At 46.7% G+C, this 105,820-nt stretch overlaps 3 protein-coding genes across 16 annotated transcripts in view; all 3 read right to left on the minus strand.

The window, feature by feature from the left end:
• The window catches only part of LOC139415833 (transmembrane protein 151A), a 60,538-nt gene extending 48,321 nt beyond the window's left edge, over positions 1 to 12,217 (minus strand). The window contains exon 1 of the mRNA XM_071163962.1: positions 11,989 to 12,217. Coding sequence (XP_071020063.1) covers positions 11,989 to 12,060 — 72 coding nt within the window. The 5' untranslated portion in view covers positions 12,061 to 12,217. The remainder of the gene's footprint in view (positions 1 to 11,988) is intronic.
• A 6,135-nt stretch (positions 12,218 to 18,352) lies between these two features.
• On the minus strand, positions 18,353 to 56,327 carry LOC139415820 (MUS81 structure-specific endonuclease subunit). 14 transcript variants are annotated; one of them, XM_071163948.1, is made up of 18 exons: positions 56,251 to 56,318; positions 55,623 to 55,799; positions 54,441 to 54,570; positions 53,534 to 53,730; positions 43,922 to 44,002; positions 43,309 to 43,397; positions 42,997 to 43,158; positions 42,700 to 42,876; positions 41,723 to 41,850; positions 40,411 to 40,523; positions 40,184 to 40,303; positions 29,858 to 29,953; positions 27,747 to 27,887; positions 26,577 to 26,680; positions 20,875 to 20,958; positions 20,666 to 20,802; positions 19,438 to 20,177; positions 18,354 to 19,213 (listed from the first exon to the last, which is right to left on the minus strand). In XM_071163948.1, the coding sequence occupies exons 2-16, from the start codon at positions 55,761 to 55,763 to the stop codon at positions 20,736 to 20,738; spliced, it is 1,830 nt and encodes a 609-aa protein (XP_071020049.1). In that variant the 5' UTR covers positions 55,764 to 55,799; positions 56,251 to 56,318; the 3' UTR covers positions 18,354 to 19,213; positions 19,438 to 20,177; positions 20,666 to 20,735. The 14 variants fall into 14 exon arrangements, with proteins under 14 accessions (XP_071020047.1, XP_071020049.1, XP_071020041.1 ...); XM_071163940.1 differs by adding an exon at positions 20,332 to 20,561 and having other exon boundaries at positions 18,354 to 20,268; positions 20,630 to 20,802; XM_071163941.1 differs by adding an exon at positions 20,354 to 20,584 and having other exon boundaries at positions 18,354 to 20,085; positions 20,630 to 20,802.
• A 7,387-nt stretch (positions 56,328 to 63,714) lies between these two features.
• LOC139415844 (ovo-like zinc finger 1a) lies at positions 63,715 to 75,798 on the minus strand. Its single transcript, XM_071163975.1, has 5 exons — positions 75,576 to 75,798; positions 69,221 to 69,450; positions 68,916 to 69,074; positions 66,984 to 67,128; positions 63,715 to 64,040 (listed from the first exon to the last, which is right to left on the minus strand). The coding sequence occupies exons 1-5, from the start codon at positions 75,673 to 75,675 to the stop codon at positions 63,715 to 63,717; spliced, it is 960 nt and encodes a 319-aa protein (XP_071020076.1). The 5' UTR covers positions 75,676 to 75,798.
• Between the last annotated feature and the right edge of the window lie 30,022 nt (positions 75,799 to 105,820).

Here is a 105,820-nt window from a genome sequence, read left to right on the forward strand (position 1 = left end):
TTACAGTATGACAGAGTGATAGACCGTTTACAGTATGACAGAGTGATAGACTGTTTACAGTATGACAGAGTGATAGACTGTTTACAGTATGACAGAGTGATAGACCGTTTACAGTATGACAGAGTGATAGACTGTTTACAGTATGACAGAGTGATAGACCGTTTACAGTATGACAGAGTGATAGACCGTTTACAGTATGACAGAGTGATAGACCGTTTACAGTATGACAGAGTGATAGACTGTTTACAGTATGACAGAGTGATAGACCGTTTACAGTATGACAGAGTGATAGACTGTTTACAGTATGACAGAGTGATAGACTGTTTACAGTATGACAGAGTGATAGACCGTTTACAGTATGACAGAGTGATAGACTGTTTACAGTATGACAGAGTGATAGACCGTTTACAGTATGACAGAGTGATAGACCGTTTACAGTATGACAGAGTGATAGACCGTTTACAGTATGACAGAGTGATAGACTGTTTACAGTATGACAGAGTGATAGACTGTTTACAGTATGACAGAGTGATAGACCGTTTACAGTATGACAGAGTGATAGACCGTTTACAGTATGACAGAGTGATAGACGGTTTACAGTATGACAGAGTGATAGACCGTTTACAGTATGACAGAGTGATAGACCGTTTACAGTATGACAGAGTGATAGACTGTTTACAGTATGACAGAGTGATAGACTGTTTACAGTATGACAGAGTGATAGACTGTTTACAGTATGACAGAGTGATAGACCGTTTACAGTATGACAGAGTGATAGACCGTTTACAGTATGACAGAGTGATAGACCGTTTACAGTATGACAGTGATAGACCGTTTACAGTATGACAGAGTGATAGACTGTTTACAGTGTGACAGAGTGATAGACTGTTTACAGTATGACAGAGTGATAGACCGTTTACAGTATGACAGAGTGATAGACTGTTTACAGTATGACAGAGTGATAGACCGTTTACAGTATGACAGAGTGATAGACCGTTTACAGTATGACAGAGTGATAGACCGTTTACAGTATGACAGAGTGATAGACCGTTTACAGTATGACAGAGTGATAGACCGTTTACAGTATGACAGAGTGATAGACCGTTTACAGTATGACAGAGTGATAGACCGTTTACAGTATGACAGAGTGATAGACTGTTTACAGTATGACAGAGTGATAGACCGTTTACAGTATGACAGAGTGATAGACTGTTTACAGTATGACAGAGTGATAGACCGTTTACAGTATGACAGAGTGATAGACGGTTTACAGTATGACAGAGTGATAGACCGTTTACAGTATGACAGAGTGATAGACCGTTTACAGTATGACAGAGTGATAGACCGTTTACAGTATGACAGAGTGATAGACCGTTTACAGTATGACAGAGTGATAGACCGTTTACAGTATGACAGAGTGATAGATCGTTTACAGTATGACAGAGTGATAGACTGTTTACAGTATGACAGAGTGATAGACTGTTTACAGTATGACAGAGTGATAGACCGTTTACAGTATGACAGGGTGATAGACCGTTTACAGTATGACAGAGTGATAGACGGTTTACAGTATGACAGAGTGATAGAACGTTTACAGTATGACACAGTGATAGACCGTTTACAGTATGTCAGAGTGTTAGACCGTTTACAGTATGACAGAGTGATAGACCGTTTACAGTATGACAGAGTGATAGACCGTTTACAGTATGACAGAGTGATAGACCGTTTACAGTATGACAGAGTGATAGACCGTTTACAGTATGACAGAGTGATAGACTGTTTACAGTATGACAGAGTGATAGACCGTTTACAGTATGACAGAGTGATAGACCGTTTACAGTATGACAGAGTGATAGACCGTTTACAGTATGACAGAGTGATAGACCGTTTACAGTATGACAGAGTGATAGACCGTTTACAGTATGACAGAGTGATAGACTGTTTACAGTATGACAGAGTGATAGACTGTTTACAGTATGACAGAGTGATAGACCGTTTACAGTATGACAGAGTGATAGACTGTTTACAGTATGACAGAGTGATAGACCGTTTACAGTATGACAGAGTGATAGACCGTTTACAGTATGACAGAGTGATAGACCGTTTACAGTATGACAGAGTGATAGACTGTTTACAGTATGACAGAGTGATAGACCGTTTACAGTATGACAGAGTGATAGACTGTTTACAGTATGACAGAGTGATAGACTGTTTACAGTATGACAGAGTGATAGACCGTTTACAGTATGACAGAGTGATAGACTGTTTACAGTATGACAGAGTGATAGACCGTTTACAGTATGACAGAGTGATAGACCGTTTACAGTATGACAGAGTGATAGACCGTTTACAGTATGACAGAGTGATAGACTGTTTACAGTATGACAGAGTGATAGACTGTTTACAGTATGACAGAGTGATAGACCGTTTACAGTATGACAGAGTGATAGACCGTTTACAGTATGACAGAGTGATAGACGGTTTACAGTATGACAGAGTGATAGACCGTTTACAGTATGACAGAGTGATAGACCGTTTACAGTATGACAGAGTGATAGACTGTTTACAGTATGACAGAGTGATAGACTGTTTACAGTATGACAGAGTGATAGACTGTTTACAGTATGACAGAGTGATAGACCGTTTACAGTATGACAGAGTGATAGACCGTTTACAGTATGACAGAGTGATAGACCGTTTACAGTATGACAGTGATAGACCGTTTACAGTATGACAGAGTGATAGACTGTTTACAGTGTGACAGAGTGATAGACTGTTTACAGTATGACAGAGTGATAGACCGTTTACAGTATGACAGAGTGATAGACTGTTTACAGTATGACAGAGTGATAGACCGTTTACAGTATGACAGAGTGATAGACCGTTTACAGTATGACAGAGTGATAGACCGTTTACAGTATGACAGAGTGATAGACCGTTTACAGTATGACAGAGTGATAGACCGTTTACAGTATGACAGAGTGATAGACCGTTTACAGTATGACAGAGTGATAGACCGTTTACAGTATGACAGAGTGATAGACTGTTTACAGTATGACAGAGTGATAGACCGTTTACAGTATGACAGAGTGATAGACTGTTTACAGTATGACAGAGTGATAGACCGTTTACAGTATGACAGAGTGATAGACCGTTTACAGTATGACAGAGTGATAGACTGTTTACAGTATGACAGAGTGATAGACCGTTTACAGTATGACAGAGTGATAGACGGTTTACAGTATGACAGAGTGATAGACCGTTTACAGTATGACAGAGTGATAGACCGTTTACAGTATGACAGAGTGATAGACGGTTTACAGTATGACAGAGTGATAGACCGTTTACAGTATGACAGAGTGATAGACCGTTTACAGTATGACAGAGTGATAGACCGTTTACAGTATGACAGAGTGATAGACTGTTTACAGTATGACAGAGTGATAGACTGTTTACAGTATGACAGAGTGATAGACCGTTTACAGTATGACAGGGTGATAGACCGTTTACAGTATGACAGAGTGATAGACGGTTTACAGTATGACAGAGTGATAGAACGTTTACAGTATGACACAGTGATAGACCGTTTACAGTATGTCAGAGTGTTAGACCGTTTACAGTATGACAGAGTGATAGACCGTTTACAGTATGACAGAGTGATAGACCGTTTACAGTATGACAGAGTGATAGACCGTTTAGGCAACATCAAAGAGACGAGGTAATTTGTGTTTCACCCCAAGTAGGGTGAGTCAACATGTTTTTTCAACTTGCACGCTCACACACACACACACACACACACACACACACACACACACACACACACACACACACACACACACACACACACACACACACACACACACACACACACACACATCATATTTAGCTTACGTTGGACTAAGTCGTTTCTGGTATCTTTTAGTTGTCCCTGTATTAGACTAATCAGAGGCGATTAGATGATGTCGAAGTGTGTAAATGTTGCTGGACTAGTGGAGGCAGCGCCTGTTTTCTTTTTGACGCGAGGTAACTAAATCAACAGTTGTTTAGTAGTCTGAAACTGTGGGAAACATGACCTTGATTGACCTGCTATAGGTCATGTAACTGTAGGAAACATGACCTTGATTGACCTGCTGTAGGTCATGTAACTGTGGGAAACATGACCTTGATTGACCTGCTGTAGGTCATGTAACTGTGGGAAACATGACCTTGATTGACCTGCTGTAGGTCATGTAACTGTAGGAAACATGACCTTGATTGACCTGCTGTAGGTCATGTAACTGTAGGAAACATGACCTTGATTGACCTGCTGTAGGTCATGTAACTGTAGGAAACATGACCTTGATTGACCTGCTGTAGGTCATGTAACTGTAGGAAACATGACCTTGATTGACCATGCTGTAGGTCATGTAACTGTGGGAAACATGACCTTGATTGACCTGCTGTAGGTCATGTAACTGTGGGAAACATGACCTTGATTGACCTGCTGTAGGTCATGTAACTGTGGGAAACATGACCTTGATTGACCATGCTGTAGGTCATGTAACTGTGGGAAACATGACCTTGATTGGCCATGCTGTAGGTCATGTAACTGTGGGAAACATGACCTTGATTGACCATGCTGTAGGTCATGTAACTGTAGGAAACATGACCTTGATTGACCATGCTGTAGGTCATGTAACTGTGGGAAACATGACCTTGATTGACCATGCTGTAGGTCATGTAACTGTAGGAAACATGACCTTGATTGACCATGCTGTAGGTCATGTAACTGTGGGAAACATGACCTTGATTGACCATGCTGTAGGTCATGTAACTGTAGGAAACATGACCTTGATTGACCATGCTGTAGGTCATGTAACTGTAGGAAACATGACCTTGATTGACCATGCTGTAGGTCATGTAACTGTGGGAAACATGACCTTGATTGACCATGCTGTAGGTCATGTAACTGTAGGAAACATGACCTTGATTGACCATGCTGTAGGTCATGTAACTGTAGGAAACATGACCTTGATTGACCATGCTGTAGGTCATGTAACTGTAGGAAACATGACCTTGATTGACCTGCTGTAGGTCATGTAACTGTAGGAAACATGACCTTGATTGACCTTGCTGTAGGTCATGTAACTGTAGGAAACATGACCTTGATTGACCATGCTGTAGGTCATGTAACTGTAGGAAACATGACCTTGATTGACCTTGCTGTAGGTCATGTAACTGTAGGAAACATGACCTTGATTGACCATGCTGTAGGTCATGTAACTGTAGGAAACATGACCTTGATTGACCATGCTGTAGGTCATGTAACTGTAGGAAACATTACCTTGATTGACCTGCTGTAGGTCATGTAACTGGTTACATGCTAAATGTTTTGTAAACTTCACAGGACAGATGTTGCTCTCCGGTTTAGTGATGAAACAAAAGTGTGGTTGACTTTATTCTGCCACTGTGTCTTGTTATTGTCTCGGCCTTTAGGCCTGTACAGTATATCACGGTGTCAAGACACATCAACTAACAGGTTATAGAGCAAACAACGCTACTATCACAACACACAGGCTGTAAGAGGACAGAGAGATGGAGGGAGAGAGAGATGGAGAGAGAAAGAGATGGAGGGAGAGATGGAGAGGACAGAGATGGAGGAAGAGAGAGATGGAGGGAGAGATGGAGGGGAGAGAGTGATGGAGGGAGAGAGAGATGGAGAGAGAAAGAGATGGAGGGAGAGATGGAGAGGACAGAGAGATGGAGGGAGGGATGGAGAGGACAGAGTGATGGAGGGAGGGATGGAGAGGACAGAGAGATGGAGGGAGAGATGGAGAGGACAGAGAGATGGAGGGAGGGATGGAGAGGACAGAGTGATGGAGGGAGAGAGAGATGGAGAGAGAAAGAGATGGAGGGAGAGATGGAGAGGACAGAGAGATGGAGGGAGAGATGGAGAGGACAGAGAGATGGAGGGAGGGATGGAGAGGACAGAGTGATGGAGGGAGAGGGAGATGGAGAGAGAAAGAGATGGAGGGAAAGATGGAGAGGACAGAGAGATGGAGGAAGAGAGAGATGGAGGGAGAGATGGGGGGGACAGAGAGATGGAGGGAGAGGACAGAGAGATGGAGGGAGGGAGGGAGAGGACAGAGAGATGGAGGGAGGGATGGAGAGGACAGAGAGATGGAGGGAGGGATGGAGAGGACAGAGTGATGGAGGGAGAGAGAGATGGAGAGAGAAAGAGATAGAGGGAGAGATGGAGAGGACAGAGAGATGGAGGAAGAGAGAGATGGAGGGAGAGATGGAGGGGACAGAGAGATGGAGGGAGGGATGGAGAGGACAGATTGATGGAGGGAGAGAGAGATGGAGAGAGAAAGAGATGGAGGGAGAGATGGAGGGGACAGAGAGATGGAGGGAGAGGACAGAGAGATGGAAGGAGGGATGGAGAGGACAGAGTGATGGAGGGAAAGAGAGATGGAGAGAGAAAGAGATGGAGGGAGAGATGGAGAGGACAGAGAGATGGAGGGAGAGAGATGGAGAGAGAAAGAGATGGAGGGAGAGATGGAGAGGACAGAGAGATGGAGGGAGAGAGATGGAGAGAGAAAGAGATGGAGAGAGGGATGGTGAGGACAGAGATGGAGGAAGAGAGAGACGGGGGAGGGGACAGAGAGATGGAGGGAGAGAGGGAGAGATGGTGAGGACAGATACATGGAGGGAGAGATGGAGGAAGAGAGAGACGGGAGAGGAAAGAGAGATGGAGGGAAAAATGGAGGGAGAGGACAGAGAGATGGAGGAAGAGAGAGACAGGGGAGGGGACAGAGAGATGGAGGGATAGAGAGATGGTGAGGACAGAGAGATGGAGGGAGGGAGAGATGGAGAGAACAGAGAGATGGAGGGAGAGGACAGAGAGATGGAGGAAGAGATGGTGAGGACAGAGAGATGGAGGGAGAGAGAGATGGTGAGGAGAGAGATGGAGGGAGGGAGAGATGGTGAGGACAGAGATGGTGAGGAGAGAGAGATGGAAAGAACAGAGAGAGAGGTGGTGAGGAGAGAGAGATGGAGGAAGAGAGAGATGGGGAGAGGACAGAGAGATGGAGGGGAAAATGGAGGGAGAGGACAGAGAGATGGAGGGAGAGGGAGATGAAGGAATAGAGAGATGGTGAGTACAGAGAGATGGAGGGACAGAGAGATGAAGGAATAGAGAGATGGTGAGGACAGAGAGAAGGAGGGACAGAGAGATGAAGGAATAGAGAGATGGTGAGGACAGGGAGATGAAGGAATAGAGAGATGGTGAGGACAGAGAGAAGGAGGGACAGAGAGATGAAGGAATAGAGAGATGGTGAGGACAGGGAGATGAAGGAATAGAGAGATGGTGAGGACAGGGAGATGGAGGGACAGAGAGATGGTGAGGACAGGGAGATGGAGGGACAGAGAGATGGTGAGGTAGGTAGATGAGGCAGGGAGCAGCGGTCGTGGCAGGCAGACTGCAATGCAGACATGCAGCAGACTGCACAGGAAATATGGAGGGGGAGATGAAGGGAGAGAGAAAGGGAACGGAGGAGGGATGCAGGCATGGCTGAGGATAGAGAGATGGGAATATCAGCCAAAAGAAACTTCCAGGCTGTCGTCTTGTGTAGGACTAGATCCATATGCTGTGGAATAGGGCAGGCTACAGCCTATTAATAATGTGTTTAGGACAGGCTACAGCTGCCTATTGATAATGTGTTTAGGACAGGCTACAGCTACCTATTGATAATGTGTTTAGGACATGCTACAGCCTATTGATAATGCATTTAGGACAGGCTACAGCTGCCTATTGATAATGTGTTTAGGACAGGCTACAGCTGCCTATTGATAATGTGTTTAGGACAGGCTACAGCTGCCTATTGATAATGTGTTTAGGACAGGCTACAGCTACCTATTGATAATGTGTTTAGGACAGGCTACAGCTGCCTATTGATAATGTGTTTAGGGCAGGTTACAGCTGCCTATTGATAATGTGTTTAGGACAGGCTACAGCCTATTGATAATGTGTTTAAGACAGGCTACAGCTGCCTATTGATAATGTGTTAAGGACAGGCTACAGCTACCTATTGATAATGTGTTTAGGACATGCTACAGCCTATTGATAATGCATTTAGGACAGGCTACAGCTGCCTATTGATAATGTGTTTAGGACAGGCTACAGCTACCTATTGATAATGTGTTTAGGACAGGCTACAGCTGCCTATTGATAATGTGTTTAGGGCAGGTTACAGCTGCCTATTGATAATGTGTTTAGGACAGGCTACAGCCTATTGATAATGTGTTTAAGACAGGCTACAGCTGCCTATTGATAATGTGTTAAGGACAGGCTACAGCTGCCTATTGATAATGCATTTAGGACAGGCTACAGCTGCCTATTGATCATGTGTTTAGGACAGGCTACAGCTGCCTATTGATAATGTGTTAAGGACAGGCTACAGCTGCCTATTGATAATGTGTTTAGGACAGGCTACAGCTGCCTATTGATAATGTGTTTAGGACAGGCTACAGCTGCCTATTGATAATGTGTTTAGGGCAGGTTACAGCTGCCTATTGATAATGTGTTTAGGACAGGCTACAGCTGCCTATTGATAATGTGTTTAGGGCAGGTTACAGCTGCCTATTGATAATGTGTTTAGGACAGGCTACAGCCTATTGATAATGTGTTTAAGACAGGCTTCAGCTGCCTATTGATAATGTGTTTAGGGCAGGTTACAGATGTCTATTGATAATGTGTTTAGGACAGGCTACAGCTGCCTATTGATAATGTGTTTAGGACAGGCTACAGCTGCCTATTGATAATGTGTTTAGGGCAGGCTACAGCTGCCTATTGATGTGTTTAGGACAGGCTACAGCTGCCTATTCATAATGTTTTTAGGACAGGCTACCGCTGCCTATTGATAATGAGTTTCAGAGGGCTGCATCAAACGTCCTGAAATACACTACATGGCCAAAAGTATGTGGACACCCCTTCAAATTGGTGGATTCTACTATTTCAGCCACACCCGTTGCTGACAGATGTATAAAATAGAGCACACAGCCATGCAATCTCCATAGACAAACATTGGCAGTAGATTGGTCTTACTGAAGAGCTCAGTGTCTTTCAACGTGGCACCGTCATAGGATGCCACCTTTCCAACAAGTCAGTTCATCAAATTTCTGCCCTGCTAGAGCTGCCCCGGTCCACTGTAAGTCCTGTTATTGTGAAGTGGATTCATTTAGGAGCAACAACGGCTCAACCGCGAAGTGGTAGGCCACACAAGCTCACAGAACGGAACTGCCGAGTGTTGAAGCATGTAGCGCATGAAATTTGTCTGTCCTCGGTTGCAACACTCACTCCCCAGTTCCAAACTGCCTCTGGAACCTATTTCAGCACAATAACTGTTCATCGGGAGCTTCACGAAATGGGTTTCCATGGCTGAGCAGCTGCACACAAGCCTAAGTTCACCATGCGCAACGTCAAGCGTCGGCTTTAGTGGTGTAAAGCTCGCCGCCATTGGGCTCTAGAGCAGTGGATCCGCGTTATGTGGAGAGATGAATCAAGCTTCGCCATCTGGCAGTCCGATGGACGTATCTGGGTTTGGCGGATGCCAGGAGAACGCTACCTGACCCAATGCATAGTGTCAACTGTAAAATTTGGTGGAGGAGGAATAACGGCCTGGGGCTGTTTTTCATGGTTCAGGCTAGGCCCCTTAGTTCCAGTGAAGGGAAATCGTAATGCTACAGCATAGAATGACATTCTAGATGATTCTGTGCTTCCAACTTTGTGGCAACAGTTTGGGGAAGGCCCTTTCCTGTTTCAGCATGACAATGCCCCCGTGCACAAAGCGAGATCCATACAGAAATGGTTTGTCGAGATCAGTGCGAAAGAACTTGACTGGCTTGCACAGAGCCCTGACCTCAACCCCGTCAAACACCTTTGGGATGAATTGGAAGGCCGATGGAAGGCTGTTGGAAGGCTGTTATAGCAGCAATGTTCCAACATCTAGTGGAAAGCCTTCCCAGAAGAGTGGAGGCTGTTATAGCAGCAATGTTCCAACATCTAGTGGAAAGCCTTCCCAGAAGAGTGGAGGCTGTTATAGCAGCAATGTTCCAACATCTAGTGGAAAGCCTTCCCAGAAGAGTGGAGGCTGTTATAGCAGCAATGTTCCAACATCTAGTGGAAAGCCTTCCCAGAAGAGTGGAGGCTGTTATAGCAGCAATGTTCCAACATCTAGTGGAAAGCCTTCCCAGAAGAGTGGAGGCTGTTACAGCAGCAAAGGTGGGGGACCAACTACATATTAATGCCCATGATTTTGGAAGGAGATGTTGGACCAGCAGACATTTTGTAGTACTATGTAGCATATTATACAGAGAGCCATTATAGTGCCTGTAAGAGTATTTAGACACTTAAAACTAGTTGTTTTGAATTTTTCACTCTTTTTAGTTAATTTTAATCTTTGCTTATCGACAACAGGTCCACGCTCAGACATAATGTAATTTACAGTAGGCCCCTATATGTAGGCCATAATTGTAAATAAGAATTTGTTCTTAACTGACATGTCAAGTTAAATAAATAAATAAAATAAAAAATAAAAATAAATATATATCAGTATGACTGCTATGTCCACATACCTCTGGTCATGTAGTGTATTTTGGTGAAAGAGGGGCGCATTGCTTTTTACTGCCCTTTTCCCACACCGTGGTAATGGTTTGTCCCTATTTGGATGTGGTAATGTATTTGGATGTGGTAATGTGGTAATGTATTTGAATGTGGTAATGGTTTGTCCCTATTTGGATGTGGTAATGTATTTGGATGTGGTAATGTGGTAATGTGGTAATGGTTTGTCCCTATTTGGATGTGGTAATGTATTTGGATGTGGTAATGTATTTGGATGTGGTAATGTATTTGAATGTGGTAATGTAATTGAATGTGGTAATGTATTTGAATGTGGTAATGTATTTGAATGTGGTAATGTATTTGGATGTGGTAATGTATTTGGATGTGGTAATGTATTTGAATGTGGTAATGTATTTGAATGTGGTAATGTATTTGAATGCGGTAATGTATTTGAATGTGGTAATGTATTTGAATGTGGTAATGTATTTGAATGTGGTAATGTATTTGGATGTGGTAATGTAATTGAATGTGGTAATGTATTTGAATGTGGTAATGTATTTGAATGTGGTAATGTATTTGAATGTGGTAATGTATTTGAATGCGGTAATGTATTTGAATGTGGTAATGTATTTGAATGTGCTAATGTATTTGAATGTGCTATAAGGCAACATTACATTAACCAATAATGTATGTTGATGCTACTACTATGTACAATATTCAATTGTGTTTCCATATGATAACAATAGCCTAATACATTTAATATGCCATAAACTATTGGTTTAAATTCACTCAATTCATCCTAATTAACTTAATAATTATGACACACCCTTCGTTGTTGTCATTGGTTACGCTAATTGCATTGTTTTGTGTAAATAACCTGGTTAAAGCATTCATGACATCACCCTGAAGAAGACACGGTGATGCTGAAACGTTGGTGTTTTTTTTTTATCCAATAAATGACTGGGAGTTTATATATAGAGCGTACGACTGTGTTTCTTTTTATAGCTTCTAGTTTATTCCCCGTTAGTCAGCACCTCAACATAAAATACGTTCCTCTGGGTGTGCGCCAGCTCATGTTTTTTTATAGGACTATTGACCTACCGTGCCTATAAATTGGCAATTTCTTTCTAGGCTAAAAGTGTTGAGTAGGCCAAGGCATGCGTCTTCAGTCACATGTTATCATCTACAGTAAAACTTGCACCATCACCCATAACAACAAGGCCACGGGAAGCAAAGGTGTCCAATCTATAAAAACGAAGGATAAATTCAAAAGGCGCGTCTGATCTATTGCTGGACCTTAAAGACAATTAGGCTAAACGCGCGTGTCCCCCATGTAGCCTATACACGCAGCCAGTCAGTCACCCAGTCACACCGCAGTGTTCCCCTACCTCCTCTCTCCCTGCTCCGTCTTCTAACGTCTCCTCTCCTGTCTCCGGTGGTACTGGCACCTCCGTCTGCATTTTATCTTTCCTCTTCCACCCTGACACGTGTTCTCCCGTTAGCCCTACGGTTAACGGTGCCAGGGATGGGGACCCACCCCAGCAGTGGCGGCCCTGGCCAGAGGCTGGGACCACCTCCTCGGCACTGCGGGAGTCACCCCATCCGTCGCCGGTCGAGATCCGGTTTCACTGTAGTGATGACAGTACAGCCTGCGGCAAATGCGCATAATCCACGCCGACTGAAAGTCGTCTCTGTCGGGATCAAAAGAGTTCATTCACTCGGTGCCTCTCGGTTCATCTTCACGCCTTCCATGGTTTGATGAATGCACCTTTCCCATACAAACATAGCATAGATTAGACAAAACCCAGATTTCTTCCGTTAATAAAGATTATATTAACGTCTGTTCGTTAGCCCTGTGCGCTTCAGTGCTTGGCCGTGATAAACGCGAAGCTTCTAGGCTTCGTTCTAGGCGCAGGTGGGGCGGTGTGAGTGCATACGCTCGAGATGACTAATGCTGAGTTCATGTGCTAGTCGGAATTAGAAAACTCTGAAATGTCCAACTTGCTAACTGGTTGTAGATATACACGTGCCGCGTTCAACCCGTTAGCAATTCGAACATTTCCGAGTGTCCTAGTTCCGACTCGCGCATGAACGCGGCATTAGCCAACGGTTACGGTTTCGTTCAGAGTGAGCACGAGGGGAAGGCACGAGAGCGCTGATGTGAAAGATGGATGGGTAGGAGGAGGATGTTTTTCCGAAGGCAGACAGCGATCTCGGTAAAAGGCAAAACCAGGAACAACCGATTCCTTTTCTATTGTAAACTGTTTATGAATTTAAAAACAATTAAAATAACAACGATAAAACCATCTGTGGTAGTTATTTCCTTTCTATTTGTCTCCTTAGAACTAGAAGGTTTCACCTACTCATCCTTCTGTATGCCCACTGACGTCACCCACCACCTGAGCATATAGCCTACATACATTAGAGATGCGCAGGTCAGCTGTTTGTTCACCTGGTCAAGCAGCATTTGCTAATAACAACATTCTCAACCGCATAATTATATTTGATCAAGTGAACATCTGAGACATGCAAATAGCCTACCGAAAAGTCGGGAAAATCATAAGCAGAAACATAGGACTATCTATAAAAAAAAGAGAGGTTGCTGATGGGTTATTAACAATTGTGGGTGAGGTTGACCAAACAGCTGACCCATGCATCACTAATCCACCACAGGAGGTTGGTGGCATCGTAATTGGGGAGGACAGGCTCATGGTAATGGAGTGGAATGCTATCAAATACACCAAACACATGTAATCCACACAGTATTTCATGACCCTAAAACCGCCAACCACAGCTTCGGACTGCAGTAATGAGCCAACCGGTGGATAACTAATATACATCAACAACATATACAGTAGGTTAGATCTACAGACAACTTACACTGAGTATACCAAACATTAAGAACACCTTGCTAATAGGTGTTCTAGAACACACCTCCCCCTTGTCCTCAGTTCGTTGTGGCATGGACTCTACAAGGTGTCAAAAGTGTTCCACAGGAATGCTGGCTCATATTGACTCTATTGCTTCCCACAGTTGTGTCAAGTTGGCTGAATGACCTGTCGTGGAGGGACACTTGAAGCCAATATTACATTAATAATTCTTTATTATCAGCAAGCTGGAGAGGTTCCAACAAACGCAAACGTAATGCACCATAGTAGACGTCGGTCAGAAGCTCTTCTGAGTAAGTCCCATTAGTTCTCTTATAATAGGCTATACAAACAAGTCATATCACCATGATTTACATTATTCATTATTCATCATTAACTCTGGTTCCTGCATGTGACAGACCAATACCTCACAAGGTTTCTTCTCTCAAAGCTGACGACTTGAAACTGAGATACCCCTTTCGGTTCTCAAAACAATGTTCCGGGCGTACTGACAAATTGCTTATACTTATAGTGAGGATCCCTCCAAGGCACGATCAGTCACTCGCATGAATCCAGTGAAATTAGTCGGCAGAAAAAGCAACTGTGTACAACCTGACATAACATGTTCCCTCACAGTCCTTTGGGTGAAGGAACATTCTAGATACACGCCGGAAACTGTTGAGGCTGAAAAACCCAGCGGTGTTGCAGTTCTTGACACAAACCGGTGTGCCTGGCACCTACTACCCTACCTTCTGAATAGCACACATCCATATCTCAAGGATTAAAAGTCCTCCTTTAACCTGTCTCCTCCATAGTGGGGTTTTAGCATGTAAATCTTGGTTGGGCAAACACATTTTTTTTAATGCATGCCAAAGCCACTACACGACACAATATATTCATTGCACTATAACGGTGACGAACGGTGCTACAAATTGTAAACATAAAGCTGTCCCAACACCTGACCACTGCTACTCCTGGCTTTCAGCGGAGCCTTGTCTGGCAGCGAAACAGTTAATTCAGTCTCATTTACTGCCTTTTAAGAAAACATAACTATTATTGCTGACTTGCTTAAACAAATGTGTTTTTTCTACTGACAATTGAGATGTACAAACTATGGCATAAGGGGACGACGAGTGGATAAGAGGCAATTCGTTATTTAGATTGACATTAATGAGCGAGCTAGGACGGACGTAGTCAATATGGCTCCCGAGTGGCGCAGCGGTCTATGGCACTTTATCTTGGCGCTAGAGGCATCACTACAGACCCTGGTTGGATCCCAGGCTGTATCACAACCGGCTGTGATTGGGAGTCCCATAGGGCGACGCACAATTGGCCCAGAGTTATTCAGGTTAGGGAAGGGTTTGGCTGCTGAAGGCCTTCATTGTTAAATAAGAATTTGTTCTGAACTGACTTGCCTAGTTAAATAAAGGTATAAAAAATTGTTCGGCACTTTTGAAATGTACAGCGACAGAATTCAGAACATGGGTCGTTCTTCAGTATTTTCCCTGTACACCAAGTCAGAACCATAGGATAAATAAAGGGGGCTTATAAGCAGACAATGAAAGCTCTTACAATATTCGATGATAACATTTATCTAAAACAGGTTATGGGCTACATATGCTCTACCAGGTCAGAACAGTAGGCTAAATTATGAGAGGGAAAAGGGACAAATTATTTGGGTGAGGCACATGGACTAACAGCTTACTACACAACGTACACTTAGTATTACTAAGTGCAAATCCACAAGATGAAACAATAACAAAACGACCGCCCCGCCTCTGTGTTGGTAAAAGGCTGAGGGATGGGGCCTGGAGAAATCTAACCACTCTCAGATGAATAGACAAAGCTATGGATGCAAGGACTGACCATCCATGATGTAAAAAAATATATAGTTTTAACCATGTTATGAGGCTATGCAGTGTTTGTTTACATTTACAATGTTTAAAAACTTTGGGAGTAAAACAAGCTTATATTTTGGGTTCTCATGGAGCATGACAGCTGAACTAAGCTCATGAGGCATTTATAAGTTATATTCTTCAAGAATCAATTAATATAAAAAAATATATATCATTTATAATAAATCCAAAAATGGATGTTGCAACTACAGATTGCCCCTTTAAGTCTATTAAAAGTGTGCGAGTTTGAGCATGACATTAGTCCTACGAATGTTTCACTTTTATTCCATAGGCTGGGATCCACACTATACAGCTGTTATTCCATAGGCTGGGATCCACACTATACAGCTGTTGTTCCATAGGCTGGGATCCACACTATACAGCTGTTATTCCATAGGCTGGGATCCACACTATACAGCTGTTGTTCCATAGGCTGGGATCCACACTATACAGCTGTTATTCCATAGGCTGGGATCCACACTATACAGCTGTTATTCCATAGACTGGGATCCACACTATACAGCTGTTATTCTATAGGCTGGGATCCTCACTATACAGCTGTTATTCCATGGGCTGGGATCCACACTATACAGCTGTTATTCCATAGGCTGGGATCCACACTATACAGCTGTTATTCCATAGGCTGGGATATGCAATATGCAGCTGTTGCAAGATCGCATTTTTCACTGGCTGTCCACTGATTTGAAAAACAATGAATGATAAGCAGCTTAAATTTCTTGAATTCAACCATTATTGGGTTCAAATACACATTTACATTTGTGAACAGCCGTCCAGAATCAACACAATCCGTAAAGCGCAAATAGCTAAATGAGAGAGCAGCAGTGTGATTCACATCAATGCGCTATGTAGATATCAATAAGAAGTGACATCCGTATCGCTGTAGACTACACCACTGCTGTCATCCTTACCTCCAAGCGTTTATTCAAGTTGGTTCATCTTTGGATGCCGACAGCAGTCGCACCATTGGACGACATAACTTGGGACTGTAGCCTACAAAAGCCTATTCTTGCTCTTTTCCCACAATCCATCAAACACATTTGATGTGTCATCATAGTGGTCTCTGACATCATAGTGGTCTCTGAATTATGGTCAGACTCGCTCACATTTAACAAACGTAAACGTGCTCCTTTTTCAATGCTGATTTGAATGTCATTCAAAAAACATATTTTTATTTTTATTTTTTTTAAATCTTCTCGCAAACATCCTTTTTGAATGTAAAAGTAATCAAGTTTTTCAAAAGTATCTAATCTGATTACAACATTTTTTTTCTGGTAATGTAACGGAATCCCTTACATGTTACTGTCATCAGTTACTTCCTCAACCCTGCTGGCATATTACATCATTTCTGAAACAATTAAAGTATTCTCCTTGTACACCAAGTCAGAAACGTAAGATAAATAAAGGGGGCATACAAGGAGACAGTTAAAGCTCTTACAATATTCAATGATTACATTTCTCTAAAACAGGTTTTAGGCTACATGTGCACCACCAAGTCAGAACAGTAGGTGAAATTAAGAGGTGAAAATAGACTAAATTATCAGGGTGAGGCACATGGGCTACTAACAGATTACACACAACATACACTTAGTATTACTTTCTTAGTTACAGTATACACATCTCCCTGGCATATTACATCATTTATGCAGCAGCATAGAATACATTTTTGGATTCACCTTATGATGTGCTCACTTGAACAGGAAGGTGGCGCGACAATCCTTGTGGGCAAATTCTGTCATCAAACTTTGACATCAAAGTCTGTCATTCTCTGGATTTGTGCTGCTTTCAAGACAACTGGGAACTCGGGGGGAAAAAACAAGGTTGAATCATGACGTCAGTGATCTTCATGTTGTAGCTCTAGAAAGAGTCCAGAGTTCCCGACTTGTAATTGTGAGTTGGATTTGGATTTGACAAAGTATTTTCTCAGTCGGAGTTCCCCGAAGTCTTGAACTCACTGAAGTCATATTTCCCAGTTTCCAGTCGTTTTGAACACGGCACAAATCATGCTTCATTGACAGCATGGCCAATGTTGAATGTTTATTATTTTAAACTAGGAAAATAGACCTATAATCTTAGACTTGGGACCACACAGCTACTCCACTGAATAGCAGGCTAATGATTGCTTTGAAAATCTTGTAGTTAGCCACTGATTCCTTCCAAACCACTCATTGTTGGATTTGCGATTTCCAGTTTTGTAATTTTTATTTATTTACCTAGGCAAGTCAGTTAAGAACAAATTCTTATTTTCAATGACGGCCTAGGAACAGTGGGTTAACTGCCTGTCCAGGGACAGAACGAAAGATTTGTACCTTGTCAGCTCGGGGGTTTGAACTTGCAACCTTTTGGTTACTAGTCCAACGCTCTAACCACCAGGCTACCCTGCTGCCTCTACACTCTAACCACCAGGCTACCCTGCTGCCTCTACACTCTAACCACTAGGCTACCCTGCCGCCTCTACACTCTAACCACTATGCTACCCTGCCGCCTCTACACTCTAACCACTAGGCTACCCTGCCGCCTCTACACTCTAACCACTAGGCTACCCTGCCGCCTCTACACTCTAACCACTAGGCTACCCTGCCGCCTCTACACTCTAACCACTAGGCTACCCTGCCGCCTCTACACTCGAACCACTAGGCTACCCTGCCGCCTCTACACTCGAACCACTAGGCTACCCTGCCGCCTCTACACTCGAACCACTAGGCTACCCTGCCGCCTCTACACTCTAACCACTAGGCTACCCTGCCGCCTCTACACTCGAACCACTAGGCTACCCTGCCGCCTCTACACTCGAACCACTAGGCTACCCTGCCGCCTCTACACTCGAACCACTAGGCTACCCTGCCGCCTCTACACTCTAACCACTAGGCTACCCTGCCGCCTCTACACTCTAACCACTAGGCTACCCTGCCGCCTCTACACTCTAACCACTAGGCTACCCTGCCGCCTCTACACTCGAACCACTAGGCTACCCTGCCGCCTCTACACTCTAACCACTAGGCTACCCTGCCGCCTCTACACTCTAACCACTAGGCTACCCTGCCGCCTCTACACTCTAACCACTAGGCTACCCTGCTGTTTATGTTCTTTGGCCGCTGAGCACCGATACATTTGATCTATACTTCATCTTCATTTGACAAGGGTTAAAAAATATTTGCCAGTAGATTGTCGAAGTGATTCATGATGATTGTCTCGCTTGCTAACTAAGATTTAGAAAGTATGATGTTGACATGATCAGTCCCATCAAAGATACGGTAGATATCACGTGATCTGATGTCATTTTATCTGTGACCAATGATCTTGAGCCTTCTTGGATGGGCACTTCTTAATGTAACTGCTATTGCAGCACCCAATGGGCTTGAATTTTCAAACTCTCCCCGTAGATTTTGCGGTGACGAAGGGTCCTCATGAGTGACAGAACACTGGGCCAATCACAGCTCAACTAGAGAACATCAACCCCTACGCTCCGTATCTTCCTCTGGCAGCCCCACCACCACAGAAAGCAGCTGAGCTAGACTGAAACACCTGTATTTTGGAGCTGCCTTACTCAAGAAAACAAAACAAATAAGAGACCATGGTTTGTATGCGGCTTTATTACACCGTTTACATTCTCTGCAAACTGATGTGTGACACACGTAATCAACGCCAAAATAACATTTTTTTTTCAGCTTGAAAGGCAGGGTTCAAAACAGAATGACGTGTCGCCACTGTCCCTCCTCTTCATCAGCACTGACTGAACCTGTCCCTCTTCATCAGCACTGAACCCGTCTCCTCCTCTTCATCAGCACTGACTGAACCCGTCTCCTCTTCAGCACTGACTGAATCTGTCCCTCCTCTTCATCAGCACTGACTGAAGCTGTCCCTCCTCCTCAGCACTGAACCCGTCTCCTCCTCTTCATCAGCACTGAACCCGTCTCCTCCTCTTCATCAGCACTGACTGAACCTGTCTCCTCCTCTTCATCAGCACTGACTGAACCCGTCTCCTCTTCATCAGCACTGACTGAACCCGTCTCCTCTTCATCAGCACTGACTGAACCCGTCTCCTCTTCATCAGCACTGACTGAACCTGTCCCTCCTCTTCATCAGCACTGACTGAACCCGTCTCCTCCTCTTCATCAGCACTGACTGAACCCGTCTCCTCCTCTTCATCAGCACTGACTGAACCCGTCTCCTCCTCTTCATCAGCACTGACTGAACCCGTCTCCTCCTCTTCATCAGCACTGACTGAACCCGTCTCCTCTTCATCAGCACTGACTGAAGTGGATTTAAGTGACATCAATAAGGGATAATAGCTTTCACCTGGATTCACCTGGTCAGTCTCATGGAAAGAGTAGGTGTTCCTAATGTTTTGTGCACTCAGTATATTAGGGCTGTTTTAAGCAGAAAATGCTTTAATGTGATAAACTGGAACAGCTCTGGGAGTTATGGGTAATAAATGCATTTATAACAGTGACAACAACAACAAAGGATATTTCTCCAAACTACAGCCAAGACTTTAATTCATTCTTAAACATAATATCTGGAACTTTTTAAAATAATACTTTATTTTATCCTTTATTTTACTAGGCAAGTCAGTTAAGAACAAATTCTTATTCACAATGACGACTTAGGGAGTAGTGGGTTAACTGCCTTGTTTAGGGGCAGAACGACATTTGTACCTTGTCAGCTCAGGGATTCGATCCAATGCTCTAACCACTAGGCTACCCTGCCTCTAACCACTAGGCTACCCTGCCTCTAACCACTAGGCTACCCTGCCTCTAACCACTAGGCTACCCTGCCTCTAACCACTAGGCTACCCTGCCTCTAACCACTAGGCTACCCTGCCTCTAACCACTAGGCTACCCTGCCTCTAACCACTAGGCTACCCTGCCTCTAACCACTAGGCTACCTGCTCTAACCACTAGGCTACCTGCTCTAACCACTAGGCTACCTGCTCTAACCACTAGGCTACCTGCCTCTAACCACTAGGCTACCCTGCCTCTAACCACTAGGCTACCCTGCCTCTAACCACTAGGCTACCCTGCCTCTAACCACTAGGCTACCCTGCCTCTAACCACTAGGCTACCCTGCCTCTAACCACTAGGCTACCCTGCCTCTAACCACTAGGCTACCCTGCCTCTAACCACTAGGCTACCCTGCCTCTAACCACTAGGCTACCCTGCCTCTAACCACTAGGCTACCCTGCCTCTAACCACTAGGCTACCCTGACTCTAACCACTAGGCTACCCTGCCTCTAACCACTAGGCTACCTGCCTCTAACCACTAGGCTACCTGCCTCTAACCACTAGGCTACCTAGTAGCACTACGTTGTAGAGGTGTGTGTGTGTGTGTGTGTGTGAGCGAGAGTGTGTGTGTCTATGACAGTGCTCCTTTCGTACAGTAGAGCTGGTAAACTGTGCGACTCAAAGCTGGACCCAAGTTCCTGAAATGCAAACAGAACCAACAATAAGCAGTCCATTAAATCAAGTCTGCAGTTCTTTTCATACCTTCTCACCTTTTTAGTTTTCCATATCGGATGGAGGAGAGTAGTTTCTCTCTTTCTGTGTCGCTGGGGCACTGCTCATACGCTTTCAACAGACTGGAGGGATGAGAGGAGAGAGAGATGAGAGAGAGATGAGAGAGAGAGATGAAAGGAGAGAGAGAAAGGACTTGCTGGTATGCCATCTCTAGTCAACAAGAACACAAGTATAGCCCATCTGTAAATAGCCCATCTGTACATAGCCCATCTGTACATAGCCCATCTGTACATAGCCCATCTGTACATAGCCCATCTGTACACAGCCCATCTGTACATAGCCCATCTGTACATAGCCCATCTGTAAATAGCCCATCTGTACATAGCCCATCTGTACATAGCCCATCTGTACATAGCCCATCTGTACATAGCCCATCTGTACATAGCCCATCTGTACATAGCCCATCTGTACATAGCCCATCTGTAAATAGCCCATCTGTACATAGCCCATCTGTACATAGCCCATCTGTACATAGCCCATCTGTACATAGCCCATCTGTACATAGCCCATCTGTACATAGCCCATCTGTACATAGCCCATCTGTAAATAGTCCATCCAACTACCTCATCCCCATATTGCTATTTATTTCTTTTCTCCTTTGCTCCCCAGTATCTCTACTTGCACATTCATCTTCTGCACATCAATCACTCCAGTGTTAAATTGCTATATTGTAATTACTTCGCCACTACGGCCTATTTATTGCCTTACCTCTCTTATCTTACCTCATTTGCCCTCACTGTATATAGACTTTATTGTGTTATTGACTGTATGTTTGTTTTACTCCATGTGTAACTCTGTGTTGTTGTATGTGTCGAACTGCTTTGCTTTATCTTGGCCAGATCACAGTTGTAAATGAGAACTTGTTCTCAACTAGCCTACCTGGATAAATAAAGATTAAATAAATAAAAAATTGAAAGTAGTCAGCCCTCTCTCACCTACGTCAACGGAGGAACCAGCCCTCTCTCACCTACGTCAACGGAGGAGCCAGCCCTCTCTCACCTACGTCAACGGAGGAGCCAGCCCTCTCTCACCTACGACAACGGAGGAGCCAGCCCTCTCTCACCTACGACAACGGAGGAACCAGCCCTATCTCACCTACATCAACGGAGAAACCAGTAGGGAATAGGGTGCCCTCTGACCCCTAACTGCATGACTGGAGGAGAAACTATGGGTCAGTGACTGGAGGGGGAACTATGGGTCAGTGACTGGAGGAGAAACTATGGGTCAGTGACTGGAGGAGAAACTATGGGTCAGTGACTGGAGGAGAAACTATGGGTCAGTGACTGGAGGAGAAACTATGGGTCAGTGACTGGAGGGGAAACTATGGGTCAGTGACTGGAGGAGAAACTATGGGTCAGTGACTAGAGGGGGAACTATGGGTCAGTGACTGGAGGAGAAACTATGGGTCAGTGACTGGAGGAGAAACTATGGGTCAGTGACTGGAGGAGAAACTATGGGTCAGTGACTGGAGGAGAAACTATGGGTCAGTGACTGGAGGAGAAACTATGGGTCAGTGACTAGAGGGGAACTATGGGTCAGTGACTAGAGGAGAAACTATGGGTCAGTGACTGGAGGGGAACTATGGGTCAGTGACTGGAGGAGAAACTATGGGTCAGTGACTGGAGGAGAAACTATGGGTCAGTGACTGGAGGAGAAACTATGGGTCAGTGACTGGAGGAGAAACTATGGGTCAGTGACTGGAGGAGAAACTATGGGTCAGTGACTGGAGGAGAAACTATGGGTCAGTGACTGGAGGGGAAACTATGGGTCAGTGACTAGAGGGGAACTATGGGTCAGTGACTGGAGGAGAAACTATGGGTCAGTGACTGGAGGAGAAACTATGGGTCAGTGACTGGAGGGGGAACTATGGGTCAGTGACTAGAGGGGGAACTATGGGTCAGTGACTGGAGGGGGAACTATGGGTCAGTGACTGGAGGAGAAACTATGGGTCAGTGACTGGAGGAGAAACTATGGGTCAGTGACTGGAGGAGAAACTATGGGTCAGTGACTGGAGGGGGAACTATGGGTCAGTGACTGGAGGGGGAACTATGGGTCAGTGACTGGAGGAGAAACTATGGGTCAGTGACTGGAGGAGAAACTATGGGTCAGTGACTGGAGGAGAAACTATGGGTCAGTGACTGGAGGAGAAACTATGGGTCAGTGACTGGAGGAGAAACTATGGGTCAGTGACTGGAGGAGAAACTATGGGTCAGTGACTGGAGGGGAAACTATGGGTCAGTGACTGGAGGAGAAACTATGGGTCAGTGACTGGAGGAGAAACTATGGGTCAGTGACTGGAGGGGAAACTATGGGTCAGTGACTGGAGGAGAAACTATGGGTCAGTGACTGGAGGAGAAACTATGGGTCAGTGACTGGAGGGGAAACTATGGGTCAGTGACTGGAGGAGAAACTATGGGTCAGTGACTGGAGGAGAAACTATGGGTCAGTGACTGGAGGAGAAACTATGGGTCAGTGACTGGAGGAGAAACTATGGGTCAGTGACTGGAGGGGGAACTATGGGTCAGTGACTAGAGGGGGAACTATGGGTCAGTGACTGGAGGAGAAACTATGGGTCAGTGACTGGAGGAGAAACTATGGGTCAGTGACTGGAGGAGAAACTATGGGTCAGTGACTGGAGGAGAAACTATGGGTCAGTGACTGGAGGAGAAACTATGGGTCAGTGACTGGAGGAGAAACTATGGGTCAGTGACTGGAGGAGAAACTATGGGTCAGTGACTGGAGGAGAAACTATGGGTCAGTGACTGGAGGAGAAACTATGGGTCAATTAATCATCTTTGCCTGAGAGACGACATACTCAGCTTTAACGTGCGCCCCAAATTGCACCCTATTCCCTCATAGGACTCTGGTCAAAAGAAGTGCACTTTTTGTGACAAAATGGTGCTTCCAGAGCCAGCAGGCAGAGTCAATCAATCAACTATCTGATCAATCAACTAATCAATCAGAGAGAGCCAAAGATCGACACATAGAAAGCCAGGGATCGACACAGAGAGAGCCAGGGATTTGGGAGAGATCGCCAGAGAGAGAGAGAGAGAGAGACCGAGAGAGACCCCGGGAGAGAGAGAGACCGAGAGAGAGACCGAGAGAGAGAGACCGAGAGAGAGAGACCGAGAGAGAGAGACCGAGAGAGAGAGAGACCGAGAGAGAGAGAGACCGAGAGAGAGAGAGACCGAGAGAGAGAGAGACCGAGAGAGAGAGAGACCGAGAGAGAAGCTTTTTACCAAATCATTGTACGACAGACCACGTATTTCACCCTGCACACTTTAATTGACAAACAAACCAACCAAAACAAAGGCAAAGTCTTCTTATGCTTTTTTGACTCAATTTCGCATGAGGGTCTGTTATACAAACTGGTGTTGGGGGAAAAACATAGGATATTATAAAATACATGTACACAAACAGCAAGTGTGAAGTTAAAATAGGCAAAAAACACATTTCTTTCCACATGGCCGTGGGGCGAGACAGGGATGCAGCTTGAGCCCCACCCTTTTCAACATATATATCAGTGAATTGGTGAACAGTCTGCAGCACCCGGCCTCACCCTACTAGAATCTGAAGTCAAATGTCTACTGTTTGCTGATGATCTGGTGCTTCTGTCCCCAACCAAGGAGGGCCTACAGCAGCACCTAGATCTTCTGCACAGATACTGTCAGACCTGGGCCCTGACAGTAAATCTCAGTAAGACCAAAATAATGGTGTTCCAAAAAAGGTCCAGTCGCCAGGACCACAAATACAAATTCCATCTAGACACCGTTGCCCTAGAGCACACAAAAAACTATACATATGTCAGGATTCACCTAGGGGTCATGATTTGTGGCTGTACAAATGTTTGATGTATTAGAATAATCAATTATTCTTATATCCTATATTAATAGAAGCTCCTTACATTTATAGGGTCCTAGACTACAGATTAACACTATATATTTTCATTATATGCTTTTAGAATGGTTCCACAGTTGTTTTCTCATTCACTCAATGTGTGACTGAGACAGAACTCTGCAGGGGCGTGTAGGAGATTAGAGGCGACTCAGACATTACACAATAAACCAGCTTTGGGGGAGGGGGACATTTATTGGGGGACATTTATTGGGGGACATTTATTGGGGGACATTTATTGGGGGGCATTTATTGGGGGACATTTATTGGGGGATTATTGGGGGACATTTATTGCCAAGCTTTTAGATAAACTCTATGTGTGTATAGCCATGGGATGCAGGGTTTTGGTCTCAGGAGGAAAAAGGTAATGATGTAAGTCAGTGACATCACGAAGGCGGGACTTTGGTTTCATAAAACTAACTAATAAAGACCTTTTGTTGGGGGGGCAGAACTTACTCAGAAACGTGCTATGTTCCTGTTCCTGATTGTCAACTTCTGTCTGCAATTGCATTAATAAAAGTTTTTCAATAATTTAATTAAAGAAAATTGTCATAATGCTAATTTCACCAATGAACCAATGATTGACAACGAAAGACCCCTAAGGAACGAACCCTAACACATACCTCGGCCTAAACATCAGCGCCACAGGTAACTTCCACAAAGCTGTGAACGATGTGAGAGGCAAGGCCAAGAAGGGCCTTCTATGCCATAAAAAGGAAAATAACATTTGCCATACCAATTAGGATTTGGCTAAAAATACTTGAATCAGTCATAGAGCCCATTGCCCTTTATGGTTGTGAGGTCTAGGGTCCACTCAGCAACCAAGAATTAGTCAAATGGGACAAACACCAAATTGAGACTCTGCATGCAGAATTCTGCAAAAATATCCTCCGTGTACAACGTAGAACACCAAATAATGCATGCAGAGCAGAATTAGACCGGTACCCACTAATTATCAAAATCCAGAAAAGAGCCGTTAAATTCTATAACCACCTAAAAGGAAGCGATTCCCAAACCTTCCATAACAAAGCCATCACCTACAGAGAGATGAACCTGGAGAAGAGTCCCCTAAGCAAGCTGGTCCTGGGGCTCTGTTCACAAACACAAACACACCCTACAGAGCCCCAGGACAACAGCACAATTAGACGCAACCAAATCATGAGAAAACAAAAAGATAATTACTTGACACATTGGAAAGAATTAACAAAAAAACTGAGCAAACTAGAATGCTATTTGGCCCTAAACAGAGAGTACACAGCGGCAGAATACCTGACCACTGTGACTGACCCAAAATTAAGGAAAGCTTTGACTATGTACAGACTCAGTGAGCACAGCCTTGCTATTGAGAAAGGCCGCCGTAGGCAGACATGGCTCTCAAGAGAAGACAGGCTATGTGCTCACTGCCCACAAAATGAGGTGGAAACTGAGCTGCACTTCCTAACGTCCTGCCCAATGCATGACCATATTAGAGACACATATTTCCCTCAGATTACACAGATCCACAAAGGATTAGAAAACAAACCCAATTTTGATAAACTCCCATATCTACTGGGTGAAATACCACAGTGTTCCATCACAGCAGCAAGATGTGTGACCTGTTGCCACGAGAAAAGGTCAACCAGTGAAGAACAAACACCATTGTAAATACAACCCATATTTATTGTTTATTATCTACTTCATTTGCTTTGGCAAATGTTAACATATGTTTCCCATGTCAATAAAGCCCCTTGAATTGAAAAGCCAAGCGGTCAGCTTTGTGTGTGTGTGTGGGGGGGGGGGGGGGTACCTGTGTAGAGTACTGTAGTGCTCTAGTATAGCAACAGCCTTATCACCAGAGAGTCCAGAGATCTGCATCAGCTGTCTGGCAAACACCTCTCTCACTGTCTGACACTGTAGAGACAGAGAGGATTAACAAACACCTCTCTCACTGTAGAGACAGAGATGATTAACAAACACCTCTCTCACTGTCTGACACTATAGAGACAGAGAGGATTAACAAACACCTCTCTCACTGTCTGACACTGTAGAGACAGAGAGGATTAACAAACACCTCTCACTGTAGAGACAGAGATGATTAACAAACACCTCTCACTGTAGAGAGACAGAGATGATTAACAAACACCTCTCTCACTGTCTGACACTATAGAGACAGAGATGATTAACAAACACCTCTCACTGTAGAGAGACAGAGATGATTAACAAACACCTCTCTCACTGTCTGACACTATAGAGACAGAGAGGATTAACAAACACCTCTCTCACTGTCTGACACTGTAGAGACAGAGAGGATTAACAAACACCTCTCACTGTAGAGACAGAGATGATTAACAAACACCTCTCACTGTAGAGAGACAGAGATGATTAACAAACACCTCTCACTGTAGAGAGACAGAGATGATTAACAAACACCTCTCACTGTAGAGACAGAGAGGATTAACAAACACCTCTCACTGTAGAGAGACAGAGATGATTAACAAACACCTCTCACTGTAGAGAGACAGAGATGATTAACAAACACCTCTCACTGTAGAGACAGAGATGATTAACAAACACCTCTCACTGTAGAGAGACAGAGAGGATTAACAAACACCTCTCACTGTAGGGAGACAGAGATGATTAACAAACACCTCTCACTGTAGAGACAGAGATGATTAACAAACACCTCTCACTGTAGAGAGACAGAGATGATTAACAAACACCTCTCACTGTAGAGAGACAGAGATGATTAACAAACACCTCTCACTGTAGAGAGACAGAGAGGATTAACAAACACCTCTCACTGTAGAGAGACAGAGATGATTAACAAACACCTCTCACTGTAGAGAGACAGAGATGATTAACAAACACCTCTCACTGTAGAGACAGAGATGATTAACAAACACCTCTCACTGTAGAGAGACAGAGAGGATTAACAAACACCTCTCACTGTAGAGAGACAGAGATGATTAACAAACACCTTGTTCTTGACAGCTCCTTGGTTGAACTCTGCGAAGGAGATGAGAGAACAGGAGGGGTCCTCTCTCTCCCTCCCTCCACACTCTTCCTCGTTCTGTCCATCCCCCTCTAGCTCCCTGGAGCGACAGACCAACGTACGGTTCTAAATCAGAAAACAATAAGATGAAAATCAGTGAATACCACTTGATGAATAATGAGATATATGAACACATGGGAAGAGCATCAGAGTTGGCATTTACCATTATATTACAGCTACAATACCATTACATGACCTCTATATTACATGACCACTACATTACCATTACATTACCTCTATATTACATTACCTCTATATTACATTACCACTATATAACCGCTGCATTGTCGCTGTATTACATTACCATTACAGTACCTCTATATTACATTACCACTACATTACCATTACATTACCTCTATAGTGCATTACCACTATATAACCGCTGCATTGTCGCTATATTACATTACCACTATATAACCACTACATTACCACTATATACCCGGTGCATTATCGCTATGTTACATTACCACTATATCACCAGTATATTACTGCTGCATTATCACTATATTACAGCTACATTGCCTCTATATAACCACTACATTACCATTATATTACAGCTACATTACCATTACATTACCTCTATATTACATTACCACTACATTACCATTACATTACCTCTATATTACATTACCACTACATTACCATTATATTACCACTGCATTTACCATTATATTACCACTATATCACCAGTATATTACAGCTACATTACCATTACATTACCTCTATATTACATTACCACTATATAACAACTACATTACCACTATATAACCGCTGCATTATCGCTATATTGCATTACCTCTATATAACCACTACATTACCACTATATCACCATTGTATTACTGCTGCATTACCTCTATATAACCACTACATTACCATTATATTACCTCTATTACATTACCACTATATTACCACTACATGACCATTATATTACCACTATATCAACATTATATTACTGCTGCATTATCACTATATTACAGCTACATTACCATTACATTACCACTATATAACCACTACATTACCACTATATAACCGCTGCATTATCGCTATATTACATTACCACTACATTCCATTATCACTATATTACAGATACATTACCATTACATCACATCTATATTACATTACATCACATCTATATTACATTACATTACCACTATATTACATTACATCTATATTACATTACATTACATCTATATTACATTACATCACATCTATATTACATTACCACTATATTACATTACCACTATATTACATTACCACTATATTACATTACCACTATATTACATTACCACTATATTACATTACCACTATATTACATTACCACTATATTACATCACCATTACCACTATATTATCATTCTATTCAGTATGGGGCTAGAGTCAAATGCTGAATGCTGTAGTTAACTTTTTAGTTTTAAATGTTTATTCTATTCTAAATAATATAGAATCCTAAACATCAGTATCAAGACCTGGTATAGCTTGGTGATGTTTCTGGTCGGTTGTGTGTTTGTGTACAGCACCAGTCAAAAGTTACACCTCCTCATTCAAGGGTTTTTCTTTATTTTTCCTATTTTCTACATTGTGAAAAATAGTGAAGACATAAAAACTATAAAATAACACATGGAATCATGTTGTAACCAAAAAAAAAAAAAGTGTTAATTAAAATTAAAATATATTTTGAGATTCTTCAAAGTAGCCACCCTTTGCCTTGATAACAGCGTTCCACACTCTTGGCATTCTCTCAACCAGTTTCACCTGGAATGCTTTTCTAATAGTCTTGAAGGAGTTCCCACATATGCTGAGCACTTGTTGGCTGCTTTTCCTTCACTCTGTGGTCCAAATCATCCCAAACCATCTCAATTGGGTTGAGGACGGGTGATTGTGATTTTTTACGTTGCACCTTATCAATTCCCGAAATTAAACTGAAAAATTATTGTGCAAATCCCTCAGGCTATAGTGGGATATAGGCTTTCAGAAGTGCCATGGTCAGGCATCTGGTCAAGTGTGTGTGTGTGTGTGTGTGTGTGTATAGTTAGTTACCTGGTATAGCTTGGAGAGGTATCGGGTCATGACAGTGAGGTAGGCAACAGACTCCTTCACGTCCTGGACCCTCTTCACAAAGAAGCCATCTACCACCTGACAGAGTTGGAAAGGTAAGTTATAGCCAGTAGTCACGAAACAGGGCCAGGAGTCACAAAACAGGGCCAGGAGTCACAAAACAGGGCCAGGAGTCACAAAACAGGGCCAGGAGTCACAAAACAGGGCCAGGAGTCACAAAACAGGGCCAGTAGTCACAAAACAGGGCCAGTAGTCACAAAACAGGACCAGTAGTCACGAAACAGGACCAGTAGTCACGAAACAGGACCAGTAGTCACGAAACAGGACCAGTAGTCACGAAACAGGGCCAGGAGTCACGAAACAGGGCCAGGAGTCACAAAACAGGGCCAGTAGTAACAAAACAGGGCCAGGAGTCACAAAACAGGGCCAGGAGTCACGAAACAGGGCCAGGAGTCACAAAACAGGGCCAGGAGTCACAAAACATTGTAGGGGGTCTCAGGTTGTATTGACTATAGTCTGCTGTAGGGGGGGTCTCAGGTTGTATTAACTATAGTCTGCTGTAGGGGGGGGGGTCTCAGGTTGTATTAACTATAGTCTGCTGTAGGGGGGGTCTCAGGTTGTATTAACTATAGTCTGCTGTAGGGGGGGGGGTCTCAGGTTGTATTAACTATAGTCTGCTGTAGGGGGGGTATCAGGTTGTATTAACTATAGTCTGCTGTAGGGGGGGGGTCTCAGGTTGTATTAACTATAGTCTCCTGTAGGGGGGGTCTCAGGTTGTATTGACTATAGTCTGCTGTAGGGGGGGGGGTTTCAGGTTGTATTGACTATAGTCTGCTGTAGGGGGGGTCTCAGGTTGTATTAACTATAGTCTGCTGTAGGGGGGGGTCTCAGGTTGTATTAACTATAGTCTGCTGTAGGGGGGGTCTCAGGTTGTATTAACTATAGTCTGCTGTAGGGGGGGTCTCAGGTTGTATTAACTATAGTCTGCTGTAGGGGGGGGGTCTCAGGTTGTATTAACTATAGTCTGCTGTAGGGGGGGGTCTCAGGTTGTATTAACTATAGTCTGCTGTAGGGGGGGGGGGGGGGGGTCTCAGGTTGTATTGACTATAGTCTGCTGTAGGGGGGGGTCTCAGGTTGTATTAACTATAGTCTGCTGTAGGGGGGGTCTCAGGTTGTATTAACTATAGTCTGCTGTAGGGGGGGTCTCAGGTTGTATTAACTATAGTCTGCTGTAGGGGGGGGGGTCTCAGGTTGTATTAACTATAGTCTGCTGTAGGGGGGGGTCTCAGGTTGTATTGACTATAGTCTGCTGTAGGGGGGGTCTCAGGTTGTATTAACTATAGTCTGCTGTAGGGGGGGTCTCAGGTTGTATTAACTATAGTCTGCTGTAGGGGGGGTCTCAGGTTGTATTAACTATAGTCTGCTGTAGGGGGGGTCTCAGGTTGTATTAACTATAGTCTGCTGTAGGGGGGGGGGGTCTCAGGTTGTATTAACTATAGTCTGCTGTAGGGTCTCAGGTTGTATTAACTATAGTCTGCTGTAGGGGGGGTCTCAGGTTGTATTAACTATAGTCTGCTGTAGGGGGGGGGTCTCAGGTTGTATTAACTATAGTCTGCTGTAGGGGGGGTCTCAGGTTGTATTAACTATAGTCTGCTGTAGGGGGGGGGGTCTCAGGTTGTATTAACTATAGTCTGCTGTAGGGGGGGTCTCAGGTTGTATTAACTATAGTCTGCTGTAGGGGGGGTCTCAGGTTGTATTAACTATAGTCTGCTGTAGGGGGGGGGTCTCAGGTTGTATTAACTATAGTCTGCTGTAGGGGGGGTCTCAGGTTGTATTAACTATAGTCTGCTGTAGGGGGGGTCTCAGGTTGTATTAACTATAGTCTGCTGTAGGGGGGGTCTCAGGTTGTATTAACTATAGTCTGCTGTAGGGGGGGTCTCAGGTTGTATTAACTATAGTCTGCTGTAGGGGGGGGTCTCAGGTTGTATTAACTATAGTCTGCTGTAGGGGGGGTCTCAGGTTGTATTAACTATAGTCTGCTGTAGGGGGGGTCTCAGGTTGTATTAACTATAGTCTGCTGTAGGGGGGGTCTCAGGTTGTATTAACTATAGTCTGCTGTAGGGGGGGTCTCAGGTTGTATTAACTATAGTCTGCTGTAGGGGGGGGGGTCTCAGGTTGTATTAACTATAGTCTGCTGTAGGGGGGGGTCTCAGGTTGTATTAACTATAGTCTGCTGTAGGGGGGGGTCTCAGGTTGTATTAACTATAGTCTGCTGTGGGGGGGGTCTCAGGTTGTATTAACTATAGTCTGCTGTAGGGGGGGTCTCAGGTTGTATTAACTATAGTCTGCTGTAGGGGGGGGGTCTCAGGTTGTATTAACTATAGTCTGCTGTAGGGGGGGTCTCAGGTTGTATTAACTATAGTCTGCTGTAGGGGGGGGGGTCTCAGGTTGTATTAACTATAGTCTGCTGTAGGGGGGGTCTCAGGTTGTATTAACTATAGTCTGCTGTAGGGGGGGGGTCTCAGGTTGTATTAACTATAGTCTGCTGTAGGGGGGGGGGGGGGTCTCAGGTTGTATTAACTATAGTCTGCTGTAGGGGGGGTCTCAGGTTGTATTAACTATAGTCTGCTGTAGGGGGGGGTCTCAGGTTGTATTAACTATAGTCTGCTGTAGGGTCTCAGGTTGTATTAACTATAGTCTGCTGTAGGGGGGGGTCTCAGGTTGTATTAACTATAGCCTGCTGTAGGGGGGGTCTCAGGTTGTATTAACTATAGTCTGCTGTAGGGGGGGGGGGGGGTCTCAGGTTGTATTAACTATAGTCTGCTGTAGGGGGGGGGGGTCTCAGGTTGTATTAACTATAGTCTGCTGTAGGGGGGGTCTCAGGTTGTATTAACTATAGTCTGCTGTAGGGGGGGTCTCAGGTTGTATTAACTATAGTCTGCTGTAGGGGGGGGGGTCTCAGGTTGTATTGACTATAGTCTGCTGTAGGGGGGGGGTCTCAGGTTGTATTAACTATAGTCTGCTGTAGGGGGGGGGGGTCTCAGGTTGTATTAACTATAGTCTGCTGTAGGGGGGGGGGGGGTCTCAGGTTGTATTAACTATAGTCTGCTGTAGGGGGGGGTCTCAGGTTGTATTAACTATAGTCTGCTGTAGGGGGGGGGGGGGTCTCAGGTTGTATTAACTATAGTCTGCTGTAGGGGGGGGTCTCAGGTTGTATTAACTATAGCCTGCTGTAGGGGGGGTCTCAGGTTGTATTAACTATAGTCTGCTGTAGGGGGGGGGGGGTCTCAGGTTGTATTAACTATAGTCTGCTGTAGGGGGGGGGGGTCTCAGGTTGTATTAACTATAGTCTGCTGTAGGGGGGGTCTCAGGTTGTATTAACTATAGTCTGCTGTAGGGGGGGTCTCAGGTTGTATTAACTATAGTCTGCTGTAGGGGGGGGGGGTCTCAGGTTGTATTAACTATAGTCTGCTGTAGGGTCTCAGGTTGTATTAACTATAGTCTGCTGTAGGGGGGGGGTCTCAGGTTGTATTAACTATAGTCTGCTGTAGGGGGGGGGTCTCAGGTTGTATTAACTATAGTCTGCTGTAGGGGGGGGGGGGTCTCAGGTTGTATTAACTATAGTCTGCTGTAGGGGGGGGGGGTCTCAGGTTGTATTGACTATAGTCTGCTGTAGGGGGGGGGTCTCAGGTTGTATTAACTATAGTCTGCTGTAGGGGGGGGGGTCTCAGGTTGTATTAACTATAGTCTGCTGTAGGGGGGGGGGGGGGTCTCAGGTTGTATTAACTATAGTCTGCTGTAGGGGGGGTCTCAGGTTGTATTAACTATAGTCTGCTGTAGGGGGGGGGTCTCAGGGGGGGGGGGGGGGTCTCAGGTTGTATTAACTATAGTCTGCTGTAGGGGGGGGGTCTCAGGTTGTATTAACTATAGTCTGCTGTAGGGGGGGTCTCAGGTTGTATTAACTATAGTCTGCTGTAGGGGGGGGTCTCAGGTTGTATTAACTATAGTCTGCTGTAGGGGGGGGTCTCAGGTTGTATTAACTATAGTCTGCTGTAGGGGGGGGTCTCAGGTTGTATTAACTATAGTCTGCTGTAGGGGGGGGGTCTCAGGTTGTATTAACTATTGTCTGCTGTAGGGGGGGGGGGTCTCAGGTTGTATTAACTATAGTCTGCTGTAGGGTCTCAGGTTGTATTAACTATAGTCTGCTGTAGGGGGGGTCTCAGGCTGTATTAACTATAGTCTGCTGTAGGGGGGGTCTCAGGTTGTATTAACTATAGTCTGCTGTAGGGGGGGGGGTCTCAGGTTGTATTAACTATAGTCTGCTGTAGGGGGGGGGTCTCAGGTTGTATTAACTATAGTCTGCTGTAGGGGGGGGGGGGTCTCAGGTTGTATTAACTATAGTCTGCTGTAGGGGGGGGGGGGTCTCAGGTTGTATTGACTATAGTCTGCTGTAGGGGGGGTCTCAGGTTGTATTAACTTTAGTCTGCTGTAGGGGGGGGTCTCAGGTTGTATTAACTATAGTCTGCTGTAGGGGGGGGGGTCTCAGGTTGTATTAACTATAGTCTGCTGTAGGGGGGGTCTCAGGTTGTATTAACTATAGTCTGCTGTAGGGGGGGGGTCTCAGGTTGTATTAACTATAGTCTGCTGTAGGGGGGGTCTCAGGTTGTATTAACTATAGTCTGCTGTAGGGGGGGGGTCTCAGGTTGTATTAACTATAGTCTGCTGTAGGGGGGGTCTCAGGTTGTATTAACTATAGTCTGCTGTAGGGGGGGGGTCTCAGGTTGTATTAACGATAGTCTGCTGTAGGGGGGGTCTCAGGTTGTATTAACTATAGTCTGCTGTAGGGGGGGTCTCAGGTTGTATTAACTATAGTCTGCTGTAGGGGGGGTCTCAGGTTGTATTAACTATAGTCTGCTGTAGGGGGGGGTCTCAGGTTGTATTAACTATAGTCTGCTGTAGGGGGGGGTCTCAGGTTGTATTAACTATAGTCTGCTGTAGGGGGGGGGGGGTCTCAGGTTGTATTAACTATAGTCTGCTGTAGGGGGGGGGGGTCTCAGGTTGTATTAACTATAGTCTGCTGTAGGGGGGGGGTCTCAGGTTGTATTAACTATAGTCTGCTGTAGGGGGGGTCTCAGGTTGTATTAACTATAGTCTGCTGTAGGGGGGGGGGTCTCAGGTTGTATTAACTATAGTCTGCTGTAGGGGGGGTCTCAGGTTGTATTAACTATAGTCTGCTGTAGGGGGGGGGTCTCAGGTTGTATTAACTATAGTCTGCTGTAGGGGGGGTCTCAGGTTGTATTAACTATAGTCTGCTGTAGGGGGGGTCTCAGGTTGTATTAACTATAGTCTGCTGTAGGGGGGGGGTCTCAGGTTGTATTAACTATAGTCTGCTGTAGGGGGGGTCTCAGGTTGTATTAACTATAGTCTGCTGTAGGGGGGGGGTCTCAGGTTGTATTAACTATAGTCTGCTGTAGGGGGGGGGTCTCAGGTTGTATTAACTATAGTCTGCTGTAGGGGGGGTCTCAGGTTGTATTAACTATAGTCTGCTGTAGGGGGGGTCTCAGGTTGTATTAACTATAGTCTGCTGTAGGGGGGGGGTCTCAGGTTGTATTAACTATAGTCTGCTGTAGGGGGGGTCTCAGGTTGTATTAACTATAGTCTGCTGTAGGGGGGGTCTCAGGTTGTATTAACTATAGTCTGCTGTAGGGGGGGGTCTCAGGTTGTATTAACTATAGTCTGCTGTAGGGGGGGTCTCAGGTTGTATTAACTATAGTCTGCTGTAGGGGGGGTCTCAGGTTGTATTAACTATAGTCTGCTGTAGGGGGGGTCTCAGGTTGTATTAACTATAGTCTGCTGTAGGGGGGGTCTCAGGTTGTATTAACTATAGTCTGCTGTAGGGGGGGGGGGGGGGGGTCTCAGGTTGTATTAACTATAGTCTGCTGTAGGGGGGGGTCTCAGGTTGTATTAACTATAGTCTGCTGTAGGGGGGGGTCTCAGGTTGTATTAACTATAGTCTGCTGTAGGGGGGGGTCTCAGGTTGTATTAACTATAGTCTGCTGTAGGGGGGGTCTCAGGTTGTATTAACTATAGTCTGCTGTAGGGGGGGGGTCTCAGGTTGTATTAACTATAGTCTGCTGTAGGGGGGGTCTCAGGTTGTATTAACTATAGTCTGCTGTAGGGGGGGGGTCTCAGGTTGTATTAACTATAGTCTGCTGTAGGGGGGGTCTCAGGTTGTATTAACTATAGTCTGCTGTAGGGGGGGGTCTCAGGTTGTATTAACTATAGTCTGCTGTAGGGGGGGGGGGTCTCAGGTTGTATTAACTATAGTCTGCTGTAGGGGGGGTCTCAGGTTGTATTAACTATAGTGTGCTGTAGGGGGGGGGTCTCAGGTTGTATTAACTATAGTCTGCTGTAGGGTCTCAGGTTGTATTAACTATAGTCTGCTGTAGGGGGGGGTCTCAGGTTGTATTAACTATAGCCTGCTGTAGGGGGGGTCTCAGGTTGTATTAACTATAGTCTGCTGTAGGGGGGGGGGGGGGGGGGTCTCAGGTTGTATTAACTATAGTCTGCTGTAGGGGGGGGGGGGGGTCTCAGGTTGTATTAACTATAGTCTGCTTTAGGGTCTCAGGTTGTATTGACTATAGGTCTGCTGTAGGGGGGGTCTCAGGTTGTATTAACTATAGTCTGCTGTAGGGGGGGTCTCAGGTTGTATTAACTATAGTCTGCTGTAGGGGGGGGGGGGTCTCAGGTTGTATTAACTATAGTCTGCTGTAGGGGGGGTCTCAGGTTGTATTAACTATAGTCTGCTGTAGGGGGGGTCTCAGGTTGTATTAACTATAGTCTGCTGTAGGGGGGGGGGGGTCTCAGGTTGTATTAACTATAGTCTGCTGTAGGGTCTCAGGTTGTATTAACTATAGTCTGCTGTAGGGGGGGGGTCTCAGGTTGTATTAACTATAGTCTGCTGTAGGGGGGGGGGGGTCTCAGGTTGTATTAACTATAGTCTGCTGTAGGGGGGGGGGGGGGGTCTCAGGTTGTATTGACTATAGTCTGCTGTAGGGGGGGGGTCTCAGGTTGTATTAACTATAGTCTGCTGTAGGGGGGGGGGGGGGTCTCAGGTTGTATTAACTATAGTCTGCTGTAGGGGGGGGGGGGTCTCAGGTTGTATTAACTATAGTCTGCTGTAGGGGGGGGGGGTCTCAGGTTGTATTAACTATAGTCTGCTGTAGGGGGGGTCTCAGGTTGTATTAACTATAGTCTGCTGTAGGGGGGGGGGGGTCTCAGGTTGTATTAACTATAGTCTGCTGTAGGGGGGGGGGGTCTCAGGTTGTATTAACTATAGTCTGCTGTAGGGGGGGTCTCAGGTTGTATTAACTATAGTCTGCTGTAGGGGGGGGTCTCAGGTTGTATTAACTATAGTCTGCTGTAGGGGGGGGTCTCAGGTTGTATTAACTATAGTCTGCTGTAGGGGGGGGGTCTCAGGTTGTATTAACTATTGTCTGCTGTAGGGGGGGGGGTCTCAGGTTGTATTAACTATAGTCTGCTGTAGGGTCTCAGGTTGTATTAACTATAGTCTGCTGTAGGGGGGGGTCTCAGGTTGTATTAACTATAGTCTGCTGTAGGGGGGGGGTCTCAGGTTGTATTAACTATAGTCTGCTGTAGGGGGGGGGGTCTCAGGTTGTATTAACTATAGTCTGCTGTAGGGGGGGGGGGGGTCTCAGGTTGTATTAACTATAGTCTGCTGTAGGGGGGGTCTCAGGTTGTATTAACTATAGTCTGCTGTAGGGGGGGGGGGGTCTCAGGTTGTATTAACTATAGTCTGCTGTAGGGGGGGGTCTCAGGTTGTATTAACTATAGTCTGCTGTAGGGGGGGTCTCAGGTTGTATTAACTATAGTCTGCTGTAGGGGGGGGTCTCAGGTTGTATTAACTATAGTCTGCTGTAGGGGGGGGTCTCAGGTTGTATTAACTATAGTCTGCTGTAGGGGGGGGGGTCTCAGGTTGTATTAACTATTGTCTGCTGTAGGGGGGGGGGTCTCAGGTTGTATTAACTATAGTCTGCTGTAGGGTCTCAGGTTGTATTAACTATAGTCTGCTGTAGGGGGGGTCTCAGGCTGTATTAACTATAGTCTGCTGTAGGGGGGGTCTCAGGTTGTATTAACTATAGTCTGCTGTAGGGGGGGGGTCTCAGGTTGTATTAACTATAGTCTGCTGTAGGGGGGGTCTCAGGTTGTATTAACTATAGTCTGCTGTAGGGGGGGGGTCTCAGGTTGTATTAACTATAGTCTGCTGTAGGGGGGGTCTCAGGTTGTATTAACTATAGTCTGCTGTAGGGGGGGGGGGTCTCAGGTTGTATTAACTATAGTCTGCTGTAGGGGGGGGGTCTCAGGTTGTATTAACTATAGTCTGCTGTAGGGGGGGGGTCTCAGGTTGTATTAACTATAGTCTGCTGTAGGGTCTCAGGTTGTATTGACTATAGTCTGCTGTAGGGGGGGTCTCAGGTTGTATTAACTTTAGTCTGCTGTAGGGGGGGGTCTCAGGTTGTATTAACTATAGTCTGCTGTAGGGGGGGGGGTCTCAGGTTGTATTAACTATAGTCTGCTGTAGGGGGGGTCTCAGGTTGTATTAACTATAGTCTGCTGTAGGGGGGGGGGTCTCAGGTTGTATTAACTATAGTCTGCTGTAGGGGGGGGGTCTCAGGTTGTATTAACTATAGTCTGCTGTAGGGGGGGGGGTCTCAGGTTGTATTAACTATAGTCTGCTGTAGGGTCTCAGGTTGTATTGACTATAGTCTGCTGTAGGGGGGGGGGGTCTCAGGTTGTATTAACTATAGTCTGCTGTAGGGGGGGTCTCAGGTTGTATTAACTATAGTCTGCTGTAGGGGGGGGTCTCAGGTTGTATTAACTATAGTCTGCTGTAGGGGGGGGGGGGTCTCAGGTTGTATTAACTATAGTCTGCTGTAGGGGGGGTCTCAGGTTGTATTAACTATAGTCTGCTGTAGGGGGGGGGGTCTCAGGTTGTATTAACTATAGTCTGCTGTAGGGGGGGTCTCAGGTTGTATTAACTATAGTCTGCTGTAGGGGGGGTCTCAGGTTGTATTAACTATAGTCTGCTGTAGGGGGGGTCTCAGGTTGTATTAACTATAGTCTGCTGTAGGGGGGGTCTCAGGTTGTATTAACTATAGTCTGCTGTAGGGTCTCAGGTTGTATTAACTATAGTCTGCTGTAGGGGGGGTCTCAGGTTGTATTAACTATAGTCTGCTGTAGGGGGGGGTCTCAGGTTGTATTAACTATAGTCTGCTGTAGGGGGGGTCTCAGGTTGTATTAACTATAGTCTGCTGTAGGGGGGGGTCTCAGGTTGTATTAACTATAGTCTGCTGTAGGGGGGGGTCTCAGGTTGTATTAACTATAGTCTGCTGTAGGGGGGGGGGGGTCTCAGGTTGTATTAACTATAGTCTGCTGTAGGGGGGGGGTCTCAGGTTGTATTAACTATAGTCTGCTGTAGGGGGGGGGTCTCAGGTTGTATTAACTATAGTCTGCTGTAGGGGGGGTCTCAGGTTGTATTAACTATAGTCTGCTGTAGGGGGGGGGGTCTCAGGTTGTATTAACTATAGTCTGCTGTAGGGGGGGTCTCAGGTTGTATTAACTATAGTCTGCTGTAGGGGGGGGGTCTCAGGTTGTATTAACTATAGTCTGCTGTAGGGGGGGTCTCAGGTTGTATTAACTATAGTCTGCTGTAGGGGGGGTCTCAGGTTGTATTAACTATAGTCTGCTGTAGGGGGGGGGTCTCAGGTTGTATTAACTATAGTCTGCTGTAGGGGGGGTCTCAGGTTGTATTAACTATAGTCTGCTGTAGGGGGGGGGGGTCTCAGGTTGTATTAACTATAGTCTGCTGTAGGGGGGGGGTCTCAGGTTGTATTAACTATAGTCTGCTGTAGGGGGGGTCTCAGGTTGTATTAACTATAGTCTGCTGTAGGGGGGGTCTCAGGTTGTATTAACTATAGTCTGCTGTAGGGGGGGTCTCAGGTTGTATTAACTATAGTCTGCTGTAGGGGGGGGGTCTCAGGTTGTATTAACTATAGTCTGCTGTAGGGGGGGTCTCAGGTTGTATTAACTATAGTCTGCTGTAGGGGGGGTCTCAGGTTGTATTAACTATAGTCTGCTGTAGGGGGGGTCTCAGGTTGTATTAACTATAGTCTGCTGTAGGGGGGGGTCTCAGGTTGTATTAACTATAGTCTGCTGTAGGGGGGGGGTCTCAGGTGTACCTGTGTATTAACTATAGCCTGCTGTAGGGGGGGGGGGTCTCAGGTGTACCTGTGTATTAACTATAGCCTGCTGTAGCGTGGTCTCAGGTAAACTCAGGTGAGCAGCAGCAGAACCACACTCCTCCACCAGGTAGATGGGCTTCTGTAGACCACACCTCTTCAGACGAAACTGAGAGAGAGGTGGAGAGGATGAAATGTCTGAAAACTAACTGCAGGGAAAAAGCAGTATGTTGATGAATCCTGCACACACACACACACACACACACACACACACACCTTCTGTTCCCTGAATCGTCCGTCGATGATGCTACCACACAAGTCGTCCATCCTCTTCCTCTCGATGATGTAATCAAGCACCAGCTCCCTACTTGGAGGGGCACGCAACTGACCTGGAGGGGGAGGGAATGAGAGAAAGGGAGAGAGAGGGAGAGAGAGGGAAAAAGAGGGAGGAAGAGTAGGTTGAAATTAAAATAGTGGATATTCAAAAGAACCTGTCAAAAAGTATTTAAAGTATTTAAAGTATTAAAGTATTTAAAGTATATAAAGTATTAAAAGTATTAAAGTATAAAAGTATTAACGTATTAAAGTATTAAAAGTATTTAAAGTATTTATATTATTTAAAGTATTTAAAGTATTTATAGTATTTAAAGTATTTATAGTATTTCAAGTATTTATAGTATTTCAAGTATTTCAAGTATTTATAGTATTTAAAGTATTTATAGTATTTAAAGTATTTAAAGTATTTATAGTATTTAAAGTATTTAAAGTATTTATAGTATTAAAGTATTTAAAGTATTTATAGTATTTAAAGTATTTATAGTATTTATAGTATTTAAAGTATTTATAGTAGACTTGTAATAGACTTGTAGTACCCAGGGGGAAACAGACTCTTAGTACCCAGGGGGAAAACAGACTCTTAGTACCCAGGGGGAAAACAGACTCTTAGTACCCAGGGGGAAAACAGACTCTTAGTACCCAGGAGGAAACAGACTTTTAGTACCCAGGGGGAAAACAGACTTTTAGTACCCAGGGGGAAAACAGACTTTTAGTACCCAGGGGGAAAACAGACTTTTAGTACCCAGGGGGAAAACAGACTTTTAGTACCCAGGGGGAAAACAGACTTTTAGTACCCAGGGGGAAAACAGACTTTTAGTACCCAGGGGGAAAACAGACTTTTAGTACCCAGGGGGAAAACAGACTTTTAGTACCCAGGGGGAAAACAGACTTTTAGTACCCAGGGGGAAAACAGACTTTTAGTACCCAGGGGGAAAACAGACTTTTAGTACCCAGGGGGAAAACAGACTTTTAGTACCCAGGGGGAAACAGGCGTTTAGTACCCAGGGGGAAACAGGCGTTTAGTACCCAGGGGGAAACAGGCGTTTAGTACCCAGGGGGAAACAGGCGTTTAGTACTCAGGGGGAAACAGGCGTTTAGTACCCAGGGGGAAACAGGCGTTTAGTACCCAGGGGGAAACAGACTTTTAGTACCCAGGGGGAAACAGACTTTTAGTACCCAGGGGGAAACAGACTTTTAGTACCCAGGGGGAAACAGACTTAGTACCCAGGGGAAAAGACGAGCTCAGTGTTACCTGACACGGGAGCGACCCTCTCCTTGGCCACCCACAGGAAGTCACCTACGTTTAACTTCCTGACATCAAAGGTTACGCCGTTCCTCTGCAGCTCCTTCACCAGCTCCTGCTTACAGGCCGTGCTGCCCCTACACACACACACACACACACACACACACACACACACACGAGGAATGCATTAACACACACTAGGGCTGGGAATTACCAAGGATCTCACGATAACATATTATCATGACAATTAGGTGCTGACACGCATTGTGAATCTCATGATTCTATCTGCATTGTGATTCTATCTGCATTGTGATTCTATCTGCATTGTGATTCTATCTGCATTGTGATTCTCATGATTCTACACGCATTGTGATTCTCATGATTCTATCTGCATTGTGATTCTATCTGCATTGTGATTCTATCTGCATTGTGATTCTCATGATTCTAGATGCATTGTGATTCTATCTGCATTGTGATTCTCATGATTCTACACGCATTGTGATTCTCATGATTCTATCTGCATTGCGATTCTATCTGCATTGCGATTCTATCTGCATTGCGATTCTATCTGCATTGCGATTCTATCTGCATTGCGATTCTATCTGCATTGCGATTCTATCTGCATTGCGATTGGATACTGTGATCGTATTTGCTATTGGGATGTTCCCAACATATTCCTCACCATACGGTGCTTGAGACAAGAGAGAGTCATTAGAAAAGTACTTTTGATCCGTCATGGAAACACAAGGCCTGAAAACTAAATTGTCTCCCTATTTAAAAAAGATGGAGAACTATGAAGGAAATATACTGGACATTTGGTGCAGGTACCGCCAACGATCGCAAAAATAATATGATATATAGTCGAAAAATAATATCCCGATATGTATCTATCGATTTTTCCCCCACCACTAGCGCACATACATGTTGTGTCTACCCAGAAACCTCAAACTCAACCACACAGACAGACACACAGACAGACCTCTTACCCAGTAGTCTCAATGAAGTCCACACATAGCACAATGTCATAACTGCCTGGGTACAGACAGCCTCCAGCCGGCCTAGTCTTTGTCTCTGCAGCCTGGGGCTTTTCTGAGGAGTTTACCCCAGGCACCTCACTCCCTCTCTGGGCAACATAGGCTGCCGGGTCAGGCCCCGCTATGGGCCTACCACAGGCCGAGAGAAATAGAGAAACGAATCTTAGTCAAATACATTACTACAATTATCAAACAAAACCCATCAAAACACCAATGATAAAACATAATTTGTGTCTCTCGTTCACTCACTCTGTTCTCTTCTTTTTCTCATCTTCCTTGGCAGTAAGGTCAACGCCAGGCCCACTTCCCTCCTCTTCTTCCCTCACGTCACTCCTCCTGTCCTCTTCTTGTTCTCTCTCTCCGTCTTCTAGTCTCTCTGCCAGGGCCAAACCCAGCTCAGTCAGAGAATACCTAGGAGAGGGGGATGAGGGACAGAGAGAGAGAGATGGAAAGAGATCACTACAGGGTACCAGACAAAGTGACAGATGAAGAGGAACAAACGAGGAAGAAAGAACATGGAGAGTTTTAAAAAGAAGAGGAGGTGATCATCTTGTGGTTTACCTGGCGGGGTTGTGTGTCTTCAGGACCAAGTCTTTCTGTATCAGTGTGCTCACTGAGGACCAGGCTGTGTATTTACTACCCAGATCAGGCTACAGGCAACGAGAGGCAGGAGAGGACAGGGGGAGGGGGACAGGAGGACAAGAAGACAGGAGGACAGGAGGACAGGAGGACAGGAGGGTGGTGGACAGGAGGACAGGAGGGAGGGGGACAGGAGGAAGGGGGACAGGAGGACAGGAGGGAGGAGGACAGGAGGACAGGGGGACAGGAGGACAGGAGGGAGGGGGACAGGAGGACAGGAGGGAGGAGGACAGGAGGAAGGGGGACAGGAGGAAGGGGGACAGGAGGACAGGAGGGAGGGGGGCAGGAGGACAGGGGGACAGGAGGACAGGGGGACAGGGGGACAGGGAAAGTCATTGATTGTTTGTGCTAGCATGACAAGAGACCTCAAGAGCAACGCTGTCTGAATGTGGTAGCAACGCTGTCTGAATGTGGTAGCAACGCTGTCTGAATGTGGTAGCAACGCTGTCTGAATGTGGTAGCAACGCTGTCTGAATGTGGTAGCAACGCTGTCTGAATGTGGTAGCAACATTGTCTGAATGTGGCTCAGACTCACCACAGAGAAGGACTTGTCAGACAGATGCTGGGCCTCAGCCTGCAGCTCCAGTTTAAACATAAATCCCTTACCCCCAGGAACCTAGAGAGAGGAAAAGGACAGGGGAGAGGGGAGGAGAGAGGACAGGGACAGGGGAGAGAGGACAGGGGAGAGGGGGGAGAGAGGACAGGGAGAGAGGGGACAGGGGAGAGGGGGAGAGGGGAGAGAGGAGAGAGGGGACAGGGGAGAGAGGACAGGGGTAGGAGAGAGAGGACAGGGGAGAGGGGGAGAGGGGAGAGAGGAGAGAGGGGACAGGGGAGAGAGGACAGGGGGAGGAGAGAGAGGACAGGGGAGAGGGGGAGCGGGGAGAGAGGAGAGAGGGGACAGGGGAGAGAGGACAGGGGTAGGAGAGAGAGGACAGGGGAGAGGGGGAGAGGGGGAGAGAGAGAGGGGACAGGGGAGAGAGGACAGGGGTAGGAGAGAGAGAGGACAGGGGAGAGGGGACAGGGGAGAGGGGGAGGGGAGAGAGGACAGGGGGAGGGGAGAGAGGACAGGGGGAGGGGAGAGAGGACAGGGGGAGGGGAGAGAGGACAGGGGGAGGGGAGAGAGGACAGGGGGAGGGGAGAGAGGACAGGGGAGAGGGGACAGGGGGAGAGGGGACAGGGGGAGAGGGGAGAGAGGAGAGAGGGGACAGGGGAGAGAGGACAGGGGAGAGGGGGAGAGGGGAGAGAGGAGAGAGGGGACAGGGGAGAGGGGACAGGGGAGAGAGGAGAGAGGAGAGAGGGGACAGGGGAGAGGGGACAGGGGAGAGAGGAGAGAGGGGAAGGAGAGAGAGGACAGGGGAGAGGGGAGAGAGGGGACAGGGGAGAGGGGACAGGGGTAGGAGAGAGAGGACAGGGGTAGGAGAGAGAGGACAGGGGTAGGAGAGAGAGGACAGGGGAGAGGGGAGAGAGGACAGGGGGAGGGGAGAGAGGACAGGGGGAGGGGAGAGAGGACAGGGGGAGGGGAGAGAGGATAGGGGGAGGGGGGAGGGGAGAGAGGACAGGGGGAGGGGAGAGAGGACATCAACGTCACAAGTCTGACAAACCAAAACAGCATCTTACTTACATTTACTGGGAATCACAGATAATTCTGCTTTTGATAGAGGAGGGAAAGATGAAGGATTGGGAGAGAGGCACAGGGAGTGAGGGGACAGGGAGCGAGGGGAGAGGGACAGGGAGCGAGGGGACAGGGAGCGTGGGGACAGGGAGCGTGGGGACAGGGAGCGTGGGGACAGGGAGCGAGGGGACAGGGAGCGAGGGGACAGGGAGCGTGGGGAGAGGGACAGGGAGCGTGGGGAGAGGGACAGGGAGCATGGGGAGAGGGACAGGGAGCATGGGGAGAGGGACAGGGAGCGTGGGGACAGGGACAGGGAGCGTGGGGACAGGGACAGGGAGCGTGGGGACAGGGAGCGTGGGGAGAGGGACAGGGAGCGTGGGGAGAGGGACAGGGAGCGTGGGGAGAGGGACAGGGAGCGTGGGGACAGGGAGCGTGGGGACAGGGAGCGAGGGGAGAGGGACAGGGAGCGTGGGGAGAGGGACAGGGAGCGTGGGGAGAGGGACAGGGAGCGTGGGGACAGGGACAGGGAGCGAGGGACAGGGAGCGTGGGGAGAGGGACAGGGAGCGTGGGGAGAGGGACAGGGAGCGTGGGGACAGAGAGCGAGGGGACAGGGACAGGGAGCGAGGGGACAGAGAGCGAGGGGACAGAGAGCGAGGGGACAGAGAGCGAGGGGACAGGGACAGGGAGCGAGGGGACAGAGAGCGAGGGGACAGAGAGCGAGGGGAGAGGGACAGGGAGCGTGGGGAGAGGGACAGGGAGCGAGGGGAGAGGGACAGGGAGCGAGGGACAGGGAGCGAGGGGAGAGGGACAGGGAGCGAGGGACAGGGAGCGTGGGGAGAGGGACAGGGAGCTTGGGGAGAGGGACAGGGAGCGTGGGGACAGGGAGCGTGGGGACAGGGAGCGTGGGGACAGGGAGCGTGGGGAGAGTGACAGGGAGCGTGGGGAGAGTGACAGGGAGCGTGGGGAGAGTGACAGGGAGCGTGGGGAGAGTGACAGGGAGCGTGGGGAGAGTGACAGGGAGCGTGGGGAGAGTGACAGGGAGCGTGGGGAGAGGGAGAGGGAGCGTGGGGAGAGTGACAGGGAGCGTGGGGAGAGGGAGAGGGAGCGTGGGGAGAGTGACAGGGAGCGTGGGGAGAGGGAGAGGGAGCGTGGGGAGAGTGACAAGGAGGGAGAGGGAGCGTGGGGAGAGGGAGAGGGAGCGTGGGGAGAGGGAGAGGGAGCGTGGGGAGAGTGACAGGGAGCGTGGGGAGAGGGAGAGGGAGCGTGGGGAGAGGGAGAGGGAGCGTGGGGAGAGGGACAGGGAGCGTGGGGAGAGGGACAGGGAGCGTGGGGAGAGGGACAGGGGGAGAGGGACAGGGGGAGAGGGAGCGAGGAGAGGGACAGGGAGCGTGGGGAGAGGGACAGGGAGCGTGGGGAGAGGGACAGGGAGCGTGGGGAGAGGGACAGGGAGCGAGGGGACAGGGAGAGAGGGGACAGGGAGCGAGGGGACAGAGAGCGAGGGGACAGGGAGCGAGGGGACAGGGAGCGAGGGGACAGGGCGCGAGGGGCCCGGGGGCGCGGGGACCGGGAGCGAGGGGACAGGGAGCGAGGGGACAGGGAGCGAGGGGACAGGGAGCGAGGGGACAGGGAGCGAGGGGACAGGGAGCGAGGGGACAGGGAGCGAGGGGACAGGGAGCGAGGGGACAGGGAGCGAGGGGACAGGGAGCGAGGGGACAGGGAGCGAGGGGACAGGGACAGGGAGCGAGGGGAGGGGGACAGGGAGCGTGGGGAGAGGGACAGGGAGCGTGGCGAGAGGGACAGGGAGCGTGGGGAGAGGGACAGGGAGCGTGGGGAGAGGGACAGGGAGCGTGGGGAGAGGGACAGGGAGCGTGGGGAGAGGGACAGGGAGCGTGGGGAGAGGGACAGGGAGCGTGGGGAGAGGGACAGGGAGCGTGGGGAGAGGGACAGGGAGCGAGGGGAGAGAGAGCGAGGGGAGAGAGAGCGAGGGGAGAGAGAGCGGGGGGACAGAGAGCGGGGGGACAGAGAGCGGGGGGACAGAGAGCGGGGGGACAGAGAGCGGGGGGACAGAGAGCGAGGGGACAGGGAGCGAGGGGACAGGGAGCGAGGGGACAGGGAGCGAGGGGACAGGGAGCGAGGGGACAGGGAGCGAGGAGACAGGGAGCGAGGGGACAGGGAGCGAGGGGACAGGGAGCGAGGGGACAGGGAGCGAGGGGACAGGGAGCGAGGGGACAGGGAGCGAGAGGACAGGGAGCGAGGGGACAGGGAGCGAGGGGACAGGGAGCGAGGGGACAGAGAGCGAGGGGACAGAGAGCGAGGGGACAGAGAGCGAGGGGACAGAGAGCGAGGGGACAGAGAGCGAGGGGACAGAGAGCGAGGGGACAGAGAGCGAGGGGACAGAGAGCGAGGGGACAGAGAGCGAGGGGACAGGGACAGGGAGCGAGGGGACAGGGACAGGGAGCGAGGGGACAGGGACAGGGAGCGAGGGGACTGAGAGCGAGGGGACAGAGAGCGAGGGGAGAGGGACAGGGAGCGTGGGGAGAGGGACAGGGAGCGAGGGGAGAGGGACAGGGAGCGAGGGGAGAGGGACAGGGAGCAAGGGACAGGGAGCGTGGGGAGAGGGACAGGGAGCGTGGGGAGAGGGACAGGGAGCGTGGGGAGAGGGACAGGGAGCGTGGGGAGAGGGACAGGGAGCGTGGGGAGAGGGACAGGGAGCGTGGGGAGAGGGACAGGGAGCGTGGGGAGAGGGACAGGGAGCGAGGGGACAGGGAGCGAGGGGACAGGGAGCGAGGGGACAGGGAGCGAGGGGACAGGGAGCGAGGGGAAAGGGAGCGAGGGGAAAGGGAGCGAGGGGAAAGGGAGCGAGGGGAAAGGGAGCGAGGGGAAAGGGAGCGAGGGGAAAGGGAGCGAGGGGAAAGGGAGCGAGGGGACAGGGAGCGAGGGGACAGGGAGCGAGGGGAAAGGGACAGGGAGCGAGGGGAGAGGGACGGAGAGGGACAGGGAGCGAGGGGAAAGGGAGCGAGGGGAAAGGGAGCGAGGAGAAAGGGAGCGAGGAGAAAGGGAGCGAGGGGACAGGGAGCGAGGGGAGAGTGACAGGGAGCGTGGGGAGAGTGACAGGGAGCGTGGGGAGAGGGACAGGAGCGTGGGGAGAGGGACAGGGAGCGTGGGGAGAGGGACAGGGAGCGTGGGGAGAGGGACAGGGAGCTTGGGGAGAGGGACAGGGAGCGTGGGGACAGGGAGCGTGGGGACAGGGAGCGAGGGGACAGGGAGCGTGGGGACAGGGACAGGGGGGAGAGTGACAGGGAGCGTGGGGAGAGTAACAGGGAGCGTGGGGAGAGTGACAGGGAGCGTGGGGAGAGTGACAGGGAGCGTGGGGAGAGTGACAGGGAGCGTGGGGAGAGTGACAGGGAGCGTGGGGAGAGTGACAGGGAGCGTGGGGAGAGTGACAGGGAGCGTGGGGAGAGTGACAGGGAGCGTGGGGAGAGTGACAGGGAGCGTGGGGAGAGTGACAGGGAGCGTGGGGAGAGGGAGAGGGAGCGTGGGGAGAGTGACAGGGAGCGTGGGGAGAGGGAGAGGGAGCGTGGGGAGAGTGACAGGGAGCGTGGGGAGAGGGAGAGGGAGCGTGGGGAGAGGGAGAGGGAGCGTGGGGAGAGGGACAGGGAGCGTGGGGAGAGGGACAGGGAGCGTGGGGAGAGGGACAGGGGGAGAGGGACAGGGGGAGAGGGAGCGAGGAGAGGGACAGGGAGCGTGGGGAGAGGGACAGGGAGCGAGGGGAGAGGGACAGGGAGCGTGGGGAGAGGGACAGGGCGCGAGGGGACAGGGAGCGAGGGGACAGGGAGCGAGGGGACAGAGAGCGAGAGGGCAGGGAGCGAGGGGAGAGGGACAGGGAGCGTGGGGAGAGGGACAGGGAGCGAGGGGACAGGGAGCGAGGGGACAGGGAGCGAGGGGACAGGGAGCGAGGGGACAGAGAGCGAGAGGGCAGGGAGCGAGGGGACAGGGAGCGAGGGGACAGGGAGCGAGGGGACAGGGAGCGAGGGGACAGGGAGCGAGGGGACAGGGAGCGAGGGGACAGGGAGCGAGGGGACAGGGAGCGAGGGGACAGGGAGCGAGGGGACAGGGAGCGAGGGGACAGAGAGCGAGGGGACAGGGAGCGAGGGGAAAGGGAGCGAGGGGAAAGGGAGCGAGGGGACAGGGAGCGAGGGGACAGGGAGCGAGGAGACAGGGAGCGAGGGGACAGGGAGCGAGGGGACAGGGAGCGAGGGGACAGGGAGCGAGGGGACAGGGAGCGAGGGGACAGGCAGCGTGGGGAGAGGGACAGGGAGCGAGGGGAGGGGGACAGGGAGCGTGGGGAGAGGGACAGGGAGCGTGGCGAGAGGGACAGGGAGCGTGGGGAGAGGGACAGGGAGCGTGGGGAGAGGGACAGGGAGCGTGGGGAGAGGGACAGGGAGCGTGGGGAGAGGGACAGGGAGCGTGGGGAGAGGGACAGGGAGCGTGGGGAGAGGGACAGGGAGCGAGGGGAGAGAGAGCGAGGGGAGAGAGAGCGAGGGGAGAGAGAGCGGGGGGACAGAGAGCGGGGGGACAGAGAGCGGGGGGACAGAGAGCGGGGGGACAGAGAGCGGGGGGACAGAGAGCGAGGGGACAGGGAGCGAGGGGACAGGCAGCGTGGGGAGAGGGACAGGGAGCGAGGGGAGGGGGACAGGGAGCGTGGGGAGAGGGACAGGGAGCGTGGCGAGAGGGACAGGGAGCGTGGGGAGAGGGACAGGGAGCGTGGGGAGAGGGACAGGGAGCGTGGGGAGAGGGACAGGGAGCGTGGGGAGAGGGACAGGGAGCGAGGGGAGAGAGAGCGAGGGGAGAGAGAGCGAGGGGACAGAGAGCGAGGGGACAGGGAGCGAGGGGACAGGGAGCGAGGGGACAGGGAGCGAGGGGACAGAGAGCGAGGGGACAGAGAGCGAGGGGACAGGGAGCGAGGGGAAAGGGAGCGAGGGGACAGGGAGCGAGGGGACAGGGAGCGAGGGGACAGGGAGCGAGGGGACAGGGAGCGAGGGGAAAGGGAGCGAGGGGACAGGGAGCGAGGGGACAGGGAGCGAGGGGACAGGGAGCGAGGGGACAGGGAGCGAGGGGACAGGGAGCGAGGGGACAGGGAGCGAGGGGACAGGCAGCGTGGGGAGAGGGACAGGGAGCGAGGGGAGGGGGACAGGGAGCGTGGGGAGAGGGACAGGGAGCGTGGCGAGAGGGACAGGGAGCGGGGGGACAGAGAGCGAGGGGACAGGCAGCGTGGGGAGAGGGACAGGGAGCGAGGGGAGGGGGACAGGGAGCGTGGGGAGAGGGACAGGGAGCGTGGCGAGAGGGACAGGGAGCGGGGGGACAGAGAGCGGGGGGACAGAGAGCGAGGGGACAGGGAGCGAGGGGACAGGCAGCGTGGGGAGAGGGACAGGGAGCGAGGGGAGAGGGACAGGGAGCGAGGGGAGGGGGACAGGGAGCGTGGGGAGAGGGACAGGGAGCGTGGCGAGAGGGACAGGGAGCGTGGGGAGAGGGACAGGGAGCGTGGGGAGAGGGACAGGGAGCGTGGGGAGAGGGACAGGGAGCGGGGGGACAGAGAGCGGGGGGACAGAGAGCGAGGGGACAGGGAGCGAGGGGACAGAGAGCGGGGGGACAGAGAGCGGGGGGACAGAGAGCGGGGGGACAGAGAGCGGGGGGACAGAGAGCGGGGGGACAGAGAGCGGGGGGACAGAGAGCGAGGAGACAGGGAGCGAGGGGACAGGGAGCGAGGAGACATGGAGCGAGGGGACAGAGAGCGAGGGGACAGGGAGCGAGGGGACAGGGAGCGAGGGGACAGGGAGCGAGGGGACAGGGAGCGAGAGGACAGGGAGCGAGAGGACAGGGAGCGAGGGGACAGGGAGCGAGGGGACAGAGAGCGAGGGGACAGAGAGCGAGGGGACAGAGAGCGAGGGGACAGAGAGCGAGGGGACAGGGAGCGAGGGGACAGGGACAGGGAGCGAGGGGACAGGGACAGGGAGCGAGGGGACAGGGACAGGGAGCGAGGGGACTGAGAGCGAGGGGACAGAGAGCGAGGGGAGAGGGACAGGGAGCGTGGGGAGAGGGACAGGGAGCGAGGGGAGAGGGACAGGGAGCGAGGGGAGAGGGACAGGGAGCAAGGGACAGGGAGCGTGGGGAGAGGGACAGGGAGCGTGGGGAGAGTGACAGGGAGCGTGGGGAGAGGGACAGGGAGCGTGGGGAGAGGGACAGGGAGCGTGGGGACAGGGAGCGAGGGGACAGGGAGCGAGGGGACAGGGAGCGAGGGGACAGGGAGCGTGGGGACAGGGAGCGTGGGGACAGGGAGCGTGGGGAGAGTGACAGGGAGCGTGGGGAGAGTGACAGGGAGCGTGGGGAGAGTGACAGGGAGCGTGGGGAGAGTGACAGGGAGCGTGGGGAGAGTGACAGGGAGCGTGGGGAGAGTGACAGGGAGCGTGGGGAGAGGGACAGGGAGCGTGGGGAGAGGGACAGGGAGCGTGGGGAGAGGGACAGGGAGCGTGGGGAGAGGGACAGGGAGCGTGGAGAGAGGGACAGGGAGCGTGGAGAGAGGGACAGGGGGAGAGGGGAGAGGGAGCGAGGGGAGAGGGACAGGGAGCGTGGGGAGAGGGACAGGGAGCGTGGGGAGAGGGACAGGGAGCGTGGGGACAGGGAGCGTGGGGACAGGGAGCGTGGGGACAGGGAGCGAGGGGACAGGGAGCGAGAGGACAGGGAGCGAGGGGACAGGGAGCGAGGGGACAGGGAGCGAGGGGACAGGGAGCGAGGGGACAGGGAGCGAGGGGACAGAGAGCGAGGGGACAGAGAGCGAGGGGACAGAGAGCGAGGGGACAGAGAGCGAGGGGACAGAGAGCGAGGGGACAGAGAGCGAGGGGACAGAGAGCGAGGGGACAGGGAGCGAGGGGACAGAGAGCGAGGGGACAGGGAGCGAGGGGACAGGGAGCGTGGGGACAGGGAGCGTGGGGACAGGGAGCGTGGGGACAGGGAGCGTGGGGACAGGGAGCGTGGGGACAGTGAGCGTGGGGAGAGTGACAGGGAGCGTGGGGAGAGTGACAGGGAGCGTGGGGAGAGTGACAGGGAGCGTGGGGAGAGTGACAGGGAGCGTGGGGAGAGTGACAGGGAGCGTGGGGAGAGTGACAGGGAGCGTGGGGAGAGTGACAGGGAGCGTGGGGAGAGTGACAGGGAGCGTGGGGAGAGTGACAGGGAGCGTGGGGAGAGGGACAGGGAGCGTGGGGAGAGGGACAGGGAGCGTGGGGAGAGGGACAGGGAGCGTGGGGAGAGGGACAGGGAGCGTGGGGAGAGGGACAGGGAGCGTGGGGAGAGGGACAGGGAGCGTGGGGAGAGGGACAGGGAGCGTGGGGAGAGGGACAGGGAGCGTGGGGAGAGGGACAGGGAGCGTGGGGAGAGGGACAGGGAGCGTGGGGACAGGGAGCGTGGGGACAGGGAGCGTGGGGACAGGGAGCGAGGGGACAGGGAGCGAGGGGACAGGGAGCGAGGGGACAGGGAGCGAGGGGACAGGGAGCGAGGGGACAGGGAGCGAGGGGACAGGGAGCGAGGGGACAGAGAGCGAGGGGACAGAGAGCGAGGGGACAGAGAGCGAGGGGACAGGGAGCGAGGGTACAGGGACAGGGAGCGAGGGGAGAGGGACGGAGAGGGACAGGGAGCGAGGGGAAAGGGAGCGAGGGGACAGGGAGCGAGGGGACAGGGAGCGAGGGGACAGGGAGCGAGGGGACAGGGAGCGTGGGGAGGGGGACAGGGAGCGTGGGGAGAGGGACAGGGAGCGTGGGGAGAGGGACAGGGAGCGTGGGGAGAGGGACAGGGAGCGTGGGGAGAGAGAGCGAGGGGACAGAGAACGAGGGGAAAGGGAGCGAGGGGAAAGGGAGCGAGGGGACAGGGAGCGAGGGGACAGGGAGCGAGGGGACAGGGAGCGAGGGGACAGGGAGCGAGGGGACAGGGAGCGAGGGGACAGGGAGCGAGGGGACAGGGAGCGAGGGGAAAGGGAGCGAGGGGAAAGGGAGCGAGGGGAAAGGGAGCGAGGGGAAAGGGAGCGAGTGGAAAGGGAGCGAGGGGACAGGGAGCGAGGGGACAGGGAGCGAGGGGACAGGGAGCGAGGGGAAAGGGACAGGGAGCGATGGGAGAGGGACGGAGAGGGACAGGGAGCGAGGGGAAAGGGAGCGAGGGGAAAGGGAGCGAGGAGAAAGGGAGCGAGGAGAAAGGGAGCGAGGGGACAGGGAGCGAGGGGAAAGGGAGCGAGGGGAAAGGGAGCGAGGGGACAGGGGACAGGGAGTGTGGGGACAGGGAGCGTGGGGAGAGGGACAGGGAGCGTGGGGAGAGGGACAGGGAGCGTGGGGAGAGGGACAGGGAGCGTGGGGAGAGGGACAGGGAGCGTGGGGAGAGGGACAGGGAGCGTGGGGAGAGGGACAGGGAGCGTGGGGAGAGGGGCAGGGAGCGTGGGGAGAGGGACAGGAAGCGTGGGGAGAGGGACAGGGAGCGAGGGGAGAGGGACAGACCTGAGACTCTCTGTAGAGTGTTAGCAGAACAGCATATCCACCAGACCTCTTCTGGGGCACATATTCCCTCTTCCTCCTCCCTCCTTCCCTCTCTTTCCTAGAGGGCTGTTTGGTGGGCTGAGCCAGGTTGTTGTTGCTACGGCGACTAGGGGCCACCGTCACACCGCTGGGAAGGGAGTGGATGGGAGCGTCCGGACCTGGAAGGGGTGGGAGGGATGGGGAAGAGAAACGTATGATCACTCCATCCATCCTCCATCCATCCATCTCTCTCTCTCCCTCCATATCCATCCATCTCTCTCTCTCTCCATATCCATCCATCTCTCTCCATATCCATCCATCTCTCTCTCCATATCCATCCATCTCTCTCTCCATATCCATCCATCTCTCTCTCTCTCTCTCTCTCCATCCATCTCTCTCTCTCTCTCCATCCATCTCTCTCTCCATCCATCTCTCTCTCTCTCCATCCATCTCTCTCTCTCTCTCTCTCTCTCTCTCCCTCTCTCCATCCATCTCTCTCTCTGTCTCCATCCATCTCTCTCTCTCTCCATCCCTCTCTCTCTCTCCATCCCTCTCTCTCTCCATCCCTCTCTCTCTCTCCATCCCTCTCTCTCTCCATCCCTCTCTCTCTCCATCCCTCTCTCTCTCCATCCATCTCTCTCTCTCCATCCATCTCTCTCTCTCTCTCCCTCTCTCCATCCATCTCTCTCTCTCTCTCTGTCTCCATCCATCTCTCTCTCTCTCCATCCCTCTCTCTCTCTCCATCCCTCTCTCTCTCTCCATCCCTCTCTCTCTCTCCATCCCTCTCTCTCTCCATCCCTCTCTCTCTCCCCATCCCTCTCTCTCTCCATCCCTCTCTCTCTCCATCCCTCTCTCTCTCCATCCCTCTCTCTCTCTCCATCCATCTCACCGTTCTCTCTGTAATGCCTCTGTAACTTCTCATCCAGTATCTTGCAGATTCCGTCTCCAAAGTTCTGTAGAATCTTAGCCTCTCGAGCGTTCTGGAGAGGGAGGGGGTACTTCTTCAACGAACTGATAGCCTGGTAAGAGAGAGAGGGAGGGGGTACTTCTTCAACGAACTGATAGCCTGGTAAGAGAGAGAGAGAGAAGGGGTACTTCTTCAACGAACTGATAGCCTGGTAAGAGAGAGAGGGGGTACTTCTTCAACAAACTGATAGCCTGGTAAGAGAGAGAGGGAGGGGGTACTTCTTCAACGAACTGATAGCCTGGTAAGAGAGAGAGAAGGGGTACTTCTTCAACGAACTGATAGCCTGGTAAGAGAGAGAGGGAGGGGGTACTTCTTCAACAAACTGATAGCCTGGTAAGAGAGAGAGGGAGGGGGTACTTCTTCAACGAACTGATAGCCTGGTAAGAGAGAGAGAGAAGGGGTACTTCTTCAACGAACTGATAGCCTGGTAAGAGAGAGAGGGAGGGGGTACTTCTTCAACGAACTGATAGCCTGGTAAGAGAGAGAGGGAGGGGGTACTTCTTCAACGAACTGATAGCCTGGTAAGAGAGAGAGGGAGGGGGTACTTCTTCAACAAACTGATAGCCTGGTAAGAGAGAGAGAGGGGGGGTACTTCTTCAACGAACTGATAGCCTGGTAAGAGAGAGAGGGGGTACTTCTTCAACGAACTGATAGCCTGGTAAGAGAGAGAGAGAGAGGGGGTACTTCTTCAACAAACTGATAGCCTGGTAAGAGAGAGAGAGAGGGGGTACTTCTTCAACGAACTGATAGCCTGGAAAGAGAGAGAGAGGGTACTTCTTCAACGAACTGATAGCCTGGTATGAGAGAGAGGGGGTACTTCTTCAACAAATTGATAGCCTGGTAAGAGAGAGAGGGGGTACTTCTTCAACAAACTGATAGCCTGGTAAGAGAGAGAGGGAGGGGGTACTTCTTCAACGAACTGATAACCTGGTAAGAGAGAGAGGGAGAGTCAGGTGTTTTAGTGCTGGTCTGGAACAAAAGCCTGCACACCCTGGGGGACCCCAGTAGCATGCAGAACGTGTCCTGGGGTATAAAGGCTGTTGTGGCTAGTTACCTTGTGATACACCTAGTGCAAGTCCTTATAGCCCGAGTGTGTTTGTTTACCTTCTGATAAACGTACTGGGTCTTCTGTCCCTTCTCTGCCGCCTGGTCCCGGAGCTCTGACAGCCACTGGAGGAAGAGGGGGTTGGGGCACGGGGGCAGGGTGCGCTTCCTACCCAGACGGACATGCTCTACAGCTGGCATCACTGTGCCTCTAGTCCAGCCACATGGCTAATGGTACTGGGAGAGAGAGAGAGAGAGAAATAAAGACATGCGGAGTGTTGTTGTTGTTGTTTTGCTCCGCGGCCAGCAAACCTTTTCCGGTTTTCTAAACGTTTTGCGCATGTGCTAACTTTATACAAAACCCTGTGAATACAACAAAAAAAAAAAACATTTTAAGACGATATTTTATCAATATCGTTTATTAAATAGTCTACTCAACTAAACTAGAAGAACATTAAAGTAACGGTACATTTGCCGCAATAACTTGTGTTTAACAGCTGTTAGATGATGAACTAGTTTACACACTGAAGTTGGGTTAAGCAGGCTAACGTTAGCTGGCTAACCATCTACAGTCACTGTCTTGCTCTGACAATATTTAAAACAGCGCGCTGGATGAATACACATCATGTCAAGTCAGATCTGTTTTTCTATTATTATTAATAGTTGCATTAAAAAAAAAAATAGGTACCTTTAGATTGTTGGTTGTGTTTCCACCACGCAACCTGCCGCCTTCCTGGTCAAAGGGTCACGTGACAGGAACAAAACGTCTGATTCGCTCCGACAGCGTTTCAGCGCCGTCCGTCGGCGACAATTACAACTTTTTAAAAGAAAGTTAAAGCTGTATCTTGTATCAAATAAAGAAAGATGAAAGTCAACGATGTAGTTAGTAAAAAAAAAAAAATGCCCCAATGAAGCTACATGCACAAAATCTTTTTATTTTATTTTTTAACGCGAGGTAGGAAGCCTAAAGTGCAGAACCAATTGTTATTAAAGAAACAATATTTGCAATAACTGAAGCACAGGTGGTTTACGTGCTCATTTTCAAATCAGTATTATGAAATGTTAACTCAGTAAATATGCTTGTGACTTTTAACATTGCCATTGTTTGTTATATATTAGCCTACAAATGTGTAGCCCAAAGATTTCCAGATAAATAGACCTTTGATGCAATGGTTTTCCCCAATCAGGCTCCCGTGTACCATGTGTGTCTCTCTCTCTCTCTCATTAAATTCAAAGGGCTTTATTAGCATGGAAAACGTGTTTACATTGCCAAAGAAAGTGAAATAAACAATTCAAAATGAACATTAAACATTACACTCACCAAAATTCCAAAAGAATAGACATGTCATATACAGTGTATACAGCAAGTTAGTTAAGAACAAATTCTTATTATCAATGACAGCCTCAGAACAGTGGGTTAACTGGTCTAGGAACAGTGGGTTAACTGGCCTAGAAACAGTGGGTTAACTGCCTTGTTCAGGGGCAGAACAACAGATTTTGTACCTTGTCAGCTCGGGGGATATGATCTAGCAACCTTTGCGTTACTAGTCCAACACTCTAACCACTAGGCTACTTGGCTACATAATGATGTGCAAATAGTTACAAAAGTACACAAGGGAAAATAATTAAACATAAACATGGGTTGTATTTACAATGGTGTTTGTTCTTCACTGGTTGCCCTTTTCTTGTGGCAACAGGTCACAAATCTTGCTGCTGTGATGGCACACTGTGGTATTTCACCCAGTAGATGTGGGAGTTTATCAAAATTGGATTTGTCTTCAAATTCTTTGTGGGTCTGTGTAATCTATCTCACACACACACACACACACACACACACACACACACACACACACACACACACACAGACACACACAGAGCTCTTATTTTCTATTCATTTAAACAGAATAAAAAACGGAAGTGATTGAACTACAGATACACAGTAGGCCAATATTTTATACATTCCAGGAAATAGATTTAATATTGAGTAATAAGTGTCACCATGATTGTCATATAAAACACCGCCTGAACACACAGACAGCATTCACAACCCATCAACCAATCAAAACAATCTTTTGGCGTTAACCGACAGCAAGGCAAGCTTTGCAACATGGTAAGGAAAGTCTTAGAAAGAAAGAAACATTTTCAAATCTCACTGTTTTACTGGCCGTAGACAACCACAACAACAACAACAACAAACGAACGCAGTAGTGGTTTTTGATACAGTACACAACTAAATAGAACAATTTGATACAACAAGTTACATTTTTAGTGTGATAAACCCGAAAACAAAACCCCAGATACAACCAGGTCCATATTTATTGGCACCCTGGATAAAGATAAGCAAACAAATATTGTATAAATAAAACAATATAACATACTGAGATATATTTCATGTAAAAAATAAAAAAAAGTGGAATTATACTATTTTATAACAATACAATTGCTCAGAGAATGAGATTTTGTTGAACAGGAAATACGTACAAAAATCCCTACCCCCCCAAAAAAAGATTGGGGTTCTTGGCACACCTGTTGTCAATGCTCCAGCACCCTGCGAGGATAACACCACTGAGCCCATTTCTAAAATGTTTTATGTGACTGGAGAACACGTTGGGAGGGATCTTAATCCATTCCTCCACACAGAATCAAAAGCCCCGGGGACTGAGGTGACTATTGCAGCATTTAGATGTGTGGGTAAATGTTCGATTCGTCCTGGGGGTCATTATCATCTAGCTGGAAGATCCATTTGTGTCAGCCTCCTTGGCAGAAGAAATCAGGTTTTTGGCACACACACAGAAAAATAATGTCCTGGTACTGGATAAAGTTCCTGATGCCCGTTGACCTTAAACAAGTGTCCCATGATCAGTGGAAACAAAACAGCCCCATAACATCAAAACATCCACCACCATGTTTTACAGTAGGTACGGAGGTTCGTTCCTGCATTTGCTTCTGTTCTTCAACGGCGCAAACCCACCGCTGTTGTGCGTTGAGGAGCTCTATTTACAGGTCATCTGACCAAAGCACCGGTTCCAATGCCGTTTAGCAAACACCAGGCGGTGGAAACACCAGGCGGTGGAAACACCAGGCCAGATGACATGAAAATATAGTTCTCTTTCGCTGAGCAATTGTATTGATATAAAATATATACCATTTCCCCATTTTGTTGAGCAGGCAATATCGCTCAGAATTATTTTGCTCATCTGTATCAAGGGAGGGGGGGGGTAATAATGACGGACCTGACCATACCTACAGTACAGTCGTCATTCAAATGCCTGTCATCAATAGAAAACATCTCTATCTCTATCCCTCTCTCTCTAACGATCATTGTGATCTCAGCAATGCAGAAAGCAGATCGCCATTTTGGTTCTCTTTAACTTATGAGTAGTCAGGCACTTAGACAGTAGAAACACACACACAAACTAAATGCAGATTCCCAATCTCTAATAACAATGCCACATACAACAAACAGAAAACCGCACATCAAACATATGAATATGAAAACCTACAACAAACGCTACTTACAGAAAAAACAACAGTGTTTTATAGTGGAGTTCTTTGTAACCCAAGAATCAGTCTAAATCCTATACTACACCTACAACAAATCTTAGCCTGGTTCTAGATCTGCTTGTGTTGTCTTGTCAAATGCAACAGGAGTTGGCTACACAGCACGAAACAGATCTGAGACCAGGATAGAATAAACGAACTGTGCTTTTCCAGTATGCTAGCAGTAATCTCTTCCACAGAAGTTATATCGCTTCAGAGTCCTACTGGATATGAATGTAAACACGACTGGCACTTTGTCTCGCAGTCTCGGTCTTTAAACAGTAGTTACTGTTATAGGACACAGGGTTGGGATCAATTCCATTTAAATTCCAGTCAATTCAAATTGCACCTTTCAGAAGTTGTGGCATCACCCAGGTGGGTGCTACATGTTCGGCAATGGAGGTCCAGTACCTACAGAGGTCCAGTATCTACAGAGGACCAGAGGTCCAGTACCTACAGAGGACCAGTACCTACAGAGGTCCAGAAGTCCAGTACCTACAGAGGACCAGTACCTACAGAGGAGCAGGTCCTGTGGTGGAGGAGCGGGTCCTGTGGAGGAGGAGCGGGTCCTGTGGTGGAGGAGCGGGTCCTGTGGAGGAGGAGCGGGTCCTGTGGTGGAGGAGCGGGTCCTGTGGAGGAGGAGCGGGTCCTGTGGTGGAGGAGCGGGTCCTGTGGTGGAGGAGCGGGTCCTGTGATGGAGGAGCGGGTCCTGTGGAGGAGGAGCGGGTCCTGTGGAGGAGGAGCGGGTCCTGTGGAGGAGGAGCGTTGGAGAAGCAGGTGCGGTGCACTGATAAAGAGCTCTGGGTCTGTTTGTCAGACTGTCTTTGTTTCTCTCTGTATCGTCGAGGTCCCCTCCTGTCTCTGTATCGTCGAGGTCCCCTCCTGTCTCTGTATCGTCGAGGTCCTCTCCTCTCTCTGTATCGTCGAGGTCCCCTCCTCTCTCTGTATCGTCGAGGTCCCCTCCTCTCTCTGTATCGTCGAGGTCCCCTCCTCTCTCTGTATCGTCGAGGTCCCCTCCTCTCTCTGTATCGTCGAGGTCCCCTCCTCTCTCTGTATCGTCGAGGTCCCCTCCTCTCTCTGTATCGTCGAGGTCCCCTCCTGTCTCTGTATCGTCGAGGTCCCCTCCTGTCTCTGTATCGTCGAGGTCCCCTCCTGTCTCTGTATCGTCGAGGTCCCCTCCTGTCTCTGTATCGTCGAGGTCCCCTCCTGTCTCTGTATCGTCGAGGTCCCCTCCTCTCTCTGTATCGTCGAGGTCCCCTCCTCTCTCTGTATCGTCGAGGTCCCCTCCTCTCTCTGTATCGTTGAGGTCCCCTCCTCTCTCTGTATCGTCGAGGTCCCCTCCTCTCTCTGTATCGTCGAGGTCCCCTCCTCTCTCTGTATCGTCGAGGTCCCCTCCTCTCTCTGTATCGTCGAGGTCCCCTCCTCTCTCTGTATCGTCGAGGTCCCCTCCTGTCTCTGTATCGTCGAGGTCCCCTCCTCTCTCTGTATCGTCGAGGTCCCCTCCTGTCTCTGTATCGTCGAGGTCCCATCCTCTGGAGCGACACTGCCTTTCCAATCCAAACGGCCTCAACTCCCAGCCTTTCATCCCAAGTCAAACAGAGACATTCAGTCTCTCCACCATCTCTATTTTAAAATTTGCTGTTTGTTTATTTTCCTTTTATGTGTTTTGAGATTATTTTCTGTCATGAAAAGTGCTATACAAGATGAATAAATTATTATTGTTATTATTTATTCAAAGGCAACCCAAATTCCGATTCCAAATGTTGCTCATTGAAAAGCATTGGAAAACTTCCTGAATTGACTGGAATTGCCCCCAACCTTTGCAGTAGTAGTATAGGGTAATGTAGTGACAGCACCTTACAGTGGTATAGGGTAATGTAGTGACAGCACCTTACAGTAGTATAGGGTAATGCAGTTACATCACCTTACAGTAGTATAGAGTAATCCAGTTACATCACCTTACAGTAGTATAGAGTAATCCAGTTACAACACCGTACTGTAGTATGGGGTAATGTAGTCACAGCACCTTACAGTAGTATAGGGTAATGTAGTCGCAGCACCCTACAGTAGTATAGGGTAATGTAGTTACAGCACCCCACAGTAGTATAGGGTAATGCAGTTACAGCACCCTACGTTAGTATAGGGTAATGCAGTTACAGCACCTTACTGTAGTATAGGGTAATGTAGGCACAGCACCTTACAGTAGTATAGGGTAATGTAGTCACAGCACCTTACAGTAGTATAGGGTAATGTAGTCACAGCACCTTACAGTAGTATAGGGTAATGTAGTCACATCACCTTACAGTAGTATAGGGTAATGTAGTCACAGCACCTTACAGTAGTATGGGGTAATGTAGTCACAGCACCTTACAGTAGTATAGGGTAATGTAGTCGCAGCACCCTACAGTAGTATAGGGTAATGTAGTTACAGCACCCCACAGTAGTATAGGGTAATGCAGTTACAGCACCCTACGTTAGTATAGGGTAATGCAGTTACAGCACCTTACAGTAGTATAGGGTAATGCAGTTACAACACCTTACTGTAGTATAGGGTAATGTAGTTACAACACCATACAGCGATGTAGGGTAATGTAGTCACAGCACCTTACAGTTGTATAGGTTAATGTAGTTACATCACCTTACTGTAGTATAGGGTAATGCAGTTACAGCCTCTCACAGTAGTATAGGGTAATGTAGTTACAGCACCGTACAGTAGTATAGGGTAATGTAGTTACAGCACCTTACAGTAGTATAGGGTAATGCAGTTACAACACCTTACTGTAGTATAGGGTAATGTAGTTACAACACCATACAGCGATGTAGGGTAATGTAGTCACAACACCTTACAGTAGTATAGGGTAATGCAGTTACAACACCTTACTGTAGTATAGGGTAATGTAGTTACAACACCATACAGCGATGTAGGGTAATGTAGTCACAGCACCTTACAGTTGTATAGGGTAATGTAGTTACATCACCTTACTGTAGTATAGGGTAATGCAGTTACAGCCTCTCACAGTAGTATAGGGTAATGTAGTTACAGCACCTTACAGTAGTATAGGGTAATGTGGTTACACCACTTTATAGTAGTATAGAGTAATGTAGTTACACCACTTTACAGTAGTATAGGGTAATGTAGTTACACCACTTCACAGTGTATAGGGTAATGCAGTTTCAACACCGTACAGTGGTATAGGTTAATGTAGTTACAGCACCTTACTGTAGTATAGGGTAATGTAGTTACAGCACCTTACAGTAGTATAGGGTAATGCAGTTACAGCACCTTACAGTGATAAGGGGTAATGTAGTTACATAACCTCACAGTAGTATAGGGTAATGCAGTTACAGCACCTTACTGTAGTATATGGTAATGTAGTTACATCACCTTACTGTAGTATAGGGTAATGTAGTTACAACACCTTACTGTAGTATAGGGTAATGTAGTTACATCACCTTACTGTAGTATAGGATAATGTAGTTACAGCACCCTACAGTAGTATAGGGTAATGTAGTTACAGCACCTTACTGTAGTATAGGGTAATGCAGTTACAGCACCCTACAGTAGTATAGGGTAATGTAGTTACAGCACCCTACAGTAGTATAGGGTAATGTAGTTACATCACCTTACTGTAGTAAATGATAATGTAGTGACATCACCCTACAGTAGTATAGGATCATGTAGTTACAGCACCCTACAGTAGTATAGGGTAATGTAGTTACAGCACCTTACTGTAGTATAGGGTAATGTAGTTACATCACCTTACTGTAGTATAGGGTAATGTAGTTGCATCACCTTACTGTAGTATAGGGTAATGTAGTTACAGCACCCTACAGTAGTATAGGGTAATGTAGTTACAGCACCCTACAGTAGTATAGGGTAATGTAGTTACAGCACCCTACAGTAGTATAGGGTAATGTAGTTACATCACCTTACTGTAGTAAAGGATAATGTAGTTACAGCACCCTACAGTAGTATAGGGTAATGTAGTTACATCACCTTACAGTAGTATAGGATGTAGTTACAGCACCCTACAGTAGTATAGGGTAATGTAGTTGTGCAAAAGATTTCCTACAGCATACCATTTTCCCTTTTCAGAAGTGTAAACCCAAAAACAAACATTGTCTCTTTTTATCAATCAAATTCATAACATACACATATTCAATTTATAACAAAATAAATATATTAAACCCTTTACTGCATAATATATATATATATATATATATATGTTTTTCTTGATAAGAATCATAACAATCTCAAACTAGACATAATCTCAATCCTAATCTCACACGTTGCCACTACGTTAGATTTCATTTACATCTACCTGGGTCGTTTTCATTAGGCACCAAACCGAAGTAAATGGCCTGAAACAGGGAGAGAGGACCTTGCATCTGTCCAATAGGAAACGTTAAATTGTCATGAATACATTACTTTACATGCCCTAATGAATACGACCCTGTAGATGGTTTTATCAAAAACGCAACTCCCTCTCCTCATCCCTCCCTCTACTGCCCCCCTCCCTCCCTCTACTGCCCACCTCCCTCTACTGCCCCCCTCCCTCCCTCTACTGCCCCCTTCCCTCCCTCCCTCTACTGCCCCCCTCCCTCCCTCCCTCTACTGCCCCCCTGATCCTGTAGTATCATCACTATATTGACTGTTCGAAAGCGGCGACCCAGGCATTGACTCCTCACCCCCCTCACCCACTCTCCCCCCCTTCGCCCTCAGGAAGGCGGAGTTGGGGTGGAGGGCGTGGTAGTGTTTGAGCAGTGCATCCTGGGAAGGGGCGGTGTGGCCACACTCCTCACAGACGTAGAGTTTGTTGCGTCTCTCCTTATAGGCGTACTGCAGGGTCACACCGTGGATCTTCTTCATGTGAGACTCTAGAGAGCAACGCTGGGTGAAGGCCTTGTCACACAGAGAGCACTTGTAGGGACGCACTCCTAGAGGGAGAGAGGGACTGGATTAGAGATGGAGGGAGAGAAGGACTGGATTAGAGATGGAGGGAGAGAGGGACTGGATTAGAGATGGAGGGAGAGAGGGACTGGATTAGAGATGGAGGGAGAGAAGGATTAGAGATGGAGGGAGAGAAGGATTAGAGATGGAGGGAGAGAAGGATTAGAGATGGAGGGAGAGAAGGATTAGAGATGGAGGGAGAGAAGGATTAGAGATGGAGGGAGAGAGGGACTGGATTAGAGATGGAGGGAGAGAGGGACTGGATTAGAGATGGGGGGAGAGAAGGACTGGATTAGAGATGGAGGGAGAGAAGGATTAGAGATGGAGGGAGAGAAGGATTAGAGATGGAGGGAGAGAAGGATTAGAGATGGAGGGAGAGAAGGATTAGAGATGGAGGGAGAGAAGGATTAGAGATGGAGGGAGAGAGGGACTGGATTAGAGATGGAGGGAGAGAGGGACTGGATTAGAGATGAAGGGAGAGAGGGACTGGATTAGAGATGGAGGGAGAGAGGGACTGGATTAGAGATGGAGGGAGAGAGGGACTGGATTAGAGATGGAGGGAGAGAGGGACTGGATTAGAGATGAAGGGAGAGAGGGACTGGATTAGAGATGGAGGGAGAGAAGGACTGGATTAGAGATGGAGATTAGAGATGGAGTGAGAGAAGGACTGGATTAGAGATGGAGGGAGAGAAGGACTGGATTAGAGATGGAGGGAGAGAAGGACTGGATTAGAGATGGAGGGAGAGAAGGATTAGAGATGGAGGGAGAGAAGGACTGGATTAGAGATGGAGGGAGAGAAGGATTAGAGATGGAGGGAGAGAGGGATTAGAGATGGAGGGAGAGAGGGATTAGAGATGGAGGGAGAGAAGGATTAGAGATGGAGGGAGAGAAGGATTAGAGATGGAGGGAGAGAGGGATTAGAGATGGAGGGAGAGAGGGATTAGAGATGGAGGGAGAGAGGGATTAGAGATGGAGGGAGAGAGGGATTAGAGATGGAGGGAGAGAGGGATTAGAGATGGAGGGAGAGAAGGATTAGAGATGGAGGGAGAGAAGGACTGGATTAGAGATGGAGGGAGAGAGGGATTAGAGATGGAGGGAGAGAAGGACTGGATTAGAGATGGAGGAGAGAGGGATTAGAGATGGAGGGATGGAGGGAGAGGAATGAGAGGAGATGGAGAAGCACTGGGTGGAGTTAGGGTGGGAGTTTAGTGAGGGGTGGGTGGGATTTAGTGAGGGGTGGAGTTAGGGGTGGGTGGGGTTTAGTGAGGGGTGGGTGGGGTTTAGTGAGGGGTGCAGTTAGGGGTTTAGTGAAGGGGTGGGCTGAGGGGTCTAGTGAGGAGTGGGCTGAGGGGTATAGTGAGGGGTATGGTGAGGGGTGGACTGAGGGGTGGACTAAGGGGTATGGTAAGGGGTGGACTGAGGGGTATAGTGAGGGGTGGACTGAGGGGTATAGTGAGGGGTGGACTGAGGGGTATAGTGAGGGGTAGACTGAGGGGTATAGTGAGGGGTTGGCTGAGGGGTTGGCTGATGGGTATAGTGAGGGGTGGACTGAGGGGTATAGTGAGGGGTGGACTGAGGGGTATAGTGAGGGGTGGACTGAGGGGTATAGTGAGGGGTGGACTGAGGGGTATAGTGAGGGGTTGGCTGAGGGGTTGGCTGATGGGTATAGTGAGGGGTGGACTGAGGGGTATAGTGAGGGGTGGGCTGAGGGGTATAGTGAGGGGTGGGCTGAGGGGTTGGCTGAGGGGTGGGCTGAGGGGTATAGTGAGGGGTGGGCTGAGGGGTATAGTGAGGGTGGGTTGGCGGGTTTAGTGAGGGGTGGGCTGGCGGGTTTAGTGAGGGGTGGGCTGAGGGTTATAGTGAGGGGGTGGGCTGAGGGGTCTAGTGAGGGGTATAGTGAGGGGTGGGCTGAGGGGTTTAGTGAGGGGTGGGCTGAGGGGTTTATTGAGGGGTGGGCTGAGGGGTTTAGTGAGGGGTGGGTTGAGGGGTTTAGTGAGGGGTTTAGTGAGGGGTGGGCTGAGGGGTTTAGTGAGGGGTGGGCTGAGGGGTTTAGTGAGGGGTGGGCTGGTTAATGGTTCGTGTGGTGTACCTGCGAGTCTGTTTTTCTGTACATCTCTCTGTCCGTGTGCCTGTGTGTGTCTTACCCGTGTGTGTGTGTGTGTGTGCGTGCTTGTGTGTGTGTGTGTGTGTGTGTGTGTGTGCATGTGTGTGTGTGTGTGTGTGTGTGTGTGTGTCCTACCTACATGTGTGTGCGTGTGTTCTTCCTGTGCGTGTATGTGTGTGTTCTTCCTGTGAGTGTATGTGTGTCCTACCTGTGTGTGTGTATGTGTGTCCTACCTGTGTGTGTGTATATGTGTGTCCTACCTGTGTGTGTGTGTGTGTGTTCTTCCTGTGCGTGTCCTACCTGTGTGTGTGTGTGTGTGTGTGTCCTACCTGTGTGTGTGTGTGTGTCCTACCTGTGTGTGTGTGTGTGTCCTACCTGTGTGTGTGTGTGTCCTACCTGTGTGTGTCCTACATGTGTGTGTCCTACCTGTGTGTGTGTGTGTGTCCTACCTGTGTGTGTGTGTGTGTGTGTGTGTGTGTGTGTGTGTGTGTGTGTGTGTGTTCTTCCTGTGCGTGTCCTACCTGTGTGTGTGTGTGTGTGTGTGTCCTACCTGTGTGTGTGTGTGTGTCCTACCTGTGTGTGTGTCCTACCTGTGTGTGTGTGTGTGTGTGTGTGTGTGTGTGTGTGTCCTACCTGTGTGTGTGGATGTGTGTGTGTGTGTGTGTGTGTGTCCTACCTGTGTGTGTGTGTGTGTGTGTGTCCTACCTGTGTGTGTGTGTGTGTGTGTGTGTGTGTGTGTGTCCTACCTGTGTGTGTGTGTGTGTGTGTGTCCTACCTGTGTGTGTGGATGTGTGTGTGTGTGTGTGTGTGTGTGTGTGTGTCCTACCTGTGTGTGTTCTGACGTGTCTCTTCAGGTCGAAGGTGTCGTTGAATCCTTTACCACAGTGGTTACACAGGTGTCTCTTAGTATCACTGTGACACTTCAGGTGTCGGTTCAACATCCTCTGGTACTGGAACACCTTCTGACACACCTGATCAGTTACACAGGAACAGTAGAGAGAGAGAGAGAGAGAGAGAGAGAGGTTAGGGAGGAACAGGAGAGAGAGAGAGAGACGGGTCACACAGGAACAGGAGAGAGAGAGAGACGGGTTACACAGGAACAGGAGAGAGAGACGGGTTACACAGGAACAGGAGAGAGAGAGACGGTTAGAGGACATAACATAAGTATATAAACAGAGGGAGGGGAGAGGGGGGGGATTAGACAGAGGGAGAGGAGAGGGGGGGATTAGACATGGAGGGAGAGGGGGGGATTAGACATGGAGGGAGAGGGGGGGGGATTAGACATGGAGGGAGAGGGGGGTGGATTAGACATGGAGGGAGAGAGGGGTGGATTAGACATGGAGGGAGAGGGGGGGATTAGACATGGAGGGAGTGGAGAGAGAGGGGGGATTAGACATGGAGGGAGAGGGGGGATTAGACATGGAGGGAGAGGGGGGGATTAGACATGGAGGGAGAGAGGGGGGATTAGACATGGAGGGAGAGAGGGGGGATTAGACATGGAGGGAGAGAGGGGTGGATTAGACATGGAGGGAGTGGAGAGAGGGGGATTAGACATGGAGGGAGTGGAGAGAGGGGGATTAGACATGGAGGGAGAGATGGGGGATTAGACTTGGAGGGAGAGGGGGGGATTAGACATGGAGGGAGAGAGGGGTGGATTAGACATGGAGGGAGTGGAGAGAGGGGGATTAGACATGGAGGGAGTGGAGAGAGGGGGATTAGACATGGAGGGAGAGAGGGGGGATTAGACATGGAGGGAGAGGGGGGGGATTAGACATGGAGGGAGAGGGGGGGGATTAGACATGGAGGGAGAGAGGGGGGATTAGACATGGAGGGAGAGAGGGGGGATTAGACATGGAGGGAGAGGGGGGGATTAGACATGGAGGGAGAGGGGGGGATTAGACATGGAGGGAGAGGGGGGGGATTAGACATGGAGGGAGAGGGGGGGGATTAGACATGGAGGGAGAGGGGGGGATTAGACATGGAGGGAGAGGGGGGGGATTAGACATGGAGGGAGAGGGGGGTATTAGACATGGAGGGAGAGGGGGGGGATTAGACATGGAGGGAGTGGGGGGGATTAGACATGGAGGGAGTGGGGGGGATTAGACATGGAGGGAGTGGAGAGAGAGGGGGGATTAGACATGGAGGGAGAGGGGGGGATTAGACATGGAGGGAGAGGGGGGGATAAGACATGGAGGGAAAGAGGGTGGATTAGACATGGAGGGAGAGGAGAGAGGGTGGATTAGACATGGAGGGAGAGGAGAGAGGGTGGATTAGACATGGAGGGAGAGGAGAGAGGGTGGATTAGACATGGAGGGAGAGGAGAGAGGGTGGATTAGACATGGAGGGAGAGGAGAGAGGGTGGATTAGACATGGAGGGAGAGGAGAGAGGGTGGATTAGACATGGAGGGAGAGGAGAGAGGGTGGATTAGACATGGAGGGAAAGGAGAGAGGGTGGATTAGACATGGAGGGAGAGGAGAGAGGGTGGATTAGACATGGAGGGAGAGGAGAGAGGGTGGATTAGACATGGAGGGAGAGGAGAGAGGGTGGATTAGACATGGAGGGAGAGGAGAGAGGGTGGATTAGACATGGAGGGAGAGGAGAGAGGGTGGATTAGACATGGAGGGAGAGGAGAGAGGGTGGATTAGACATGGAGGGAGAGGAGAGAGGGTGGATTAGACATGGAGGGAGAGGAGAGAGGGTGGATTAGACATGGAGGGAGAGATGGGGGATGGTGAGAGAGGAGGTTATTTGACATACCTGGCACACGAACGACGCCTGAGCACCTGTCCCTGACTTCATTACTGTGGAGACCGGTGGAGTAGCGGACGTCGTCAAGGCAACAGGTGTGGTGGTGATTTCGGGGACGGCAGGCTGGGGAGGTATTGGAATCTCACTGGGTAGCTGACCTGTAGTCACCTATAGAAGAGACAGAGGAAAAGACAGACAGGAGAAAAAACAAGTTAAGAGATGATTGGGGGTTTTATATTCCCAGAACAACAAACACGATGACAACAACAACAACAACAAAAGACTACATTCCCCATGATGCCTCAGTCACTCACCTTGATTTTGGAGCGGACGTAGGTGCTGCTCTGTGCCCTCCTCTTGACCTCTAACCCCCGACCCAGCAACGTGCACGAGGGCAGCTCCGCTCTCGGGGCCATCACGCTGTGCTCGTCACGCAGGAGGGAATCCGTGCGTTTGGTGAACTCGTAGCGTGTCGTCGTGGAGAGGCAGAGAGCGGTCTCTGCTGGGCTGGCTTCAGTCTCCTCCAATAAGGGGAATGCAGACACTGGAACAAGAGAGGAGAAAAGATACATTACATACACAATATATAACCTACAATAAGGTCACACACACACACACACACGTGTGTGTTAAAGGCACTGTCTTGTGCCTCACACACACTATAGTTACCGTTGGACCAGTCTGACCGGCCAGTCCAGAGACACAGGTTCCTGCTGTAAGCTCCTCAAACACACACACACCCCTCCAGGCAGTACAGACACACCTCCAGGAAGTACAGACACACCTCTCCAGGCAGTACAGACACCCCCCTCCAGGCAGTACAGACACGCCTCCAGGCAGTACAGACACCCCTCCAGACAGTACAGACACCCCTCCAGACAGTACAGACACCCCTCCAGGCAGTACAGACACCCCTCCAGGCAGTACAGACACCCCTCCAGGCAGTACAGACACCCCTCCAGGCAGTACAGACACACCTCCAGGCAGTACAGACACACCTCCAGGCAGTACAGACACACCCCCAGGCAGTACAGACACACCTCCAGACAGTACTGACACCCCTCCAGGCAGTACTGACACCCCTCCAGGCAGTACACACACACACACCTCCAGGCAGTACAGCCACCCCTCCAGGTAGTACAGACACACCTCCAGGCAGTACAGCCACCCCTCCAGGCAGTACACACACACCTCCGCAGGCAGAACAGCCACCCCTCCAGGCAGTACTGACACCCCTCCAGGCAGTACATACACACCTCCAGGCAGTACAGACACCCCTCCAGGCAGTACAGACACCCCTCCAGGCAGTACAGACACCCCTCCAGGCAGTACAGACACCCCTCCAGGCAGTACAGACACACCTCCAGGCAGTAAGTGTAGAGACGTATGTGTGTGTGTGTTCTATAAATGTCAGTTGATCACACAATTGAATCTGTTGATTCTATAACAGGACAGGAGCCAATCGGATAACTCGTAAATCAAAGCATTGCGTGAGGTCCCGTTGTTTTGTGTGGCTCATAATCAGGGGTGTCAACCAAAAACCCTGAGGGGCATTTTTTTTTTAAAAGAAAGTAAAATATGCACCTCTGCTAAAATCTGGGTAAAAGATTGAAAGGAATGTGAGTCTTATTCAGTACATGTAGTTGTTGGCTGCTTTTCTAAAGTCTAATAACCTTGCCAACAGGCTTGCCAGCTAAGATAGTTAGACAAGATAGCAATTCAAACTTGATTTATAGCTTGAAATGGCTTCTTGGTGGTCAATTGAATATACAAACATGCGTTCCACATTTTGTTACGTTACAGCCTTATTCTAAAATGGATTAAATAGTTATATTTCCCCTCAATCTTCAAACAATGCCCCATGACATCACAATGCCCCATGACATCACAATGCCCCATGACATCACAATGCCCCATGACATCACAATGCCCCATAATGACAAAGCAGAAAGAGGTTTTTAGACATTTTTGAAAATGTATTAACATTTTTAAAAATGAAATATCACATTTACATAAGTATTCAGACCCTTTACTCAGTACTTTGTTGAAGCACCGTTGGCAGCGATTACAGCCTTGAGTCTTCTTGGGTATGACGCTACAAGCTTGGCACACCTGTATTTGGGGAGTTTCTCTCATTCTTCTCTGCAGATCCTCTCAAGCTCTGACAGGTTGGATGGGGAGTGTTGCTGCACAGCAATTTTCAGGTCTCTCCAGAGATGTTCGATCGGGTTCAAGTCCGTGCTCTGGCTGGGCCACTCAAGGGCATTCACAGACTTGTCCTGAACCCACTCCTGCGTTGTCTTGGCTGTGTGCTTAGGGTCGTTGTTCTGTTGGAAGGTGAACCTTCGCCCCAGTCTGAGATCCTGAGCCCTCTGGATCAGGTTTTCACCAAGGATCTCTCTGTACTTTGCTCCGTTCATCTTTCCCCTCGATCCTGACGAGTCTCCCAGTCCCTGCCGCTGAAAAACATCTCCACAGCATCCTCAGCTGGGTGGGACGTTTGGGAAATTTGGGGCAAAATTAGAGTACACCCACTTCTCCAGGTGGAACAACACCACCACTTTTCCAGGTGGAACAACACCACCACTTCTCCAGGTGGAACAACACCACTTCTCCAGGTGGAACAACACCACTGATCCAGGTGGAACAACACCACTGATCCAGGTGGAAACAACACCAGTGATCCAGGTGGAACAACACCACCACTGATCCAGGTGGAACAACACCACCACTGATCCAGGTGGAACAACACCACCATTGATCCAGGTTGAACAACACCACTGATCCAGGTGGAACAACACCACCACTGATCCAGGTGGAACAACACCACCACTTCTACAGGTGAAACAACACCACCACTTCTCCAGGTGGAACAACACCACTTCTCCAGGTGGAACAACACCACTGATCCAGGTGGAACAACACCACTGATCCAGGTGGAAACAACACCAGTGATCCAGGTGGAAACAACACCACTGATCCAGGTGGAACAACACCACCACTGATCCAGGTGGAACAACACCACCACTGATCCAGGTGGAACAACACCACCATTGATCCAGGTTGAACAACACCACTGATCCAGGTGGAACAACACCACCACTTCTCCAGGTGGAACAACACCACCACTTCTACAGGTGAAACAACACCACCACTTCTACAGGTGAAACAACACCACCACTTCTACAGGTGAAACAACACCACTTCTCCAGGTGAAACACCACCACTTCTCCAGGTGGAACAACACCACCACTTCTCCAGGTGGAACAACACCACCACTTCTCCAGGTGGAACAACACCACCACTTCTCCAGGTGGAACAACACCACCACTTCTCCAGGTGGAACAACACCACCACTTCTCCAGGTGGAACAACACCACCACTTCTCCAGGTGGAACAACACCACCACTTCTCCAGGTGGAACAACACCACAACTTCTCCAGGTGGAACAACACCACTGCTGCCTGGTACAGTCTGTGTGCTCCCTCCTCAAAATACAGCTGACTGATATTGTTTTATAAACAATTATGATAAAACATGGCCTTTAAAATGTAGTTTAGTAATTAATATATATATATATATATATATATATATTTATTTATGTAACAGTTTAATCTGAGGGAGCAGGTTCCACCTATTCCCAGTGTCATATTGGGACAGAATGAAGTTGGTTTTAATTTATCAGTTTAATTGCTCAACTGAAGTCATATTTATTTCACTTCAAACAATATAAAACACACACACACACACACACACACACACACACACACACACACACACACACACACACACACACACACACACACACACACACACACAGGTGAATTGTTAACGAGCCGTTTGCTCACCCCTCCCTTCCCTCACTCCAGCGTCAAGCGCATCTCCAGGCAAACAATGACTATCCATATAACCAGATATTATAACACGGATATTTGAAACCTTGGTTCAGTCTCATCTTTGAAAAGCTAATTCATGTTATCAAACAGTCTGAAACTAACCAGCCTGTTCTCATAGACTAGACCAGGGGTGGGTATCCCTGTTTCTGGAGTGGCGTCGGTGTGTTGAATTTAGGCAGTCACTGAACAAATCAATTAGTTTAATTGGTCAGGTGTGGAACAAACTCCTGCAGTACCTGCTGTGTTTTCAAATCTCATCACGGACAACTTTTCTACTACTTACAACTTTTTAGTTAGTTTGCAACTATTTAGCATGTTAGCGAACCCTTCCTCTAACCCTAACCCTTTAATCTAACCTAACCCCATAGCCCCTAACCTTAACCCCAAACGATAACTCCTAACCTAGTCAAAGTTAGCCACCTAGCCAAAGTTAGCCACCTAGCCAAAGTTAGCCACCTAGCCAAAGTTAGCCACCTAGCCAAAGTTAGCCACAACAAATTGAAATTTGTAACATATCATACATTTTGCAAATTTGTAACAATGTACGTATTGCACATCAAATGGATGATAGACATCGACAATTTAATACATGCCATACAAAAAAATATCATACTAATTGGAGTGTCCAACAAATTGAAGTGTACTATGTTACGTCTATCCCTGAGTACAGGCTGAACTAACGGTTTAATGAAAAGTGTCAAACACAGAGGAGGATGAAGTCAAAGACAATGTAAAGGGTGATATTCAAACAAATCGGCCTAGGTGCTATCTTAACCTCCCACGGAGAGAGAGTCAACAGAAGAACAGTGGTTTGGTGTGTTTGCTAAGGGTGTGTGACTTGTGTGTTGGGAGACGAGGGTACTAGTAGCCCTATAGTCCGCTATTTCACCCAGCATTTACCATCCTCCTAAACATTACCCAGACGGCGGGGGCGCGTCCAGCGCACTCAATGAAGAATGCTTCTTCCCAAATGTGCATCGTTTTTTTTCTCTCTTCTCAACATAGAAAAAAATATATCCTGTGCCATTTTATTTATTTATTTATGTATTAGTTGAAGCTACAAAAATAATAGAATAGCTACTAATCACATGCGTTTCAATGTCCAATTATCTTGCTCAGAATGATGGTGAGAAATGTGTAACGCTAACCTAATGCTAAACGCACAATGTGATAAACGCCATGGAAATATTGTTAGTTAGGGACAAGGATCCCCGCCGTAGTTGGAGTGAAACACAGGGGGCAGGTAACTTCACACATCCGGGTAATAACTAGGTTATGGGATGCTGCTGATAGCGTTGTCACCATGACGACTGCTGGTGATTTTTGCTCTTCAGGCAAATAGCCTAAACGTTCACATCTTTGGAGTTTGAAATAGTCTTGGTTTTCAATCATTTTCCTTAAAAACATATTAAACTTAGACAATTTGTTGATAACAATCAAATAAATACACATCAGCATCAGCAACAACAACAAAAATAGATCTTACAAAGCATACCCCATAACCATACTGAGTGGTTTGGTTTGTTTCTTACTTAAAGCGTTTTTAATGTTTTTTAAAAATGTATTAGTTCAGGAAGTGAAATCTATCTCCTGTTGGGTGCTAATTTAACGATCGTTTTCAGTACCAGAGACTTTTAAAGGATCTAAAAGGTAATGATTAAAAGTTAACTGTGGTGGGGGAAGGAGGTCTTAGGTGAACGTGTTCACATTGACATTTTAGTCATATAGTAGGCGCTCTTATACAGACCGACTTACAGGAGCAATTTGGGGTTTGGTGCCTTGCTCAAAGGAAACGTCGATAGACTTTTCATCCAGTCGTCTCGAACCAGCAAACTTCCAGTTACTGCACCAACGCTATTAACCGCTAGGCTTCCTGCCCGCTATCGGTTATCTGATACCACAGTCCATAACAAATAACAAAAAGCCCACCAGTACTGTGACGCAAGAGAGACATATCTAGTCTGGTTAAAAGAAGAAGGAGGTGAAACGTCCCTCCGTGTAAAACACTGGTCACGTTAAGTATTAGGCTACTGTGTGGATTATGGCAAAATATATATATATTTATACATATATTTTAGTCTGCATGTCAAGCAGTTGAAAAGACACATCTGTTCTACACAGTAGAGTTTACATCTAAAATCTATTGCAAACCAATATGCTATTTTTTCATGAAGCGCCGCGGTATAGACTGCCTATAAGGCCAAACAATGCAGTCTATACCGCGGCGCTTCGTGAAACAAGTGGGTCTTGGTTTACAAGAGATATAACAGGCCGTATGGGTGAGGTAGATTGGGGCAGTGCTGCAACCGGTTTTAACCCCCCCCCCCCCTCTCTCTCTCCTACAAGGAAACTACTCGGGTCTGGAGATCGGACAGTGGGAGTTGTAACGGGTGTCCTGGTTATTTTGTGGCTCACAGGGGAACAATGTCACACGCACTATAGTTGGGCCTGGCTCGCTCCAATGCAGTGTCTTTACCTCTAGACCAAGAACACTTCAATAAAACCCACAAACATGGTATTGGAAGTCCTATGATCTATCCTGGAATATGTCCTGCAACGACAGTGTAAAAATGATGCCAAAACGTTCCACCCCGATACTTTTGTAACGTAGCCTACATACACTTTTGGATTTATGTTAAACCGTTATAGTTAAAGCCTAACAATTTATCAATCGTATCATTGAACACTGATTTCCCGTTATTCGGTGCCGCTGTGTGCTGCTGCTCGTGTTCCACCGAAACAAAATGGTTTATTAACGGAACACAACCCTCACCTGGGATATAGACGTACCCGCGCTCGTGGTCTGGCAGCTCGCTCCAGTTCCGCTTACCGGGAGAGTATCTCGCCTTCTTTACGAGGAAGGCTCGCGGCATGGTCGGTTTTTACGGTTAATCTGTCGCTTTCGTCTAATCAATATACTTTATGTAAACTCGTGAGAAAAAAAAAACTTCCCGCTGGAAAAAAATAAATAAACCGTGGGGATTGTTCCCCTCCCTCCTTCTCCACCTTAACAACAAACTTTGTAGCTCTGTAGTTTGTCTTCTACCTATCCCGTTTTCTTTCTCTTTTTCTCCGTTGTTTTTCTCCAAGCCCACAATCCACGAAAACCGCCCCGGTAGCGTCTCTGCAGGTGAGTTCGCTTGTTCAGGTGTGCCCGTACCTTCAGGCGACGTTCTATCCTTGGAGTTTGTCAGGTAGACCGCCGATAAGTATTCCGATTCACAGCCACACAACACGGTGAATTCAGAGGTTTGTCAGAGGCAACACAGGTAGGCTATTCCTTTCTTTCCTTTATTCAGGAAGCACAGGTAGCAGCGCGCATGCGCCTCAGAAATAACGGTGACAAACTAGATCTGGGCCAGGCTAGTACCTGTTCGACCGGTTTCTTCTTCTACTTTTTTTACACACTCCCTCTCGCTTTCTCCATTCCGCTTTGAGGTGGGAACGAGAAGAAGGGTAAGAAAATATATTAGAAAGGGGAGGGGTAATATTAGTGTATGGCAAAGATTGACAGCGGAGTACGTATAGAGGATAAATACATAGTTGATGAGTGGGAAAGGGGGAAGAGCTTCGCCACAGTGGCGCACGAGGAACAGGTATGGGAGGCGCTATTCACATTTATTTTATTCCCGTGTGTTTGTTCTGGTGAGGGGTGGGGGAGTGCATTCGGAAGGTATTCAGACCCCTTGACGTTTTTCCCATTTTGTTAAGTTACAGCCTTATTCTTCACATAAGTATTCAGACCCTTTACTCAGTACTTTGCTGAAGCACCTTTGGCAGCGATTACAGCCTCAAGTGTTCTTGGATATGACGCTACAGGCTTGGCACACCTGTATTTTGGGGAGTTTCTTCCATTCCTCTCTGCAGATCCTCTCAAGCTCTGTCTGGTTGGATGGGTAGCATCGCTGCACAGCTATTTTTGATTGGGTTCGAGTCCGGGCTCTGACTGGGCCACTCCAAGACATTCAGAGACATCCCCACAGCATGATGCTGTCACCACCATGCTTCACTGTAGGGATGGTGCCAGGTTTCCCCCAGACGTGACGCTTGGCATTCAGGCCAAATGGCCAGACAGGTGTGCATAATCACTTCACCCCCACCTACAGGTACAGATTACCTCAACTAGCCTGTACACCTGCACACTGTCTCGGTACCGGTGCCCCCTGTATATAACCTCCACACTGACTCGGTACCGGTACCCCCTGTATATAACCTCCACACTGACTCTGTACCGGTGCCCCCTGTATATAACCTCCACACTGACTCGGTACCGGTACCCCCTGTATATAACCTCCACACTGACTCGGTACCGGTACCCCCTGTATATAACCTCCACACTGACTCTGTACTGGTACCCCCTGTATATAACCTCCACACTGACTCGGTACCGGTGCCCCCTGTATATAACCTCCACACTGACTCGGTACCGGTACCCCCTGTATATAACCTCCACACTGACTCGGTACCGGTACCCCCTGTATATAACCTCCACACTGACTCTGTACTGGTACCCCCTGTATATAACCTCCACACTGACTCGGTACCGGTGCCCCCTGTATATAACCTCCACACTGACTCGGTACCGGTACCCCCTGTATATAACCTCCACACTGACTCGGTACCGGTACCCCCTGTATATAACCTCCACATTGACTCTGTACCGGTACCCCCTGTATATAACCTCCACACTGACTCGGTACCGGTGCCCCCTGTATATAACCTCCACACTGACTCGGTACCGGTACCCCCTGTATATAACCTCCACACTGACTCGGTACCGGTGCCCCCTGTATATAACCTCCACATTGACTCTGTACCGGTGCCCCCTGTATATAACCTCCACACTGACTCGGTACCGGTGCCCCCTGTATATAACCTCTACACTGACTCGGTACCGGTGCCCCCTGTATATAACCTCGTTATTCTTATTGTATTACTTTTCATTATCACTTTTTATTTTAGATCGACTTGGTAAAATATTTTCTTAACTCTTCTTGAACGTCACTGTTGGTTAAGGTCTTGTAAGTAATCATTTCAAGGCAAAGTCTACACTTGTTGTATTCGGCGCAAGCGGCTAATAAAGTTTGATTTGATTTGAAATAGTTCAATCTTGGTTTCATCAGACCAGAGGATCTTGTTTCTCAGGGTCTGAGTGTCTTTACGTGCCTTTTGGCAAACTCCAAGCTGTCTGTCATGTGCCTTTTACTGAGGAATGGCTTCCCTCTGGCCACTCTACCATAAAGGCCAGATTGGTGGAGTGCTGCAGAGATGGTTGTCCTTCTGGAAGGTTCTCCCATCTCCACAGAGGAACTCTGGAGCTCTGTCAGAGTGACCATCGGGTTCTTGGTCACCTCACTGACCAAGGCCCTTCTCCCCCGATTGTCCAGTTTGGCCGGGCGGCCAGCTGTAGGTAGAGTCTTGGTGGTTCCAAACGTCTTCCATTTAAGAATGATGGAGGCCACTGTGTTCTTGGGGACCTTCAAAGCTGCAGAAATGTTTTTGGGACCCTTCCCCAGATCTGTGCCTCGACACAATCCTGTCTCGGAGCTCTACGGACAATTCCTTCGAACTCATGGATTGGTTTTTGCTCTGACATGCACTGTCAACTGTGTGATAGACAGCTGTGTGCCTTAACAAATCATGCCCAATCAGTTGAATTTACCACAGGTGGACTCCAATCGAGTTCTGGAAACATCTCAAGGATGATCAATCAATGGAAACAGGATGCAGCTGAGCTCAATTTCGAGTCTCATAGCAAAGGGCCTGAATAGTTATGTAAATTAGGTTTTTCAGTTTTTTTATTTTCATAAATTTGCAAACATTTCAAAAAACTGTTTTCACTTTGTCATTATGGGTTATTGTGTGTAGATTGATGAGGAACAAACACTAATTTAATACATTTTAGAATACGGCTGTAATGTTTTTTTTGTTGTTGAAAAAGTCAAGGGGTCTGAATACTTTCCAAATGGACTCTCGTTGTTGTGTTGTGCGTCCTTGAACAGGAAGTGGCACGGCGGTCCATCGTGGGCAAATTTTGTCATTAAACTTTGTCATCAAAGTCTGGCATTCTCTGGATATATGCTGCTTTCAAGACAACTTGGAACTCGAAAAAACCGACACCTTTTATCATGACGTCAGTGATCTTCAGGTCGTAGCAAGAGACCCGACTTCCGGATTTACAACTCCGAGTTGGATGAAAGTTCAAAACGTAGTTTCCCAGTCGCTCGTTTTTCCCCGAGTTCCCAGTTGTCTTGAACTCACTAAAATCTGATTTTGCAGTTCCAAGTTAACAGTTGTTTTGAGCGCGGCACAAATAATGCTTCATTGACAGCATGGCCAACGTTGAATGTTTATCATTTTAACTAGGAAAAGAGACCCTTAATCTTAGACTTGGGACCACACTGCTACTCCACTGAATAGCAGGCTAATGATTGCTTTGCAATGCTTGCAGTTAGCCACTGATTCCTTCCAAACCACTCATTGTTGAATTTGTGATTTCCAATTTGTTGTGTAATGCTTATGTCCAATGGCTGATGAGCACTGATAAGTTTCACCTATAATTACTCTCTCTCCATCTGTACCTGTTACTCTCCTCCTCCTCTCTCTCTCTCTCCATCTGTACCTGTTACTCTCCTCCTCCTCTCTCTCTCTCTCTTCATCTGTACCTGTTACTCTCCTCCTCCTCCTCTCTCTCTCCATCTGTACCTGTTACTCTCCTCCTCCTCCTCTCTCCCTCCATCTGTACCTGTTACTCTCCTCCTCCTCCTCTCTCTCTCATCTGTACCTGTTACTCTCCTCCTCCTCCTCTCTCTCTCTATCTGTACCTGTTACTCTCCTCCTCCTCTCTATCTCTCCATCTGTACCTGTTACTCTCCTCCTCCTCTCTCTCCCTCCATCTGTACCTGTTACTCTCCTCCTCCTCTCTCTCTCTCCATCTGTACCTGTTACTCTCCTCCTCCTCTCTCTCTCTCTCCCTCCATCTGTACCTGTTACTCTCCTCCTCCTCTCTCTCTCCCTCCACCTGTACCTGTTACTCTCCTCCTCCTCTCTCTCTCTCCATCTGTACCTGTTACACTCCTCCTCCCCTCTCTCCCTCCATCTGTACCTGTTACTCTCCTCCTCCTCCTCTCTCTCTCCATCTGTACCTGTTACTCTCCTCCTCCTCCTCTCTCTCTCCATCTGTACCTGTTACTCCCCTCCTCCTCCTCTCTCTCTCCATCTGTACCTGTTACTCTCCTCCTCCTCCTCCTCTCTCTCCATCTGTACCTGTTACTCTCCTCCTCCTCCTCTCTCTCCTTCCATCTGTACCTGTTACTCTCCTCCTCCTCCTCCTCTCTACATCTGTACCTGTTACTCTCCTCCTCCTCCTCTCTACATCTGTACCTGTTACTCTCCTCCTCCTCCTCTCTCTCCATTTGTACCTGTTACTCTCCTCCTCCTCTCTCTCTCTCCATCTGTACCTGTTACTCTCCTCCTCCTCCTCTCTCTCCATCTGTACCTGTTACTCTCCTCCTCCTCTCTCTCCCTCCATCTGTACCTGTTTACCCTCCTCCTCCTCTCTCTCTCGATCTGTACCTGTTGTTCTCCTCCTCCTCTCTCTCTCCATCTGTACCTGTTACCCTCCTCCTCCTCCTCTCTCTCTCGATCTGTACCTGTTACTCTCCTCCTCCTCCTCCTCTCTCCCTCAATCTGTACCTGTTACTCTCCTCCTCCTCCTCCTCTCTTTCTCCATCTGTACCTGTTACTCTCCTCCTCCTCTCCCTCCATCTGTACCTGTTACTCTCCTCCTCCTCCTCTCCCTCCATCTGTACCTGTTACTCTCCTCCTCTCTCTCCATCTGTACCTGTTACTCTCCTCCTCCTCCTCTCCCTCCATCTGTACCTGTTACTCTCCTCCTCATCCTCTCTCTCTCCATCTGTACATGTTACTCTCCTCCTCCTCTCTCCCTCCATCTGTACCTGTTACTCTCCTCCTCCTCCTCTCTCTCCCTCCATCTGTACCTGCTACTCTCCTCCTCCTCCTCTCTCTCCCTCCATCTGTACCTGTTACTCTCCTCCTCCTCCTCCTCCTCCTCTCTCCATCAATCTGCACCTGTTACTCTCCTCCTCCTCCTCTCCCTCCATCTGTACCTGTTACTCTCCTCCTCCTCCTCTCCCTCCATCTGTACCTGTTACTCTCCTCCTCCTCCTCTCTCCCTCCATCTGTACCTGTTACTCTCCTCCTCCTCTATCTCTCTCCATCTGTACCTGTTACTCTCCTCCTCCTTCTCTCTCTCCATCTGTACCTGTTACTCTCCTCTTCCTCCTCTCTCTCCATCTGTACTTGTTACTCTCCTCCTCCTCCTCTCTCTCCATCTGTACTTGTTACTCTCCTCCTCCTCCTCCTCCTCTCTCTCCATCTGTACCTGTTACTCTCCTCCTCCTCCTCTCTCTCCCTCCCTCCATCTGTACCTGTTACTCTCCTTCTCCTCCTCTATCTCCATCTGTACCCGTTACTCTCCTCCTCCTGCTCTCCCTCCATCTGTACCTGTTATTCTCTTCCTCCTCCTCTCTCTCCCTCCATCTGTACCTGTTACTCTCCTTCTCCTCCTCTCTCTCCCTCCATCTGTACCTGTTACTCTCCTCCTCCTCTCCCTCCATCTGTACCCGTTACTCTCCTCCTCCTCTCTCTCCCTCAATCTGTACCTGTTACTCTCCTCCTCCTCCTCTCCCTCCATCTGCACCTGTTACTCTCCTCCTCCTCCTCTCTCTCTCCATCTGTACCTGTCTACCCTCCTCCTCCTCCTCTCTCTCTCTCGATCTGTACCTGTTACTCTCCTCCTCCTCCTCTCCCTCCATCTGTACCTGTTACTCTCCTCCTCCTCTCTCTCTCCATCTGTACCTGTTACCCTCCTCCCCCTCCTCTCTCTCTCGATCTGTACCTGTTACTCTCCTCCTCATCCTCTCTCTCTCTCCATCTGTGGTCAATAAATGGTATGCTTGACTATGTACATACCCACTGACACCCCTATCAGACCACAGCAAAATCACAGTCTACCTGAACAGAGAAATACTCAATCATGAGGCATCAAAGCCAAAGGAACTGAGTAACATTAAGAAATGCTATAGATGGAAGGAATGTAGTTAGGAAACCTACCAAAAAACTATTAGGCAACAACAAATTCAATCCCTTCTAGACAACTTCCTGGACAAAACGTTCCACTGTAACAGTGAAGGTGTAAACTTGGCACTAGAAAATCTTAACAGTATATTTGACCTCTCAGCTTCCCTATCAAATCTAAAAATCTCAAACAGAAAACCGAAGAAAATTAACAACAATGACAAATGGTTTGATGAAGAATGCAAAAACCTAAGAAAGAAATTGAGAAACCTGTCCAACCAAAAACAGAGACCCAGAAAACCTGAGTCTACGCCTTCACTATGGTGAATCACTAAAACAATACAGAAATACACTACGGAAAAAGAAGGAACAGCATGTCAGAAATCAGCTCAATGCAATTGAAGAATCCATAGACTCTAACCACTTCTGGGAAAATAGGAAAACATAACAAAAACAACACGAAGAATTACCTATCCAAAATTGAGATGTATGGGTAAACCTCTTCTCAAATCTTTTTGGCTCTATAACAAAGAACAAACAGCAAAAACATATACATGATCAATTACAAATCTTAGAATCAACTATTAAAGACCAGAACCCACTGGATTCTCCAATTACCTTGAATGAACTACAGGATGTTGATGGTATCTTCAAGGAAATTGTCAAATATACAGACAACAAATTCCAATTGGCTATACTAAAACTATTTTACATCATCCTTAGCTCTGGCATCTTCCCCAATATTTGGAACCAAGGACTGATCCCCCCCCCCCCCCCCCCCCCCACAAATCACAAAAGTGGAGAGAAATTTGACCCCAATAACTACCGTGGGATGTGCATCAGAGATCTAGGATCAGACCACCCTCTAATTCATTATGTTTTAGAAGGTATAACATTTCCAGCACTTCTCCTCTGAGATGCTTTATGAGTCAATAATACGGGGTCTATAATATGGGTTCTATAATATGGGTCTATAATATGGGTTCTATAATATGGGTTCTATAATATGGGTCTATAATATGGGTCTATAATATGGGTTCTATAATATGGGTCTATAATATGGGTCTATAATATGGGTCTATAATATGGGTTCTGTAATATGGGTTCTATAATATGGGTTCTATAACATGGGTCTATAATATGGGTCTATAATATGGGTTCTATAATATGGGTTCTATAATATGGTTCTATAATATGGGTCTATAATATGGGTCTATAATATGGGTTCTGTAATATGGGTTCTATAATATGGGTTCTATAACATGGGTCTATAATATGGGTCTATAATATGGGTTCTATAATATGGGTTCTATAATATGGTTCTATAATATGGGTCTATAATATGGGTTCTATAATATGGGTCTATAATATGGGTTCTACAATATGGGTCTATAATATGGGTTCTATAATATGGGTCTATAATATGGGTTCTATAATATGGGTCTATAATATGGGTCTATAATATGGGTCTATGATATGGGTCTATGGTATGGGTCTATGATATGGGTCTATAGTATGGGTCTATAGTATGGGTCTATAATATGGGTCTATAACATGGGTCTATGATATGGGTCTATAATATGGGTCTATAATACGGGTCTATGGTATGGGTCTATAATACGGGTCTATAGTATGGGTCTATGATATAAAATCTAATTTTATTTGTCACATACACATGGTTAGCAGATGTTAATGCGAGGGTAGTGAAATGCTTGTGCTTCTAGTTCCGACAATGCAGTAATATCTATCAAGCAATCTAACAATTCCCCAACAACGACCTAATGCACACAAATCTAAAGGGGTGAAAGAGAATCTGTACATATAAATGGATGAGAAATGGCCGAGCGGAATGGGCAATGTACAATTGATAGAATAAAATACAGTATATACATACAGTTGAAGTCAGAAGTGTACATACACTTAGGTTGGTGTCATTAAAACTCATTTTCAATCACTCCACAAATTTCTTGTTAACAAACTAGAGTTTTGGCAAGTCAGTTATGACATCTACTTTGTGCATGACACAAGTATTTTTTCCAACAATTGTTTACAGACAAATGATTTAACTTATAATTGTCACGACTTTCGCCGAAGTCGGTCCCTCTCCTTGTTCGGGCGGCGTTCAGCAGTCGACGTCACCGGCCTTCTAGCCATCGCCGATCCACTTTTCATTTTCCATTTGTTTTGTCTTTGTCTTACACACCTGGTTTCAATTCCCCAATTACCTGTTCATTATTTAACCCTCTGTTCCCGCATGTCTGTTTGTGAGTAATTTTTTGTATGTAATATGTGGGCTACCTTTATTGTATTTGTCTATTTTTAAGTAAATTATGTTTATTTACTCATATCTGCTGTCCTGCGTCTGACTCCTCTACACAAGCTTCACACAGACCTCATTACAACAATTCTCTGTATCACAATTCCAGTTGGTCAGACGTTTACATACACGGAGTTGACTGTGCCTTTAAACAGCTTGGACAATTCTAGAAAATTATGTCATGGCTTTAGAAGCTTCTGATAGGCTAATTGACATAATTTGAGTCAATCAGAGGTGTACCTGTGGATGTATTTCAAGGCCTACCTTAAAACTCAGTGCCTCTTTGCTTGACATCATGGGAAAATCTAAAGAAATCAGCTAAGACCTCAGAAAATTATTGTAGACCTCCACAAGTCTGGTTCATCCTTGGAAGAAATTTCCAAACGCCTGAAGGTACCACGTTCATCTGTACAAACAACAGTTAGCAAGTATAAACACCATGGGACCACGCAGCAGTCATACTGCTCAGGAAGGAGATGTGTTCTGTCTCCTAGAGATGAACCTATTTTGGTGCGAAAAGTGCAAATCAATCCCAGAACAACAGCAAAGGACCTTGTGAAGATGCTGGAGGAAACAGGTACAAAAGTATCTATATCCACAGTAAAATGAGTCCTATATCGACATAACCTGAAAGGTCGCTCAGCAAGGAAGAAGCCACTGCTCCAAAACCGCTATAAAAAAAGCCAGACTACGGTTTGCAACTGCACATGGGGACAAAGATCGTACTTTTTGGAGAAATGTCCTCTGGTCTGATGAAACAAAAATAGAACTGTTTGGCCATAATGATCGTTGTTATGTTTGGAGGAAAAAGGGGGAGGCTTGCAAACCGAAGAACACCATCCCAACTGTGAAGCACGGGGGTGGCAGCATCATGTTGTGGGGGTGCTTTGCTGCAGGAGGGACTGATGCACTTCACAAAATAGATGGCTTCATGAGGATGGAAAATTATGTGGATACATTGAAGCAACATCTCAAGACGTCAGTCAGGAAGTTAAAGCTTGGTCGCAAATGGGTCTTCCAAATGGACAATGAGCATACTTCCAAAGCATACTTCCAAAGTTGTGGCTTAATGGCTTAAGGACAACAAAGTCAAGGTATTGGAGTGGCCATCACAAAGCCCTAACCTCAATCCCATAGAAAATTTGTTGGCAGAACTGAAAAATCGTGTGCAAGCAAACCTGACTCAGTTACACCAGCTCTGTCCGGAGGAATGGGCCAAAATTCACCCAACTTATTGTGGGAAGCTTGTGGAAGGCTACCCGAAACGTTTGACCCAAGTTAAACAATATAAAGGCAATGCTACCAAATACTAACTGAGTGTATGCAAACTTCTGACCCACTGGGAATATGATGAAAGAAATAAAAGCTGAAATAAATCATTCTCTCAGCTATTATTCTGACATTTCACATTCTTAAAATAAAGTGCTGATCCTAACTGACCTAAGACAGGGAATTTGTAATATGATTAAATGTCAAGAATTGTGAAAAACTGAGTTTAAATGTATTTGGCTAAGGTGTATGTATGTAAACTTCCAACTTCAACTGTATGATATGAGTAATGTAAGATATGCAAACCATTTTAAAGTGACATTGTTTAAAGTGACTAGTGATTGGGTCTCAATGTAGGCAGCAGCCTCTCTGAGTTAGTGATGGCTGTTTAACAGTCTGATGGCCTTGAGATAGAAGCTGTTTTTCAGTCTCTCGGTCCCAGCTTTGATGCACCTGTACTGACCTCGCCTTCTGGATGGTAGCGGTGTGAACAGGCAGTGGCTCGGGTGGTTGAGGTCCTTGATGATCTTTTTGACCTTCCTGTGATATCGGGTGCTGTGGGTGTCATGGAGGGCAGGTAGTTTGCCCCCGGTGATGCGTTGTGCCGACCGCACCACCCTCTGGAGAGCCATGTGGTTGAGGGGAAGCAGTTTGTCAGGGTTTTGGGTGACAAGCCAACTTTCTTCAGTCTCCCGAGGTTGAAGAGGTGCTGTTGCACCTTCTTCACCACGCTGTCTGTGTGGGTGGACCATTTCAGATTGTCAGTGGTGTGTACGCCGAGGAACTTGAAACTTTACACCTTCTTCACTACTGTCCCGTCGATATGGATACGGGGGTTCTTCCTCTGCTGTTTCAAGAAGTCCACAATTATCTACTTTGTTTTGTTGATGTTGAGTTAGAGGTTATTTTCCTGACACCACACTCCGAGGGCCCTCACCTCCTCCCTGTCGGCTGTCTTGTTGTTGTTGGTAATCAAGCCCACTTGTTGTGTCGTCTGCAAACTTGATGATTGAGTTGGAGGCGTGCATGGCCACGCAGTCGTGGGTGAACAGGGAGTACAGGAGGGGGCTGAGGATGCGCCCTTGTGGGGCCCCAGTGTTGAGGATCATCATATGTTGTTTCCTACCTTCACCACCTGGGGTGGGCCCATCAGAAAGTCCAGAACTCAGTTACACAGGGCGGTATTGAGACCCAGGGCCTCCATCTTAATGATGAGCTTGGAGGGTAGTGTGGTGTTGAACGCTGAGCTGTAGTCAATGAACAGCATTCTTACGTAGGTATCCCTCTTGTCCAGATGGGATAGCGGCAGTGTGCATGCAGTGTGATGGCGATGGCGTCATCTGTGGACCCGTTGGGGCGGTATGCAAACTGAAGTGGGGGGGTCAGGTAAGGTAGAGGTGGTATGATCCTTGACTAGTCTCTCAAAGCACTTCATGATGACATAATATACTATGGGGAAATAATCCGTGTGGAAAAAGATACAAGGGGCAGTTTTTTTGTTTATTCTTGTCTCACACACACAAAAAGGAATGCGCGTGTGTGTGTGTGTGTGTGTGTCTGTGTGTGTGTGTGTGTGTCTGTGTGTGTGTTATTCCAGTGGAATCTCAGTGGCTCAGTTCATTATCCGTTGATACCTGTTGGTCAGGTTCCATCTGGCGAGGTGGCGATGTGTACGTGTTGTATGCATATGCGTGGGTGAAAGAGGGTGTGTGACAAAGTGGCAATGTGTGTGTGTGTGTGTGTGTGTGTGTGTGTGTGTGTGTGTGTCACAAGCATTGATTCATAGATGAATGTGACCGTTGTGACTTTTTTAGTTTCGTGGTTTTTTTAATTTTTTATGTATCACTCTCGAGATGCCTAACCGGTTATCACCCTACCGGACTAAAAATACGTATACTGAACTCATCCCCACAAGTCACAAGGTAGGACGTCCTTACGCGTTCAGAGTACAGGTTTTTTGAAAAGCTTTTAAACGCGTCAAGGTCTTAATAAACATATTTTAATTTGTAGTCGAGGCACAAAGCATCACAGAACTCGGGCGTATCTTTCCTGAGACTGGGCTGGAACAGGGGTCAACAGTTCATCTGATCCAGTGTAGCAGTATATATACAGTATATATACAGTATATATATATCTGCATCTATAAGTTTCACTTCTGCTTGGCAACACAACCATGTTTCGACTGCAATGCAACTAATCCTGCCAAATTGTTACACGACTGTTCAGAATATATTTAGATCTTCTGGACTGAATTAAGAAAGGTGTCATTCAATTATTACAGTACAGTACAGTTTAATACAGTAGAGTACAGTTTAATACAGTAGAGTACAGTTTAATACAGTAGAGTACAGTTTAATACAGTAGCGTACAGTACAGTTTAGTACAGTATTGTACAGTACAGTAGAGTACAGTTTAATACAGTAGAGTAAAGTTTAATACAGTAGCGTACAGTTTAATACAGTAGCGTACAGTACAGTTTAGTACAGTATTGTACAGTACAGTAGAGTACAGTTTAATACAGTAGAGTACAGTTTAATACAGTAGAGTACAGTTTAATACAGTAGCGTACAGTTTAGTACAGTATTGTACAGTTTAATACAGTAGAGTACAGTTTAATACAGTAGAGTACAGTTTAATACAGTAGCGTACAGTACAGTTTAGTACAGTATTGTACAGTACAGTAGAGTACAGTTTAATACAGTACAGTACAGTGCAGTTTAATACAGTACAGTTTAATACAGTAGCGTACAGGACAGTTTAATACAGTACAGTACAGTTTAATACAGTACAGTTTAATACAGTAGCGTACAGGACAGTTTAGTACAGTAGGGTACAGGACAGTTTAGTACAGTAGGGTACAGTACAGTTTAATACAGTAGGGTACAGTACAGTTTAATACAGTAGGGTACAGTACAGTTTAATACAGTACAGTGCAATACAGTAGAGTACAGTTTAATAAAGTAGAGTACAGTTTAATACAGTAGAGTACAGTTTAATACAGTAGCGTACAGTTTAATACAGTAGAGTACGGTTTAATACAGTACAGTACAGTTTAATACAGTAGCGTACAGTACAGTAATTATTTGCAATATAACATCGTTGCTCCCTCCGTCACACAAGAGAATAAAGGATGTTTATTCACACCGAGTCAAAACAACTACATCATGTCAGCCATATTCTCCATTGCAACAGCCTGGCCCTGACACAGTTTTGAAAACGAAACAAGTGCACATTTGGTCTGTGCTCACCATATCCATATCTGAATTAATCATAGACCTCTAGGCTATGTTTCACAATCACACTACAGTACAGTTTAATACAGTAGAGTACAGGACAGTTTAATGCAGTACAGTTTAATGCAGTACAGTTTAATGCAGTACAGTTTAATGCAGTAGAGTACAGTACAGTTTAATATAGTTGAGTACAGTTTAATACAGTACAGTTGAGTACGGTTTAATACAGTAGAGTACAGTTCAGTTTAATACAGTACAGTTTAATACAGTAGAGTACATGACAGTTTAGTACAGTACAGTTTAATACAGTAGAGTACAGTTTAATACAGTAGAGTACAGTTTAATAAGGTAGAGTACAGTTTAATACAGTAGCGTACAGTTTAATACAGTAGCGTACAGTACAGTAGAGTACAGTTTAATACAGTAGAGTACAGTTTAATACAGTAGAGTACAGTTTAATACAGTAGAGTACAGTTTAATACAGTAGCGTACAGTTTAATACAGTAGCGTACAGTACAGTTTAGTACAGTATTGTACAGTACAGTAGAGTACAGTTTAATACAGTAGAGTACAGTTTAATACAGTAGAGTACAGTTTAATACAGTAGCGTACAGTTTAGTACAGTATTGTACAGTTTAATACAGTAGAGTACAGTTTAATACAGTAGAGTACAGTTTAATACAGTAGAGTACAGTTTAGTACAGTATTGTACAGTACAGTAGAGTACAGTTTAGTACAGTATTGTACAGTACAGTAGAGTACAGTTTAATACAGTAGAGTACAGTTTAATACAGTATTGTACAGTACAGTAGAGTACAGTTTAATACAGTACAGTACAGTGCAGTTTAATACAGTACAGTTTAATACAGTAGCGTACAGGACAGTTTAATACAGTACAGTACAGTTTAATACAGTACAGTTTAATACAGTAGCGTACAGGACAGTTTAGTACAGTAGGGTACAGGACAGTTTAGTACAGTAGGGTACAGTACAGTTTAATACAGTAGGGTACAGTACAGTTTAATACAGTAGGGTACAGTACAGTTTAATACAGTACAGTGCAATACAGTAGAGTACAGTTTAATAAAGTAGAGTACAGTTTAATACAGTAGAGTACAGTTTAATACAGTAGAGTACAGTTTAATACAGTAGCGTACAGTTTAATACAGTAGAGTACGGTTTAATACAGTACAGTACAGTTTAATACAGTAGCGTACAGTACAGTAATTATTTGCAATATAACATCGTTGCTCCCTCCGTCACACAAGAGAATAAAGGATGTTTATTCACACCGAGTCAAAACAACTACATCATGTCAGCCATATTCTCCATTGCAACAGCCTGGCCCTGACACAGTTTTGAAAACGAAACAAGTGCACATTTGGTCTGTGCTCACCATATCCATATCTGAATTAATCATAGACCTCTAGGCTATGTTTCACAATCACACTACAGTACAGTTTAATACAGTAGAGTACAGTTTAATACAGTAGAGTACAGGACAGTTTAATGCAGTACAGTTTAATGCAGTACAGTTTAATGCAGTACAGTTTAATGCAGTAGAGTACAGTACAGTTTAATATAGTTGAGTACAGTTTAATACAGTACAGTTGAGTACAGTTTAATACAGTAGAGTACAGTTTAGTACAGTACAGTTTAATACAGTATAGTTTAATACAGTAGAGTACAGGACAGTTTAATACAGTAGAGTACAGTTTAATACAGTAGAGTACAGTTTAATACAGTAGAGTACAGTTTAGTACAGTACAGTTTAATACAGTACAGTTTAATACAGTAGAGTACAGTTTAATACAGTAGAGTACAGTTTAATACAGTAGAGTACAGTTTAATACAGTACAGTTTAATACAGTAGAGTACAGGACAGTTTAATACAGTAGAGTACAGTAGAGTACAGGACAGTTTAATACAGTAGAGTACAGTTTAATACAGTAGAGTACAGTTTAGTACAGTACAGTTTAATACAGTACAGTTTAATACAGTAGAGTACAGGACAGTTTAATACAGTAGAGTACAGTAGAGTACAGGACAGTTTAATACAGTACAGTTTAATACAGTAGAGTACAGGACAGTTTAATACAGTAGAGTACAGTAGAGTACAGGACAGTTTAATACAGTAGAGTACAGTAGAGTACAGGACAGTTTAATACAGTAGAGTACAGTAGAGTACAGGACAGTTTAATACAGTAGAGTACAGTTTAATACAGTACAGTTTAATACAGTAGAGTACAGTTTAATACAGTAGAGTACAGTTTAATACAGTAGAGTACAGTTTAATACAGTACAGTTTAATACAGTAGAGTACAGTTTAATACAGTAGAGTACAGTTTAATACAGTAGAGTACAGTTTAATACAGTAGAGTACAGTACAGTTTAATACAGTAGAGTACAGGACAGCTTAATACAGTAGAGTACAGGACAGTTTAATACAGGACAGTTTAATACAGTAGAGTACAGGACAGTTTAATACAGGACAGTTTAATACAGTAGAGTACAGTTTAGTACAGTACAGTTTAATACAGTACAGTTTAATACAGTAGAGTACAGGACAGTTTAATACAGTAGAGTACAGTAGAGTACAGGACAGTTTAATACAGTAGAGTACAGTAGAGTACAGGACAGTTTAATACAGTAGAGTACAGGACAGTTTAATACAGTAGAGTACAGTTTAATACAGTACAGTTTAATACAGTAGAGTACAGTTTAATACAGTAGAGTACAGTTTAATACAGTACAGTTTAATACAGTAGAGTACAGTTTAATACAGTAGAGTACAGTTTAATACAGTAGAGTACAGTTTAATACAGTAGAGTACAGTACAGTTTAATACAGTAGAGTACAGGACAGCTTAATACAGCAGAGTACAGGACAGTTTAATACAGGACAGTTTAATACAGTAGAGTACAGGACAGTTTAATACAGGACAGTTTAATACAGTAGAGTACAGTTTAGTACAGTACAGTTTAATACAGTACAGTTTAATACAGTAGAGTACAGGACAGTTTAATACAGTAGAGTACAGTAGAGTACAGGACAGTTTAATACAGTAGAGTACAGGACAGTTTAATACAGTAGAGTACAGTAGAGTACAGGACAGTTTAATACAGTAGAGTACAGTTTAATACAGTACAGTTTAATACAGTAGAGTACAGTTTAATACAGTAGAGTACAGTTTAATACAGTACAGTTTAATACAGTAGAGTACAGTTTAATACAGTAGAGTACAGTACAGTTTAATACAGTAGAGTACAGTACAGTTTAATACAGTACAGTTTAATACAGTACAGTTTAATACAGTAGAGTACAGTTTAGTACAGTAGAGTACAGTACAGTTTAATACAGTAGAGTACAGTACAGTTTAATACAGTACAGTTTAATACAGTACAGTTTAATACAGTAGAGTACAGTTTAATACAGTAGAGTACAGTTTAATACAGTAGAGTACAGTTTAGTACAGTAGAGTACAGTACAGTTTAATACAGTAGAGTACAGTACAGTTTAATACAGTAGAGTACAGTTTAATACAGTACAATACAGTTTAGTACAGTATAGTTTAGTACAGTAGAGTACAGTACAGTTTAATACAGTAGAGTACAGTACAGTTTAATACAGTACAGTTTAATACAGTAGAGTACAGGACAGTTTAATACAGTAGAGTACAGTTTAATACAGTAGAGTACAGGACAGTTTAATACAGTAGAGTACAGTTTAATATAGTACAGTTTAATACAGTAGAGTACAGTACAGTTTAATACAGTACAGTTTAATACAGTAGAGTACAGTACAGTTTAGTACAGTACAGTTTAATACAGTAGAGTACAGTTTAATACAGTAGAGTACAGGACAGTTTAATACAGTAGATTACAGGACAGTTTAATACAGTAGAGTACAGTTTAATACAGTACAGTTTAATACAGTACAGTTTAATACAGTAGAGTACAGGACAGTTTAATACAGTAGAGTACAGGACAGTTTAATACAGTAGATTACAGGACAGTTTAATACAGTAGAGTACAGTTTAATACAGTAGAGTACAGTTTAATACAGTACAGTTTAATACAGTACAGTTTAATACAGTAGAGTACAGGACAGTTTAATACAGTAGAGTACAGGACAGTTTAATACAGTAGAGTACAGGACAGTTTAATACAGTAGAGTACAGGACAGTTTAATACAGTAGAGTACAGTTTAATACAGTACAGTTTAATATAGTACAGTTTAATACAGTAGAGTACAGGACAGTTTAATACAGTAGAGTACAGTTTAATATAGTACAGTTTAATACAGTAGAGTACAGTACAGTTTAATACAGTGCAGTTTAATACAGTAGAGTACAGTACAGTTTAGTACAGTACAGTTTAATACAGTAGAGTACAGTTTAATACAGTAGAGTACAGTTTAATACAGTACAGTTTAAGACAGTAGAGTACAGTTTAATACAGTAGAGTACAGTTTAATACAGTACAGTTTAATACAGTAGAGTACAGTACAGTTTAATACAGTACAGTTTAATACAGTAGAGTACAGGACAGTTTAATACAGTAGAGTACAGTACAGTTTAATACAGTACAGTTTAATACAGTACAGTTTAATACAGTAGAGTACAGTTTAATACAGTACAGTTTAATACAGTAGAGTACAGGACAGTTTAATACAGTAGATTACAGGACAGTTTAATACAGTAGAGTACAGTTTAATACAGTAGAGTACAGTTTAATACAGTAGAGTACAGTACAGTTTAATACAGTAGAGTACAGTTTAATACAGTAGAGTACAGTTTAATACAGTAGAGTACAGTACAGTTTAATACAGTAGAGTACAGTTTAATACAGTAGAGGACAGTTTAATACATTAGAGTACAGTACAGTTTAATACAGTACAGTTTAATACAGTAGAGTACAGTTTAATATAGTATTGTACAGTTTAATACAGTAGAGTACAGGACAGTTTAATACAGTACAATTTAATACAGTAGAGTACAGTACAGTTTAACAGTAGAGTACAGTTTAATACAGTAGAGTACAGTTTAATACAGTACAATACAGTTTAGTACAGTAGAGTACAGTTTAATACAGTAGAGTACAGTTTAATACAGTAGAGTACAGTTTAATATAGTACAGTTTAATACAGTACAGTTTAATACAGTAGAGTACAGGACAGTTTAATACAGTAGAGTACAGGACAGTTTAATACAGTAGAGTACAGGACAGTTTAATACAGTAGAGTACAGGACAGTTTAATACAGTAGAGTACAGTTTAATACAGTACAGTTTAATATAGTACAGTTTAATACAGTAGAGTACAGGACAGTTTAATACAGTAGAGTACAGTTTAATACAGTACAGTTTAATACAGTAGAGTACAGTTTAATACAGTAGAGTACAGTTTAATACAGTACAGTTTAATACAGTAGAGTACAGTTTAATACAGTAGAGTACAGTACAGTTTAATACAGTAGAGTACAGTACAGTTTAATACAGTACAGTTTAATACAGTACAGTTTAATACAGTAGAGTACAGTTTAGTACAGTAGAGTACAGTACAGTTTAATACAGTAGAGTACAGTACAGTTTAATACAGTACAGTTTAATACAGTACAGTTTAATACAGTAGAGTACAGTTTAATACAGTAGAGTACAGTTTAATACAGTAGAGTACAGTTTAGTACAGTAGAGTACAGTACAGTTTAATACAGTAGAGTACAGTACAGTTTAATACAGTAGAGTACAGTTTAATACAGTACAATACAGTTTAGTACAGTATAGTTTAGTACAGTAGAGTACAGTACAGTTTAATACAGTAGAGTACAGTACAGTTTAATACAGTACAGTTTAATACAGTAGAGTACAGGACAGTTTAATACAGTAGAGTACAGTTTAATACAGTAGAGTACAGGACAGTTTAATACAGTAGAGTACAGTTTAATATAGTACAGTTTAATACAGTAGAGTACAGTACAGTTTAATACAGTACAGTTTAATACAGTAGAGTACAGTACAGTTTAGTACAGTACAGTTTAATACAGTAGAGTACAGTTTAATACAGTAGAGTACAGGACAGTTTAATACAGTAGATTACAGGACAGTTTAATACAGTAGAGTACAGTTTAATACAGTACAGTTTAATACAGTACAGTTTAATACAGTAGAGTACAGGACAGTTTAATACAGTAGAGTACAGGACAGTTTAATACAGTAGATTACAGGACAGTTTAATACAGTAGAGTACAGTTTAATACAGTAGAGTACAGTTTAATACAGTACAGTTTAATACAGTACAGTTTAATACAGTAGAGTACAGGACAGTTTAATACAGTAGAGTACAGGACAGTTTAATACAGTAGAGTACAGGACAGTTTAATACAGTAGAGTACAGGACAGTTTAATACAGTAGAGTACAGTTTAATACAGTACAGTTTAATATAGTACAGTTTAATACAGTAGAGTACAGGACAGTTTAATACAGTAGAGTACAGTTTAATATAGTACAGTTTAATACAGTAGAGTACAGTTTAATACAGTGCAGTTTAATACAGTAGAGTACAGTACAGTTTAGTACAGTACAGTTTAATACAGTAGAGTACAGTTTAATACAGTAGAGTACAGTTTAATACAGTACAGTTTAAGACAGTAGAGTACAGTTTAATACAGTAGAGTACAGTTTAATACAGTACAGTTTAATACAGTAGAGTACAGTACAGTTTAATACAGTACAGTTTAATACAGTAGAGTACAGGACAGTTTAATACAGTAGAGTACAGTACAGTTTAATACAGTACAGTTTAATACAGTACAGTTTAATACAGTAGAGTACAGTTTAATACAGTACAGTTTAATACAGTAGAGTACAGGACAGTTTAATACAGTAGATTACAGGACAGTTTAATACAGTAGAGTACAGTTTAATACAGTAGAGTACAGTTTAATACAGTAGAGTACAGTACAGTTTAATACAGTAGAGTACAGTTTAATACAGTAGAGTACAGTTTAATACAGTAGAGTACAGTACAGTTTAATACAGTAGAGTACAGTTTAATACAGTAGAGGACAGTTTAATACATTAGAGTACAGTACAGTTTAATACAGTACAGTTTAATACAGTAGAGTACAGTTTAATATAGTATTGTACAGTTTAATACAGTAGAGTACAGGACAGTTTAATACAGTACAATTTAATACAGTAGAGTACAGTACAGTTTAACAGTAGAGTACAGTTTAATACAGTAGAGTACAGTTTAATACAGTACAATACAGTTTAGTACAGTAGAGTACAGTTTAATACAGTAGAGTACAGTTTAATACAGTAGAGTACAGTTTAATACAGTACAGTTTAAGACAGTAGAGTACAGTTTAATACAGTACAGTTTAATACAGTAGAGTACAGTACAGTTTAATACAGTACAGTTTAATACAGTAGAGTACAGTACAGTTTAATACAGTACAGTTTAATACAGTACAGTTTAATACAGTAGAGTACAGTTTAATACAGTACAGTTTAATACAGTAGAGTACAGGACAGTTTAATACAGTAGAGTACAGTACAGTTTAATACAGTACAGTTTAATATAGTACAGTTTAATACAGTAGAGTACAGTTTAATACAGTACAGTTTAATACAGTAGAGTACAGGACAGTTTAATACAGTAGATTACAGGACAGTTTAATACAGTAGAGTACAGTTTAATACAGTAGAGTACAGTTTAATACAGTAGAGTACAGTACAGTTTAGTACAGTACAGTTTAATACAGTAGAGTACAGGACAGTTTAATACAGTAGAGTACAGGACAGTTTAATACAGTAGAGTACAGTACAGTTTAATACAGTAGAGTACAGTTTAATACAGTAGAGTACAGTACAGTTTAATACAGTAGAGTACAGTTTAATACAGTAGAGGACAGTTTAATACATTAGAGTACAGTACAGTTTAATACAGTACAGTTTAATACAGTAGAGTACAGTTTAATATAGTATTGTACAGTTTAATACAGTAGAGTACAGGACAGTTTAATACAGTACAGTTTAATACAGTAGAGTTCAGTACAGTTTAACAGTAGAGTACAGTTTAATACAGTAGAGTACAGTTTAATACAGTAGAGTACAGTTTAATACAGTACAATACAGTTTAGTACAGTATAGTTTAGTACAGTAGAGTACAGTACAGTTTAATACAGTAGAGTACAGTTTAATACAGTAGAGTACAGTTTAATACAGTACAATACAGTTTAGTACAGTATAGTTTAGTACAGTAGAGTACAGTACAGTTTAATACAGTAGAGTACAGTTTAATACAGTAGAGTACAGTTTAATACAGTACAATACAGTTTAGTACAGTATAGTACAGTTTAGTACAGTACAGTTTAGTACAGTACAGTTTAATACAGCAGAGTTTAAGACAGTAGAGTTTAATACAGTAGAGTACAGGACAGTTTAATTCAGTACAGTACAGTAGCGTTTGATTCAGTAAAATGAAGTACAGTAGAGTAGAGTATATTAGAGTGAAGTAGGGTACAATACAGTACACTTTACTTTAATATACTGTACTCTACTGAGCTGTACTGTACTCTACTCTGCTGTAATGTACAGTATTCTGCTGTACTGTACTGTGCTGTCCAAACATGTGAAACATAGATGTCTATAATTGGTTCAGATTTGGTCCAGTCCAGACACAACCAATTATAGATGTCTATGTTTGGGCCAAATATAGACCGGTCCAGACCAGATGTTTGTGGATGTTGAAATCAAGGCAGGTCCAGACTGGACCAAATCTGAATTAAACATAGACGTCTATGTTTGGGCCAAATAAAGGCTGGACTGGATCAAATCTGAAACAAACAAACAAACAAACGTTTCTTAGACGTTGAAATGAAGGCCGGTTCAGACGACACCAAAAAAAAGACGTCCAGAAGCCGTTGGTAAATGCTTAGTGGGACGACAATGTTCAATTGACAATAATGTCTCAAGTCTTGTGATTGAGCAACGTTTCCAAATTAGACTGTACAAAACAGTCTCTCCTCTCTATTCAAACCTGTTCTCTAGCAGAGAGAGAGAGAGAGAGAGAGAGAGAGAGAGAGAGTGAGAGACAGACGCTGATACACAACACACTGGCTGTGATGCTGTGTGTGTTTTTAGTCAATTCAGGTAGCATTTCAATGTCCTGATCTTTTTGTTAACCATGACAGCCAGCATTACACATAGATGTGTAGAAAGATAACCATCCTCTGTGTCCGTGGATCCTTTCCCCTTGGTGTAAATTCTCACGTCAGTCAAACCAACCTTTTCAACTGATTTCAAGCTCTAGTTGAGCAAAATAAATAGTGTTTTTGGACAGAAGATAACCAAAGAAGTCAGATAAACAAGGGCCAAACTCAGCGCCAGACGGTTTCTATTCTATCCTCAGCCATGTTTCCAAGGAAACGTATGTTCTGTTGACAACCGGCTGGAACTCGTTGTCGTTTCAATGTTTGCTACAGAAAGATACATTAATTGTACTTATTAAGTCATAGACCAAATTCACTGTGATATCAAATATATTATCATCAGTGGGGGCTGCTGAGGGGAGGACGGCTCATAATAATGTCTGGAACGGCACGAATGAAATGGCATCAAACACCTGGAAACCATGGAAACCATGAGTTTGATGTAGTTGATACCATCCACTGATGCCGCTCCAGCTGTTACCACGAGCCCGTCCTCCCCAATTAGGGTGTCACCAACCTCCTGTGATCATTATAACTATACAGAACCATCATGGACACATTGTAAAATGAGAGGCCTATCTCTGTGTAATAATGGTTGCATTGCTGACGCCTGACAGATCTCACAACGTCTGGACAGGTATTTTAGGTATCAGCTAACCACATCATATGTTATAGCAATCTGTCAGTCGATGACACAATTAATGACGTACCAACGCAACCATTGGTTGATACGTTCGACGTCCGAGCAGGGGAACGCGACCATAATGTGTCCCATGCAAAAACAACCAGGAACTCGGAAATCTCCGACTTCCGACATCAATGTGTTCAAGACAACTGATAACTCAGAAAACAAATTGGCTCCGAATGGGAAAATCGTTTTGAACGGTCGTACAACTCGGAATTCCAAGTCGGAAACTCGGGCATCTTTCTAGAGCTCCGACCTGAAGATCACTGACGTCATGATTTGTCCTCGTTCCCCCCCCGGAGTTGTCTATTGTCTTGAAAGCGCTACGAGTGCAAGAGCAACATGCCTCCATCTACTGGGCCGTGGTTTATCGAGCGCTCTGTCCAACATGCGCTCGTAACTTATTGTTTCAGCGTCTCAAATAATATCACCAAACCGGGCACGCGCATTCTCCGGTCAAGGGGAAAAAAGGCAACAACCGGGTGTGTGCGAGCTCTGTACAGGGCAAACCAATGGAGAGGGAAGTGGGTGGCAAACTTAACGACAATCACGACGACTTGAGGGGGCAGTGGGTTCAGAAAAGTAACGACAAAAACGGTATAAATATTTGAATAAACTATACCCCTCGAAAGAACACTTGCCAAGTGGGGGGAGCTGCAAAGGGGCCTCCAGCACAGGCAGACCTCTATCTAAGGCTGCCGAGTGGCGCAGTGGTCTAAGGCACTGCATCTCAGTGCTAGCGGGGCGTCACTATAGACACGATTCCGGGCTGTATCACAACCAGCCGTGATTGTGAGTCCCATAGGGCAGCGCACCCGGGGGTAGGCCGTTATTGTAAAATAAGAATTTGTTCTTAACTGTCTTGCCTAGTTATATAAAGGCTATATAAAAATGCCTGGCTTTTCATCCGTCAGTGGAAGCCACCTGCATCCGTGCTCCATTTCATCAGATCTATTTATAAAAGTCTAGCACCCCCTCTAGTGGTCAGGTATCAGTACTGCACGTTTCTACCCGATAGGTTTATTGTTCTTCTTGTCTGTGTCCCTCCCTGCTTTAACTGTTATTCAGAACGTGTCCAGACAGGCTGTAGGATCAAACAGAAATACCTTTCAGAAATCAGAGAGGGAGAGACTCCCCATACATAACAGAAATCAGAGAGGGAGAGACTCCCCATACAGAACAGAAATCAGAGAGGGAGAGACTCCCCATACAGAACAGAAATCAGAGAGGGAGAGACTCCCCATACAGAACAGAAATCAGAGAGGGAGAGACTCCCCCATACATAACAGAAATCAGAGAGGGAGAGACTCCCCATACAGAACAGAAATCAGAGAGGGAGAGACTCCCCATACAGAACAGAAATCAGAGAGGGAGAGACTCCCCATACAGAACAGAAATCAGAGAGGGAGAGAGAAGGGTGGAGAGGGATGAAGAGAGAGAGACAGAGAGAGAGAGGGAGAGACAGAGAGGGAGACAGATAGAGAGAGAGAAGGGTGGAGAGGGATAAAGAGAGAGAGGGAGAGACAGAGAGAGATGGGTGGAGAGGGATGAAGAGAGAGAGAGAGATGGGTGGAGAGGGATGAAGAGAGAGAGAGGGACAGAGAGGGAGAGACAGATAGAGAGAGAAGGGTGGAGAGGGATAAAGAGAGAGGGAGAGACAGAGGGAGAGAGAGAGAGGAATGACGAGAGAGAGAGAGGGATAGAGAGAGAGATGGGTGGAGAGCGATGAAGAGAGAGAGAGACAGAGAGAGATGGGTGGAGAGCGATGAAGAGAGAGAGAGACAGATAGAGAGATGGATGGAGAGGGATGAAGAGAGAGAGAGATGGGTGAGAGGGATGAAGAGAGAGAGAGAGAGGAAGAGAGAGAGAGAGAGAGAGACAGAGAGGAAGATGGGCGGAGAGGGATAAGAGAGAGAGAGACAGAGACAGAGACAGAGAGAGAGAGACAGAGAGAGAGAGACAGAGACAGAGACAGAGACGGAGAGAGAGAGATAGAGAGAGACAGAGAGAGAGATGGGTGGAGAGGGATAAAGACAGAGAGAGAGAGAGAGAGACAGAGACAGAGAGAGAGAGATAGAGAGAGACAGAGAGAAAGAGAGAGAGAGAGAGGGATAAAGAGAGAGAGACAGAGAGAGACAGAGAGAAAGAGAGAGAGAGGGGGATAAAGAGAGAGAGAGAGACAGAGAGAGAGAGATAGAGAGAGACAGAGAGAAAGAGAGAGAGAGAGAGAGAGAGGGGGATAAAGAGAGAGAGAGAGAGAAGGGTGGAGAGGGATTGTTGTTTCCTTTCCTTTCTAAATCAGTGGAGGACACATGTAGGTGTGTATATTGCGGCATGCACACATTGACTGTTAAGCTAATGGTAAACGTATCTTCTATAGTGACCGATTGATGTCTGATCTGTATAGAAAAACATACATCTATTTGTATGTTTAGTGTTTGTCTCGATGGCCAACAACTTCTTATCAGTGGTGGGGGAGCCTGACATCTAGTGTTCAATAACGTGAAGTATAGCAGAATTCTCCTCACTTTCCATTGGCATTAAGTGCATTATGCTGCGTTCACGTCCTAGTTGGAAACTAGGAAACTCGGAAATGTCAGACTTGCTAACTGGCTGTAGTTATACACGTCCAGTTAGCAAGTGGGAAATGTTAAGAGTTTCCTAGTTCCCACTAGGACGTGAATGCAGCACAACCGCGGGTGGGCGGACGCATTTAGGGTCATAAAATAGAGTTGAATAAAGAGAAAACAATACCTTCAAACGAAATGGTGTGATTTATATCTATTTGAGCTTTTTATTTCATTTATTTCAGTCTTTCTGGCATTAGTGCATAAAGCCTAAGCTTGTTGGGAATGGCTCATAAGCCATAACGTCACGGTAAAGTACAACCGGCACCAGTTGTATTCAATCAATCAATCAATCAAATGTATTTATAAAGCCCTTCTTACATCAGCCGATGTCACAGAGTGCCGATACAGAAACCCAACCTAAAACCCCCAACGGCAATACAGACGTAGAAGCACGGTATTCAGCGCATGTGACAAATACCATTTGACTTGATTTGATTTAAGGCCTAACTGTACCAAGTAGCCTACACGCCAATCACCCCAAAACCAAGTTCATGTCAAACCACAGAGGCCAAAAAAAATCTGAGTTTGTATTTGTATTTAGTAACGATCACAACTACTCTTCCTGGGGTCCAGCAACATTAAGGCAGTTATATAAAATACTAAATATTACATGACATTACATTTCATTCAACACTTTTCACAACACATTAAGTGTGTTCCCTCAGGCCACGACTCTACTACCACATATCTACACAACAACATCCATGTGTACATGTGTGTAGAGTGGGTGTCCTGTCGTGTGTAGAGTGGGTGTCCTGTTGTGTGTAGAGTGGGTGTCCTGTCATGTGTACATGTGTGTAGTGTGGGTGTCTTGTCGTGTGTAGAGTGGGTGTCTTGTCGTGTGTAGAGTGGGTGTCCTGTCATGTGTAGAGTGGGTGCCTTGTCATGTGTAGAGTGGGTGTCTTGTCATGTGTACATGTGTGTAGAGTGGGTGTCTTGTCGTGTGTAGAGTGGGTGTCTTGTCGTGTGTACAGTGGGTGTCTTGTCGTGTGTAGAGTGGGTGTCCTGTCGTGTGTAGAGTGGGTGTCCTGTCATGTGTACATGTGTGTAGAGTGGGTGTCTTGTCATGTGTAGAGTGGGTGTCTTGTCATGTGTACATGTGTGTAGAGTGGGTGTCTTGTCATGTGTAGAGTGGGTGTCCTGTCATGTGTAGAGTGGGTGTCCTGTCATGTGTAGAGTGGGTGTCTTGTCATGTGTACATGTGTGTAGAGTGGGTGTCCTGTCATGTGTAGAGTGGGTGTCTTGTCATGTGTACATGTGTGTAGAGTGGGTGTCTTGTCGTGTGTAGAGTGGGTGTCCTGTCATGTGTAGAGTGGGTGTCTTGTCATGTGTAGAGTGGGTGTCTTGTCATGTGTAGAGTGGGTGTCCTGTCATGTGTAGAGTGGGTGTCTTGTCATGTGTACATGTGTGTAGAGTGGGTGTCCTGTCGTGTGTAGAGTGGGTGTCTTGTCGTGTGTAGAGTGGGTGTCCTGTCATGTGTAGAGTGGGTGTCTTGTCATGTGTAGAGTGGGTGTCTTGTCATGTGTACATGTGTGTAGAGTAGGTGTCTTGTCATGTGTAGAGTGGGTGTCCTGTCATGTGTAGAGTGGGTGTCTTGTCATGTGTACATGTGTGTAGAGTGGGTGTCTTGTCATGTGTAGAGTGGGTGTCCTGTCATGTGTAGAGTGGGTGTCCTGTCATGTGTAGAGTGGGTGTCTTGTCATGTGTACATGTGTGTAGAGTGGGTGTCCTGTCATGTGTAGAGTGGGTGTCTTGTCATGTGTAGAGTGGGTGTCCTGTCATGTGTAGAGTGGGTGTCCTGTCGTGTGTAGAGTGGGTGTCCTGTCATGTGTAGAGTGGGTGTCTTGTCATGTGTAGAGTGGGTGTCCTGTCATGTGTAGAGTGGGTGTCCTGTCATGTGTAGAGTGGGTGTCTTGTCATGTGTATATGTGTGTAGAGTGGGTGTCCTGTCATGTGTAGAGTGGGTGTCTTGTCATGTGTACATGTGTGTAGAGTGGGTGTCTTGTCGTGTGTAGAGTGGGTGTCCTGTCATGTGTAGAGTGGGTGTCCTTCATGTGTAGAGTGGGTGTCTTGTCGTGTGTAGAGTGGGTGTCCTGTCATGTGTAGAGTGGGTGTCTTGTCATGTGTACATGTGTGTAGAGTGGGTGTCTTGTCATGTGTAGAGTGGGTGTCCTGTCATGTGTAGAGTGGGTGTCCTGTCATGTGTAGAGTGGGTGTCTTGTCATGTGTACATGTGTGTAGAGTGGGTGTCCTGTCATGTGTAGAGTGGGTGTCTTGTCATGTGTACATGTGTGTAGAGTGGGTGTCTTGTCGTGTGTAGAGTGGGTGTCCTGTCATGTGTAGAGTGGGTGTCCTGTCGTGTGTAGAGTGGGTGTCCTGTCATGTGTAGAGTGGGTGTCTTGTCATGTGTAGAGTGGGTGTCTTGTCATGTGTAGAGTGGGTGTCCTGTCATGTGTAGAGTGGGTGTCTTGTCATGTGTACATGTGTGTAGAGTGGGTGTCCTGTCGTGTGTAGAGTGGGTGTCTTGTCGTGTGTAGAGTGGGTGTCCTGTCATGTGTAGAGTGGGTGTCTTGTCATGTGTAGAGTGGGTGTCTTGTCATGTGTACATGTGTGTAGAGTGGGTGTCTTGTCATGTGTAGAGTGGGTGTCTTGTCATGTGTACATGTGTGTAGAGTGGGTGTCTTGTCATGTGTAGAGTGGGTGTCCTGTCATGTGTAGAGTGGGTGTCCTGTCATGTGTAGAGTGGGTGTCTTGTCATGTGTACATGTGTGTAGAGTGGGTGTCCTGTCATGTGTAGAGTGGGTGTCTTGTCATGTGTACATGTGTGTAGAGTGGGTGTCTTGTCGTGTGTAGAGTGGGTGTCCTGTCATGTGTAGAGTGGGTGTCCTTCATGTGTAGAGTGGGTGTCCTGTCATGTGTACAGTGGCTTGTGAAAATATTCACCCTCTTGGCATTTTTCCTAATTTGTTATCTTACAACCTGGAATTAAAATATATATTTTTTGGGGGGGTTTGTATCATTTAATTTACACCACATGCCTACCACTTTGAAGATGCAAAATATTTTTTATTGTGAAACAAGCAAGAATTAAGACAAAAAAAATAAGAAAATTTGAGCGTGCATAATTATTCACCCCCCCCCCCCCCCCCACCAAAGTCAATACTTTGTAGAGCCACCTTTTGCAGCAATTACAGCTGCAAGTCTCTTGGGGTATGTCTCTATAAACTTGGCACATCTAGCCAGTGGGATTTTTGCATATTCTTCAAGGCAAAACTGCTCCAGCTCCTTCAAGTTGGATGAGTTCCGCTGGTGTACAGCAACCTTAAACCACTCAAGTGTTGCTTTGGCAGTATGCTTAGGGTCATTGTCCTGCTGGAAGGTGAACCTCCGTTCCAGTCTCAAATCTCTGAAGCAGAGTACCTTTTCCATATGTTTGGGGAGTCTCCCACATGCCTTTTGGCAAACACCAAATGTGTTTGCTTATTTCTTTCTTTAAGCAATGGATTTTTTCTGGACACTCATTCGTAAAGCCCACCTCTGTGGGGTGTTCTTCCAGCGCCGACAGAGATGGCCGCCTCGCTTCGCGTTCCTAGGAAACTATGCAGTTTTTTGTTTTTTTACGTGTTATTTCTTCATCGTGCACCACTCCCTAGCATTCTTCTCGCCAATGTCCAGTCTCTTGACAACAAGGTTGATGAAATCCGAGCAAGGTTAGCATTCCAGAGGGACATCAGAGACTGTAACGTTCTTTGCTTCACGAAAACATGGCTCACTGGAGAGATGCTATCGGAGTCGGTGCAGCCAGCTGGTTTCTCCACGCATCGCGCAGACAGAAACAAACATCTTTCTGGTAAGAAGAGGGGCGGGGGCGTATGCTTCATGGTTAACGTGACGTGGTGTGATCATAACAACATACAGGTACTCAAGTCCTTCTGTTCACCTGATTTAGAATTCCTCACAATCAAATGTCGACCGCATTATCTACCAAGAGAATTCTCTTCGATTATAATCACAGCCGTATATATTCCCCCTCAAGCAGACACATCGATGGCTCTGAACGAACTTTATTTGACTCTATGTAAACTGGAAACCACATATCCTGAGGCTGCATTCATTGTAGCTGGGGATTTTAACAAGGCTAATCTGAAAACAAGACTCCCTAAATTCTATCAGCATTTCGATTGTGCTACCAGGGCTGGTAAAACCCTGGATCATTGTTATTCTAACTTCCGCAACGCATATAAGGCCCTCCCCCACCCTCCTTTTGAAAAAGCTGACCACGACTACATTTTGTTGCTCCCAGCCTATAGACAGAGACTAAAACAGGAAGCTCCCGCACTCAGGTCTGTTCAACGCTGGTCCGACCAATCTGATTCCACGCTTCAAGATTGCTTCGATGTGGATTGGGATATGTTCCGCACTGCGTCAAACAACATTGACGAATACGCTGATTCGGTGAGCAAGTTCATTAGCAAGTGCATCGGCGATGTCGTACCCACAGCAACTATTAAAACATTTCCAAACCAGAAACCGTGGATTGATGGCAGCATTCGCGTGAAACTGAAAGCAC

This window comes from Oncorhynchus clarkii, chromosome 9 (assembly GCF_045791955.1).
Source record: "Oncorhynchus clarkii lewisi isolate Uvic-CL-2024 chromosome 9, UVic_Ocla_1.0, whole genome shotgun sequence".
In the NCBI taxonomy this organism is placed as follows: Eukaryota; Metazoa; Chordata; class Actinopteri; order Salmoniformes; family Salmonidae; genus Oncorhynchus; species Oncorhynchus clarkii.

Coding starts and splice junctions, on each gene's coding strand:
- LOC139415820 (XM_071163946.1), bottom strand. CDS start 55,763: ATGCCAGCTGTAGAGCATGTCCGTCTGGGTAGGAAGCGCACCCTGCCC. Junction 43,159..43,308: donor AAGACACACAACCCCGCCAG/GTAAACCACAAG, acceptor CCCCTCTCCTAG/GTATTCTCTGACTGAGCTGG. Junction 20,803..20,874: donor CGATATGGAAAACTAAAAAG/GTGAGAAGGTAT, acceptor TTTGCATTTCAG/GAACTTGGGTCCAGCTTTGA.
- LOC139415844 (XM_071163975.1), bottom strand. CDS start 75,675: ATGCCGCGAGCCTTCCTCGTAAAGAAGGCGAGATACTCTCCCGGTAAG. Junction 69,075..69,220: donor ACGTCCGCTCCAAAATCAAG/GTGAGTGACTGA, acceptor TCTCTTCTATAG/GTGACTACAGGTCAGCTACC. Junction 64,041..66,983: donor ACACGTCAGAACACACACAG/GTAGGACACACA, acceptor CTCTCCCTCTAG/GAGTGCGTCCCTACAAGTGC.